General features: G+C 44.8%; 1 protein-coding gene and 2 long non-coding RNA genes across 5 annotated transcripts; 1 reads left to right on the top strand and 2 right to left on the bottom strand.

Annotated features, from left to right (window-relative positions):
- Positions 1-5218: 5218 nt before the first annotated feature.
- Vtcn1 (V-set domain containing T cell activation inhibitor 1) lies at positions 5219-73302 on the bottom strand. Its single transcript, NM_001024244.1, has 6 exons — positions 73177-73302; positions 26813-26877; positions 18390-18737; positions 13741-14019; positions 9000-9169; positions 5219-6849 (listed from the first exon to the last, which is right to left on the bottom strand). The coding sequence occupies exons 1-5, from the start codon at positions 73206-73208 to the stop codon at positions 9045-9047; spliced, it is 849 nt and encodes a 282-aa protein (NP_001019415.1). The 5' UTR covers positions 73209-73302; the 3' UTR covers positions 5219-6849; positions 9000-9044.
- Positions 71929-78018, top strand: LOC147996456 (uncharacterized). 3 transcript variants are annotated; one of them, XR_015672386.1, is made up of 3 exons: positions 71929-72189; positions 73845-73940; positions 77775-78018. It is a non-coding gene; the product is annotated as an uncharacterized LOC147996456 (long non-coding RNA). The 3 variants fall into 3 exon arrangements; XR_015672385.1 differs by lacking the exon at positions 71929-72189 and adding an exon at positions 73370-73501; XR_015672384.1 differs by lacking the exon at positions 71929-72189 and having other exon boundaries at positions 73565-73940.
- Positions 78019-104995: 26977 nt separating this feature from the next.
- Positions 104996-106335, bottom strand: LOC147996455 (uncharacterized). Its single transcript, XR_015678257.1, has 3 exons — positions 105897-106335; positions 105730-105807; positions 104996-105513 (listed from the first exon to the last, which is right to left on the bottom strand). It is a non-coding gene; the product is annotated as an uncharacterized LOC147996455 (long non-coding RNA).
- Between the last annotated feature and the right edge of the window lie 1772 nt (positions 106336-108107).

Below are 108107 nucleotides of genomic sequence, written 5' to 3'. Positions count from 1 at the left end.
ATTGCCTGTAACTCCAGTTCCAGGAAATCTGACACCCTTTTCTGTCCTCCTCAGACTCTTGCAAGTACTCAGTCACACACATGTAGACACACTTTTAAATAAATAAAAATAATGACCCAACATCTGTTTTTGTTCTCCACATCCTGCACCTACACACCCTCATGCCTACCCCCCATGGCCTCTTCTACTCTAATGTTACCTGTGAGCTTCTGTCCTTCTTATGTTTCTCTACGGTTCTCCTCACGGTCTCTAATTCAGTCTCACAGCTCTTCTCACTCTCACTCACACTCCTTATCTACAGATATACAAACATTAAAGGTTAGCATCCACACATGAGTAAGAACAACAATGTTTGCCTTTGTGAGTCTGGGTCACGCCACTTAATGAGTTTTTAGACCCATCAGTTTTCTAGCACTCTTCATTTGTCTTCGCTGCTGAATAATATTCCACTGTGTGTACACGTCACTTTTCACTGTCCTTCCATCAGCTGGTGAGCATCTCAGCTGGCTCGATTTTCTTACACTGTGAATAGAGCAGCCCTAACCTGATGTGAAAGAATCACCGTGGTAGGATGTGGAGTCCTTTGACAAACCTTTGGCAGACAGCTACAGATCTTGAGAACAAAACTCAGAACTTCCTATGACTTCCCACACTTAATGTCAAATAAGAGAAAATGGGAGCCAGTGTTGATATAACATTCTAAGCTTTATCTGGCCCACTGTACATGCTTGCCCTTGCTCAGAAATAGCTTGTGATGACAGGTGGGGTTGAAGTCTGGCTATCCTATTGACTGTAGGACTGTGGTGTTATTTAAGCTCAGAACTTTTTCTCAGTATAATGGTGGTGGTGGTGATGGTGGTGGAGGTAATAGGACCAAATGGTAAAGACGGAATGGAAGAAATACCTAGTATGTTGTTGATATATAGCAGGTCGCCACTTTCCTTTCTTTCTGTAAAGATGGTTATTGGTGTCTGGTTTCCATGACAACTCCATGTTTATGCAGGCGACTAGCGTCTTGGAGTGTGTCCCATGTTACGCAGTAATTCTGTGGCGCTCAGAAGCACAGTTGGAAGCATGCCACACGTCCTTGCTGAGAATCATCATGATGTCCCCAGCGTCTCTGACGAGTTGAAAGCTTTGTGAGGTTCATCCCTCATTCTTATCTCTCGATCTCAATGAAGAGAAACCGATGTCAGAGAGCGTAGTGCCCTAAGCTACTGAAAACAGCGTTCAGCTGACTTCCCATGTGTATCTGGGGATCAAGGAGTGCCCTTTGGGATTCTGGGTAAGGGGATGATGGAGAAAACATTGGAAATACAGAGTCAGCAGGTAGAGGACAGTGGGTTGGGACAATTTTAGAAGGGAATGTGGGAGAAACTGAGCACAGTTGCTTCTCAGAGAGCCTCCGTTAGCAGGATTTAAGTGGATCCCTGGGAAGGCGTGCTGCCTCTCACCAGAGACGGCTGTTTTTATGCTCCAAGCCTCATACATGTTCAGCCTCACCTATCCAAAGGTCCTTGGGTGCTCCCACTGGAGTCATATCTGGCCATCTGAACTATCTCATTGGTCATAGTAAATACCACAAAGTTCTAGAAATGTCTCTGTCAGCAATAAAGTAGTTTTCTCCCTACTCCAATATGTAGACAGTTACAAAGGAAGTTGGATGACTGCCACTAAAGAAGACCAGAGAGAAAGACCATCATGGTCTTGGCATGCCGTGATTAGATTTAGACTCTATTCACTGAGTAGTGTATTTTTCTTGCTCGGAAGAAACTGTTCGGGATCAAAGTTTCCATGCAATGGTCATGTGTAAAGTTCTGAGTAAAAGACATTGTAACCGCAAATGCCTAGAGCAATGCAATGAGGCAATCAGATTTGAATGAAGAGAACAGATCAAGCTGAAAGTCAAAATCAAGGCTTAAATTGGAGTATTATATTTTTATTTTATCAATTTGTATATGTGTGTTTATAAATGTGTGTATGTATATATGTGTGTGTATGTATGTGTGTATATATATGTGTGTGCATATATACATATATGTGTAATATATGTGTGTATATATGTATATGTGTGTATGTACATATGTGTATATATACATATATATGTATATATGTGTGTATATACATATATGTATATGTGTGTACACGTGTGTGTGTACACACTTGCATGTGTGCTGCACATTGTGTTCATGCAGGCAAAGGCTCAAAGAGGGTGTCAGATCCTTGGAGCTGGACTTACAGGCAGCTGGAATCAAACTCTGGTCCTCTGCAAGAGCAACGAATGCTCTGAACCTCAGGGCCATCTCTCCAGGCCCCCAAAATTACGATTTTGAAATAGACAAAGTAGGAGCTGATGAGATGGCACAGTGGGTAAAAGTACATGCCCCCGAGCCTGATGACTAAGTCTGATCCCTGGAACCCACATAGTAGAAGGGGAAACCTCATTTCTACAAGTTGTCCTCTGACCTCCATGCATACTGTGGTGTGTATGCTTTCCCCACTCCCACTGAATAGATCAATGTAAATAGCTTTTAAAAAAAAAAGAAGAAAGAAACAATCAGGCACTCGAATCATGTGGGACAGTGATGTCTTCTAATAGGCAGGACTCTTGGAGTAATAGCTACAGACCTCCCTTTCCAGGCTGGGACCCATCTGCTGTGTTTCAGTGTCTAAAAGTTAACAACCCAACCCAGGGAGTGCTTGCCTGTCTCTTGTCTCTGCTACAAGCTCTTCAAAGACTGTCTGGGTCCTTGTGCTGATTTAATCATCATAGTCAAGGAACTTTAAGTGCATAAGGATGAAAGGAATAGATGCTATTTTTATGCTAAATTACACAGACGAACTAAAGAAGGAGTAAGATGACAGTGTGTTGCACTGCTCCAAATCATGAGGGAACAGTTTTTGCTGGTCCTTGAGGGTAGATGAAATTTAAAGATGGGAGAAAAAAATAGCCTATTTATTTTTACTGATGACTTCCACATTGAAACTTCTGGGGATGATTCAGCAAAATCAGTCCGGGCACAAAGTAAGATGGCTTGAATTAGCACAGCCAGTGCTTGACGTGTGTGGGGGAAGGGAAGGGCAGGAATTGCAGGTATCATCAGTAAAACCCAAGCAAAGGCTGTACTATGTAATGATGACCTGCACGCATTTCTCACCCCCACTCATGCACAGATTTAAGTCCTTATTCACTTAAAATAAGTCTTGCAACCCGAGAATAGTCGGTAGTTCATGTTAGTCAGCCTTTTGACACTGTAACAAAATACTTGATATAAAAAGAAGGAGGAGGAAGAGAAGAAGGAAGAAGGAAAAGGAGAAGGCGAAGGATTTATTTTGGCTCATAGTTTCAGAGAATTCAGTTTATGGTCACTTAATCCCATTGTTTTAAAATTTAATTAATAATTAATTTGTTTATATGTGTTTGGGTTACCTGTGCATGTTCCAAGGTATGTGTCCGGAGGTCAAAAGGAAACTTGCAAGCTGTTCTTTTACCACATCAGTGCAAGGGATTGAACTCAGAGTCTTGGACTTGCTACAAAGTCCCTTTACCATTGAGCTTGGCTGACCCAAGATCAGTGATTTTTTTAAAAAGTTCATTATTTATTATGGACCTTTTACTACATGGTTATCTATGTACTGCCTGTGTGCTTGGTGCACACAGAGACTAGAAGACGCCATCAGACCCTCTGGGACTGAGTCACCAGTGGTTGTAAGCTGCCATGTGGGTGCTGGGAATTAAATCCAAGTTCTCTGGAAGAGCTGTCCGTGCTTGTAACTGCTGATCCGTCTCTCCAGTCCCAGGCCTTATTGCTTTGAGTTGAAGAAGGGTCTGACATTACAGTTGATCCCACAGCAGAATGTAGGAAGGGCAAGGTGGGAAGGGACTAGGGATAAGGCATACCCTTTGAGGCAAACTCCCAGGGGTCCACTTTCTCCAGCTAGGCCCAGCTCCTAATGTCCCATTGGTGCTAACTCACAATAGATGGATAATGATGTAGTTAGCCTCTCCATGGTCTGACCACATGAATGCCATGAGCTGGGACCACACCTTCCACACTCCAGCCTCTGAGGCCATCTGAGTTCCAACCCATAACACTTAATGCTTCACTTTAAAGGTCGAATAGTTTGTTCCCTTAGATATATTTTAGCTCTAGGGCATTTAGGTTAGAACAGTTACAGGTGTTTGTGGTCCACACCATGTTCTAGTTTGTGTTGTACATATCTGCTGTCTACTGCATTGCTGTGTGTGCACATCGACGAGACAGGAGTGTTTATATGTTCATAGCTTGAGTCACTTTTGGTCACTGATTCTGAAATACAACCAAAGATCCATGTGTTAAATAAAGGCTTAGTCTCCAGCCTTTGGAGCCAGTAGAGGTGGCTTCAGAGGTAGCACCAAGGGAGAGGAATTTAGGCCTTTGGAAGTATGACTTGGAGGGTCACTGCTCATGTCTCCTGCTTTAGTCATTATGATGAGAGTGGCTTTGCTTTACTCCCTGCAATAAACTTGCATCACCACAGAACCAAAGCAGTGGCACCAACCTACCATGTCCCAAGACCCCAAGATCAAACAGCATCCTTCCTCCTCTGTCACATCTCAGCTCTTTTGTTATGTGACAGAAAGCCTACAGTTCTTTTCTGCATAAGCTATATTGGGACCCAATGGGAATGTAAGAAGGGAGCAGGTCTAAGGTTCCTTGGGAATTCTCCCTCTGTAGAATTCCTCAGCTGTAAGAGATTTCTTGCTGGGAGTAGTGATGCCTTTAATCCCAGCTCTCGGGAAGGGGAGGTAGGTGGATGTCTGTGAATTTGAGGCCAACTTGGTCTACAGAGAGTTTCAGAATAGCCAGGGCTACATAGACACTCCTTCTACACACACACACACACACACACACACACACACACACACACACAAACAGAGTTGTCTTTTGTGACACTAGTACATGCAACCAGGTATGTTCCCCTGAATTATCTACCACAAATCGAGAGCCATAAGTGTTTTTCCTGATAGAAACAGGCAAGGCTGGTATAAGCATGAAGTGATTTTCTTGAGTGCCTAGACTTGGACACTCAGCCCCTACAGACCCACTCGTTCCCACTTATGCAGCTAACCCTTGTGGAAGGCCCGTTCTCTGTGGGAGGTGTTCCTCTTTAGAACATTTCCTCTCTTTTTAACCCATCTCTCTGTTGTCACCTTTGGTGACAGACCAGGCAGATAGCAGCTCAGGGGATGTGTATTTAATAATTCTCTTGAATGGTCTCAAGCCTTCTGTAGCAAAATGTAGTACAGAAACGGTGGTCTGAAGTCCAGGGAGGCAGTGCCTGACATATGAGTGTGAGGAGGGAGCTGGTGAAAAGTGTTCTTTGCCGTCCAAGCCTCATCCCTCAAGGCTTCATTTCAAAGAGTATGGCCCTATTTTCTCTTAGAAGATCTGTGTGTGGTGTAACTCATCGGCAGAGCACTTACTTAGCATATGAGAGTCCAAGTTTGATCTCTAGCACCTGAAAACAAACAGAACCCTCAAAGCCCACGAGTCTCTGCGTATTTCAAGGGGGATTTGCTTTTGTTGCCTTAGCTAATGTTTCACCCATGGTCTTGAGATCTAAAATCCAGAGGAAGAGAACTTGAAATGGCACTCAGGCAGCGTTCAAGCCAAACTTGCTGTGTGGCACAGAATGTAGGGAGAGGAATTCAGAGGTACAGTGAGCTGAAGACAATCCCATGGAGAATTCCCCACATGGGTTCACTGAAGCATGTCGCACAATGCAGAGACCTGGGTCTCTGAACAGTAGCCAGAGACATAAGTAGGTGCCCACCATCAGGAAGCAAATGTGCTGTTCACTCACTTTCTGGATCTTTCTTATCCCAATTCAGGATTTCCAGACCTTGATGTGGTTGGCAATTGAAGTTGGATAAATTCTTCACCAGTGGGACATGTTGAATATAATCTCTGAGCTCTTTCCTCTAGACACCAGAGACCCTGTTGTCCCTCTTCCTTTAGTTGTGATAATCAGTCTCTACATTGCCAACAGTCACATGGGGAACAAGAAGGGGGACATCATCCTGGTTTACTCCCAGTGCTATGGGGATAGAAGCTGAGATTACAGCTCTCCGTGCAGGATAGAAAGTGGAAACTTCAAACCTTATGATGACATAAGGCCATGTAGCAGGATGAGGAGAGCACTTTACCCTGGGCCAATTCACAAATCAGCATCATCTGAGAAATAACAGGGCATTTGTTTGCCTAATGGAGAAGTGACTTGAACTATTTGGAAAAAAATCAGCATCACTCAACTATTTTGTTAGCCCTAAAATTATGATCGCCCTCCCTATGTGTTTGGCATTTGTCAGGTGGGAGGAGATGCCCCAGCACTTTTGAAAGCATCCTAATGAAAAGTGAATCACTGGGCCTGTCAGTCAGACGCTGCCACATCCAAGTTGAGAAGTGGCGGCTGATTAGCAGCTTTTCTCGGCGTGCACTCTGGTTTAATGTGCTGAATATAGAAGGAGGATATGGCAGTGGAAGCCATTCAGGAACTTTCAGAGTGACATCATAACAGCCCATCCTCACTCAGGGGCTGGTGGGGAAGGAGAGGTCCCTGAGACATGGGAAAACACCCACCCTGACACACATTTTAACGGCACGATTACTACACTCTAGTCCAGTTGAATTATTTTCTAGGTCCGTCTTGTTCCTATCGAAGGCGTCTGGGGGTTGCTTTTGTTTTTCCTTTTACATCTTGTTCCTGTCTGTTCACTCCAGACTTTCAGACATGAGTTCATTTTCTTCTAGAAATATAAAACTAGGTCATGTCTTGTGGAAAATATTTCTGTAGATTCCTGGGATTCTGAAAGAACACAATAAGACGTCATGATAGGCACTTGGCTGATGCTTACCGAGACCCCAGAGTCTTCCTTCCCTAGCCTTTGTGTGATCATATCTCCTGCTTCGAAATGGGCTTATTTTTCTGTGTTCTGCTGTTCTACCGTGGCCTGTGGCCCACGGTCCATGATCTGTAGTCTGCTCTGGGAAGGTGACGGCTTACATTTTATACTAAAAGAAGAGCCTGCCGTTCCAGTCTCAGGGGAGAAATGGGTTCTCAGAGCAATAGACACGGGCAGGTTTCTGGGGTGAGGTCGGCAGACACCATCTGCCTCTACTCCTAACAGGAGGATGTGACACCTAACGTGCCATGGCCAATAATAGTGTGTGTCTGAAATAACAGCCTCTCCCTTTACTTTAGAAATCTTAGCGAAGAACAAAAACAAAACAACAACAAAAAGCCTGAACCAAAAACCAAACCAAACCAAAAACCTCCTCGAAGAAAGATCTATTTGGTTTAAAGTGATTCTTCTATAGAGAACGTTACTTTCTACAGACAACAAAGTGGCAGCTGAGAGTGTATACTACTGTGTGTGTGCCGTGTGTGAACATTGCCTTTTACACGCATGACACGACTTCTTACAAAGCTGAAGGGTGCTGCTCCAAGGGAATATGAAAAAATGATAAATAAACTATACTCCACAGGCCATATTATCTAGTCACTGCTTATTAAAAAGACTCATTTATAGTGTACACAGGAACCAAGGGAGGAAATAGAGCTCCTCTTTCTACCCATGAAATTCCTAAGGAGCAGTCCCTTGGGGGACAAGGGGTCAGAAACGATGGCAGCTGCAGGTTCTCTTACATAGAATCCACTTCTCACACCACACTGTCTCAGGAGCTTAGAAACCAAGAGAAGGGATGAGGAGAAACAAATGCACAGGCCTTGCCCACCTCTGAATCTTAGCGATATGGGCAAGGAACACATGAGCCTCAGGGTGGGCAAGATGTACCTAACCTCACATCAGGTGAATGCAGGCTTCAGGGGCCCTCGGGGAAGGGGTCTTAGGCTGAAAAGCATTTCCCTTAAAGAAGGATAAAGGAACGCATGGATATAAATTACTGTAGAATAAATTTCCCAAAAGGGGCCAGAAGGGAGAGAGCAATGTCAGAAGAGGTGTGTGTGTGTGTGTGTGTGTGTGTGTGTGTGTGTGTGTGTGTGTGTTAGAACTAGAGTGGATTAAAGAGATCACTTAGTGGTTAAGAGCCCTGGGTGCTCTTCCAGAGGATTCAGGTTTCGTTCCCATTACTCACATGGTGCCTCAAACTGCCTACACCTCCTGTTCCAGAGAATCTGATACTCAGTTCTGGTCTACGTGAACACCAAACACACATGTAGAACATGAACATACATATGGCAAAAACACCCACATATATACGATAATAAAATACAAAATTTTAACTTAGTATTGGCTTGGATATAACATGATACAAATGGATCAGTCTGAGAGAATGCTGTAGGGTCCATGACAACAGCTGACAGAGGACTGGACCTGTGAGCCTCAGGAAGCCTCAGAGCTCATGTGGGAGCTGACCAGAACTTCACAGCTCGGCTCCGTGCAAACTTTACACACAGTAGAATAGTTAGATGGAAATGTCGCATCAGTAGGAAATGTCGGTCAGTAATTGGAGCCAGGGAACACATCTCAGCAGGAGGGTGAGTCACCAGGGCCCAAGGTGCCCCAGACTAGGGTGCCCTGGGGAAAAGGTCGTTTGCACAGGGATTACATGCCTCTCATTGTGAATAACAATGACGTCCAGGGTAATTAGTCAGGGCTAAACCGTTCTTACTCTTTGAAAAAGCAATTTTGAATCCATTAATGACTCAGCAAATAAATAGGCGTTTGAAATTACATAAATAGTCGGATTGTATGGAGTTGGTTTTCGTATCTGCCGATCAGGTCTCTGCTGTTGGTTAGTGCTGGACACTAAAAGCCTTTCGCATCTCTAGGACAGTGTCCCTGACCTTACATCAGTGCATTTTCCTCCTGTGGCTGCTGTTGAAGGCTTTTTGACTGTTTCATAACAATTAGCCTAGTGCAGGAGAAATGGCTGGGCTGCTAAGAACGACCCCAGCTATGACCCACCCAGCATGCTCTCTGTGCTTTACCTCACCTGTTGTACCAGTAACTTTGCATGCTTTTGTGTGGCCAAGGCCCCTCATCTTAGCATCAGGCAACAGGAGAGAGATAGGAGTGCCCAGCCAGCGGCAGAGACAGAAGAAACACACGGAGAAGGCCCAGAGTTCAGCAGCTCCAGCTGACTACGCCTTTTGACCTCTGAATCTGTGAAAAGACAGAAAAGAAGTTCAGAGTCACAGAGAAGCTGATGTCTGCTCCAGTGACTAGGATAGAGCATCTGAAAAATGGAGCAATTTGTTCCCCAAAAGGGCAGGGTTGTTCCTCTGCTCCTTCTGCCCTTCTAGAACTGACTCAGAGACTTCCTGGTCTATGGAGCAAAGTTCATTCTATGGCCATCTCAGTGAGGATGCAGCCAATAGGAAAGCTTCACCATGTTCCTACGGTTACTATGAAAATGAAACTAAGCAACGGGCCCGAAACAGTTCCTTGATTTTGGACTTATGAGTTCCCTAGGCAGTGGTGTTTACAGGCTTGTGCTATCAGATTTCATTGGGCCTCTATAAAATGTACAGAATGATCAATTTCAGCTTCTCCTCTTTTTCCCCAGACAATCCAATTTCATGTCACTATTTCAGCTCTGTCACTCATTAGATGTGTGACTTCAGTAAGTAACTCAATACACATTTGCTCCATTCTTTTTCCTCTACAAAAAAAAAAATAGCTAAGACAAGAATGGTGTCCCTCACAGGGTTCTTATGAGAACTCATGAGTGATGTAGAACAGTGCCTGGCATACAGTCACTCAATATGTGTTAGCTGCAAATAGCAGATATAGTAGACCCACCCAAGCCCAACAGGAAAATGAACACTGAAAGGTTATACACCCAGGGATCCCATCTCATAGAATGAAATATATGGAATAGGGTCGCAGCTTCCCAGGCCTACATGTGATGGGTAATGTGTCAAGCAGTGGGCATTTGAAGAGCAACATCTCTAAAGCACCATCTTCCGCTCTCTTCTGTTGCTTCTGTGTCCCTGTCTTGTTGGTACAGGTACCAGGTTCCTAGGCATCCTGGGTAGTGGGTGACATCCAACCCAGGTTCCTAGGCATCCTGGGTAGTGACATTGAACCCAGGTTCCTAGGCATCCTGGGTAGTGGGTGACATCCAACCCAGGTTCCTAGGCATCCTGGGTAGTGACATTGAACCCAGGTTCCTAGGCATCCTGGGTAGTGACATTGAACCCAGGTTCCTAGGCATCCTGGGTAGTGACATTGAACCCAGGTTCCTAGGCATCCTGGGTAGTGACATTGAACCCAGGTTCCTAGGCATCCTGGGTAGTGACATTGAACCCAGGTTCCTAGGCATCCTGGGTAGTGACATTGAACGCAGGTTCCTAGGCATCCTGGGTAGTGACATTGAACCCAGATTCCTAGGCATCCTGGGTAGTGACATTGAACCTAGGTTCCTAGGCATCCTGGGTAGTGACATTAAACCCATTTTGATTGTTATTTTTCTTAACGTTCATATTTGCTGTATCAAGATCCATAAATTTTTTTTGTTTGCTTGTTTTTATTCAAGCAACTTTTGATTTTTTTCTCTTTCCTTTTTCATATGCTCACCAATCCTCCCTAGGACCACTGCCGCAGGCTCCTGACTCTAAGGCTTCTTAATCTCTCATTGTCTCCATCTTTATAACTTAACTCGAATTCTTCTTCCCTACTCGTCTACTCTAGTCACAATTAACTCTCACTTAGAGGTCCCATATTAACACTAGGATTAATTTTTAAAATGATATTTGTACCATTTAAGTATCTCATGGGCTTTAAAGTACTATCAATATACGAGACACAAAATATATACCTGTTGAGCAAGCATTCAGGATGATTAGTGCTCTGCTGTGTGCTGTAAAAGTTAGGTCCTGGTTCTACCTCCCAGTCCCAATCTTCAAAAAAAATGACGTTGACTCAAAATATATTTACAAATACCTTGGCCATCTAGCTGGACTCTTCTCTGACTAGAATCATAACTTAAGAGAACCCATTTATTTTAATCCACATTCTGCCCCATGGCTGTCTACCTGTTTTCAGATGCCATGCATCCGTCTCCTCACGTCTTCCTGGGTGGATCTCCTGCCTTACTCTATCCCAGAATTCTCTCTCCTCCCTGATGTCCCACCTCCTATTTCCTGTCTAAGCCATAGGCCACCTGATTTATTATTGACAGGTACCACATCCACACAGACATAAGACGTTCTCTCTATAGTGAGCATTTACTATATTTAATCCATGTTGTCCATTTGTTATTTATGTCATCATGGACACTTCAGGCTCTATTTTCTTGACTATTATAAATAGTGTTAAGCATTCAAATATTTATCTAAAGTATACCTAAAAGTATAATTGTCAGATCGTGTAGCTGGTGTATTTTTAGAGCGTGCCATTTTCGGTTGATTGCATCAGTGTCTGTCCTACTAACGGTGCACAAATGGTCCAGTTTCTCTATCTCCTTGCCAACTTTTGCTTTTTTGGGGGCAGGGGTGTTGTGGTTGGTGAGCATTTCAATGGGCCTGGGGTCTGAGGTGACAGTTTCTTGCTGTTTTACTTAGCTTTATACTCATGATTCATGTTGTGAAGCACATTTGGTGGACTCTTTGGTCATTTGAATAAGAATTGCCCTTTCTCACATGCCCATTTTCAAATTCAGTGTTGGACAGATGGATCAGTGGTTACATCTGATTGTCATGCGAGCATGAGGAGAGGACTTCAGATCCCCAGAAGCCTGCGTCAATGTGGTGTGGACAGGACAGCACACCATCACTCCAGCCTCAATGAGTGGAAACTGGAGATCAATCCCCAGAGCAGGCTGGCTGGAGAGACCAGCTCTGGGTTGGATGGAGAGGCCTGCCGCAGTGAGTAAAGGGAGGAGCAATGGAGAATGATTCCCGACGTCCATATGTAGGCATACACATGTATGTGTGTACAAGCACACGAAGGACATGTATGCCATATACCCATCAAAATGAAAAGGCACACATATGGAAAACGGAGAAAGGCAACAAGAATTCAACTATCTATGGCTGGAGATGTGATCCTGTGGTAGACCTGCTTGCCTAGCATGCGCAGGCCCTGGGTCTGACTGTCTAGCCCCCAAAACTGAAACCTTTAAATTTCAGCTATTTAATTTTTTGTTAAGTTATAAGATTTCTGTATATATCTTGAGTATTAACACCTTATTAGATAATTCTGCCATTCCATAGATTAACTTTCATAAATATAATTTTAATAAAAATGTAAGATGTTATAAGTATGATTTATTCAGTTAAACTCAGCCATCCTCTGTCAGGAACTGAAAATGTACAAATGTATAAGATACACACACACACACACACACACACACACACACACACACACACACACTTGCATTGCTCTAGACTTGATATTGACAGGAACTCTCTTGGCAAACTTCACCCTCTGAGGAGAGGATTCAATAAAACATAAGGGGCCACAGCCCTGGAAGTCCCAGCTGAGTCTGGCTCTTCTTGGAACTGGCTTCCTCCTAGGTTCGCCATGCACTAAAGCACTTCATACAGGTGAACGGGGGCTAAGACAGGCTGCATAGAGGCTACTTCAGTCTAAGCTTTTTGGATTTTCCTCGATAGTGGTCAGTCTTAGTCAACATTGGTGGTCAGCATCTAGTCCCACGATTCTGAGTAAGACCAAGTCATAGGGCAGATCTTTGATCTTCGGATTCAAATTCAGATTCAAAACCTTCTCAAGAGCAAGTTGGGATCTAGTGATGTTGGAAGAACCTAGGATGTAGTGTATCAGTTTAAGTATGTCCCACTTGTCAAATAATCACCACATCTCTACACTACACCAAAGTATTCCCACTGAGTCAGGAAGAAAGAGCCTTTGAATCCTAAAGCTCTCCAAAAACAAAACAAAACAAAACAAAACAAAACAAAAAACAAAAAACAAAACACAAAAAACAAAACCAAACCAAGGAGAGGCATGTGAGATTAAGTCAGTCAATTCCTTTTTGGAGGAAGTTGAGATAGGGTCTCACTGGGTAGCTCTGGCTAACCTGGAACTCACTTTGTAGATCAGGCTAGCCTCAAACTCATGGAGATCCACTTGCCTTCCCAGGTCTGGGATTAATGATGTGCATCACCATGCTAGGCTCAGTCACCATTTTTAGCCAACATTATTTAGCACAACAAATATTGTGCAGTGTTAGGCTTTGATTAAAAAAATCAGTGCCAACTAGAAGTATGATCAAAATCTTAGTACAGTAGTGTGTTAACATTCTGGGCTGGAGAGATGGCTCAGCCGTTAAAGGCTAGGCTCACAACCAAAAATATTAGAGTGTGTTAACATTCTAATACTGTAATCCTTTAATATAATTCCTCATGTTGTAGTGACTCCTGACCATAACATTATTTTGTTGCTACTTTGTCTGCTATGAGTCATATCAAATCTGATATATAGGATATCTGATATATATCCCCTGTGAAATGATTGTTTGATTCCTCCAAAGGGTCGTGACCACAAAGGGTTGAGAACCACTGCCCTAGAGGATCTAGAAGACTAGAAATTCTTATAACCTGTGTGTATTAGATAAACTCAGTTTTAATTGACATATTATTTTCTTTCCATTGGTACATGTGGAAAACACGGAGAGATATGCAGGTGTGTTTAGGAATAGAGAAGTTGACTAGTATCCCCCAGATCTTGGGTTTCATCTCCAGCAGCATGAGAAGCCTCAGAAGACCCACCTGTCACTTTGATGTCCCCTGTGGCTTTGGCAATATCGTTTTCGATCATACAGGAGTATGTGTTGTTGATTGTGACATTGTAGAGCACAGATACGACCTTCATGGTCACATTCTCAGAGTTCAACTCGAAGCTAGTGTTGGAGACTTCTGAGAAGTTGGCTCCTTGGTCAACTTGAGATGCCCAGGCCACTGTGGGCTGGGGGAACCACCGAGGAGCCTCACAGCGTAGACTCTCCGAACTGGCATTATAGTCCACATTAATCTCTGGCATACTGAAGGCTGCAGGGTCAAAGGTCAAAAGAGACAAATGTCAGGGAGAGAGAAATTAAACAAAAAAGCCATGAAGTGCTAGGTATTTTTTTTTTTTTTTGGTTCTTTTTTTTCGGAGCTGGGGACTGAACCCAGGGCCTTGCGCTTCCTAGGTAAGTGCTCTACCACTGAGCTAAATCCCCAGCCCCGGTATTTTTTGTTTGGTTGTTTTGATTTTTTTTTTTTTTTTTGAGACAGGGTTTCTCTGTGTAGCTCTGATTGTCCTGGAACCCACTCTGTAGACCATGCTAGCCTCGAACTCACAGATATCTGCTTGCCTCTGCCTCCCAAGTCCTGGGATTAAAGGCGTGCATCACTACCACCCAGCTAAAGTGCTAGGTCTTAAAAACGTGGATCAATCACTTCAATCACTGAAGTGATCCAGCACATTCCCCACAGTAATGTTTTGGACAGAAATAATTTTCTCAGAGCCTCACTATGCATTATAACCCCTGGCCAGTACCACAAACTCCAGGGGCCTGAGTTTCATGTATTAACATTACAATAATCTATCTTCTCCATGTAAAAGGAGCTCAGTGATCATGGGAGGAGGAGGAGGAGGAGGAGGAGGAGGAGGAGGAGGAAGAAGAGGAGGAGGAGGAGGGAGAGGGGGAGAGGAGGGGGAGGAGGAAGAGGAAATGAAGGGGGAGAGGAGAGGGAGGAGGAGGAACAAAAGAAGAAGGAGTCTCTTTCCTTAGGACAACAGGGCCTTGGAAGGATTCCGGATCTCATGTTTGGAGGTAAAGAGGGAAGAGTAAGAGGAAAGAACAAACAACATCCACCTTGCACCACAGAAGATTCATTCACAGGCCTTGGCACTGTGGGGATTCGGAGTAGAGATTTTAGCTCTGATATCCACGCGTAGAATGGTAGGTATTTGTTGTATTCTAAGACATGCTACTTATTAAAGTAAGGCCTGGGAATGAAGATCTCTTCTCTCCTCTATCTAGGCAGAGTGTCACTTGCAAAAGGGTGTTAGGGCTCTGGGCGTGTTATTATGGCAGAAAGGCAGTCCACAATTAATGTTTTAAAATATTGTTGTGGTGATGGTGATGATGATGATGGTGGTGGTGACAGTGATGATGGTGATGACAGAGATGATGGTGATCTTGAAGGTACATGTGCCACAGCATACCTGTGAAGCTTGGAGGGTAGTTTTTGAGAGCTGGTTCTCCCCTTCCACCTTTACGTGATGTGGTCATTTGAATGGGAATGGCCTCCATTGCTCATATGTTTGAATACTTGGTGGAACTGTTTGGGAAGGACTAGAATGTGGGACTTTGTTGGAGGAGATGTGTCACTGGGGGTGAGGTTGAAGTTTCAAATGCTCGCACCATTTCAAGCTCTCTTCTGTCTCCCTTCCTTCCTCTCCCTCCATTCATCCCTCCCACCTCTCTCTCTCTCTCTCTCTCTCTCTCTCTCTCTCTCTCTCTCTCTCTCTCTCTCTCTCTCTCTGCCTCATGCCTGTGAATCAGCTGTAAACTCTCAGCTACTGCTCGAGCTCCATGCCTGCTTGCTTGCTGCCATATTCCCTACCACGATGGTCATAGACTCGCCCTCTGAAACCACATGCTTAGGATACAGACACATGCCACCACATCCTGCTCTTTACCGCACTCCCAGCAAGCCTGTTACACAGCAGCAGAGAGGAGATGCACATGCTTGGAGCTGGGAGGGAACAGGTTCTTAGGAGATGATACAGAAAACGAGTCTTGAACCTGTACCTTGTGCTAGAAGTGTAAGCCAGGTATTAAAATCATTTGGTGCTCCCAATAATCCAATGGCTATCTGTGATTATATCTATGCTACAACTTTAAAATTTTAGAATTATTTTATTGGACTAAATTCTTTAAAGAGGTGTGTTTATTTTTATTTTATGTATTTGAGTTTTCGCCTGCATGTGTGTATGTGCACCGCATGCATGGCATGCTTGTAGAGGCCGGAATCCCCTGGAGCTGGCATTACAAATGGCTGTGAGCTGCTTGTACATGCTGGGCTGGAAGAAGAGCCAGTGCTCTTAATCACTGAGCCATCTTCCCTGGCTCTCGGATGTTACGAATCTTTTAAAAAGTTAACGTACAAAGAGATTTCATTACGTGAACAACTTTAGATTTACATAAAAGTTCCAAAGACAGAGTTCTGCAAGAGAGGATTCCTGTAGACTTTCCGGTCTGTTTCCTCTAATGTGGCATGTTAAATGGTCACTGTATCTCAAAACCGAGAAACCAGCTTTTCTGTTAACTAAACTCCAGACTTTATTTGTATTTTACCCATTGACATTGTTTTTCCTGTTGCTGTTTCAGAATGTGGTCTCCATGTTTTCAGTAATTGTGTCGCCTCGGGGTCTTATGGACTGTGAGATTTTCTCAATCTTTCCATGCTCTTTATGGCTCTCACAGTTTTGAGTACCTGGTTAGGTATCGTGTAGGGTGCCTTTCTACTGGGATTTACATGTTCTCATGGTTAGCGTTGCAGAGGAAGACAGTAGTCGGGAAAAGCTTCCCCATCAACATGACATGCTAGGAGGTGCATGCTCTCCACACACAATTGCTGATGAGGGGAGGGAGTATTTGTTAGGTGTCTTTGAAAGGTGACTTCACTATTCCAACATACCCTGACAAGGCAGAGTAGGAGTGCTAAGTGTCACCTCCACCTCCTGGAGAAGGGAAGAGAGAAGTAAGTTGCTTGGGATTTCTGTCTGAATAGAATTTGTTTCATCCCCCTCCTTGTGAGCATGTGAATGTGTAGTTTAATCCCCGAGCCATACGTTAGTACTGTATTCTCTGTGCCAATGTTTTAACCTTTTCACTGATGCTTGCTTTGTTGGTCTGACCATCTCACGTTTCCCCACTAATCTCCATCTCAAGATGAAGAAGATGTGGCTCAGAGAGTGTTCTGACTCTCCGGCTATGCTGTGTAGAATTACAGATACCCAGGAGGTGTTTGAGGAAGCTGTACAAAGACTAGTTTAGATCAGGGTGGCACAGGCTAGTTTTTGCCATCCTTCAACCTTCTCCACGAGGGCTTCTTGCCCCTTCTCTCATGTGCATTGGGGTGTGTTCTTTCTCTTCCTGGAACCCCTCAACTGTTTTATCTCTACTTCCCTTATTCTTTGTTATGCTTAGTAATTGGTACCCTTGCACAGACCTTTGACTCTGCAAGCACTGTACCAGAAGCACTGTGAAGGAGGGGCAATCACTTTTGTTTATTAACCGTCTTCATATGCTTCCTTGCATCTACCTGAATCCCTCATATATACTTTCAGAAAACATCTATTAGACACAAAGTGTTGACACAAAGGTGTGGGCTTCACTGGGGCCATATTACTGAGTTTCTACGACAGCATTAGTTTGGTTGGTTCTTTTTGTATCTCTTCTAAAATGCTGTCCTTGTCAGGAGTCTCTGGAGGGACTCATTTCAGATGCAGGCTTAGGCCTAATTAGTATAGAAATATTCTGGGACAGATTGTGGGCTTTCCCTATTTAGCAATGGTAGGGCCTACTTTAGAAAGACCACATTCATTAGCTAGGGGTGGTGCTCTGTGCCTTTCATCCCAGTGGTTGGGAGGCAGAGGTAGGCAGGTCTTTGTGAGTTTGACAGCTAACCTGGTCTACATAGTGAGTTGCAGGCCAACTAGGGCTGCAGAGAGAGGATCCTCTATACCCTAGAGGAGGGAGCGATGGAGGGAGGGAGGGAAGGAGAGACAGAGACAGAGACAGAGAGACAGACAGAGATAGAGAGCCACTGAGAGAGAGACAGAGAGAGACCCAGTGAGAGAGAGACAGAGAGACAGACAGAGAGACAGACAGAGAAATATAGAGATCCAGTGAGAGAGAGACAGAGACAGAGACAGACAGAGAGACAGAGAGACAGACAGAGAGAGATCCAGTGAGAGAGAGACAGACAGTGACAGAGACAGACAGAGAGACAGAGAGACATAGAGACAGACAGAGATATCCAGTGAGAGAGAGACAGAGACAGACAGAGACAGAGAGACATAGAGACAGACAGAGATATCCAGTGAGAGAGAGACAGAGATAAACAGAGAGACAGACAGAGATATTCAGTGAGAGAGAGGGATAGAGAGAGAGACAGAGACAGAGACACAAAAAGAGACTGTGTCTTTAAGAATACACCAGGAAATTCAAAGATCGTAAGAGACTATTGCAGGTACCTACGGTATGGTCTTGAGTAACAATAAGACGACCACTAACAGAACTGATAGTTTTGGTCTGATACTGGTCATTTATGAGCACACCATAATATTTTTATCAATAACTCATGCCCTCAGATATTCTCAGATATCTTTGAGCTTCCCCCCACACCCGGATGCAACTCACCTCCAGTCTTATACTCAAGGTTAGCATTCCCTTTGCCTTTTGAGGTGTGGATATAACATGTGTAGGTGCCAGCATCAGTGAGCTGCACATTTTTCAGTCTCAGGGAAGCATTGCCAACCACCACTTGATCTGCAAACACTGCTGTCCGGCCTCGAAACATCTCGTGCTGCTGTGAGAGGTCGTCTTTGCCCTCTTTGAACTCATGGACCAAACCTTTGATGCCTTCCTTCAGCCACTGGATGACGATGCCGTTGAGTTTGATGTCAGGTTCAAACGTGCAGCTCAGGGTCCCGTCCTCTCCAATATTTCCAGCTGAGGTGAAGGTTGTGACCGTGATGAAGTGCTTGCCTGCAATTCAGGAAGGACCCATGCCAGTGAGGCCCTGATACTTGGACAGCCATGTTCTCCGTTAATACATGCTGGACAGAGATGTCCAGGTCAGTTAGACAAGTAGAGAAGGACACAAAAAGACATGACTAGAAAGAGCAGGAAGAAATGTTGGTATCTACAGCAGATCTGTGCACAATGGCTTTGGTGAGAACAATGCACCCAAGCCCTCAGAGGCAGCGAGAGGAAAGCACATCAGAGTTGAGGAACTCTGGAACATGAGGATTCACATTCTGGCTTTGTTCCTTAACAACCAGAAGTAGGTCATGTGACTATTCTAGCTCTCAGGGGAATGGAGGGAACGGTATCTGTCTTGTCTACTTTGAGAGGTTATTGTAAGGAACAAATCAAATGGGTGTAAACTTGATTTGTTGAACGGCATGTACTCAGGTAAGGTATCATAGCGAATCAGAGGTGACACAAAGTGAAACTTCATGTTAACTACTATGACTAGTAGTTCCAAAGAAAGTTCAGTTCTAACATGCAGGAACTTTGTCTTTCTTGGGATGATGAAGAAACTCAGGCATGGAGAAGGGAAGAGCTGTGGCTGAAGTTATAGTATTATCTACACCATATCGAAGAGTGGTACTTAGTGATGTTTTGGTCCAAGATAGAAGCTAACTTCCTCACCCCTTTGATCCTGCCAACTGGAGGAACATTGACTACTGTGGTATCTCCATTCTACTGCCTACCCAGCCCGGGGCCCCTTGTGCCAGTTGTTCTGACTGATGAGACTTTAGGGTAATTCAATTAATTGAATATCTTTAGTGGTTTCCATGACACAGATGTGAAGCTAAGGAAATGGCCGAGGAGTCCAAGAGGATCATAGAACAGTTACAAGGATCGATGGGGAAGAGACCATGAGGAGTCTCATCCTAAGAGTCATGTTGACTGCTGAGGACAGTGGCAGAAGGTGCTCTCCCAACCTCTGCATACTCTTCAGATAGACACCTGATTTAATCATTTAAGATGGTCCACACAGGCCTTTCTGATACCCACAGATGTCACCGAGATGGCTCTTGGACACCTCTCAACAGTGTCAGCTACCTTACTGGTTTTCCTACCGTGCATATCTTCCTCCTTCCAACACATTTAAATGCATTGCTCTTACAGGCAGCTTCCTTAAAAGTACGAGCCAAATACATCTGTCACCCAGGCACTAATTTGCCATGGTTACTCCAGGCTCGGGAATGAGTTGCAGATTTCCCAGCCTGGCCTTCAATGCCAGGCACTGCCTGGCACGCAGTGAATGCCTCTTGTTTCTGCCTGGCAGTTTCCTCTCCCACTGTCCCCCTTCTTTGTCTGTGTGCAATAGTTTGTTGATTTTCTTTCTTCAATTTAAAGATTCACAAACAATTAGTACATGTTCCTTTTCAAATACAGAACCAAACATTCTAGACATAAGGGAGTCCTTGGCACTTCTAGCTCATTAAGGCTCGGGATTGTCTAATTGACTCCAAGACCTTTGTAACAGAGATGAGTGTAGTACATGGGAAATAGACCCGAAGACACTGAGCTAGACAGCTTTGCATTAGAAGAAAAGAACAGAGGGCCAGGGACGGAAGAATAAGTATAGCTTTAAAAACGGAGAGAGGGGAGGAAATGGGCATGCATAGGTGGGGCTGGAAGATGCTTTGGAGGTTTGGCAGTATGGAAGAAAAGGGATTTGGGGAGCAGCTGCCATGTGTGGCCTTTAGTGAGAGAGATTTGGAAAACTAACTAGGAGAGGTGGCAAAGAAGACCATGAGGAGAACGCGGCACCTGTCTCCTGCCAGGCTTTTTCTTGAACTCTGCTTTGACGATGCAGGCTTATTTTCAGTTATCCCTGTTTATTCAAAGGCCCAGGCTGAAATGGGCTTCATGGTCACACTCTACACCTTCACCACCCTGCTTGTCCTTCTCCTATCGGGAGTCCAGCTCGCTGTGCCCGCTTACCCACTGTCTACTCGGACTTGAGCCAGCTGGGATGGCAGTTCTTCTGGGAAACCCTTTCCAGCCTTCCAAGGTAGAATAGGCAGATACACCTGCCCCCATAACTCTTTTTTCTCTTTACCATGGCAACCACCTTCCTCCTCCTTGACGCACGTCTGGACTTCGTACAAGCTTTGCCCAAGGGGAAACTGTTTCAGTACTAACTACAGGTCTGAGAGCGTTTACTGCTCTGTTCTACAGAGAAATAATGTTTTATGAGTTTATGAGTAAATGGGCACAAATCAAAGCATTGCTTATATAATCTATCCTGTGGCCAGAGTAAAAAGCTCATGCCAAGGTCACTGCATTAAAAATTGGGAAAAACATTAGCCTTTAAGACAATAAAAATGCATATGGGTTCTCAATGAAACCGCAGAAAAACTAGGACTCAGTCAGAGCTAGAGAGAAGGTGACTGTACTTTATAAAGTGTCATAGAAGTTAATCTGAAAAATTACTTTTCAGGAAAAAAAAACCTCCACATTATTAGCACAATTACAGAGGAAATGAAATGATAACCACATATCTCAGTTTGGTAATTGTGTTACGGAATTCATCATTTTTATGTATGGGCCTTGAGCCCATAGGTAGGGAATCCACTGACTCATCTCCTAGAGAACTTGGTAATTAAACAAAGGCAGCCCCAGCCTGCCTGGGGACCTGCTGCAGCTTCGGGTCATTTGAGGTCGAGTTCATGATGTGGTATGAATTCACTGATCTATTCCTCACCCATAGGAAATACAGAGGAGACTAAAACCAGTGAGAACCTCAAACATCACCAAGAGGTAGGCTTGCTTTGCATCCAGTCAGAGTCAACAAATGCTTGTTACATGAATTGAACAGAACTTAATGTGCAAAAGCAGAGTTTGTGCTCAGACGTGCAAACACATCCTGGCTCAAAGAACATTACGAAGCCTGTCCTGGTGCAAATCTCCAGGCATTCTGACCACCTGAGGCTCCTAGGTGACTGCTATAAAATGGATGAGAGTCCCTTGGAGATGGGTTAGAAGCTACCGTCTGTTGATAAAGAATTTTTGTGACTGACACAGATTTAATTGGTCTCATTTGCCCCCAAACTCCTCAGAAATTGTAAAACAGGGGAATTTGATGAAAATAAATAAATAGCTCAAGAGGGTGCCCTAGCTTGGTTTTGGTTGCTGTGATAAAACATTGTCCAGAAGTGAGTTGGAGGAGGGAGGGGATAATGGGCTTTGCTTCCACATCACTGTTGAGGGAGGCCAGAGCAAGAGCTCAAGGCAGGAACCTGGAGGCAGGAACTGAAGCAGAGACCATAGATCAGTGGCTCTCAACCTTCTTAATGCTACAACCCTTTAACACAGTTCTTCATGTGGTTGTGACCCCCAACCATAAAATTATTTTCATTGTTATTTCATAACTGTAATTTTTCTAGGGTTATGAATCATAATATATAAACATCTGTGTTTTCCTATGGTCTTGGTGACCTTGTGAAAGGGTCACTTTATCGGCTTAGGGGTTATGATCCACAAGGTGAGAACCACTGCTTCCTGGCTCACTTGTTCTGTTTGCTCAGCCACTTCTTACTCTTTTCTAATTAAAACATGTATGTATTTATTTTTATTGGATGTGAGTGCTTGCCTATGTGTGCTATATTTATGTCTGATGCTCCAGGAGGCCAGAAGAAGGTGTCAGATCTCCTAGAGCTGGAGCTGTGGGTGGTCGTGATATACTACATAGACTCTAGCAGCTAAAGTTGGATTCTCTGCAAGAGCAGCCAGTGCTCTCAATTGTGGAGCCACATCCCTAGCTCCTCAGCTACCTTTGTTACGTAGCCTAGGCCCGCCTGCCCTTGGGTGGTACCACTCACAGTGGGCTGAGCCCTCTTACATCAAATAACAATTAGGGAAATGCCTCACAGATATGGTCTCAGGCCAACTGGACCTGGGCAATTCTTTAGTTGAATTTCTCTCTTGGTAGGTGACTGGGATTGAGTCAAGTTGACAGCTAACACTATGGTAATGGAGCAATTCCTACCACCGCTCTGGTCACATGAAGAAAGGAATAGGAGACATCACGGGTAAGCAAGCCGTGGTTTCGACATAATCACACAGGTGAGAAATGTTCAATTGCTTCTCTCCTGTAGGAGCACGGATATTGGGGCGGGTATAGATACATTTCAATGGTGTAAAACATACCAGAAGCCCTTATCAGAGGGTCCTGTAGCATCGGCTGGAGCGCTGTTGTGAAGAATGCACCATAGCTTATGACTTAGTGCTAGAAACATACATCCTACTTTGGGCTGGGATGATACCTATGGGTAGGTACCATGCTGGCCACAGAGGAAAATGGGTGTGTAGCAGTTGCTTATATGAAGAAACTAGGAAAGATACTAGATCAGGAGAGGGAAAGGGAAGAAGTAGAGATGTGGCAGAGTGTGGGCATCTGGGAAGAGGGTGACTATATTACTCTGGGTTCTAGCTCTGTCACTTTCTGGTTATGTGACACTGGGCAAGACCTTTATTCATGCTTTTATGTGTAAAATGAGGGTGTACCTTCATGGGGTCTCTAACCGGACTAAATGATACAATGCAAGTAAGGGCCTAATGGTGTCTCTGACTTGTCATACCAAACCTTAAACCACAGATATGGAAAACATTAACTATTTAGGACAGCAGGTCAAGGCCTCCGGAGGTAAGAAAGGAATGTCTCACTGAATGCTTTGCTCTTAGTGGCCCATTTTAAGCCACAGAGGTAAGAATGCTCATCAGACGCATTCTGTGCATGAGTATAAAGGAGCTCTGAGGTTAGCGATTTACTTAGTACCCTGTGTCTAGCAAGTACGGGAGTCAGGATCAAACCAGTCTCTTCTGGCACTTACCCTAGCTCCTTCTACCATATTTTGCTGATAACTAAGGGCAGATTGAAATATGACAAGAGTCAACCCATTATAAAGATATCACGACTTTAAGAACAAAAGAAATAGGACTGGATGTAATTCAGTGACAAAGTACTTGCCGGGCATGTGTAAGAACCTAGGCTTGATCCCTAACACCACAGTATATAAATGTAAAATTTTTAAAATAAAACAACCAATGATCATAAATCTAAGAATGTGAAGAGCTATTTTTGCAAATGTCTGTAATGTTTGGAAATATCAAATATTTTCTAACCAATTTGAATAATGTTTCTGATAAGTGCATAGAGGTATATCCAGTGTCCAAAGGTAGAGCATTATTAGATGATATCTCATGGCTGCCTGTCTTGACCACCTATCTTCAAAAGAGGTCTACCTTGGGGTGGTCAGGAAATTGTGCAGTTCCCAAGAGGTGCTAAATGAATATGTTGGTAACAGGAAATGTGTATTAATAGCATTTGTGTTGTCAAATCCTGGCAGCCATTTGTCACGTGAACACGTCAAGAAGTTAAGAAGTAGTTTCTAGGTTCTCACACATTGATCTTGAATATTTTAACAGTAAGAAAACTGATTCTGGAAAGTTCCCTTCCAAAGGGCATGGCGTTCCCTTCCAAAGGGCATGGCGTTGTCTAACTTGAGAGTCATCTGTCTCTGATCCTTTCTCCCACCGTGTGGAACCATTGGAGAGGCCAGTGAGTGACTGATAATGCAAAGCCAGAGGTGCCTACTGCACCCAGAGACCTTCCTGCCACATCTCCTTCCTCCCTAAGACCCTTTAACTGGGGGTTGACAAGAGTCCCTCAACCTCTCTTCAAGCAATTCACTGTAAGTGGAGTTTGTGTTGTATGGGGCTCACATTTACAAAGCTCATCTATTTATTTGCTTGCTTGCTTTTGCAGTGTTGGGTAGACCCCAGACTTTTGTACATTGGGTAAGAGATCCATCCTCGGCCCTTGATTTTGTTTTTTCCCTTTTATTCATTAGTATATATTAATTAGTGATATATGATAATAAGTTTCCTTATTTTCATGCATGTGTGTAATAATTTTGATCATATTCACCGGATTATTACCTTCTGGTCTCTCTGTCATTCCTGTGGACGCCCTTCTCCTAAGACTCCTTTCTACTTCGTCTATTTCTTCTTGTGACCCAATAGGTTTAATTAGGCTTTCTCAGATGAGCAAGTGGGTGGAAGATTATCTACAGGAGCATAGGTGACTCAGCGGTGGCTAGTCACAGAGCAAAGAGTCTCCCCTCCTCCAGCAACTATCAACTACCAATAGCTCCTTGGGAGGCTCATGAGCCTCTCACCCCTATGCAATGTTAACTGCATAGGAGTCCTCATGGAGGGAGAAGAGAAGAGGAGAAGACCTAAGATTTAGAGACAGTACAAGAGGTGAAATAAGGCAAATCAAAAGAAGGTAATTAAAAGGGAAGATGGATGGTCTCCCAGTTAGGATGGTTCAGTTTGTGATTATGAGACTTCATGATGGTGCAAAAATGATACGCATTCAGCAAAAAATATACTCCAAATTTTGACCTTTTATGTGTTCCTGTGCTGGTGATGCATGGTGGGATACATGGTGGGATACTAGTGGTGATGCCAGAACATTGGGCTACATGTTCACAGAGCCAATGGCCACACCCTGCAGGGTGTTGCGTGTCAAGTATGCTGTTTGACAGGTTGGGTATATTAAATGCACTGAACTTGCAATGTTTCCACATACAATTGGGACACTGGGATACGGCACTGCTATAAATCAAGGACCATCTGTATTAGAATGAAATGGACCAGCACGTTCAGAAATATATCAGCACACACATGGAAGGCTGTTTTATAATGATGAATGCATTAGAGGGAGAATATGTTTTCAATTAATGGCACTGGGTCTACTGGATAGCCACATGGAAATATTGAATCTTGACCGGTATGTAGTAAAAGCCACTCTAGATGGTTTGTAAACATACTAGTCAGAGGTAAAGCAACGAAGCTTTTAGAAATTTAGAAGATTTTCATGACCTCAAGGAAGGGAAAAAAGTTTTAAATTGATTAAAGTTCAGCATATGAAGGAAAAGTGGTGAATTTGGCTATGTTAAAATGAAGAAATCTATTAAGGGAGTGAAAAGGCAAGCAAGCCATGGGTCAGGAGAGATCTGGTAATACCCATTGCCATTTTCCAGCTAGGACTACAAGTGAGAAAGAAGAACAAGTGGCTGGTGACTTGGCTCCCTGGTTAAGAGTGCCTAGCGCTCTTTCACAGGTCCTGAGTTTAGCTCCCCAATTACACTGAGCAGCTCACAACCACCTGGAATCCAGTTCTCTGGGGTCTGATGCCCTCTTCTGGCCTCTGTGGGCACTGTACTCAAGTGCACAAACCTATCCTTAGACATATAGCCACATAATTAAAAGTAAAAGTAGAATCTTAAAAAACAAAAAAATAGAAAAATTCAATTTTAAAGTAAGTAGAATATATTTTTGATGATAAGGAAAGTGGGTAAGAATGCTGATGCCTTGTCTTAACACACACACACACACACACACACACACACACATACACACACACACACACACACACACACACACACACACACACACACACACACACACAGAGCAAGTCTTGTTTAGTTCAGGCCTTGTGGTCCCTATTTAATAGCCAGATATTGGGAGATAGAGTCATGTAGGAAAAAGGCAGCTGAAAATATAAAGGCTAAAAATCATGAAGTTACAGCTTGGTCACAGATCAAGTTAAAATATATATGTTAGCCCTAGTCAGGTGGATTATGGGAAACAGCAAACAACCAGCCTTAGAGAAGACAGCTGCTGGTCTAATTGCATCATAGTTAACAGCAATACATGCTCTAGAGAACTGGCCAATCAGAAGAGGGATGGGAGGGCTTCCTGCGACATGAGCCTTGAAGAGCGGCTATTGTGGCATGTGTTTCCTACATGGTGTGGAAGTCGTGGCCAGTTCTCCCTTTACCTAAGGCTCCTGTCTAGAAGAGGCTAACATCTAAGGAGTTAAATGTGTAAGGCAAAGAGGACCCAGTATGGAGAGCAAGTGTCTGCTCTAAAATATTCTGGGGAGAAGAAATCCTGTCCTTCTCATGCCCCAGTGAGGGAGAAGAGGTTTAACAGAGATGGACACAGTATAGACTGTGTGGGTCAGGACATACCTGAAATACCAAAGCCAATGATGAGTACGATGGCTCCAGCCAGGATGATGATGACGTTAATAATACTGTGGACAGAGACAGAGAAACAGCAAGTCACCTCTCTGTTGTATCTGACACAGTGCTTTCCAGTTGCCCCATATAATATATGCTACCTAAGGCATTCTCAAGCTTTTCTCTCACATAAGTTCTTCCTAGAAATAGGTACCTTAGAAAGAGGTCTCAGAGATGCCACCCCCATCTCACTGGAGACCAAACACAGGTGAAGAAACTTCCTTTTTATCTGACAGTGTCATCTCCCTTCCCTATTTCCAGATCAGAGAAGACCACTCTTGGAGTAGACTGATGGTAATCTTTCCATATTGCCCAATGGCACATGAGGGAGACTTGTGTCCCACTCAGCTTTACCCTTATCAACTCTGCTCACCTTCTTGATCTATTGTTTTCTTTTCCTGATTCTTTCTGGAGATGTTCACCTCCTCCTGGGCATGTCTTTCTGACTTTGTATCTATTCATAGCTGGTCTACCATGCCTGTAAATCCTCAGTGGCTGTCTTCTGGCCTTTATTTTAAAGGAGTGGGCTGGAGATTTATGACTTAGCAGTCATAAATCATAAAGCACAAGCTTAGAACTGCACATCTAGGTGCAAACTCAGACTCCCCCAGCCCTTTAGTTTGTCCCTCCAAACTTACCTACTCTTCATCCTTCCACAGGTTGCCTATAGGAGCCCCACCTTCTACCCTACCTCCATTCTTTGAGGACTCCACCTCTTGGTGCAGACCCAGGTTCCCCTTAGCTCTTTCCCACAGACCCTTTCCTCCTTCCCTTCCAGGCCATCTCCATTCCTTTGTGTCAATTGCTGATCTGCAGAAACACTTCCTACCAAAGAAATCACAACAGTAGGAACTCACCATCCTTCTCGTCCCCTGTTCCCCACCACTCTAGACTTACTCTTAACCTGCCTTCAGGAACTCTCCCCCCAAACCCACTTCCTACAGACTCTGCCTATTGGCAGGGAAGAGCAGGATTTCTTCCCAGGGCCCTGTCTCCTTAGATATTTCCTTCTGCCCCCTTTAACTTTCTTTTTAGCCCATCTCCATTTCTTTGTGTTACCTGCCCCCTGACAGAAGCAGTATTTGAGACCCCTCAGCCACCATACTTTCCTAGGATCTAACCTGGGCAAAAGGAAACAAAGAACAGAACTACCCACTCAAAAAAGACCAGATATCTATGCCGAAAAATACCCCAAACATTATAACTCCAGATGTCTGGATCCTTGTGCACAAACAAACATGAATAGCTAAGACAGCATGCCTCCTCTAAGAGCTAGTAAAGCTACTTCAATTAACCCTGAGAAGTGCAGGTTAGCTGGAGCATAAGACAGGGAATTTGGAGTAGCAATTATGAATATGTTTGAAGACATTGAAGAGGATATGGACCAATTCCCTAATGAAGACTGAGAAAGCACGAACAGTTAAATGAAATATTGAGAACATTTTAAGACTGCAAGGCATGAAAGTAGAAATAGAATGACCAAAGAAAACTCAAGCTAAAATAAAACTGGAAATGAAAATGAAAAACTTAAGAAGTCGAACAAAGCCACAGAGATAAGCTTCTCTGATAGATTATAAGACATGGGAGAGAGAATTTCAGGTCTTGAAGACAAGGTAGAAGAACGGACACCTTAGTCAAAGAAAATGTCAAATCTAAAAAAGTCTAGGCACAAATCATCCAGGAAACCTGGTACATAATGAAAAGACCAAACTAATGAACAATAGAAAAAGAGGAAGGAGAAGCAAAGATTAAATATTTTTGATAAAATTATAAAAGAACCTTTCCCCAATTAATAAAAAAAGAGTTGACTATCAAGGTCCAAGATGCACACAGAATACTAAATGATAAGACCAGAAAAGAAATTCCCCATGAAACAATCAAAACATTGAATGTACAGGACAAAGAAAGGATATTAAAAAGCTGCAAGTGAAAACAAAGCAAAACAAAACAAAACAAATAACATATAAAGGCAGACCCATTAGAATAACACTGGATTTTTCACTGGGAACTCAGAAAGACAGAAAGGTCTAGAGAGAGATGTTCTACAAATTCTGAGAGGCCATAGATTACTATACCCTGCAAAACTGTCAGTTACAACACATGGAGAAAGAAAAACATTTCATGATGGAAACACATTTAAACAGTATCTAACTGTAAGTCCAGTTCTACAGAAGGCATTACATCAGAAAACTTACATCAGAAGAGGCTTACTACCTCCAAGAAAATACAAGGAATAAATACAAGGGAGTGCTAGGGGAGGGGGCACACTACCACAACAAAATAATAGAAATCAATAAACATACCTCATTGATAACTCTCAATATTAGTAAACTGATAACTCATAATATTAGTAAAATGACAAAGATTGAATTAGAAAACAGGATTCACTTTTCTGCTGTATCCAAGAAATATAGTATATCATCAAGGATAGATATCACCTCAGGGTAAAATGATGGGAAAAGCCATTCCAAGCAAATTGTCCCAACAAGCAAGGTGAAGAAGATATTTAATAACTGACAAAAATCGATTTCAAACCAAAAACAATCAGAAGAGATAGGAAAAGATAGGATGTATGAATTAAAGAAAAATCAAGAGGATATTGCAATTCTAAATGTTTATATACCAAACAGAAGGTCACTGTGATGGTTTGAATGACAACCGCTCCCCATAGGAGCATGTATTTGAATATATATGAGGTCATCAGGGAGTAGCACTATTTGAGAAAGAATAGAAGGTGTGGTCTTGATGGAGAAAGTATGTCAGTCGGGGTGGGCTTTGGGGTTTCAAAGTCCAAGCCAGGCCCAGTGTCTTTCTCTTTCTGTTTTCTCTTTTTCATAGCTGCCTTGGTCATGGTGTCTCTTCACAGCAACAGAACAGTGACTAAGAAAGAAGTTGATACCAGGGAACAAGTATTGTTGTGGCAGGCCTGACTGTATTGCTTTCTGGAAGAATATGGACTTTGGGATTTTGGATTAGGAAAGCAGTTGAATGCTTTATGTAGGGTCTTATTGGGCCACACAAGTAAGAGTGTGGAAGACAGTGGAGCTGAGGATGACTTGAATGGTGGAGGCCCTGCTAAAGAGGTTTCAGAGGGGAAGAATAGTAACAGACTATTATGATATTTTGGAGAATAATGTGGCTGCTTTCTGCCCTTTTCCAAAAAAATTTGCCTGAGGCTAAATTGAAGACTTTTGAATTAATGGTGTTTGTAGAAGAAATTTCAAAACAGTCTAGTATTAACTATGTCATGTGGTTATTAGTGGTCACACTTATTCAGATCTATAATTAAAAGGATTAAACTGAGCAAAGAAAAAATACAAAATGTACAGTTTGAGGAAAAAGGGAGCACCAAGAAGTGTAATGAAGCTAAGGCCAGTGCTCAAGGAGATGAAAAGCTCATTAGCTGTTAAATGGAATAAAGGGAGTGCTGAGCTCTGGGCAAGACCCCTCCCAGATAAGCTTCCAATCTGTGAGAAGGAATTAAGGAAAAGCTTAAGCAGCGATGTTCATAAGGAAACACTATTGCAGCCAACCTCACACACTGACCTCACACAGTTAGAGTGCGTGCATGACTTCAGTACCCCACTTCTGTGTGATGCCACAGTTTTTATGTTTGTTATATTATCCCCATTTCATCTCTAATTTTTGTTCATTTGGATCTTCTCTCTGTGTGCTTTGGTTGATTTGGCTAAGAGTTTCTCACTCTTTTTGGTTTTCTCAAAGAATTGACTCTTAGTTTCTGTGATTCTTTGTATTGTTTTTTGTTGTTGGGTTTTTTTTTGTTGTTTTTTTTTGTTTTTTTTTGTTTTTGTTTTTGTTTTTGCTTGTTTCAGCCCTGGGTTTGATTCTTTCTTGCTCTCTAGCCTTTTGGGGTGTTGGGGTGTTATTTATTTTCTGTTGTTCTAGAGCCTTCAAGTATGTCACTACATTATTAGATGAACCTAGCAGACATCTGCAGAAAACTTCACACAAACGCTCGTGGATTTACTTCTTTCTCAGCAGCTCATGGACCTTTCTCCAAAATTGACCACACACTAGGATACAAAGCCAGTCTCAAGAGACATAAGAAAATTGAAATCACTCCCTGCATCCTATCTGACCACCATGGACTAAAGTTGGATATCAACAACAGAAACAGTAGAAAATATAAAAACTCTGACAACTGAACAACTTGCTAATGAATATAAAATGTGTCCATGTAGAAACGAAGGAAGTTAAAATCTTTTTAGGACTGAATGAACATGTAACCACCCAAACCCACGGGACACAATGGAAGGAAACACACAGCAAAACATGGGACACAGTGGAAGGAAGTACACAGCAAAAAGAACACAGAGAATCAAAGAAACTAAGAGTTAGTTGGTTGAAAAACCAAGAAGATTGAGGGACTCTTAGCCAAATTAACCAAAAGACACAGAGAGAAGATCCAAATGAATCAAAATTAGAGATGAAAAGGGGACAATACGACAAACATACAAGAACTGAACAGGTTCAAGGCAGATGATTTCCAGCACTGAGTGGAGAAAGTGGACATGCCAATCCCCCCTCCCCAACACTCCCACTCCCATCCATCCCACTCCCCCACTCCACCCCCCACCTCCCGGCACTAAGACGCCATCTGCAATTGCTATCTGACCTCAAGGAAAGATCAGTTTTCTCGAATGGAGTCTCACTGGGTGTACAAACCACACAGAAGGGCAGGTCCCATGCCCTGCAGTAGGTGAACTCAGTATTTCTGTGGACTTTCTGGTGTTCATTTTGCTTTGTTTTGGCAGTTTTTGTTATTAGTCTTTTGGTTGTTCTCATTTTTGGTTTTGTGGGGTTTTGTTTGTTTTAAGAGAGGGAGAAAGGAACATAAAGTTGCTTTAAGAGAGGGAAGATCTAGGGAGAATTGGAGGAGGAGAAAACAGGATCAAAATATATTTATGAAAAAATGTTTTCCAGTTGAAGAAACACATGTTTAGTATGTTCACTAGAGAAGATTCTACCGAAACACTACAATTAAAATATATATATTTACTAAACAAAGTTTAAAGTCTTAATCAACCAACAAATAGAACAATAAAATTATCCACAATTCCATCATCCAGACACAAACACTGTTGGATTTTGACATGAATCCTGACAGCTGTTAATTAACAGATTAACATATGACACTTGAGAAAGAAAATGCTAGATAAGAGAGTGTTGTTTATACTCACTGTCTGCTTGGATTGTGACAGACATGTTGTCCCACACAGCACTCACAGCTTATATCATCTCCCCATCCAATAACTTCACGTGTGTCACTTTATGAGTGGCATGGACATTATGCATCTCTCCTAACGTCACTTAGCAAGTGGCACAGCCACGGTTAGACTCTGTCTCTCAGATCTATACTCAGTTACTTCGTCTAGTGCTCCTCAGAGTGGAGGCTGGTGGCAGTGTGTGTGTGGGAAAAGCAGTGGTTGTCCACCTGTGGGTTGAGACGCCTTTTGGGTTGGGGTCCACTTACCCTTTCTTGGGGGTTCCCTAAGACCATTAGAAAGCACAGGTATTTGCATTATAATTCACAACAGTCTCAATATTACAGTTACGAGTGTAGGATGTCATACAGCTGAGGATGGGTACAGGATAGAACAAAGCCTGTCATTGGATGAGAAGGAAGGATGGGCGGGAGAAAAGTTTAAGGGAGGAGGAAGAGACTGAAATGGAAAGGATGGGAGACTGGCAGAGAAGCAGCCGAGAGAACATGGAGGCTGACGTTAAGATTCCACTCTGTGTGTTTACAGGTTGTTATGAATGTTCTTAAGGGATGGATGTGTATAGGGCTTTGTATGTTTAGGTGGGCAATTATATCTTATCAATTGGATCAAAGGTTATTGGGCTGTGTGTTCTTTCTTGTGGAGAATTGGGTTGGGAGAGTGTGTGGTGGCAGTCACTGGGCCGACACAGAGTTGGGATGTGTGCTTCTGGTTAGATATCTAGCAGATAGATATCTTGGGGCACTACAGTGCCAGACCTAGCAGGGTAAAAGAAAACCATTGTTTTTTTTACAATTTTACAACAATGAAGTAGCAACATAAATAATTTTATGGTTGGGGGGGGTCACCACGACAGGAAGAACTGTATTAAAAGGCCATAGCATTGGGAAGGTTGAGAACTACTGGCTTAGGCTAACCCATGCTTCAGGAGGACATTGGGTTTGACTCAGGCAGAACAGAAGGCCCAGGTCAAGAGGTGCATTGGCAAAGCCATTTCTGAGAAGCTCGCCCTCTCCTGCCTGTCCTGTCATGGACAGCACCAGGAGTGGGCGTTCAGCCCCTGGTGACTCACATCCTCCTCACACCTACTCTGCAGTTATTCAATGGGCAAGACAAAAGAGAGCACAGGGAAGTAAAGAATGGTGCTATAGACTGAGACGGGATGCACACAGCATGTTCTCTGTACTGAATGAGCTCACTGTACCGGCCTCCTTTCGGCTCAGGATGGGCCCATCACAGAGAGCTGACTTGTGAGGAAACACTTGAGTCAACAGTTGCCTTGGAGTGCAAGCCCTGCTGAGGTTCAGCCATGGGGCAGTAAGAGGTACTCTTAAAAAACAGGGCATCGGCTAACCATAAGACCTCAGTGACCACTTCCCCTCTCTGAACCTTACTCGCCAGGCCTGAGAATAGAGCTCATCAAACTGAAAGCAAGAAGGACCTTGTGGCTCACCCTGACTGCAGCCACTTGCATTCGTGAAGGCATTTCACTTTCTTTGACTCTCTGATAACCTCCTGAGACTCATTTCTTTATAAAACGGGACAGGAGCAATCCCTGCTTTATTTACTAGAAACATGTCATAGTTTGCATATATTGACCCATCCCCAAGTCCATAGGCTCCTACCACAGAATGCGAATCTCTTACAAGTGGGGCCATTGCAGATATAAGGAATTCAAATGAGATAAAACTGGAGTGGGTGTCTTTGGTGGAGTGGGAGAAATTGAGCTGGCAGCATTGTGTGTGCCTGTTATCCCAACTAGGTCAGAGGCGAAGCAAGGAGGGCCTCTTTTTGTTCAGGGACTCAAAACCAGTGTAGGCAACATGGTGAGACAGTTTCAAAGACTAAATTAAGTTAAAAGTAAAAAAAAAATTGCACACACACACACACACACACACACACACACACAGAGAGAGAGAGAGAGAGAGAGAGAGAGAGAGAGAGAGAGAGAGAGAGAGAGAACTCCAGGTGAAGGTGAAGGCAGATAGGAATTCTAGGCTGGCAGTCTCCAAGGCCCAGGGCAGACGGGGGAATACATCCCCTCTCCTCGCTCTCAGAAGTAGCTAGCCTAGCGGTCTGGACTGAGATAGCACACTCACTGTTGTATAAACCATCCATGTTATGTTACTTGCCTACGTCTTGCCTAACAAACTAACAAAAGCATTGTTCTGGGACCGAACAGCTGACAGTTCATAATATCCAAAGGACTCTCCATACATTACTTCTTGCCGTAAATAGTTTCTATTTGTACCTATTTGCTGTAAGTCCGTTCTTTTAGATTGTGTTATTATTTTATTCTTTATTAGTATTAAGTTATATGTGTGCACACATACAGATGTGTATGTATATGTATATGTGAGTACACCCAGTGCTTGAGTTGGTGAGAAGAGTGTTTTAGAACCTCCTAGAATTGGAGCTATAGGCAGCTGTGGGCGTTGGGAGCTAAACTTGGGCCTTCCGCAAGAGCAGTACACACACTTACCTTCTGAGCTCTCTCTCCAGTCCTATTGTTTCATGTTTAAGATTTTAGTTTTTCCATTCTGAAAAGTTTAGGAGCAGCTGGGCAGCAGCCAGTGAGTTGAGTCCTGCACACTCACTCACAGTTAGCTCTTACTGTTAGCTTCACACCGCCTGGAGTCATCTGAGAAAGGCGCCTCAACTGAGGAACTCAGATCAGACTGGCCTGTAGGCTTGTTTGTGAGGGATTGCATTGGTTAATGGACGTAGGAGGGCCCTCTGTGGGCAGTATCATTCCCCAGGCTATACAAGTAAGCTAGCTAAACATGAACCCAAGTGAATCCGATAGCAAGCCGCATTTTCCCATGGTTTCTACTTCAGGTTCTTGCTTGAGTTTTGACCCTGCCATCCCTCAATGATGGACTGTAACCAGGAAGGTGAAACAAACCCTTTTCTCCCCTAAGTTGCTGTCGATCGGTGGGTTTTATCCCAGCAACAGAATGAGACTGAAATACTCAACGAGAGCAGGGAGTAGAGGTGGGGGCTGGAGGGTGGTGGGTGGTGATGGAGGTTGTATATTTCAGTTAAAGGAGCTGAGCCCATCCCTATCACCCCAGGCCTACACGTGTCCCGGAACATCATCACCACTGGACCTTGCCATCTGTCTGTTAGAAAGTGCTCTGTCTGTCAGCAAGTACTCTAAGGAGCCACCTGCAGTTTTGCTTTTGTTTTCTTTTTCTAAACTTGTAGTCTTTTGGGAAGTGGGTCAGCCTCCTGAGGCTTGGAGAGAGAAGCTGGAACTGTCAGCCCAGCCAAGCTAAATCTCTTGCTTATTAATTAAAAAAATACGTTTCTCCTTAGCCCATTGTACTGGCTTGTTTTGTGTGTCAAATTGATACAAACTAGAGTCATCAGAAAGAAAAAAGCCTCAGCTGAGGAAATGCCTCCATGAGATCCAGCTGTAAGGTATTTCCTCAATTAGCAATCAATGCAGGAGAGCCCAGCCCATTGTGGGTGGGGGCAACCTTGGGCTGGCGGTCCTGGGTTCCATAGGGAAGCAAGCTGAGCAAGCCAGGGGAAGCAAGCCAGTAACTAACATCCCTCCATGTCCTCTACATCAGCTCCTAATTCCAGATTCCTGCCCTGCTTCATTCAGTCCCTGTCTTGACTTCCTTCAGTGATGAGCTGCGATGTGAAAGCGTACGCAGAATAAACCTTTTCTTTCCCAACTTGCTTCTTGGTCCCTGTGCTTTCATCGCAGCATTAGAAACCCTAAGGCAGCCACCCGTTTTGTAACGAATAAAGTCTGCTGCCTTAGAATCCTTTAATCTCTCCAGTCGCTCGCCAGGTAAATCTGTGTATCCTATAATACACATTGATGCACGTAAGCTTTTTCAAAGCGCTGCACACACTCACCCCATTCACTCCGCTTAGTTAAACCAGTGACGAGAGCAGAAGACTGGAGTCTCACAAGTGTGCTACTGGTGGAGAAAGGTGTTGGGTCCAAAGAGAACCCCTCACTCCCCTCAAAAGGCACTGATGTCCCCAAATGACTCTCTGGGTTCAGCTTTGGCTGAACATAGGAGGATTGCTGGCAGAGCATTTCTGGGAAATCTGTGAAATGGGTTTCTATCTGTCAGAGAGAGCCACTTTTCTTATCTCCCTTTGCCTCTGGTGAATGGGCATCTGGTTCTCCACTGGTGTATACCAGTATGCCTGTATACTGTAAATATAGCTGCCATGCATATCAAAGCCCTGCTAGTCTCCAGTCTCCACATTATTCTAATTCAGTAGGATTTTATTAGTGGTCTTACCTAACTGTTTTGGGGACCCTTTCTGGGCAGAGTGTTCTTAGTTTGTGGAATAAGAAGCAAGTGGCCCTGGCTTAGCACCGTGGGGGTGGGGGTGGGGGTGGGGTGGGGTGGGGAGGACAAAAACGTTCTCTGTGAGATGTTCTACCCTTGTTTTCTACTTTTTACTTTGCCAGAATAGTTTCCAGGAACAACCCTGGGAAATGTTAATGTAAGTCTCTATGTTCTAGAGGCTGGACAGATGGCTCAGTGGTTAAGAGCAGTCAGAGATCCTCATTCTGTTTCCAGCACCCACGTGGCTCGCCACCATCCAGAATTCCAGTTCCCCAGGATCCAAGTTCCTCTTCTGGCTTCGGAGGACACAGCATGCACGTGGTGCACAGCCATATGTGCAGGCAAAACACTCACACACATTAAATAAAAATAAAAAATAAAACCTACAGTATTGTCTTCTAACCCACGTGTGAGAATTAACAGTACATTTTTGTTAGAGACTCTTTCAAAAGGGGCCCAAAATGAAAATCAATATTTTTGGGTTTGTTGCTAATTTATTACATTTTTTCCCTTGTGGTGTCTCAAATTAGCACTGGCTGTCCTTGGAACTTGCTGTGTAGACCGGGCTAGCCTGGAACTCACAGAGATTCGCCTGCCTCCTGACTGCTGGGGTCAAAGGTGTGTGCTGACACCACCTAACTCAATTTATTAAGTATTTATTACATATATTCACTATGTGAAAGTTGTAGTGTTAGGAAAGATGCATAAAAGACAGAACTGAGGTAAACAGAGTTCCTGTCTTCATGGAGAGGTCATGGTTAAAGTAAATGTAGACAAAGGCCAAAGGGAAAAAAGCCTAAAGTCTCACTTTAACAACTAGGGCAGGTTATTCGGCCTGACCTTGATGGTTTCTGGTGTCTTATACAGAGCCTGGAGCCTGACTCCTGATGACCCGGAGCCTCCTCAGGTGGCCAGTCTCATGAAACAGTGCACACTATGAAACTTAGCACCTAACAAAATACTGAGAAGCCAGCCTGGCTAGCGACCTGGCATGAATGTCACAGAAGATTAAGGCCAAATAGTGTCCCCACCTCCCAGCCTGGAGTCCCCTCTCCCTGGGAGCTTGCCTCCTGTCCCCTTGCAGTGTATTTCAATACATTCTCCCTCTGACTTTTCATGTGCTGGGTAAATTCTTTACCTCCTTCTTACGCCCTTTGCCTGACACCGAATTCTAACACACACACACACACACACACACACACACACACACACACGACACACCCTTGTACGCACAGGCGTACAGGAAGACACATCATTTTAATAAGATGCCAAATGTGATGAAGGCCTTGGTTAAAAGAAAAAAACATTAAATTTCCACAGGAACTTCATGGAGGTAGGAACTATTTAAGCCAGGGAAAACACGGACAATCAAAAGGACTTTATAAGCACATTTCCAGAAACTGAAGAGAAAGATTTCGCTCAGAAATATATTCACCCATGTTACTACACAGAGTCTGTCCGAGGTAGAAACGAGAAGATGCCATTTTGACCTCACGGGTGGGGTTAGGACCTTGTCTCCTCACTTTGGTGCCTGGCTGGGAGGTGCTTTCAGAAGTGCAGAACTGAAGCCTTCCCGGGGAAGGGCCAGCTTTGGGTCATCTGCCCTGCCCTGGGACCCATGTTTGGCTGCTTTATGCGTCTTTGATCCTGTGGTTGCTGCCTTCCATAGGACTTAAAAGAAATTGGGCATTTGTTCAAATATCTTGCATGAGTTCCTGAAAAAATTTCACATTCTGCAATAAAGGTAATGAGGCTTACGGAGGAAAAGTAGGGCAAAGGACAGACCACTCAGAACCCAGGCAACTTTGTAATTGGTCCATCATCAGAAACAGTAACCCAAGTCTGAGTCAGTGAGCTGGAAGCCAAAATAGGCAGCCCATTAGGACCAGCCGGTGCTTCCAACGGTATTAAATATGCACAGAATAATAGAGCAGGTAGCCTGGCTTTCAGCACGGTGAGCTGGTGGAAGTTTTGAGAAGCAAAGTACACAAGAAGAAGTGAGCCATCCACATGTGAGGCTGCGGTCGTCAGCAGGGTGCACGTCTCCAGGGAGGAGGTTTCAATCGCAGGCATTCATTCAAAATTAAAGAGAAAATGAAATGGAAAGCCACACAGAGCCTTGCCCACTGAGGTTGTTATTTTTCTATTTCAGCTTTTCTTGCATTGGGAATAAGTCTGAGTGAAGCAGCAAGGCTTCCACACAATACTGTCACCAGCTCCCTGCTTTCTAATTACAAAAGGACTTATTCGTGTTCCAGGAAACATTTTACAGCAGACCATATTGCTGCAAATATTAAGATATAAACTAGGAGAGAGACCCCTATCTCTGAAGGATAAAAGTTTCATTACATCAGAGCTCTCGTTCTTAAAATTAGTTTCTAAATTAGCACAAAAATAAATGGGTTTCATTATATCATGGCCATACTATTCTAGTTAATCTCCACTGTCAACTCGATGAGATCTAGAATTGCCCGGGAGGTGGCCTCTGGGCATGCTAGTGAAGGATTATCATGATTAGGATAACTGGAGTGGGAAGGCCTGCCCACAGTGGGTGGCTCCATTCCCTAGGCTGGAATCCTAGCGTGAATTAAAAAGGAGAAAGTGAGCTGAGGAGCAGTGCACATTCATCACCCTGTGCTTCCTGATGCTGAAAGTGATACACGGAGCTGATTCCGTTTTAGTCACTTTTCCTTCCCCGTGTGATGTGCAGCCTTGAACCGTGAGCTAAAACAAGCCTGTTCTCTTTCAAGTTGTCTTTGCCAGGGTATTTTATCATAGCAACAGGAAAAGAAGCTAAGCCATATACACCATTGTTTTTGTCCTCTTCCCTTATCACTCCCTTCCCTAGTCCTTTGCCTCTCTTTGACCAGTGCGTTCTCTCCCTGCCTGCCTTTCTGCTTTCCTGTCACATATATTCTATTATGCCCTCCCCAAACCTTTATACGTCCCTCCCCACAAAGGACCTCTTTCTAGTTTTCCCTCCATCCATACCTATACATATATACACACCCACGTAAAGTGTAACATCTAGAGAAGCATGACGTAATTGTCTCTCCGATTCTGGGATGCCGTGCTTAACATAGTCACTCCCATCCACTTCCCTTCAAATGTCACGATTTCACGTTCCTTTACGGCTGAACAAAATTCATTGCGTATGTAAACCGTATTTCCTTCAAACGCCTGTTGATAGACATCTAAGCTGGGTCCAGGCCTTAGCTGCTGTGAACAGTTTTAACACACGGGATGTGTGTGCGTCTCCACAGTAGATCTGAAAGTCATTTGGGTGTATCCCCAGTAGTGGTACAGCTGGGCCATATGCAGTTCTGTTTCTAGTCTTTTTGCTTAGCCTCCATGCTGGTTCCCATGGTGACTGCATTAGTTTATGCTGCCACCAGCAGTGAAGAGGGGACCCCCTGTGCCCTCATCCCCACCTTTGCTGTCAAAAGGCCTTAGCTCTTTGTTGTGTTCTGTATTCAATGTTCTGTGCACAGGTTGATGCTCAACCCTACTAATAATCCTATTGTTGCAAGCAGCGCTCCCACCACCCTTTCTTTTTCTGTGGGGAAGCTGAGTCTTGAGTTAAGTAACAGATCGCAAATTCACAGCTGTGGCTATGTTGGGTTTTAGGCCTGGCGATTCTGGCTTATAACCCCGTGCCCTTGGCTCTTTGCTGTGAGATTAGAAAACGACCCATATGGAAGGTGGCCATAGCTGGGCAGACTCCCTTGCTGCCACCTCTGCACACCTCCATTAGCTGCTGCATCTGGTATTGAGACCTTGACTTGTTCTTTGTTTTATTCCAGTATGAATGGTCCCTGTTTCCTTCCCAAGCCCACAGACACTGCATTCCTCACAGGCTTAACTCCACTTGCATAACTGAAAGTGTTTCGAACCCTGAAGGCTATGTTAGGTTAGCAAATGTAACCCATCTGAACAACTCTCCTTTAAGACAATATATGAAGGAGACTGAGTAGATCAAGTTGATGACATTACGTAGATTTTTCTCATTAGCAGGAAGAAGGAATAGCAATTGTCCTTCCATAACCATGACTTGGGAAGCTCTGCACTGAACTACCTGAGCGTCAGCACACTCAGGAACATGTCTGCACTGAAAAGCAGAATATAGCATCTGCTTAAAGGGCAGTCACATTGTATTAGGCAGTACACATAGTCTAGAAATTTGTCTCAAGTGTCTGAAAGGATGGCTATGCAATACACAAACCCTGTGCCATTTTCTGTGAGGAACCTGACCTCTGCAGTTTCCTGTATTTGTATAGGGAGCAGCTATTCTAAAACCAATCCTTCTAGAATTCCAAAGGACAATGTTTTAAAAACACCATGCAGAACAAAGCATTGAGTTTCAATGGGGTGGGGATGGGGGGAGTCAGCCATATTCTAGGTGTTGATGCAGACCAGTTTGAAGCTTCTGAGTCCTGGTGGCAGTCTATCTAAGCTTCCTCCCCGGCACTGAAGAATCCACGGTGTACAGTGTTTGCTGATCTCTATTTTTCCCCATTGTAAGGCTTCCTAATGGTGAAGACAGGATCAAGCTTTGAATCAGGAAACTGAAAATAGGACTGAGAACAGCAAGTGAAAGGTCATGAACTTGGAAGAGGAGGCGCTGTAACACGGGGCTTGGGGAGTCTTCCTGGAAGATGAAAGACATCCCATGTAGCCTGTCCACGTTGCTTTAATGGTGGTGGCTGGCCAGGCTTTGTGTTTAGGAAGGTGATTTTAGGAAACAGCATGCATGAGACTTGACTGCTGCTCGTTTATGGGCTCTCTGTTCTTTCTATCTTCCCTCAAGAATCAGCACAGTATGGCGTGGTGCTCCGACGCACAGGTACCATGATTACATCGTGACTTGTCTCCCAACATCACAAATCCAGGGAGGGAGACGTGGCCAGAAAATGGATTTCACTTTGCATGCCAACAAATTGAATGATGGGTAGTGGTGGCCCAGAATATTGTGCTGGAAAGGACTTCAGTAGCCTCAGGGCGCCTTGGGGAGGGTGCCAGCCATGATAAAATGTGAGCATGCAGGCCCTATGGGTGTCGGCTGTGGGTCAGCAACAAGATTAAACAGTGCTTTAACTAGCTGTAACTAAAAACTGCCAGAATCTTAGGCTAGTTTAAAATAAATGTAGCAGTGCTCGCTGACACTCTCTGCACATTTTTGGCACACACTTAAGAACTCTGATTGGCACATGTAGTTAGAGTAGGGTTTCCCAACCTTAGCTCTATGATTTACTTGGGCTGGGTAAGGTTTTGTTGCTGGGGAAGGGAACGGGGGGGGGGGGGGGGGGGGAGGCTACCATCCTGGGCATTGTGGGGGTGTTTGTAGCCAGCTTCCCTGGTGTCACTCTTTTAGTCCCTAACCTTTATCCTCCCGGCAGCCAGAAATCTCTCACCTACACGGTCCCATTAGAAGACATGTTTTTTGAGGAAGGAAGAGAACTGAATTAATTTAAAGGAAAGTAAATGCAAGCTGTGATCATTTTAGTCTTTGAAAGATGCCATGTGGGCTCACTCTCCCAGACCCTGGAAGAAATAAAGCCCTTGGGGGACAGTTCTGGGGGACAGATTAAGACTCACACGGAGAGCTCCTTGGCAGTGGCCTGCGATGCCAGCCCCTCATCACTTGCAAAGGTAGTTTTGAAATATCAGAAAAAAAGGCAGAAACATTTGAATGTCCATTTATATCGTTCTGTGATTCTGTGATCTGACAGTCCCCGGAATTTGTTCTGACCTTGTCTTTGTCACAGTCCTGTATTCTGTTCACGCCTCACACTCCTGTTCCTATTACAACAGTGACAACTGATACCCCATTCAGGCCCCACAATTGTGTGAGCAGGAAGCAGGCAGAAGCCTGATGTGCAATAAGTCCCTGAGGTGACTGTATTTTAATTTGCCTAAATTTTAAAGGTAGAATTTTTTAAATAATTGAGCAAATTTGAACTGCAATGCTTTTAGATATTTTTAATACTGTCAGTTTGTGATTAATAGCAAGGTACATATGAAGAAAGTCAGTAACAGAAGATGACCTTGTCAGACATCAATAGGAGGAGAGGCCCTTGGTCCTGGGAAAGTTCAATGCCCCAGTGTAGTGGAATGCTGGGGTGGCATGAGTGGGTGGGTGGGTAAATGAGCACCCTCATTGAAGCAGGGGAAGGGAGGATGGGATGGGGGCTTCCAGAGGGGAAACCTGGAAAGGAGATAACATTTGAAATGTAAATAAATAAAATATTCAATAAAAAAGAAAGCGAGTAACTATTGGAAATAAATTCCTTAGAACTCAAGGCACCAAAGATTTGTTTATAAAATAATTAAGAAATGAATGAGAGATTGTTTAGATTTCAAATGTTGGTCATTAAAAGTCAACACAAAAAGAAAAAAAAAATAAGTCCCTGAGGACTCTTCTTTGGGAAATCAGTGCAAGATCAGACCTTGGTTGAAGGCACCATCATCTTTAGCTTTAGCTGTTGTATGTAAGTCAAGTGTTTACTTGCCAGACATGTGCCCTGCACAGTTATAACCACTGGAAGGACACACAGTTATACACAGATTGAGAACAACATTCACCTTTTTTGGCAGGTGTCTTTTGTCTGGGACGGTGAAAGGAATGCTGAAAGGGGAGTAGCAGATGGAAAATTCCAGAATTGTAATAAGCAGATACTTATCCCTAGACAATATTTGAGTTGGCAGGGAACCTGTCCTTTTCATTGGTAGGCCAGTTCTATTTGCAGCAGCCCCTTGATTGCCGAGAAGCACACATGTCATTGTCCTGGTAGTTTCTACCACACAACCAGAGACAGACAAAAGGCAGTGCAAGTCCTAGTCCTTCCTGTATTTCCTGTTCTCAATGCAGGGGGAGGTGGGGGGGGGGAATTCCAGAAGATTCCTTCAGCAGTATAACTGACTCCATTGTGCTTAAAAACAAACAGTTCAAATATTTTGTGATCCTCCTTTGAAGAAGGACCTGTACTGTTAGGAAGGCCCGCTAGCCCATAAGCGATGTATGCCGTCAGAACCAAACAGCTCCTAACTGTAGGTTCTCCAAACGGGGAGAGGTGCTCACACTACACCCCCAACCAGTGACCCTTCTGACTGAGAGGTCATCACAGTCCCTCCACAGGTCACTTGGCCCTCCTCATCTTATTTATTCCTTTGGCTCAGCCATGAATGTGGGCAGGAGCATGGCTTGGCTGGCTTATCATGGCTGGAACTGAAGAAACGGAGAGGTTGCTGCTATGCCTCTCCTCTGTCAAGTCTGCAAGAGAGCTAGCTTTCTTCCTAACTGAGGTTCCCAGGAGCCCGAGACGTAGTGTTGAACCACACCATCACCCTACATCCAACACCTCCTCCACAGGGTTATCAAGAACAGCCAAATAAACAGCTTAAGCCTACTAGTGTTTAAATATGAGCTGTTATCGCCAAACTGTAAAATTACTGTTTATTTTTTTATCTCTTCCACTATCTCCAAGTTCAAACCAAGGCTAGAGTTTAAGTTCATCTTAAAATGTTCAAGCTATTTCCCTCACCTTTCTCTCCTGGAACCAGACATCTCACCAAACTGGTTTGTTCTATGTCTCCTTTTGTTCTTTCTCTGCTTAGAATAGCCTCCATGAACCTCCATGTGGATTTTCAAAAGCCATCCAAAGTTTATCTCAGCCTCAAGCGCCTGCTGGGGTAGCCAGCCCCTAGCTGCCCTCCATTCTCATTCCTTCATGAATTCAGGTTGGGGAGGGGGTTGACCTCAGAAACCTAGACCTGTGAGAGAGCAGACAGACAGGGAGGCACTAGGGCTCCTCTATGTGCACAAGGGTGGAGACAGGAGATGGGAAGGAGAGGGCTGGCTCTTCTAAAGAGAGCGTAGCTCCATTTAGCCCACCTCATGGAGGTTAAGTCCCTGTGGTCCGGGTCTCAGGCTGATGTACGGCCAGTGATCTGTAATTGTATAATTGAGGTTACCTTTGCAACACCCTAAAGACACAGTGGCTCTTTTGACTTCCCATTCCTCTTGCCTCCTGGGAACCCAGGCCTGTCACTGCAAAAGACACAGAAGCACTTGGGCAGGTCGCCTCTCAGAGAACCTTGCCCCAGGAGTCAGTTCATTGTTTGCTCATTTATAAAGCTGGGAACAAAGCTCAACTGTGTCCCCTGGAGCTTTTCTCTGCCATGTCACACATCCCCAAAACCCTCACCCCCAGTCTTAGTGGTCTGGTCTTCTAAGCTGTGAAACAAAGCACAGTAGTGTCAGGTTTTGTCCGTGATGAGGCTTCTGCAGTTCTGTCAGGCATACCAGAATGTCTGCCATGATGACACTTACGTGCTGGAACCCAACAGGAAGTGAAGATTTAAGATTTATTTATTTTTGTGGGCATTGATGTTTTTACCCTCATGAATATTTGTGTATGGGTGCCAGATCCCCTGGAACTGGAGTTACAGATAGTTATAAGTTGCCATGTGGATGCTGGGAATTGAACCTGGGTCCTAAGGAATAGTAGCTGGTGCTCTTAACCACTGAGCCATCTGTTCAGCCCAAGCAGGGGATATATTATTCAGTCTTCCAAAAGGAGTCTTCTTAGTGCTCACCCTTAGTTGCTGGGACCTATATTCCCATATTTGAGAGTTGGGCACGGTCCTGCAGATATGGCCTTATGAAGCTTGTAAGAATCCAGGTGTAAAATCACACTGCCAGACCCATCCTGTGAAGGCCTGGCCTTCTGGAGCCACAGCCACCATAGGCAGACCAGCCCCCAGGAGTACCCTGTGTCCTTGGATTGCCCCCTTTGTACTCTGGGAGTTCCCTAATGACTCTTGCTTGATCATACCAAGAACTGTCCTGAGACCCAAGGATCAACAGCTAACCTTAAGTTGATCTCTTTGGTGGGTCTGGCCATCTGGGAGAAACACATAGAAATATCCCTGAGCTTCTGGCATAGGATCTTGTCTCTCCCTCTTCCCCAGGGCCAGGTTAACCCAGAGTTCGCCTCATGACCTTAGATTTCCTCATTTTGCCATTTTCTGTTTGTCCAGGCTAACTCCTGGGATTTAGCTTTCTCCTACAAATCCCTCCTGGTAGGAACTCCAAGCCTGACATTGTATGGCAGGAGGCCCTATATCTACCTATCATATTCCCACAGATAGCCCCAAATTACACTTCTAAATTTTGGGGCAACCTTGGTCTGCTACAGCCAACGTCTGGGCATAGACCCAGGCATAGGGCTATAGGACTATCATGAAATTTAAGCTTCTATTTTTGTTTAAAATGTCTGCACATCCAAATAACTTGACTTTATCTTTAAAAAGGATTTGACTTAAATATAAAAGTATTGATTAGACCATAGAAAATAGAGTATGATACCAGTCCTAAATGTTTAAAAAGTTCACACATGTAAATTCGAAAGTTTACATGGATTTGGCCTTCCCCTCTCTATGCTCCAGCCATATGAATTACTTTGCGCCCCTCAATATACACAGCTGTTTCTTGCCGCTGTGCCCATGTTCATGCTGCTATTCAGGTTCTCAGAGCACAGCATTTAATAATTTAAGTGAGATTTTATAATGCTTGTTAAATAAAGGTTCTGCCTTGCAGACGGTTTCCTTCAGAGTGTCTAACACATGGTTTCCTAAGCACATTGGATTAATAAATATTCATACTGTGCTACTATGGGAAACGAAACCATTCTGAATTTTTGGAGCCATTTATGGTAGAAATTATCACTCATCTTTCTCTATAAAGGAATGCAGTAGTTTTTAAGATTGTGAAGTGAAATCTTGCCGATGCTTTGAATTATAACAAAATGTTCTGGAACGTTGGAGTAAGAGAAGATCAGTTGGTTCTGATCAAGAATGCAGCCCGGAGAAGGAGCTGGTAATAGTGACAGGTGATTACGTGTTAAAACCGAATCTTCTTGAACATTTTCTTCCAGAAATGAGGCACAAACTAAAGTTCTCCCTCTAGAGAAAGGGAACTTTGGAAGAGATGTAAGCTAAGTTTACAACATTAAGGAAAACTAAATATTCTTTTAAAAAAATCAACCATCTAACTAAAAACGTATTCAAAATCCTGAATTGATAAAAACAAACTAGGGGCTGGACAAATGGTTCAGAGGTTATCAGCACTGTCTGCCCGTCCAGAGGACCTGGGTTCAAGTCCAGAACCCACCTGGCAGCTCACAACTGTCTATAACTCCAGTTCCGAGGGACCTTGATACCCTCACACAGGCATGCAGGCAAAAACAGCAATGCACATTAAATAAATACATGAAAAACCAAACTAAACCACACATACATAAATTTGAGTACTGGGTTTGCTGGAAAGAGAAAAGGACGGGGCTAAGAGTAAGCAAAACCACGAATTCAGACCAACAGGAGGGTGTCAACTGCTGCAGCTGTCCCTGTGGCCCTGCATGTTGGAAACATCAGAGTCAAACATGACGGTCAAAGAAGTCCAGGAACCAGACTGGAGACGCACACAAGGGAGAACCCTTCACCAAATGCAACCACTTCATTTGAGACACGTGTCTATGGAGCCAGAGTCGCAAAGACTCCTAAACCAGCAGTTAGCGCTAAAGGGCCCGGCTGCCAATGCTCCAGTGCATGCCAGCAGCAAAAGCAAACGTTCTCTGAAGAAACCCACCTTTTAGCCCAGACCTTTGAAGAATTTCAGCTGATAAAATTCTCACAAGTAGACGACCATAATAACGTGAGTCAGAAAACACAGGAAAACACTATCGTGCGTAGGAACGGATAGAAACAAGGGCTGGATTTTAAATCAAGACTTTGGATCCAGAAATCACTAGATGGAAAATATAAAATAAGCCTATGCAACACGTTAAAAGAACAAACCAAACAAGTAAAAAACTAACACCAACTGACCAGATACATTAGGGGGAAAAATCTTAACGGAGATTTAACAAACAAGTCGAAACCCAAAGCACAAGCAAACAACAACAACAACAACAACAACAAAACAAGTAATAAGCTTTGTGATGGTGGCGCACACCTTTAATCCCAGCACTCAGGAGGCAGAGGCAGGAGGATCTCTGAGTTCGAGGCCAGCTGGGTCTACAGAGTGAGTTCGAGGACAGCCAGGTCTACACAGAGAAACCTTGTCACGAAACAAACAAACAAAAACAGAACCAAAACCAAAACAGAAAACGCAAAATAAAATGAAACAAGTAATCAAACTTAAACTCAGCAGTCAGGCTAAGAAGCAGGACAGACACATCAAGAAAAGAGGATTAGCTAAGCAAGAGAAATTTCACACAATATGATACAAAGAACCCAAGAGAGCAAAATTAGGAAGAGATGCTAAGATGCATAACGATCAAAATCGGAATTTCTAAGTAATGTCCTGTGCAGGGCAGAAGGCAGAAGGAGAGGATTCGGCAAGATCGATCTCTTTCCGCATTTATGGGAGATCGCAAGTCTTCTGGTACACGAAGCTCAGTTACTCTCCAGTGGCGGGCGGGGCGTGGGAGGGGCTAGCAAGAGACTTTCACAGTGAAAATTGAAAAAAAAGAGGAAGACCTAAAGTTTATGCACAGTAAGAGAACTGACAGGAAGGAACTGACTGAAGGAAGCCGGGAAGCTGATCGAGTGCCCTCAAAGCACCGAGAGAAAGGGGTGTGCGGCATGACGTGAGCCTGTGACGTGCCGCGCGTATTCTGGACACTATTACGTTACAGAAAGAGTGTAGTACCCATCAGCAAGGCTTTGTGTCCATCAGAGAGACTCCGACAAGCAGCCATACGAGGTTAAAAGTACCATTCATACCCCTACCCAAGGTAGAAACGGCCTCAGTGGCCACCCCGAGTCTTCCTCAGACATAATGAGTGGGTGGGAGGGGCACGTTGCAGGTGAAGCGTCGCTGTCTGGGGACCCCAGCTAGCAACACTTGGAGGAATTCACTGAGGGAAGCTCTCTCAGTAAAATGTAAGCAGAAGCCATCTGAGTGTGCTCCCCTAGCCTCAAAAAATCAGGGCAATGTCCTCAAGCGACACAAACAAGGGACTGGACGCAAAAGGAAAAAGGAAATGAACTTATTTAGAAAATTGAGATCATGAAAACTAGAAGCTAAAAGAAATTAACTACATACATAATAGACGCATATTAATATCTATACTTACATAATAGATATACATGCATATATAATATACCTATCACATAAATATATACATATTGCTATATAATACATACATGTGCACATATTCATCTATTCTATGAAATTACACACACACATATAATTTGTTTTTAGTTTGATTTTTAAAAATTGTTTTATTTACATTCCAAATGTTGTCCCACTTCCTGGTCCTCCTCCAAGAGTTCTTCACCTCGTCCCCCTATTCATTTGCCTCCAAAAAAGTACCCCCCCACCCATCCACCCACTCTCCTCACCCAGCCACCCCTAGTTTGAACTTCTTTAGACTTTGGATTGCCTAATTGACATTGGTGGCCACCATTATCATATTTTAAAAATAACCGTTTATTTTTACCATTACCACCCTTTAACGGTTCAGGCATTGCGTCTGAGTTTAAGAGAGCAAGGGGAATCTGAGGTCCACAAGGAGCTGTCTTGGCTTGGCATCTTTCCCCTGATAGATTACATTACTGTGCATGTCGCAGACACAGTCAGAATGTTAGTTCCCTTTATGTGCTAGTTAGTTTTGTGTCAACTTGAGACATCTGAAAGGAGGGAAACTCAGTTGAGAAAATGCCCCCGTAAGATCCAGCAATAGGGCATTTTCTTAATTAGTGGTTGATGGGGGAGGGCTCAGCCTACTGTAGATGGTAGCACTGTTGGGTGGGTTGTCCAGGGTTCTATAGGAAAGCAGGCTGAGCAAGCCATGGGGAGCAAGCCAGCAAGCAGTGCCCCTCCATGGCCTCTGCATCAGCACCTAATTTCAAGTTCCCGCCTTGTTTGAGCTCCTGTTCTGACTTTGGTGATGTGGAAGTGTAAGCTGAATAAACCCTTTCCTCCCCAGGTTGTTTGGTCATGGTGTTTCCTCTCAGCCATAGTAACCCCGACTAAGACACTGTATGTCTGACAAGAGACAAGAACCAGGGCTGTAGATGTGAAGAGCGCATGCTTCAAGGCATAGGCAGAGAGGGGAAGCCTAGTGGAGGAAAGGCTTACCCAGAGACACCTAGAAGCAGATTCTACCAGGCCTGAGAACTGGCTAGGCCTGAAAACATGGCTTCTGCAGACTTCCTAGTTTAGAAAGCTATGAGCTTTGCCTCTCACCAACCCAGACATAGAATAGCAATGAATTAGCTCCACAGGTTTACATTCACAGTGCTTCTTAGTCTTGTGCACTCGTTAGGCATGTCTTATTTGAAACATGGACAAAAAGATCCTCTCATCTTTTAATAAAATACATCACTTCTGGCATACACTGGGCCTGAGGCACTCAGGAAAGCTCAGTGCCTGTAGCAGACAGACCAGGGCTTCAGAAGAGAAGAGATTGGGGTGACTGGACTGCTGATCCTTTTTCTAGCCAGGCAACCCTCCAAGTAGCTCATGAAAGTCAGTCACAGCCTTCTGGCAGCGTTTTCTCAGACTTCTATCAAAATTGAAATCTAGTTGGGTTAGGAATGTTCCTACCAGGGCTCAAAGTGTCGTTCCTTCTGGGGAATTCACTGCTCTGGACAGAGGTCCTCGGTTCAAGGTACTAATTTTCCCCAAAAATATAGAGAAGAGTAGGACTTTGAGGCATAAGCCATCAAGAAAAGGCATAGCCTGGACTCATTCCTGGCTTGATTTCTGGGCTGTGCTGTTGTCTTGAAGGGACAAAAGGCTGAAGCAGCCTATGTGAGAATAAGTTGTAAAATGTGAAATGCATAGCTGCACAGCCTGAACCCTCAGTGTGGAGGTGGACAGACAGTGGAACAGCTCCAGGACCCAGGGACTCAGCAGCAATGCCAACTGACACCTTAACTTCAGGTCACTGCTCCCTGCTCCCTTCTCCTCCAGTTCATTGTTATTGGGAAGCAAACTTGCTCTCAAGCTCTCTCAGTATCTCCTTCTATGAGCTGCATTTTATGTGGGATTGGAGGCTAAGGATAGGAAATGGATTCCTTATTCTAAATCATGCACAGGGAGTGGAGATTGGCTAGAAAACAGTGTGGGAAATGAAGGGAGAGACATCATGCTTAGGGCCTTCCTTCATTACAGATGTCCCCTATATGTTCACCAAGTCGAGAGCAGCATAGTGGGGCATGTCTGAGCTATCCAGACCCCAGATGAGCCCTGATTTAGGATTCCTTAGGGCAGACTCAGGGATGTTTACTGTTTTACTGCTAGGATTTCTAGATGACTTCCCAAACTCTTAAAAAGGAGCTTTGGGAGTGAAGAGATGGCTCAGTGGTTAAAGTGTGTGCTGCTCTTCCAGACAACCCAAGTTTGGTTCCCATCATTCTATGCTGGGCAGCTCACAGCCTCCTGTAATTCCAGTATGTGAGGGGTGTGTGTGTGTGTGTGTGTGTGTGTGTGTGTGTGTGTATGTGTGTGTATGTGTATGTGTGTATGTGTATATGTGTGTATGTGTGTATGTATGTGTGTATGTGTGTATGTGTATATGTGTGTATGTATGTGTGTATGTGTATATGTGTGTATGTATGTGTGTATGTGTGTATGTGTATATGTGTGTATGTATGTGTGTATGTGTTTGTGTGTATGTGTGTGTATATGTGTGTGTATGTGTGTGTATATGTGTGTATGTGTGTATGTGTATATGTGTGTATGTATGTGTGTATGTGTATATGTGTGTATGTATGTGTGTGTATGTATGTGTGTGTATGTGTGTGTATGTGTGTGTATGTGTGTGTATGTGTGTGTATGTGTATGTGTGTGTGTGTGTGTATGTGTGTGGTGTGGGACTTCGTGCATGTGGTATGCTGATGCTCTCTTCTGGACTCCCTTCTGGGGGAAGCCAATGGTAGCATCTCTGGGTCCTTACTGTGCCCAGTACAGTTCTCCAGTTGGACATCATCACATTGTGAGAAAGTGATGTGTTTCTACATCTCAGTCTCCTCTAATCTCAGGATTTTTTTTTAGGAGCAAGAACTGTATCTTTTTACTTTTGTGCAGTAAGGTGTTAAATTTAAATTTTTCAATTGGAGTTCCAATTTACAATAGATGCTGCGTGGTGTGGAAGAGGCTCTGCCTCATTACATAGAGCTTAAAAGGGAGTCTTTGCCACATCACTCAAAGGATATAAAAAGGGCTTATGGTCGGAAGAGAAGATTAGTGAACATATTTCTTTGGAGAATCTTTTTTCCCCCTGTGCTGTGAGAACATTCTTCTTTCTTTCCTCAACATACAGATATGTGCTTTAAGAGCTTGTTAAGCCCTTCCTCATGAGGCGAGCTGGGGGGAAACATGAATCAGAACCTAAATCATACTTGATAAAGTTAATGTGGTCTAGAACAAGTAAGAGAGGAGAGAGTAGGAGACAGAGAGAGACAGAGACAGACAGAGAAACAGAGAGAGACGTGGGGGTGCGGGAAGCAGGTGTCCGGAATAGAGATCTCTGCCTGGGAAGTCAATGCTGTCTTACACAACAAGGCATGTGGGTTTCCCAGCAGGCTGGACATCCCAGAAGGGTACAGCCAGCTCACCAATAGGGCACCTGGGAAAGGGGGCTGGTGCAATGACTCATGCTGAAGTGAATGATCAGGGACTCAGGGACGGGGAAGTGAAGAAGACAAATTTTCATAAGTGGTCTGACTCACCCAGACATCTGAAAATGCTGAACCGAGCTGTCATTAGCTAAACTCAATGACACACACCACCATTTCAGGTAATGTTGCCTTAAATAAATAAATAAATAAATATATAAATTCATAAATTTATAAATATACAAATATTTTATAGGAAGGAAGAAAGGAAGAAAGAAAGAAAACAAACAAATGAATGAAAGAAAGAACCTTGGATAGGATTGATTTGAACAGCTTAAATATACATCCACATTTAAGGTCCAGTTTTATGCTGGAATGTAGCTTAAAGTCAGATGCTTGCCTGGCATGTGTGTAAGCCCCATTTAAATGCTGTCCTTTATAAGAGTTGCCTTGGTCCTGGTATCTCTTCACAGCAATGAAAACCCTAAGACAACAGCAAACCTTCCTTTAAAAAATTCCACTTTCTCAACCTCTAGCTCTGTAAGATTTTTTTCCATGAAGCAGCCCTCTGCCCAACTCTCTGAATACTCTTTCTCTTCTCTTTCCTTCTTTGAAACCCCTGCTGTCTGTTTTCTGTCTTGTCCCTCACAGTCCATTCAGACATCTCTGTGTGGCTTTCTCCTTTGGACTCATCGCTGTGAGTTTGGAGCATGGGGAGACAGCAGAAAGAAATGGCTGTAGGTATCTGGTTTCTATTGTCTCCTCAGACTTGGCTGAGATCAGCATCAGGTGTCAGGGGAGCTGATGACCCTGAGGCCCTGCAAGTCTTTTGCCACCTTGCAGCATTTTTTATTCTTTGGATGACAATAAAGAAACTAGAAGAAATAGATGTCCTTGGTTTCATTCCCAGTTGAAGTATTTACCATGGCATTTTTTCTCATTAGCCTCTGATACTCAGGTGAGTGAGGAAAACCTTGTTAAGAGTGGAGTGGTGAATTAGAGAGAGAGGAGGCTGAGGAATCACCATCAGTAAAGTGGTGAAATGGGACGGTCCCTCATGTTCTCCAAAATGCTAATTGTGTAGCCATTGTGGACAATAGAGCCCCTACAGGAGTTTTGGCTTATGTGGGAGAATGCAAGGCTGTAACTATCAGGATTAGGGTTGGTAGTGATAGAATCTGGAAACACTCTCCGCATACATGCAAAATGAACTTGAAGCATTTACATCTTAATGCAAGACCTAAAAACCTGAAACAACTTGAAGGTAATATAGAGGAAAAAACCCAGATGTTTTAGTGATGGTTGTTAACAACATATGATGCTAAAACAAAAAACAAAAAACAACAAAAAAAAATGAGACTACCTCAAGCTAAATAGTTTCTATATCACCAAGGAAATAATCAATAAAATAAAAGGAAAACACAGCATATTAAGGAAGGAAGAAGTATTTGCTAATTATGTATCTGATAAGTGTTAATGTCCAAAACACATAAGGAATGCATACAAGCCAATAGCACCCTCAAATAATCTACTTTTGATAGTATGAAACGGAGTCTAACATCACTAATCCCATCCCCCACCTTTTGAGACAAGATGTGGTAGTTTGAATATGCTTGGCTCAGGGAGTGGCACTATAAGGAGGTTTGACCTTGTTGGAGGAAGTGTGTCACTGTAGGGGTGGGCTTTGAGACCCTCCTCTGCCTGGGAGACAGTCTGTCCTAGCGCAATCAGATCAAGATACAGAACTCTCAGCTCCTTCTCCAGCACCATGTCTGCCCAGACACTGTGATGCTTATGATAATGGACTGAACCTCTGACCTGTAAGCCAGTCCCAATTAAATGTTGTAGAGTTGCCTTGGTCATGGTGTCTCTTCACAGCAATGGAAACCCTAGCTAAGCTAGAAGTCCTAACTATCTTGTAGCATATGCTGGCCTTGATCTCAAAATCCTCTTGCCTCAGCCTCCTGAATGCTGAAATTATAGGTATGAGGCACCATACTTGGCAGAAATACAGCTATCTCAATGACATAGTTCTTCCACTTCTTAGGAAAGCCCTTATCAGACAGGCAAGTGGCAAGAAGCACTAATAGGAATGAAGGAAAAGGGACCTCTATCCGTTGATGATGAGGATGAGTTTGCTGCTCCACCATTGTGGGAAACTACATGGAAAGTCCCCCAAATTTTCCATTGCAGATACCCTCTAATCCAGCAACCACACACCTGAGCATGAATCCAAAGGAAATGACAGTTCCTCGAGGAGGTGCCTGTATACCCACACTGGCTGGTTGAGATGCTGTTTCAAAGAGCTCCCACCCAGAAACACCCCGAGTGCTCGTCAGCAGTTAAATGCAGGAAGACCCTTGAGACAAATACACCACAGGGTATTATTCAGTCTTAAGAAGAAGGAAACCCTACCCTTTGTGACAACATGAATTAACCTGGAGGACATTATCCTAGGTGAAATAATGTGGACACAAGACAAATAGTATGAGCTCACATGTGAAGTCTTAGAAGTAGAGAGGTGTTGGAGGCCACCAGGGGCTGGTGGTGGGTGAATGGGAAGATACTGGTTTTAGGGTATCAGCTTTTACATACGAGGCAAACAAGCTATAGGGACCTAGTGTGCAATTATGGTTAACGATATTAGAGCCTCAAAAGCTGATGAGAGAGTACATTGTGTTTGTACTGCATACATAGCACACACATATATACATGCACACACACAAACACTTACACACATACACACACATTCACATGTCTACATAGACACACACATGTGCAAAAATGCTAACTGGAGTGAAAGATGTGCTCATTAACTCAACAGGATGTCATTCCACAGTGTAGATCAAATGGTCACGTATGTGGTAAATACAGGCTCTGTATGTATCATTTACACTTCAACAGAACTACACCGTGGTGGGGAGAAGAGAGAAGGCAGTCAAGCAGCAAGCAGGAAAATCTCTAATACTGTAAAATGTGGGAACAGCAGACGTAACATGTGTTTCACTTTTTAAAATGCTGGCCTCCCTCTCCTACATACCTCCCCCTTAAGTTACTTGAGGTTTGACACCTCAGACTAGATAACAGGTGTCACCTCTTAAGCTCAAGCTTCCCTGGGACTCTTAAAACAGATGGCTGGGCCAGCAGTTTGCGCTCAGTAGAAATTTTACAAGAGCCCATACCCGAGCAAATGTGTGCTATAAATTACAAGCACAGTATTTTTCCTCACTTAAGTGAGCACATGTGTTCTCCCTAACTCAGAGTGCTGTTACTGGCTGTCCCAGACTGTGATTAGACATCAACCCTTGTCCTGAGGCCCAGGTATGCAGCACCAGGTGCCTGGAATGGCAGATAAGCTGAGCACTTCCCGGTGTGACACCTTTGGGGAGCCCATGTTCTTCCAAAGTGTATTTTCCTTGAGGGTAGAAAACCGTGAAGCTAGTGGATAGACAGGCCACATATATTAAATGTTGGTCTCATGCTTTCTGCCTTAGACAATCAATGTCTGCTATCAGACAAAGGGTTTAGTAAGTGGGGCCTGAGGTGCAGCTCAGGAGAAGGACACTTGGCTTGCTTAGCTAGGTGTGGGCATAAGGAAGAAGAGTAAGCGACATTTATTGATATCAGGTAATAATGTGTTTGTTAAAGCTGTGAAAGTGGAATGTTTCGTTGATCTCTTCACTCATAAATACAAGGAAGCATAGTGTGTTTTGTTTGTTTTGCTTTTGGTTAAAGTTTTAGGTCGTATCTTGCGTTTTAGGGGAATTTTCCCAGAGGAAGCTGCACAATCTTGCCAACTTTAACTAGCAGAGCATCCTTTCTCCTACTGACTACACTCTGCCAACGCTGGAGCGCTTCCCTCCTCAAGAGCTTTACAGAAAGGCAGCGGAATGAGGCATCATCTGGGGTTTGGACTCCACGGGGTTGCTGGCAAGTTACTTGTTACCTACCTCATGAACTTGACTGAGGTGATTGCCTCCTGAGAGGCTGACTTCCCCAGCGTCCTGAACAATCTTGCTGACAATAAAACCACACTGTGATTTCTAAATAAGAAAAGAACACAGGTTTTGGAGGCAAATCGACCTGGGTTCTGCTGCATTTCCCTTGTGTGTGCTGTATTAAGCAGCAGTGATCATGGCTAATATGAAACTGCTGATTGCTGGGAGAAAATGGGCAGGAAAGAAACTGTGAGCCCAACGGAGGCCTGCCATGGCTTCTAACTGCTTCCCTTTGCTCATTAGCAAATTATTCTAAAAGTGATTTGATTTCATGTCGTCTAATCGCTCTTCCAAGGGTCCTCCTTCCCTCTCCCCTGTCACTTTAATAAGCCTTAACTCACACAGGTGAAAAAATGAGAAGGGTAGAACCTGCAGTTCCTTGTTGAGAGCATCAGACATGGCTTGGGGTGACCTCTCTGACTGATCACATACGACTTGGGGTGACCTCTCTGACTGATCACACCTGACTGGGGCTGATCTCTCTGACTGACGTTCCTGGTACACACGCACTGACTTCTTCCTCCCCCCATCCTTACGACACTTCACTCTTTTCCCTCTGTCCGGATCTTTTTCCCATGTCTCCTTGCTTGGCTAATCCACACTCAAAATTAAACTGCCTCCTCTAAAAAAAAAGTCTCTCTAACCACACTGTTCCACCATCACAAGCAAGAAGACCAAGGCACTCTGAGACCAGCCTGAGGCGGTGACTGGCACAGTGTACAGTAACTGTGTGCTTGTTTATCTGTCTCCTTTTCCTAGTCTGTTCCTAATTATTGAGGCTTCACAGTTCATTCAGGATCACCTCCTTAGAAAGTGTGGTGCTAGGTACAATAATATATGTTCAATTTAAATAAAATAAATAAATGAATAAACAAACAAATATAATATATGTAAAACTCCTAGAAGCTGCTCAACAAACATTGGTTAAATCAATAATGCATGTGGTACTCCAGGACAAAGGCTGGCTAGCACACAGAAGGATCTCCATATTAGAAGCCGTGATTGTGAGATGACAGGATAGTGAGTCCACCTCATCAAAACGCCACCTCCAGAGGTGACAAGATTCTGCAAGATTCAGAATGTCAGGCTGCATCTTTGATATGACTCTGAAAACTGAATCCTTTGCTGTTCAAACTTCTACTTTTAAAGTTCAAGGTAGAGGAATCTTGGTGCCTTTTCTGTGTTCTTTTTTTCCCAAAGAACAACATATAGACCCAGTCATGAAAGAGTGCTACGTGCAGCCGTCAACATCATTACCAAGGCCATCTTTTGTACTTCCCACATCCTGCGCTCACTGTCCTATATGCCTCCAAGTATGACATCTCTCTCAGATAGCACACAAGCCATCAGCTCCCACAAAGCCGTCAGAACAGAGGCCTGGGTCAGTGCTCTGCACTCTGTAGGGCTCTCACAAGGACACACAGTGAGGACACTTACTGTCTTTTTGACAGATGAAAACATGAAACCTGGAGACACAGACTACCACAGGATTACAGTTTACACTTGGAAGGAGATGTCCGAAGAGAAGGAGCAGTGTCATGACTCCCTCTCCCACGAATGTCGTGGCCCCCTCCCCTTGCCCTCAGAGCACTGCACGCATATGGTTAAGATAATTTGACTTCAATATTTACAGGGAAAAAAGAGACCTGGGGGTCTGAAATCTAACATGGCAGGGTCAAGATGCACCACACTGCTTGCTTTTGAAGGGAGCCTAAGTCAAAAGCTTTATTTCCACCTCATGAGAAATCAAAGGTTTCTTTGTGAATTTTTTAAATCATAGGCACACCCTCTCTGGGTAGTGCCTTCTGCTGTGAGAACACAAAATTTCCAGGGCCCTATTTCATATCATTTAACCTCACCAAGCTATAGTCAATTACTATCATTAAATTAATTACGTGTTCTCATAGGAGAAATACCTTTCATCTTCTACTTCCCCGGAGCACCGCTATTATTCCTAGAGGTGTCTGACAAACACTGTCAAATGCTGAGTCACTGTTGCATGCCTCACACTGATGCCCACTGGGAAGGACTAGAACCAGACATCGACATTAAAAGCTCTCTTGGGGGAAAGAATTCCAGAGAATGGGGTAGCAAAAGGAAGGAGAATGGGGAGAGTGGGAAGGAAGGGACTGTCTTCAGCAGTACTGATTTGGTTTTGGCCAACTGTGGTCACCATGCCCATGTCTTGGACATTTTGCTATAGTGACTGTCAAACAAACAAACAAAAAACACACTCAAGTTCTGGCTACGTGAGTGTTCAGTGTTCAGTGTCCACCCAAACGTCAGTAGCCAGTGCTGGTGTATTTAGGGCTTCCTGCATCTAGATTAATTCAACTTGGGGTTTCAGGCAGATCAGATAAACACCCATACACTGAGGTGATAGCCACTTCCCGAAAAAGAAGAACTAATTAGCAATTATAACAATGAGAGGGCAGTCAGAATAATACCCATGTTTAGCTAGTAAATTATTTGAGGTGAGCCTTTGATGCCACCCAAGGAGCCTCCTTCTGGTTTTAATGAGGAAAGAAAGCCACAGGTTAGGCATATGCAAACACAGGGCTAACAAAACAGGGCTAACAAAAAAGACTTGCTAGAGAAGGGGAAGTCGGAAAAAAGAGTGATGGCTTTGGGTATGAAATGTGTGGGATTCCTGGGTAGGAAACTCCAGTCTTCATGGACTCCTGGGCACTCGCTCAGCCATGTTGTTTGAATGTCAGGCCAGGCTCCTGATGCTGTCATGGGATGATTTACTCAATAATGTGATTTCTATTTTGTTACTTATATGATTTATATATATGTATATGTATATATATGTATGTGTACATATATATGTATATATATTCTACTTATTTTTTAAGTAGAATTTTTTAAATAGTATTTTACTTATTTTTAAGTTGCAGACTGTCTGGCTGCTCCTTTTTCTTTTCTAGAAACCAAGCCACACCCTTCTATAGCTGTCTCCAGAGAGTTGATAAGCAACGGGTCATGTGATCCTGCAGTTCTCGAGGAACTGGGTCCTACCCTCCTCCCCCTTGGCTGCTACATGCAAAGCCTGCCTACCTCCATACTTCTCAGACCCAAGATGGACTGGAGTTAGAACTAGAATTTTGTTGTTCTTATTTTTGAGACAGAGCCTTTCTATGTAGTCCTGGTTATCTTGGAGTTCACTATATAAATCAGGATGGCCTGGAACTCATGGAGATCTTCTTGCTTCTGCCTCCCAAGTGCTGAGATTTAAGGTTTGTATCACCAAGTCCATCAGTAGCCAGACTTTTAATAATCCCTTCTTGATTTCTCATATGTAGACTGGGTCACACGGTATAAGCTCAGCCTTGAAAACCTAGCAAGCAAACCTCTTGATTCTCTGGAAATGAAGGGTCCGATTCTCCCTCCCAGGGAGTGGCTCAAAGCTCTCATTCTTCTAATCCTTGAGAAATGAGGAGAAACTGAGGGGCATTGAAAGCGCTTTCCCTTCAGAACTCCATCGGGCTACCCAGGATGCCTACCTCAGCTAAAGAAGCTCTTCCTGGGACCTGAAGAACTGTTCTCCCTCCCAGTGTGGGCCAGGATGCTGAAACTGCCAATAAAACTCATATGGAGGATACATGTATCTCAGCTTCCCTTCTATATCAGCAAGTCCTGTATATGTAACAATGGTGGCTATTCTTTCCTGGCCCTAGTAACTCTAAGGTGTTACTAGTATCCCAATGGATACTAATAAATATAAAATTTGAAGATTGCGTTTTTGATAACACCAGCCTCGTCATAATGGTTCCTTTACTTCCACAGAACTCATTAAGCCTTTAGCACTGATATGCATGATGAATGTCTCAGAGGTATTCATGCTAGATTAAACCTTCTGAAATTATGACTATATTGGTCAAAAACAATTGAAAAACGTATGGTGGCATATACCTACAATGCCAGCTGGTGAAGGACGAATTTCAAGTTCAAGGATGGGCTGAGCTACATAGCAAGGCCGTGGTTATTTCTAATTATGTCACCTAGTTATTTCTTAATACACATAGCTTTGATTCTTTTCATAAATCTCATTTCCAAGGACCTTTTCTGGTGTATTGCTGGCAGGACAGCAGCCAACAAGATAAGGAGTCAGCAAGGGTACGGAGTGAGTCAGGCACGATGGTCCAGGGAGTCTTGAAGCTCTGACTGACTAGCAAACAAAACAACAACAGAAACTCAAACTAACACTCCTGGCCCTCAGCAATTTCGCAGTCCAAACATGGTATCATTCAGCACCTCCAAATTTGCTTGACTCTGTACAGAACTCTTCTGGAGAAAACTTTGATTGGTGCCACTTGGGGAAACAGTGTCTTAGGTATTAGGTATGAACACTACTGAGTGCTCAAGTCATGCATGGTGGTACTTGGACCCAGATGATGCTCACATCTAATTAGACACTGGGTTGAGTACAATTAAAACACTCCTTTAAAAAAAACCGAAAAGACAGAAGTGGGAAATCTCACCAAGTCTCAAGTTTCCAGGAAGAGTGGTATCCTTATGGTTTGTCTCTAAAAATGTTCACCATGGGATCCTGTGTTTGAATAGGTGATCCACAGTTGGTGTTACTGTTTGGGGAGGCTATGAGACCGGCTGGTGGATCAATGAGGGGAGGTCTTTGAAAGTTCTCTTTTATTTTCCTTCAAGATGTGAACAAGCTACACTCTTAAATTCCCACTGCCACGGACCAAGCTGAGACAGCCATCATGCCTTGCAAGTTGAGATGGAAACCATGACCCAACATAAATTGCTTGCATCAAGAGCTGTGTGTTGGTGTCAAAAGTAACTGGTACAAGTGGTCCAGCATGTCACTTTCTAACTGGATAGGATTGCAAAACCAGATTACTATATGGGGTTATGACTGCTGTAGCAGTAAGCAAAACATTCTTTAATTGTATAACTGTTTTCAAATTTACTTTAAATAACATGAATGCTCAATAGGAAAAGCAGACTATAAAAGGGTTCCCCAGTATCAAGAACTATTTAAAATGATTTGTAGTTTGACTTTAAAAGGAAAGAAACAGAAAAGAAAGTAGTCCCAATGATTAATCCATGGATGACTTGAAGAAATTGTAGCATTTCCTTAAATGTTACAATTGTATTTCACGGTGAAACAAAATCACACATTACACTGGATAGTAAAATGCAGGTGCTATGAAGGTGAAAATAGAAAAATGGGGGCACTTTAAATTGGGAGGAGGAGGGAGAATTATACAAAGGGAGAGGGAGGTAAGAGAGAGACATAACACTAAGGGTATTTTTAAAGCCATAGAAAAACATTGTATTTTATAAGCTTACATAAACACATGCACATAGGCATGCACACACACACACACACACACACACACACACACACACACACACACACACACACACACAGGAGATATACCACTTAGGATGATAATATTCCAACATCCATACTAACAAAACCCTTAGCACCAGGCATGGGAAACCTCCCTTTGATTCTTGGTTATGGAAATCCAAGGGACTCCAGAAAGTCTAGGCAGTTTCCATTGCCCTTGATGCCGTCCAGAGAAGAATGTGAGAGCCTGTAGCTGGAAGTATACACTTTGGAGACAGGGCTTGGAAGTGTCAAGCTGGAACTAAATCTGGAGGCCTCCTCTCTGAGGACTAGCTCATAGCATCAGATGCAAGCTACCAAGAGAGAAAAGCAGTCAATGGTCTAATAGCTCTAAAGCTGTGAGCTATAACCATGACCCAATCAGCAAGATCTCTCCAATGGTGCAATTGTGACATTTTATCTTGGGGGTAGCCAACAGCATTCTAAATGGACTTAAGGTCTGCTTATGCATGACACCATAAATCTAGCCAACATAGATCCTAGAGAAGAACTTATTACTTACATTTCCCTAAACCATTCAATATAATGTCTAACTATTCTAAATACTTATCCTTACGCCCACACAGAAATTTGCTCTCACCCCTCATCAGAGAAGCATCTTTTTGCAACAGATGGAGACTACTAAAAAGAGCCACAACCAATGAAGATGCAGGGGACAAATTATTCATTCAGTCCCTACCAGACTATCCTCTGAGAAAATCCCAATGCTTCCAGATGACAGAGTAATTCCAAAGACCACCAGACTCTAAGACCATGTTAAGACTTCCTAGCCTCCTTACTGATCTTGGCAGAATTGAAGGTCTGTGGTGGTTAATTTGCCAACTTGATTGGATTAAGAACACCAAAGGTACTAATGAACACCTTTGGAAGTATCTATGAGGGTGTTTCCAGAGAGGATTAACTGAATGGGGGGGTATGTCCAGCTTTTGAATGTGGATGGCTGCATCCCCTGGACTGTTGTCTTAGACTGAATTAAAAAGGAGAAAGGCAGCCGAGTACCCACATTCTTCTCTCCCCCGTCACTGGTGCACTGAGAAGTGAGCAAGCCCTGCCGTTCCTGTAGTCATGGAGATACCTGCCGTCTTGCCTTCCTGATCACATTGACTAACCTAACCAACCACCCATAGCTGAAGACATCATCAACTCTAGAGAAGAACCTTCCATTTTCCTAAAGCATTAAATGTGATTTCTAACTGTATTCTAACTGTATTCCTATCCTTATACCCACGGGTAAGCACAGCCCTCACTACCGTGGACTCTATTCCCTTGAACCACGAGCCAGAATAAATCCTTCCTCCCTTAATTGTTTCTTATCAAATATCAGGTCACAAAGACGGGACGAGTCATCAGTAGGTGATCTTTTAAAGACCTATAGTATAACCCTTTGAGCAGCCCACCTCTCTCCTCACCCAGAAGAAGCCCACACACATAGATTCCAAACCTACAGACACTCCCAGCACACAATGCTACTGTGTGTGCATTTAAGGTATGTGTGTACGTGCTCACGTGTGTGCACATATTTGTGTAGGAGAGTGCACACACGTTTATGTTAATATGCAAGGCTCAAATCAGTGTCCTCTATTGTCCCTCCCCTTGTGTTTTGAGGCAGAGTCAGACTCACAGAACCTAAAGTTCACAGATTGGGTAAGAGCATCTATAGGGATCTCCCTTTGTCCACGTCCTCAGTGTGAGGGTTGCAGACATGCACAGCCTTGCTTGGTTTTTTTATGTGGGTATTGGGAATCTGAGCTAGGTTCTGTGCTGGTACAGAGAGCACTACAACAACTGAGTTATCTTCTCAGTCCTGAATAGCTCCTTTCTTAAAGGCTGTGAGGTTTTTCTTTGACATATCACAGTCTTTACATATGATGATTCACGTCAGCAAGACGTCAAACACTGAATCTCAATGTTTCAAAATACTGTACATGTGTACGGCCAGATGAAAACAGAAAGCGTTAATAACATAAATGCACTATGAGAGCTAGTACTCAGGACAGTTTTGTGAGTTCATTTGGGCACCTGGCTGCCATTCGTAAAGAAGTTGCCATGGAAAGGGTCTTCTTGGTTTTACTCAGGACATTGCTGCTGCTGCAGTTGTAGGACATTAGTGGAGGATGAACTTATTCATGTACAGAGTTCCTTTAACCATGCCACAGCCTGACCTGTGGGACACTCTCAATACAGTAGCACCACAGGGTTGCTAGAAAGGCCCAGTTAACTGACCTAAGTGGGGGAATTTCTCTGCATAAAGAATGTTCTGGAGGTCTGATCTCCCTCTCTCGACCCTGTCCCACTCCCAAACACAGCCTAGTTCATAAGCTTTGGGCCAGCAGTGATTGGCAAGCTCATCCCCCATATCCCTGTGCGGGGGGGGGGGGGGGGGGGGGAACCATCCCTGTAAGGGAGCTGACTTAGTAAACACCAGGTAGAGCGCCTCTGCAGGGAGCCCCACAGATCTGGCCCCAAGGTGAAGGTGTTTGCAGCAGCAAGGCAGAGCTTGGCTGCCTTTTGTTAAACCCCACAAGCTTACATTAAAGGTATTAGATGATGGTCACCTGGCCTAAAACCAATAGGAGGACAGCTCAGCTTTCCCACTGATTGGCTTCTCCTTAACTGCAGAGACAGACACCAGGACATGTCCTGTCTTCAACGAAAAGAAGGAGCAGATGGGAGAAGTGTTCTGTGGACAGGTAGAAGTGAAAATCAGAGACCAGCTTCTTGCTTGGTGGGATTCCTCACCTAGCGCTCCCTTCACAGGGCTTTCCGTCAAGACCTACCTAGAAATGTCCTAGGCTTGAAGGCATTGACTAAGGCTGTTCTGGAGGCTATAAGCTGTTCCTTCCTATACCGCATACTGCTTGCTTACATTTATTTTTTTAAATTTCTTTCATGTTTTTTGAGATAGGGTCCTCAACTCGTGGTAGAGACCCTGCGCTGGCCTCTCGAGTTCTGTGACCACAGGTGTGGGCCGCCATGCCTAGCTGTTCTTACTATGTACTTGACTCACTGTCCCACGCCTTATAGCACTTTATGAATGCTACACCAGCCACTGTAAAGAGGGATGGCCCCTGTGCTGTTATGTCTTGCTCCCAGAGCCTGGAGTCTTTTAGCATATGAAAAAAATCCATCATCAAACACAGCACAAGAATAATGTGCTGGGTCTTTGTGCCAGAGGCAAGTTCCTGCTACAGAAGGTTAACTGCTACCACGGGTGTAGAGAAGCAGAGGCTGGCTGTAAGAGCTGGAGTCTCAAGTCGTGGTGAAGAAGGAAAGGATAAGAAAGAAGGAGATGAAAGTCATGGAAACTGAAGAAGGGGCGTTTCCAGGAGGTCATAGGGCATCTGCATTGAGCTGTTATAAGGGTAAGCAAGAGAAGCAGTGAGAACTGGACATGGCAATGAGGCACTGACAGCTGTAACATCTTGGCTTAGTGAGGATGAAAAATTCAAGTGGGGGAAAATCACAGCTGCACAGGTAGCTGGCAATGAGGGTTCGCTATGTGCTTTATCAAATTCAACTTGCATAATTGCCACAGGGTTTCATGGTATTGGCTCAGAGATGGCTCCCAGATCCAGAGCCCAGACACAAAGAGGATAATGAGCAACTTACCCAAGGCCAACCAGCTAGGAAGGCATTTAGCCAGGATTGGACAGGCAGGTTAGCTCTACTGCGCTCAGAACCACCAGGATACCAGTCAGCTCAGTCCCTGTACACCAGTCTTGCAGTAAGTCTGCTGACAGGGACGGGGAGGGGGAAGCAGGACATGACAAGGTGGGGTGGACAGACAGCAGTTAGGCTGAGAGGCAGTATTTCTTTTTAAGATGGCAAACCCTGACAGCTGGGCTGTGTGCTAATTGGGACAATGAGGGTACAGGGCAGATGGATGCTGACAGCCAGAGTGCATGAGCTGGGAGATGAGAGATGGGGAACGTGTGGAACTGACCTTTGACAGTGCCAGGTAAATCTGCACCCAGACCTCTAGCTTGAGGCCAGACGAAAGGGCATCCCTGAATGTGGCAGCTGGGAAACGAAGAGGTGAAGGAGTACGTGTCTGCTGGTTTCCATTTCCTCGGTGAAGGAGGAAGCCACACGATTTTCTGAGACCAAGGAGGGGAGAAGGATGGGTTTTGTAAGAGAAGTGAAGAGAGATGGGGTGCGTGGAACGGCCATTCTGAGAGCGGGAGGAGGGAAGAAGCACAGCAAGGCATCAGGATAGGTAGATAAAGGGTGCCCTTTGATGAGCCTACATTACTGATGCTGCCTCTCAAGCTTTCCTCTTGGCTTTTATTCCGTGAGATTTATCATTTTAAATCTATAGAAAAAGAAAGAGAGGTTCCTGTTAGTGTCATGCTGGGACTGGCAGAAATGCACTGGGAATGGTGTCATCGTAAATCGTGACATACTGTAGGCTTGAATCTAAAACTGAAGATGAAATAACCAGAACTGGAGTTTCCTACCCGAGGAGACTCGGGGTTTCCTTACCTGAGGAGACTCGGGGTTTTCTACCTGAGGAGACTCAGGGTTTCCTTTCCCGAGGAGACTTGTGCGTTTGCCTCCATCTCTATCAACATTGATCATTGCTCTTTTAAATATATCTTTAAAAGAAATGAGGCATGATAAGTGATCTTAGGTGGAGTTAATGTCCTCCTGGATTAAACCTCTGCCCTTTTTACTGCGACATCAAAGGCTTGAGTGGAACCACTTTACAGGGCACTGTGAGCCCCAGTGGGTATGAGGCACCCAGGGGGACTACTGAGTGCAGATCACTGGGCCCACTCCAGTTCAGTAGACCTGGAGGGAGTTGAGTTTGTGCTCTTCCAACAGTTCCCAGGGTGCTACTGCTGCTGCTGTGTAATGTTGGGGTGACTGCAGCAAGGTGTGTTTCAAGTCCACCCTGTTCAATGTCTCCAGAAGCGGAGAATTTTTATGTCTCACAGAGCAAGAACTAAAAATAAGACATCTTACTGTGCCAAGAACTTTCTAGATACAAAGGTTCTTGGAACAGTCCTGACTCTACCTCCCTCCAAGTCACTGTTTTTTGTTTTTTGTTTTGTTTTGTTTTTTGTTTTGTTGTGTTTTCCTTCTGTAAAACCATAGAAAGGGAGGGAAACATTCAGCAGGAGCAGGCAGGACCTATCTAGTGCCAACACTACAAGATGACAAGGTCTGTCATTTATCAACCCATTTAGCTTTCATATCAACCCTGAAGGCTAACAAACAATTAACATCCAGTGTACTGATGAGGAGTAGAGATTAGGGTTGAAGCTTATTTAGGTCCCACAGCAAGGGCATGGAGAGTTCGACCAGTCAGGCTAACTCCTGTATTTTTCCTCCCCCCCCCCCCAATGTCGAACAAACATAAATAAGATTTTGGACACTCTGGTCTGAAGATCCCTGACGCTTGGGTAAAACAGTCTTCTTGGGGGGGGGGGACAGCTTTTTTCTAAGGTCACTAGCATTGTGGGACCTTGAAAACATCCCTTTCTCTGAGCCTTTAGCAGCATGGCATCTGAGAAGCTACCCACTTTGTTTTGGTTGTCTGAGGAGTAAACAGATGCAATCTCCATGCTGTGTTTACCATCTAGGGCAGTGACTCTCAACCTTCCTAACGCTGTGACCCTTTAGTACACTTCCTCCTGTTGTGGTGACCCCCAACCACAAAATTATTTTCATTGCTACTCCATTAACTGTCATTTTGCTACTGTTATGAATCATAATGTAAATATCTGTGTTTTCTGATGGTCTTAAGTGACCCTGTGAAAGGGTCATTGGACCCCCAAAAGGGCTGCGACCCACAGGCTAAGGGCTTCTGGTGTAGAGCAATTTCACAGGCTCTGGCTTCAGCTGAGCATCCTCATTAGCCAGTCATGGGGTCCTCTACAGTGGTAGTCACTGGGGAAGCAAGCTATTGCCAGTACTGAGTCAGGTTTTGCTTTAGTGGCAGGAGATGAAGCAAGCTGGTTGAAAGGAGAATTATCTTTGTAACTCGGTATAGGGCGTGAGCTAGGTATGTGTGCATTCCCGGCATTGGCTGGTGGAGAGACAATAACCTCGCCTCAGTGTCTACAGCTCTGAAACGGAGAGAATTAGAAGTGTGAGGCAGTTTGGCTAAGGAACCATTATTGCACACTTGACCCTTAGCTCTAACTGCATTCTGGTGGGTGTTGCTTTTGTTGTGGGAGCCTGGGCAAGACAGCTGTGAACTTATTGTAAACTATGGATGGACAGAGTACAAAATGTTCTTCCCACAAGGCAGCCTTCTTTACACAAACTGTGATAAGTAAATGCACTTAAAAACAAGGACCTTTTAAAAATGCCCCGACACGTCTACATTACCTCTGTAGAAACAACAAAAGCCTGGGACAAATATTTTTGGCTCTTTTTCACATGACCAAAGATAGATAATAAGATATATAAAACTGGGTGTATTCCCCCAATGCATTTGTCTTTGCTTCATCTAACTGTAATTGCCACCTCATGGTTTGTTTGCCTTAATAATAAAAATAGACAACACTGTCTGCACTACTCTTGAGCTCAAACACCTTGAGCCCCTTGATTATCCCAATGTCACATCTTTGGAATATCCTTCGGCCCTTGGGGACTTAGCCTCTCTGGCTGCAGGGCAGGTCAACATTTGTTCTCAACACTGTATCATCAGAAGATACAGATGCTGAGCAGGGCACACAGTAGGGCTTCCCAAACTTACCAAGAAGCCTCTTGCTACAACGTCCAGATCTTCAATCCTGTAGTCAGGATTAATCTCACTCCCAAATCTTCAGATTTTAAAAATGACTGTCTTAGATTCATAAACAGATATGAACTGATGACAGACTCGACTCCCACCCTCCCAAAGAAACCTCTGTAAATAGAATGATGTTAAAATAGACTCTCTTGGGGAGTAGGGAGATGACTCAGTGGATAAGAGTACTTGGTATGAAAACAAGAGGACCCAAGTTCAAACGCCTAGCACCCATGTAAAAGTAAGGCATTGCCAAGTGTGACTGGGATCCAGGAATTGGGAGACAGAGATGGGCTGATGCTCTAGCAGCTTGCTGGCCAGCCAGTCAAGCAGAAACCACTAAGCCTTAGGCTCTGTAAGGGACTGTCCTCGTCTGTGTTCTATTGCCGTGATAAACACATGGCCAAAAGCAACTCGGCAGGGCTAAGGGGGAATTACATCCTACAACTTCCCGTCTACCTCAAAGGGAAGTCAGGGCACAAACTCAGGCAGGAACCTGGAGGCAAGAACTGATGCAGGGCCACAGGAGAACACTGCTTAGTGGCCTGCTCCTCTTGGCTCACTCACTTCACTTTCTTACAGAACCTAGGACCATGTGCCCAGGAGTGGCACCACCCAGAGTAGGCCGGGACTTCCCACATAATTATTAATCGAGAAAATGTCCCAAAGACTTGCCTAGAGGCAAGATGATTAAGGCAATCCCATAACTGAGATTCTCTCTTGCTGGATGACCTTAGCTTGTGTCGAGTTGACAAACAAACAAATACCCCACCTCTAATCATTGACATCATTTCTCAGCCTTTTGGAGAAGATCAAATGTAGAAACTAAGATCAAAAGTAATAAAGGAAAACACCCAATGTCCTTTAGTCTCTGCATGCTCATATGTGTATATGCGCACGCGTGTGCACACACGCACACACACACACACACACACACATACATACACACCACACACACACACACACACACACACACACACACACACACACACACACACACACACACTCGGCTCTTTAAAGATCCTCAAAACCTTCAGTACAACATCTGTTTCAAGGATAGAAAAGCCAATGGCCATAGCGTTGGAGACAGGTTTTTATGGCCATGTAATGGACATTACAGAGGAACTTGCACACAATGTGGATAATAGCGGTTGGCGTCTGTATTCCATTATGATGGATCAGGCACAGAATTACCACGTGTCATTCACACGACCCCAGCAGTTACGTACTGCCACCACCCCAGTTACAGTTAGGGAAGCTGACGCTGATCCAGGGTAAGCATTGACAATTGACCAGGGTATTGATCCACGCGGTCTGAAGCCAGAGCTCATATAGGCATCTACAGTGATAATGTTTTCCTTCTTCCTGACAAAAAAAGAGATCTAGATGAATTCTGATCCTCGGTGAGGAAAGCAGATGAGCTTTAGGAACAATGTTCATAAAGAGTCTGACTGGGAACATAAAGGGGGCAGTTAAGGTACCTAGAAAAATCCAAAAGGGACTTCAAAGCTGAGGTGGCACCAGAGCTGGCTGTTGAAAGACGTGAGAGTCACAGCAGCAGGCAGAGGTGAGGAAGAACGTGTACTCAGGTGACAAAGAAGGATTCATGGGGTCCCTAAACCTTCTGTTTAATAAACTCCAAGCGATACAGGCTGAGCTCATCTTTTATTGTCTCTGTGGGATTTGCGGTGTTAATCTGATCAAGGCTGAGCTCTGCCAGGTAAGATTCTCTCACGAGGCAAGCTGGCACGGGGCCGCCAAGCATTCTGCCTGATTGGCTTGAAATGGGAGACAAGGACTCTAGGGCAAAGTTCCAGGGGTCTCCTTGGTTCAAGCCTCCATCATTCATTTTAGCTACCTTCATGTGACCAAGAGACACCCATTCTCTCCCTTCCTTGCAGTGGTCTCCTTCCTTGGATGTCTTCATCAGTCCTGTGGTCTTCTATAGCTTCAAATAGGCTAGAGCGGTTTCAAGACTCCCCAGGCTTTGATGGCTCGTGGAAGTCTACTCTGCAGACATTCGTGATTTCTCGGTTATGATCTCTCTGCCCCTCGGGATATTCAGCCTTTCTCCATTTGCTTTCTCTTCTTTCCCCTAAAAAATCAGGGTTCTTCACTCCCTGTCACTGGCCCCTCTGCCTGCTTACAGGCTGTCCTCGGGAGACACCCCATGTAACCAACCATTCCTTGCCTGACCCCTCCTAGTTTCTTCACCATGTTTTCTGGGCTTTTCTTATCATCAGCTGATGGTCGCTCCCAGGGGAACCTTAGACTCAATGTGGACCTAATGTAAGGAGCTCCCCTACTGCATCCCTCTCCTTGAACTCACTCTGCCCCATCCAGAACAGGGAACTCCTTCCAGGACCTGCCCCTCACCCCACCTTCCACTGTTCCGTGCCCTTCTCTCCCTCCTGTTTCTCGGATTCACTTCCCTGTTCTACTCTCTTTCCATTATTCCACTTTATTTGGACAGCAACCGCCTTCCAGCTGCTCTCATTACCCCCCAGACTCCTGCTTCTCCAAGTTGGAAACTCAGGGTCCTCTGCTCGAGAGTCTCTGAGCACCAGTTATCACCAACACCCAACCCCTAGCTCAGTCTGGTAAATAAGACCTCGTGTAACCTGGTGTCACCTCAGAAGTCATCTTGACAAAGCAGCAAACAGCTTTCCGGGCTGCTTGTGAGTTTTAGTTATTCCATTCCTTCTACGTAGAGTCGCTTTCTCACTTCTAAAAACTTGGTCCCCACTAATTCACTCTTAAAGAAGCAGCCCAGATATTTGGCTCAGGAAAACTTCCCCAATGCACCGGGCAAGGAAGGGCTCCCATGGCATCCTGAACCTATCGTCCTGTAACAAAGGAATGAGATCACCGAGACTCTTTCTCTGTTGTCAGACAATTGTCAGCGTCTTGGTCATCTTTGCCCCAGTGCCTAATGCAACACCCAACAGGGAACAGACACCTTGTTATGCTGTTCACCAGAACATCACATCCTCAGATAAGTGAGCCTGACCTCCATCTTTGGACTCCAAGCAGCACTTGACAAATGGTCCATTAGTGACCGCTGATGCCATGGACAGCCATGCTGATAGGAGAATCTGGATCACACGGCTCCCCGTGTACCAGGGCATTCTTTCCCCGGGAAGCACACGTATTCTGAGAGAGGTTGAAAGGATCCAACTCTAGTAAGAGAAGTTCTGCTGGGTCTGCAGGAGATGGCAGGCCCTCCTGTGAGCTATACCACCAACAGTGAGTGAGAGGAGCTATTATGAATAAAGGGGATTATGGTAAAGAAAGGGGATTAGTTGCCACTGAGAGAGGTTACTGGCTGGGTTCTGGTTGTATCTAGAGGAGAGCTTTCTGATCCCACTGTCCATTGAGATGATGAGGGTCCCTCTTCCATGTCTGTCACCCTTGTGCTTTGTCCCTGTTTTTGCAACTTCAACATTTAAATGGTAAGCAAGGCAGTCAGGGTCAATAAGAGGAGCCTCTGTTGATCCTAATGAGCCTCTAACCCTTGGAGGGTGGGGGACCCATATTTACACCCACCTCTGGCTGATCCTCCAGCAAAACCAGTCAGGCTGGTTACAATGTATTATTAGAAAACCCACATGCCTGTCCTTGGAACAGCAGGGACACTTGGGAGGTGGGGGAGGAAGGCCATGGTGGGAGCAGGAACACGCACCTCATAGGGTTTTCAGAGAGTGGGTTTAAAGCTGCCCCACCCCTTATATAGCTCCAGGGACATGGAGAACCTTTACAAAGGGCAATGAGATTCAAGAGGCCAACAAAGCACCTAGTATACAGCAGGAGGGGGTACTTTTGAAATGCTAGCTCCTGACACAGGAGGAGAGGTGCTAGCACCTTCTGAATGACATTCACACAGGCTGAGACGGCTGGACAGAGATGATTGACACCTGTTGCTCCCCAGGGAGTTGGCCCAGCACAGTGAGGGAGGGGTGTTGCCCAGAGACCCCCTCTGCTGATCCTGCAGAGCCTCTGCCCCACCTCTTGCTGAACGTGAGTGTGAGGGAGGTGAGGTTCAGTTTCAAGGGAGGAATATTCTAGGCTGTGTGGGAAGTGATGTTCTTTACAGACTTCATTGTTAATCACTCTCCTTTCTCCCACCTCACCCTCCTTTTCTTTTCTTAACTGGAAAAGACATCAAAATTGGAAGATTGGATCTTCAAACAACCCCTAAAACCAACATGTATGTCTTCCTAAAAACCGTAATGAGTTGAGACCGACATTGAAATCTCCACCTATTTCATGGTGGGGTTAGGGTAGAGGAGGGACCACCACCACCACCACCACCACCACCACCATCACCACCACCAACACCACCACCACCACCAACAACAACAACAACCAAACCCTTTCCTTTTCCGGCTCTGTTCAGTCAGAGGGTAAATGGGGGAAAGCATGGGGGAACACAGCTGAGGTGCAGAAGGTGGCAGGTGGACTTGCATCTTTTTACTGTGATTTGTTTTAATTTGTCAGGGGTCTCCTCTCTGGGCTCTCCTGGGGAAACAAGGGACCCCCAGGGGGTTGGGACTGGCGCTGGGTGTGAGAGTGCTGAGAGACTATGCCTACAGGCAAGCATCGAAACACATCCTCCTGTTCACCACCAGCCCCTGCTCTCCAGCTCATCTCTGCAGCTCCAGAAACTGGGTTTCGTGTGGCTGAGCATCTCAGTCGAGCCTCAGTGTGGCACACACAGTTTTCAGTCCACAGCTGCCTTAGGAGGGATGAGCCTTTCAGGCCAAATCACCTCAGAACCTTCCCTGTCCTGGCAGTTGCTCAGGGCTGTTAAATTTGTTTATTAACCTCTTCCTGCCCCAATGCTGGACCCGATATGGGTGCAAGTGTGACCCTGTGACACAGTCCACAAATTCTTAGCACCTCCAAGACCCCATCCCTATTCTCAATCTGGAGAGAGAGAGAGAGAGAGAGAGAGAGAGAGAGAGAGAGAGAGAGAGAGAGAGAGAGAGAGCGCACACGCATTACCTCCAAAAGATGATCTGCCCCAAGGAAGCCATGGTGAGGGAGTTTCTTCACACAGTCCTGCTGTGTGTGAGGCTAGATTCTGGAGAGTGGTGCTGCCTGCCTGCTGCTGCCCCGCTGCCCTCCTGGGTGTTGTGACTCACACTGGATTCCTGTATGCTGTTTTTAAATAGTGCAGGCTGGGAGGGGTGTATGTAGCTGTGGACGGCTCAGGTATGAGGAAACAGCTCGGTGAAGCCAAGGCCCAGGGATGCCTTTCTAGGTCCTGACCAGTGAGACAGTGAGGAGAAGTTTCCCACTCTTCACCTCAGGGCTTGAATTCACACAGGTCAGTTGCACAAGGCACAAGAAAGAGTTAGCTAGCTAAGGGGATCTAAGCTCACTGAGGAATTCCAGGAGGCTGCAGAGTTGGTGGAAGTGCTGATCCCTGCTGGTGCTGACCTCAGACATTGGCTGGGTCACCCCTGATAGAGTCTGTCCCTCATGCATCTGATCCCTGCTGGTGCTGACCTGAGACAGCAGACTGGGTTCTCCACCACAGTCATTCTCATACATATGATTTCTACTGGTACACCATAGAGAGGCCATGAACTGAAGTGACAAGAACCCTGGGGTGCCACTGAAGACCTCTGACAAAACTAGATGACTGAATCTCTTCTGGCTTCTTTCAGTGAGAGGGTGAGGACACCTGTCCCCTACCCCATTTCTCATTGCTGTTTTGAGATTCCAGAGATGTTGAGGATATATTGCCCAGAAAATTGTTCAAGGTGAGTGGATAGCATTCCTATTTCTCTCCCTCCCCCTCTCCCTCTCCCTCTCCCTTTCTCTCTCTCCCTCCCTCTCCCCCTCTCTCTCTTTCTCTCTCTCCCCCTCTCTCTCTTTCTCTCTGTCCCTTTCTCTCTCTCCCTCTCTCTTTCTCTCTCTCCCCATCTTCCTCTCTTCCTCTCTTCCTCCCTCCCTCCCTCCCTCTCTTTCTCTCTCTCTCTCTCTCTCTCTCTCTCTCTCTCTCTCTCTCTCTCTCTCTCCTCCCCCACCCCCTCTCTCTCCTTTTGAGATGGGTCTCACACTGATCCCTGGCTGGCTGGCTGGCTTGAAACCCACTATGCTGACTATGTAGCCCAGGCTACCTCATACTTCCTATCAATCCTCCTGCTTTCAAAGGAATAAAACTTGTTTCCTTCATACTACCCTCTACCCTTGGAAGGGGAGTGTCCTCGATGGCTAGATGACTTTCCCAGGCCTTCTGTGGCCATTCCAGGATGGGACTTTGGGACTCTCCCCCAGAGAATAGAGCTGAGAAGGCCTGAGTGACGAGAGGAGACGACTTCAGAAGAAAGGACTGAGCTTGACAGGCACAAGGAGGTTGATTTCCTGGGTGGTTTCAAGAATGCTTTGCCTTTCTCTAAAGCAGTAGTTCTCAACCTTCCTGATGTGATGACCCTTTAATACAGTTCCTCATGTTGTGCTGACCTCCAACCATAACATTATTTTCATTGCTACTTCATAACTGTAATTTTGCTACTGTTATGAATCCTAGTGTAAACACCTGCTATGCAGGCTGTCTGATACATGACCCCTATAGGGGTTATGACAGCAGGTTGAGAGCCACTGTTCTAATCTCTTAGGATGTTAGTGGGATTAGGAAAGGCTGCCTGTGCTTTCCCTTCTCCTAAAGTAAACACAGAGCAATGCCCTGGAACCTATGAAGTGTCCATGGAGATGGGTCCTTCCTGGGTTCGGGAAGCTGAACTCACTGGAGGCAGTGGTTTCTTTAGATCTATACATTCTGAGCAAGGGCACAGAGGTCCAACTACTCACTGAGCCCTAAAAAGAGTGGCCCCACCTCCAATACTCCTTCAGCTACCCACTACATATCATCACTAAGATCTGAGGAAGATCCTGGAAGAAACCAAGGTTGCCCCGTAGATAGCCCTCTAAGGGAGAAGATATCAGGGGTAGGTGCACACCACCCTGTAAGAAAGGTAAGGAAGCTGGCTAAAGCAGTCCACAGGCCACACAGTGGGCATTACCACAACGGACCGGGTTGTACAGCTGAAGAGCATTCTGACGTTTCTGGAGGAGCAAACTGACATCACTCCAGTTCTGGCTGGCAAAGGCCAGTGTGTGTGTGTGTGTGTGTGTGTGTGTGTGTGTGTGTGTGTGTGTGTGTGTGTGTGTAGACAGAGAGAAAGACAGATGGACAGACAGAAAGCCAGAAGCTTTGATCCCTCTCCAGCACTTGAGGGACATGCACTGTTCTCTATGACTCTGCTAATGTCCCCACCCTGCCCAGGCTTCTCTGTGATTGTGTCCTCTGACCACTCTTCACACAGCGCCATGTCCCTAGAGTGCTCTCAACCACTGCTGCTTCAGCTGCCCTGGATCTGGACTCTTGAACACCTGTGCCCTTTCAGCTCTGGCTCTACACAGCCTGCTGCGGACTGAGCCTCTCCACTAGGCTCTCCCCTGGAGAGCCCTCCACTAGACAACATCATCTGCACCTGCAGCCCCACCCATCTTCCTCATTACAGCTCTCAGAACACAGCGACCTGGCAGGCTGTTGAAGAGGCAAAGGGAAACGTGCCCTCCGTCCTCTGAAAGATCAAGGGAATAAGCCTGCAATGGAAGATTAAAAAGAAAAGATATAAAATTGGTTAACATCCAAAAGGAGAAAGACTCGCACAGGGAGACTCGCAGGGGTGATTAGTCACTCACTTAACGTTATTAAAAACCATCATGCTCTGTTTGCTATAAGGACAGTTCAGGGGTTCATAGTGCTTATCAGAGGACTGTGAGGTTTCCAAGTAGTCTCATTGGAATTTAAATGTGCAGAAGGGAAAGATAATATCTTCTCATTCTTACTGACCTCAACGGGGCTTCTCGGTAGGGTGGGGCAGCTCACTCTTAAAAGAGATGGGGAATTCCAGCGTTTCCATCCAGCCTTGGGTGGGCAGAAGCAAGCTTTTCCTTTAGGTCACATGCTTCATGTGTCTGCACACACCATAGCAGCCGTCTCTGGACTCTCCCTCCTTGATGACTTTGCTACAGTGGTCAGAACAAAGTGACACAGGCCGGGCGGCCCAAACAATGGGCTTTATCCCTTTTTGATTCTGAAGGCTTTAAGTCTGCAGATGATGTACTGGCGGCTTCACGTCTCCTGAGGTCCATCACAGACAGCAGCCTGCGGTCTTTCCAGAGTGTTTCTCTGCAGAGCAACTTCCTCATCTCATCCTCCTGTCAGGACATCAGCCATCTTTAAGTAAGGCCCGCCCTAAAGGCCTCAATCGAACTTCACAGCTTCTTTACTGGTGCTGTCTCCAGTGTGCTGACATTCTGAGGTTCTTTAAGGGTTAAGCTTAAGGAGGGAGAAAATTCAAACGACAGCCTTCTTTTATGCGTCCAAACCTACTCTCCAATATGACTAGGCTCCCACTAGTTTCCAATTGACATAAATTATTAAATTTGTTAAAATAATTTAGTGGCTTGGGGAGATGGCTCAGTGGGTAAGAGCTCTTTCACTGTGCAAGAGCAAGATCCTGAATTTGAACCCCCAAAGTCCAGGTGAAGCCAGACATAGTAATTTGTATCTGCGTTCTCAGTAATGCAGTGAGGTGGGGGAGCTGCAGAATCTCTGGAAACGTAAAGCCAGCAGCAACGACAAAGTGACCATCACACACATATACACACACACCTGCACACACGTGTGCACACACACATGCACACACACATGTACACACACACACCTCCACACACACATGCACATACACACATACACATGCACACACATGTATACACACATACACACATGCACACACATGTACACACACACCTGCACACACACACACACACACACACACACACACACACACACACACGAAGTGAAATCAAAAGAAATCCTTTGTTTTTGGGTGAGTGGGTAGAGCTGGGCAGACGGCTCAGCAGTTAAAAGCATCTTACAGAGGACCCAGGTCCTGTGTACTTCAGTTCCAATGCCGCCTTCTGATGTCTGAGGGTTCATGTGCACACATGGTGAATATACACACACCCAGGTACACATACGCCCATAAAATAAATGAATTAAACAAATTTCATTGTTTTACAAGTGTCATTGTTCCTGGACGCAGCCCCTAGGGGGCATTTGACACACTTGTGTAATGCAGAATTCCTAAACACAAGCTGTCTCCCTCCCTGCGCTGTGTGGAGTAGACATTTCCTGCTGCTTTCTCTAAAGTGCCATGCTCGCCCAGGCCTGACTCTATGCTGCTCTCCACCTGGAGTCCATCCCTACCTTTTCCTTGTGTTACACAGATCTGTGGTCTCCCTGCTCCCACGTGAACCTCTGAGACTGTGATTGCCACTGTTGACTTGTCTGTCACCTTTACTAATCCCACCATAAAAATAGGAAGGGCGTCTTAACCTCCTTTGTCTTTCACACTAACAGGAGGCATGCAAGAACAAGCGGTCACTAAATATTTGTTGAATAAACACATCTGTTCTTTTCACAGCGCACAGCCATGGCCCTGTTTCCTGTTTCTACATCTGTCTCCTTACAGGTATACAAGCTCCTGGAGGATAAAAACCATATTTTTCTTTGTCACCAGGTCCTAGCACCAACCCAGACATAAAGGGACTCGGTAGCACTTGATGGATGGGAAGAGGGATGGGCTTGGATTGTGACCCATCAATCAAGCATTTCCTGGAGCTGTCTGGAGAGCTGGATCGACACTGTTAACAGCAGAAGTGAGCATGCTGCCTTGGGAAAGAAGGAACCATTTAGGCTTGGGTGCAAAAGGAAAAGGGGAGGCAGAGATAATTTGTTTTTTGAAATAAAATCCGTTTCCTTTTTATTGATCTTGAGAGAGAAAGTGACAGAGACAAATTGAACGCACGTGGACTCAAAAAGCCCTCTCGTGAACTTTTTAGGCGGTTCACACAGCTGAAACTGAGCTGCAAACTTCTCACCGAGTATCGTACATTTCCCTGTGCACCAGGCTTTATGTCTCTGGGGACAGCAGCTCCTGGTCAGGCCAGGAAGAGCATCCATACCTGTGTGAGGCTTCTCCAGTTTTCACACAAGACCCCTCACACGACCCTTACCACAAATAACCCTGGGATGGAGTGTTACAACTGGGGGAGTCTAGGCCTCAGGGATGGGCGAGCTGTCCAAAGCCAACCAATCTGTGTTTCCCCCAGTTTATATATGAAATCATATTAACAGAAATATCACAAATTTCAAAGGGTTTTTTCAGTAATTTATTTTATGTATATATATCTTAGGGTTTTACTGCTGTGACAGACAGCATGACCATGGCAAGTCTTCTATGGGACAACATTTAATTGGGGCTGGCTTACAGGTTCAGAGGTTCAGGACCATTACCATCTGGATGGTGGCATCCAGACAGGCATGGTACAGGAGGAGCTGGGAGCTCTACATCTTCATCTGAAGGCTGCTAGCAGAATACTGGCTTCCAGGCAGCTAGGACTAGGGTCTTAGAGCCCACACCCACAGTGACACACCTACTCCAACAAGGCCACACCTCCTAATAGTGCCACTCCCTGGACCGAGAGCATATACAAACCGTCACCGTATATAAGTGCTCTGTCTGCACACGCACCAGAAGAGGTCATCAGACCCCACTACAGATGGTTGTGAGCCACCATATGACAGCTGGAAAATGAACGAGGGACCTCTGGAAGAGCAGCCAGTGCTTTTAAACACTGAGCCATTTCTTCAGCCTCCAGATTTCAAAGTTCTTGAACCTGCAATTCAGAGACCAAACTTGTAGCTTGTCTACAAATGTTATCTCTCATAGTCTCCGGACATTTGCCTGGAGTTTCTCAGAAGGGCTGCTGGGATCATGCACTCCTGTATTGGTGCCTTGGAGCAATCCATGCCCCAACACTTGGCCTTTGTAACGTTAGCAGTCGTGGTACAGGTAGGCTACTTAAGCCTCTGGAATATCTGATGTGGCCACTAAGCCCTCTTCTGCCGCCTGTGAAGGGTGATGAGTGGAGAGCCCTGGAACACCAGCCCCTAGCTGACTGCCAGCTGATTTCAGCCACACACAACTTCAGGTGAGAGGAACCCTCCTGCTTAGAATTACACAATGGAGAACAAAGAGAGCAGCTGTTATCTTAGTATTACATTAAGAGTGGGTTGTTACCCAAGTGACAGATAACTGGCACTCTAGTCTCTCACTTTACTCCTCTCCACTTTTCTCTCTCATGTTCTCTGCTTCCGAAGCTACTTCTTGTGTCATTTCACTATTGCCAGCACACATTAAGTCAACTCTGATCTCTCTAGCAAAAATGGTACCTTGTTTCTAAATTGGAACAGCACTAAGACATGTTATATACGCACACACGTATATAACCATATGTATGCGTGCCTTGGAGTTTTAAGAAAGAAAAACATTGTTATTGGATCTGAATGCAGGAAAGCAATACCTAGGGGCCATGTTAGTTAGGTTTGTCTTTGTGACAAATACTTGGGGGAGTAAAATAGGCAAGATTTATTTTGGCTCACTTCTGCAGGGTTCCAGTCCAAGGTCAGCTGTCTCCTCCAGTTTCACCCTCAGGCAAGGTGCAACATCATGGCTTTCAGCTGTGGTAGCACCAAGAAGCTCACCTCGGGGTAGCCAGAAAGGAGAAAAGAGAATAAGACAGGAATGCCAAGGCATGACAGACTCTTCATAGACACGCCTACTAGCCTACTTCCTCCAACCAGGCTGTTCCTCCTCATAGTCCCCCTTCGGAGCCCATCTGTGGACTAAGCATCAATGATTAAGTTGGAGCCATCAAGAAGCCTTTAACACATAAAACTTCAGGAGGGCTCTTAATAGGCAAACCACAATAGGGACCCTCAGCTTTCTAAAGCAAGAGACAAACGGTTTAAGACATATTTCAGGTACCCTTTTATATCCTAGTATAGTTCAAGGCCAGCTCTAAAAACAATACCTTGTGGTTATCGAGGTGTGGTGGTTTGCATGAGAAACGTCCCCACAGGCTCCGGTATTTGAACAGTAAGTTCTCAGTTTGTTTGGGAGGGCTTAGGCAGGGCAGCCTTGAGAGGAAGAACATCCCTGGGGACCGGCCGTGAGATTATATGGACACACCCTTATTCCAGTTTGTGCTCTCTGCTTTGCTGCCTGCATTTAAAGTCGGAAGCTCTCAGCCTGCTGTTCCTGCCACCATGCCTGCTGCTTGCTCTCACAGTTTCCCATGGTGATGGATTCTTACGCCGCTGGGACTGGATACGACTAACTCTCTGTTCTTGGTCATGGCGTTTCATCAGAGCAACAGAAGAGTGACTAGCACACAAAGCTTTGGAATTTTAAGACGGTTTGCTAAAGGAGATCTCTGAAATGCGTTTTTATTTGTAGTTGGCACATAGCACTTAGATGTAACTATTTTTATGGAGGGCAGGGTGACATTTAATACATGTGTGCAGTTTTAACCGATCAGATCAGGGTCACTGGAATATCTGTCATCTCAGCCCTATGTCCTTGCTTTGTGTTGAAGAAAATTCAAGATTATTTCTTGTAGCTATTTTGAGACTACCACTGATTATTGTCGAGTGTATTTAGGAGAAAGGTCTTAGATTCAGCAGAGCCAGCAAGAACAGACCTTGCAATCTTATTGTAGAAAGCCCCAAATGGTTCAGTGCGGGTTGGTTCCTGTTACTTAGTCAATATTAAGGAGTTAGACTAGAAATATAGTCCATTGATAGATTGAGCGGTTGCCTAGCAAGCACAAGGCCCTGGCTTCAAGCCACAGTCCTGAAAAATTAAGGAGTTATATTTCATCTGAGGGGAGCAGTGTCTGAGGCAGACGCCATGCCTTTTCTCTAGCTTCCCGCTTCCCTTTCAATCCCACACCCCAGACACAGACTCCTGGGAGCCCACCCACAGGCTTACCAGTGTGTAATTTTATGTTTGCCATTCTCACTAAGGCAGAATACACTGGAGCACAGATGAAATCTCTGGTCAGCTGACTCCAAGTTCAGGGCTACCCCATTAGGGTAACTGACCACAGCTCTCTTTCCTATCAGAGTGGGGATACTGCTCTGGAAAACAGCAGCCAGGCAACTCTGACCAAGTCGTTGGAGGTGGTCGTTGTGGCACATGACGTGGTCAGCCAAGCTGTCACAGAGAGCTGGCAGACACAGCTGGCGTGTGTGGGTGCACAGTCTGAGGCGTGAGGGGACTAGCAGGCTTGTTCCTTCTGAGGACTGTAGGAAAAGGATCTGCCCCATGGGCAAGTGCTTCTCTCCTTACCCTGGAGGAGGTCTCCCCTTCCTGTTTACACACTGTCCTCTTTGCTCACAGGTCAGGATGTTTCTCCTTGTTGTAAAGTGTACCTGCCATATTTGCTTATTACCCATGCTGAAGACCTCACTGAAACATCCTTACTTCTGCAGCGAGTTTTTCTCCAAGGAAGGGTATGTTCTGAGTTCCTGAGGAGGGAGGTGTTGTCAAGACTTCAATACGTCATTTTGGGGCTGGAGAGATGGCTCAGTGGTTAAGAGCACTGACTGCTCTTCCAGAGGTCCTGAGTTCAATTCCCAGCAACCACATGGCGGCTCACAACCATCTGTAGTGGGGATCCACTGCCCTCTTCCGGTGTGTCTGAAGACAGCAACAGTGTATCAAATACATGAAATAAATAAATAAATCTTTTTAAAAAAAGTCATCTTGGAGGGTACCGAAATGGTTTTGTTCCTTCTTAAGTTGTATGTTGAAATGAAATAATTTTTGCTTGAACACTTTCTCAGAGTTGAAGGTTGAACCCACAGCCTTGTATGCACTAGAAAAGTGCTCTAACCACTGAGCACACCCATGAGACCCCATATGCTGAAATCTGAACCCTCGGGGTAATGGGAGGTGTTGGGGGGTGATTTAGGATCAGATCAATGCCTTGATAGAAGGAGCCCTGGAGACCACTCTCACCGCCTCCTCTCTCTGCCACATGAAGAAACTACAAAAGGTCAGCAGTTCCTATCCCAGAATAGTCTCCCATCAGACCTCCATCACAATGGCACCTCAGTCTTGAACTTCCAGCCCAAGACTGGAACTCTGGGAAACGAACGTTGTTTAAGCTGCCTGGGATGTGGTTATGGCAGCCTAATGGGACAACTCCATTGCCTCAGTCTCTCGGGACACCCTCTTTCCTCAGCAGCATCTAAGGGCTATGGCCAGAGGCTGGATAGGCTATGGGTATTCATAACCATGGCTTTGGAGAGCTGCTCACCTGCAGGAGGGACAGCCAGAGCAGTGAACAGTGACCTGTTGCTGTCACTCAAAGGAGAACTAGTGTTACCTGACCTATTGACAAGATCGGCCCTGGGTCTTCCTAGTCAATGGAAGATGGGTAGGCACCACATGTGCTTCTCATAGGACCTGGTCTCCCCAGTGATGCCACCCGTGGTTATGAAAAACACCTTTCGTGCCGAAGCCACTGAGATTTAAGAGTTGTTTGTTCTTGGCCTTGATGCACTCTTGAGTGTCACAACCTTCTCAAATAGAAAAAAAAAAATGCTTTAACTAATAAGCGTAGTTCTGTGGCTGTCCCTCTGAGGTAAAACCTCAGCTAGGAGGCTGTGCTGCAAGAAAAAGAATATACATGTGTGAGTGTGTAGCGGACACAAGGGTAAATGACACGTGACTCAAAGTATAATATATGGCTCTATGACAGGACTAGACAAGCAAAATAATTACCTTTGCAATCTTAGAACAGGGAAGGGCTAAACACAGTTCAAAATCCAGAATCCAAGACCACAGGGCAGTGGTTCTCAACCTGTGGGTTGATATTCTGCATATCAGATATTTACATTACGATTCATCACAGTAGCAAAATTACGGTTATGAAGAAGCTACAAAATAATTTTATGGTTGGGGTCACCACAACAGGAGGAACTGTATTACAGGGGTCTCAGCATCAGGAAGGTTGAGAGTGCTGTAGACAGTGATGCATTGCGTAAAAACAGAAAGTAGCCCAGGAGAATTAGCAAGTAAAAGACCTTAGGCTGGGGTATAGCTGGAGGGCTGAATGACCTAAAGTCTCTTTACTTTACCACCTTGTACTGACCTCTTATGCTGCCTCCAGCCTCAGCTCTCTTATATCCTGCTCCTGATGGGTCTGGTCTAACCTCAGCCCTCTTATTTGCTACTGCCATTGTGTCAGCAGCAGACACAACTCAGAAACTCCAAACACGTGGGCACTGGTACTGACTCACTTGCTGGTATTTTGTTGTTTTTAATTTTTTTAAACCGTCTTGTGACCACCCTAAGAAGGCATTTGGCCTACCAGGTGGCTGGTTACTTCCATCCCGTTTACTGACAGCGAAGCACAAGGCACTGGTGGAACACAGACGACCCATCTCAGCCGAGTCCGTCTTGAGCATAAAGTGGCCATTGTTTCAAGTTAATACTTTCAGTGGTGACTTGTTGTAGATTTATAACTGGCACCGGTTGTAGGTTAGTGCGGTCCTGCGTCTGTCTACCTCAGGGCTCGGGCTGCCCAGGGAGGCTGGATGTGGGAGGTTTGACCACGCTTACCCCACACTGCCGCTGTGTCCGACTGTGGGAAGCCCCAGGATGTCACTCCGGGGAGTAGGAAGTGCTGTCTGTGTCACAGGACACAGCCTGAGCTGGCTCAGGGGTCCCCAGACCTGCAAGGAGGCCGGGGCCATTGGGTTCTCAGGCTCTTGGGCATCCAGGCACCACTGGGATGCCACAAAAGAGCTGAGAACGGAATGGGGGCCTGCAGGGCTGGATCTAGCCCTAGGCTGAGGGGAAAGAGGGGGAGCTACTGCTGGTACTGCAGGGAGAGTCTTTGGCTGGTTGGCGGTAAGCTGCAGGCTTAGTGGCTGCCACTGGGAGAACAGGGAGGCTTTCCTTGAGAGATTTAATGACAGCTCTGTAGAAGGTCTTCTCTGTGGCTCCCCATGGTGGATCTTGACAAACAGAGACAGCCCATGTTTTTAAGGCATTTATTGTTATAGCAGAAAGTGGATAAGTAAAACCATACCTCACTTCTCAAGAGTGGGACTGAGATTAAATACCTTTTGCAGGGAGGAGTGTCTGGGAAGGAAAGCTTATTGGCTAAGCCTCCAGGCCTTTAGGTACCTCATTACAATAGAAATCTGTCTTGAGCCTGCGTGATCTGTGGTCTGTCCTCTACCTGTGGAGGGGCTTGGGGCGTTGCCCTTACATAACTAATGAACACAAATCTATAGAGGGTTGCGAACTAGTGACCAGCCTGGTTTCCTGGGAGTCAGGTGGAAACACCGTCCCTTCAGGGTCTCTGGGGTTCAAGTCTCCTCAACCAGGAACCAGGGTACCTTTCACTGTCCCACAGCTTGTGACACAGGAAAAGAAAATATCATTGATGCATTCAACAAAAAAGAGAACCAAAGACAAAATGGCAGGTGGAGGAAGCTCTCATAGCTCATTCCCTGAGGGGGAGGGGCTGGTTCTCATGTAGAAGCTTCCTGTAGTTCCAGAGAAGACTGGCTGAAGAATACAAGTTTACTGTGTTACAAAGAAATCACAAATGCATTCAAAATGTATGAAAACACAATCTCAGCCATAAGATTAATGCAAGTAAAGCTACAGGGATTTGAATGTCACAGACTGACCAGACTGGCTAGCTAGCAATGTTACTGGGGGACAGGCATTTTCATACACTGACGCTGGAGTGTAGCCAACAGAACAATTTGGTAATACCAGTGACAATGACAAACACATGGGTAGTTTACTCTAGTCTCATTCTAAAAGTGTATCCTTCAAACAGACCAAGAAACCAAAGGCCCAAAGGGTTTCCCTTCCACACTTCCAATACCAAGAATCTGACGGCAACTTAAACCTTGCGAAGGAGAGAGAGGTGAGCAAGTCATCTGGACTATAGAATGCTATGCAAATATGAAAACAGATAAGGAAGCTGCCATGTACAAGATGAAAAGCTAGTCAAGATATTAGTGAATGAGGCCAATTGCAGAGGGACACACACTTGTGTCTGTCCCACACTTCCTTCAAGGCACTGGTGAGATTTAGGTTTGCTCGTGCAATGCTCACAGTACATGGCCTGCTTTTCTTCTCTCTCATACTCCTATCTTTCCCATCCTTCCGACTCCATACGAAGCCCATTCATGACCATTCATGCTGTTAACCTTTTCTGAATTCTCCTTGCTCTTCCCATGCACATCCTGACTCCTACCTGTCATGTCCTTGGAATAAATCACCATCCCTTATAACATTCCCTTATGTCCCTTATGGACAAGAATCGGCTTGATTCGTCTTTGTAAATGAGGTAAACAGTGTAGTAGCAGGCAAGCTCAGAGCTTGGTGCCTAGAAAACTCTCAGCAGGAGAAAACAAAAATGGCACCAGACCACAGGCTCTTGCCACAGAGCTCCGAGGAGTCTGAGACAGGTGGAGGCTTTGAAGGGGGACATCACAGTGGAAAAGGAGTCCACAGAACCTGCAATAGCTCCTGAACAACCATGACGACGACAACAACAACAGCAACAACAACAGCAACAAGGCAAGTCTTAGAAGTGGACTCATGAAGTTGGAAGGAAAGATGGCAGAATAGAGTCGCACATGGCAGAGAATATCAATTCTATACCCTTCACTGCTGTGTCTCAGCCAGCAGCTGCAAGCACAAAGGTCATGCCCAATGAGCTGTGGAGCTATGGACACCCATGTCAGGGAGATGTGCAGCACCCTGAGCTCCCAAAGAACACGTTATTACTGAGTAGAACCAGTATGCTGACCTGTCAGCACATGGGTCATGCATAGTGGCCTGCACCAAGGACAGGTGTGTAGCAGCCTGGATCCCCAGCAGAAACGTCATTACTGAGTAGGGCCGGTCCTAGGCCCACTGGGGCAACCTTAACATGGAATCGCCTGCATGTTTACAGCCTGTGCTGCTTTCTGTTCTGGGAGTCAGAGAGTGCAGTGCTGTTTGTTCACAGACTATAAGCACAAAGGTCCACCCTGGCGAGGATTGGGATGGTAGACATCAAGATCAAGGAAGTGTGAGGCAGCCAGAAGCTCACACAGAACCTTTGCCCAGAACCCTAGCCTAGCTGCAAATCCCCGTGACTCTGGGCAACAGCAGGATGTCTGTTGAGTCTCCGCAATTGTCTAGTATTTATGGTGCTTTAGAAACCAGAAACCTTGAACAACTCATTGCAATAAATATTTGCATATAAGCCCATCAGGGCCAAAGAACATACACATTGCAGTTTGCAATGCCACCACTACAAACGAATATGCAACAGATTTCTGGGAAGGATGGAGGGAGTGTGTGGTGGAGCATGGAGAGAGGTGGAGCTAGAGAAGCCACAATGGTGAGGGGCGTGACAGAGGCCGCAGAGGACCAAGGAACATGTTGATGCTGGGTAGGACCAATAGGGTGACATATACCAGCCTAAAGCTTGCAGAAATGATGACTGCAGACTCACAGTGGAGAAAGAGGGACAACCCCTACCCACCTGTCCCCAAAGTAATGGCCTAGACAGAAAGCCTAGGCAGAAATTGAAGAGAGTTCTTAAATATTATGCTAAGGATGCTGAAGTGCTGAAGTGAAGCTCTCCATGAATGATTGCTTCTGCAGGACTCAGTTTTCTTTAAGGGCCTGGCCGCTGGGAATTTGACCATGCTCCAGTAAGTATATGGGCAACACAAATTGAACTTCCTTCCTCCCTCCCTCCCTTCCTCCCTTCCTTCGTTCCTCCCTTCCTTCCTTCCTCCCTCCCTCCCTCCTTCTGTTCCTTCCTTTCTTCTTCTCTTCTTTCTCCTCCTCCTCTTCCTCCTCTTCCTTTTCTATTTTGTGGGGAAGGATGCAAAGGTTGGGGGGTGAGCCTGGGTAGACTGGAAAGTTGTTGTGATCAGGGTTCATGATGTGAAATTCACAAATAAAAATATTATGGAAAATGTCTTGGGGTTTTACTGTTGTGAAGAGACACCATGACCGCGGCAACTCTTATAATGGAAAACATTTAACTGGGTCTGGCTTACGGTTCAGAAGTTTAGTTCATTATCATCACAGTGGTGTGCAGGCAGACGTGGTGCTGGAGAAGAAGCTGAGAGTTCTACATCTTGGTCCACAGGCAGCTAAAGGCAGGCTTGAGCTTATGAGATCTCAAAGCCTACCCACTGGTCACCATTTCAGCCAACAAAGCCACACCTCCTAATAGTACTACTTCCTGTGGGCTACAAGGGCCATTTTCTTTCAAACCATCACAAGAAGGAGGAGGAGGAAGAGGAGGAGGAGGAGGAGGAGGAGGAGGAGGAGGAGGAGAAGGAAAGAAAGGAAGGAAGGATGGATGGAAGAAAGTACAGAAAAGAAAGAAAGAAAGAAAACAGAAAAGAAAAACTTTCAGCACATGGTAAATCTTTAGGTCTTCTCACAGTCTAACTCAATGTCCTGTCTGCTATCTGAGAATCAATGCTGGTTTATTGAAAATGTTGGTGCCTTGAAGGAATATGGGACATAGAGTAGGCAGGGAAATGACTTGCATCCGGAGATGAAAGTTAGATGGATTCAGAAGTATCAGCCCAATGCAATCACAGCATGTGTCCTAATGACAAAAGAAGTGTCCTACTCTATGACAGCCTCCCATGATTAGCAGTATACCCACTTGTCAGTGCACAGTCTTACAGATGGGTGACAAAGGACATAGCTACCCACTCTAAGTAGATAATGACAAGTGTAACTCAATGGTTGTGGAAAGACCCTTGTGAGTTGAGATCCACAAACATCTTGACTGAGGGAGTCCTACTATGTGTCATAGATTTCCCACATACTTATCCCACTTAACATTCCCAACAAGCCTTGGGGTTGGGAAGATCACCCACCTTACAAACATGAAATTTGAGCATAGACTGATCATTAATCAGTGGATCACTGGGGTGCCAAGCACCTCTGGATGTTGCTGAATTTCCCTAGTTGCTGCTGTCAGAGGCTTCATTGAAATGAAGAAATAGCTTAAACACAGAGTCCTAAGTCAGCTAGACTGAAGGATAAAAGCTGTCCAACTAGGAGACAGAGGGAAGCAAAGGGGAGAGGGAAGAATGGAGGGGAGGAAGGGAGGTTATCATGGCAGCTTGCAAGCTTTCTACAGGATCAGAAATGTAGGACAGAGCCACAAGCTCTCTCATTCTCCCCTGTATGGATGTTGTCATAAGAATCTTGGGTATACATAAACACTCTTGACTTTGTCTCCTCTCTTCTCTTTCCTGATGGCTGTCACAGCTGATTCTGAACCCCTGTTTGTTTCTCTCCTGTCTCTTCCCTATCATGCAACTTAGCTAATGGCCTGAGTCAGGTGAACATGGAAGCTTACAGGGCGAAGCAAGTCAATCTGTGTCTGCTGTAGACTCACACATCACCATGTTGATCAGGACACATCTTAGTTGTTTCTTCTACAGTATTGGGGATCGAATCCAGGGCCTTATACATGCAACATGAGCCCTCTTTCATTGAGCTAATCCTTGCCCAACATATTCTAGTTAAATCTTAATTTTGTGTGTCAGGGGACAGACAAGACGTCATGTTGCCCATTCTTTTTATGAACTCACAATGTTTTGAGGTTGGCCTTGAACTCCTGTTACCATTTCCTGAGTGCTAAGATTACAGGCATGTCCATCTTGGTTAAATCTGAATTTTAAGAAATAATTAAATTGAGCATGTTTCTAGCCGTTTGGAGAATGAAAGGAGTTGGTTTTTTTTTTTTTTTTAAAAAAAAAAAGGTTCCTGACCTGATTAACCTTTGGACCCTTTGGCAATTTGGCAAAAGTTGGACCTAAAAAGCGAAAGAATAGAACATAAGAGACTTAGGAAATGACATTCTTTCTGGGATGGCTTACGTTCTCCATGACAAGTTCTTCTACTTTATTGCTGCCTCTGCTGATTCCTTAGTTAACACTGAAACCAGTGTTTTGGGGTTTCTAACATGAACTGACTGTTAGAAGCTCCCCAGGAGCCATCCAGGCTTTCCACAGCACAGGGAGACTGGTGAGGCACCAGTTTCATGGTCTGAGTGCTGTGAGGTTCTCAGTTTCTCCTGTGTGAGACAACCACTGTTCTATCTGGTGTTAAGAGTAAGTCCTTTAATACATATTTATCACATTTGTCAGCCCCTCTAGTGAGCCCTGACTAATACAAATTGTCCTAACTTTTTAGTAAATCAACATTTTTTAAATGAATTATCTAATGTTACAGTTTGGAGTTCTTTTAAATTTGTCATCACCACCACCACATCATCATCATTGTGTGTGTGTGTGTGTGTGTGTGTGTGTGTGTGTGTGTGTGTGTGTTCATAAAGGAGAAAAAAGTGTCAAATTCCTGGGAGCTGAGCTGCCAGATGTGGTGGTTGGAAACTAAACTTGGGTCCTCTAAAAAAGTAGCAAGTTAAGATGGCTCTTAACCACTTGGATTTTAAATTTGCATCTAAACTCTTATGTTAACGTCTTTGCTCTCCAAGTATTCAGAAGTGGAGCTTAGGGGAAGTGATTGAGTTGTGCAGGGTCTGACCTCATTACTCCATTTGTAGATTTATAAATATGTATGGGTTATGGATAGGTAGTGTAAACTTTAGATGATGGGCCTAGTTGAAGGTAGGAGGTTTTTGACTCCCTCTCTCTGTCCTCTCCCACTCCACCTCCATTCCCAGCCACTACAAGGTCAGCAGTGTGGTCCCACCATGCTTCTTGCCATAACTATCTGCCTCTCCCTCAGCCCAGGAATAACAGAGCCAGTGACCACACACTGGAGCCCATGAGTCCAAGCCCATCTTTCCTCCTTTAAGTAGTTTATCTCAGGTATCTAGTCACAGTGGTGGAAAGCTGGCTTATTAATACATCCGATCACAGTAAGCTACAACTTACTACTGCATGACAAAATAGTTGTGTAACTAACTCTTTGTTTTTGTTTTTTTCTGGTCCAACACTTGTTAGCTATAACTATAAGTAATGATATCTGAATGCAATTCTATAAAGTTCTATTCCGCCTAAGTCTCATTTCAAAACTGGCACTATGGAGGACTTTCACAGACAGACGAACAGGTATCAACAAAGCCTCTGCATGTGCTTGGCTCCTGCTAGAACTAGGAAACTCATTCAAGCTCGAAACACTTGAATTCCCATAGGCATAGATGAAAGATTTGTGCGGTAACACATGGTTCTATTCTTAGAACTCAGGAGGCTGAGGCAGGAGGATGAAGAGTTTGAGGGCAGCCTTGACTGCATAGCAAAACACTATCTTAAAACAAACAAGAAGAGAGAAAAGCTCTCATGAGAGAAAAGCTAAGTCTTTCTTCCCTTCTTAGTAAGAAGTCATCATATTGGGGACAACTAATAAACATTAACCTGTTTTCAAGTTTCTGGGTCTGAGGAGACACTTTCTATTGTTTCATTCCAGGTTGGTCACACACTGTAACCACTGTCATTGGCATACAGTCTGCATCTTTCTTCCTTCTGGTCACAAGGTACCCCACACACCCTGAGTTAAAACGAGGTCCCCACTGAACAATCAAAGAGATCGAGGTCCCTAAGAAATGGCGGAGTCATTTGTAGTAGGGGGCTGGGGTGACTGTTTTAGAAGCCTGTCAGGAAGTAGGTGCCCAGGCTGATTAAGCTAAGCAAACAAACTAATGAACTGGTGGGAAAACACAAGGCTGAAACCACGGTTTCAGGTGACTACGGTATTTGTCACTCTCTGGAATTACAGGCTTTGAGCAATTTCTTGTTTTCCCTCACAGCTATGGCTGATGACCTCTGCCAGGCCCTTGTAAATCATTCTCTTACCCCAACAATAAAGCTCATAGATTATTTCTCGCTTTGCCATTCATGAACTCCAGGAAAACAGACTGCAAAACCAATTCAACCACTGTCATCTCCCTGTGCAGTGGCCACACTTAGCTGAGAGTGGCCATTTGACCCAGAGAGAGTATTGCCCTGGAGCTCCTGTTGCTAGGAATTAAAGAAAGAGGCTAATAGGCTTGACAAGGGAGCCCCAGCCAAAGATTTAGGAGGTCATTGGCAGGACACAGAGGCTGCGTGATGATTGGTAGGTTTCACCTCTGACACTAGTGTGGTTTTGTTGACCTTGAAGATGCCCTTTCAGTCTCCTCTGCTTCAGTTTCTTCATTTGCAAGGTTGCTCTAGTGAAGAGCTTTGTACTTACTTATTTGATTCTAAGGATTTTTTTTAGTTGACCTGTGTATACACATGTGCATGTGTGTGTGTACTCTTTTGTGATAAATAGATAGATAAATAGATAGATAATAGATAGATAGATAGATAATAGATAGATAGGTAGGTAGATAGACAGACAGACAGACAGACAGACAGACAGACAGATAGATTGAACCTGGAGCTCACACTTGCAATAGACTGGCTTGCAAGTAAGCCCAAGGAATCTTCTGTTTCTGCCCTGCCCTCCAGCAGTAGGGTTACAGGTTTGTATCACTGTGCTCATCTGGATGGGGCTGGGGATCCAAGTCAGGTCCTCATGCACACCCACTCTAGCCAGTGCTACTTTTCTGTATAACCCCCACTCTGCTTCCTAATACAATGGCCTGTTTTATAGTTTGGAAGGCGGGGTTTACTGGCTGATTAGAGCTTTCAAAGCAGAAGTCATATACAATTGTGTGACTCACCCTCTGAGGTTGAAGAGTCAGCCGGCTGTCAGGCAACACTTTCATTTTCTAGAGTTTGATTTGAACACCCAGGTCCTACAGCAGTTAAGGGATCTACAGCTGAGTCTTCAAGCTCAGAGCCCTGGGAAGGTTTGGACCCATGGCTCAGGATTTCCTTTATCTGAGCCTTTGCTGCCTCTGTGCTTGGAGCTGTCTTTCCCACTTCTTTCCTCAACACTAACCCTTGTTCAGGCCACAGAAGCTACAATGGTTTTCTCAATCCCGCTCCCTCATGCCCCTAGCTGGGGTAGGGTTAGCAACCTCTTCTCCTTCCATAAACACCCACTTAGGACACATGCTGAGTTGTAAGACATTGTTTTGTAGTGTGGCCTGTGCCTAAGTGTCTCTCTTTCTTGCGGCCTGACATTGTCTCTGACATTCTGTCCTTCAGTGCAATCATGAACACTCACCATATCTGTTCTTCTTGGGTGTTCAATAGGTTTGTGGTGGCACTGTGACAAATTGTTCTGATCCCTTTCCAGAAATGAAGGAGTTCACTTAACAGCTTCTATTGCAAGAGCAAGACTCTGGCTGTCAGCCTATTACACAATTTCCTTAAAGACCGTCCCTTGACCAAGGTCATGTTCCCTTCCTTGGGCAACCTAAGATCTTTGTTGGCTGATAAAAATCCAGACAAGTCTCTTCAACTTGATTCCCCTCTACAGGCCACCTCAGCTCCAGGGGTTTCTGGGAAATTGGCTAGGGCCTTCATCAAGGCTGTATTGTGTCTGTGGATCCTAAGAGCAACCCCATAAGCTGTACATGCTATGTGCCATACTCAACACAGAACACTCAACACAGAACAGAGCCAAGATCATTTTCACACCAAGTCCCCCCCCACCCAGGGAATTCACTGGGAAATGTGTTCAGATGGACAGCGGGACTTAGGACTAGTGGACACTGGGGGTTAAGACTGTGATGAAGGTGATACGACTGAATGCCGGTCAGCTGCTTGAGGTCTTGTTAAATGTCCACTCGTGAGGCTCTGTTGTGCAACAGAGCAGCATCTGGAGAACACACATTAACTGAAAATTAGATCAAGGAGAAGTGTTGGTGGGTAAAGTGCTTGCTGTAGAAGCATGAGGACCTAAGCTAAGACCCCTAGCACCCACACAAAAGCAAGGCAAGGTGCCCCGTACCCATAATCCCAGCACCAGGGAGATAGACACAGGAAGACATGGCTAGCCTGTCCAACTGAAACTGTGAACACCAGGTTCTGTGAGAGATTCTGTCTCGAAACAACTCGGAGTGATTGAGAAAGACACCCGAAGTCGACCTCTGCCCTCTACATGCATTTACATTGGTAAACATGTTCTCGCACACACATGCACAGGTAGGCATACCACACTTACATACACAAGCAAAACAAGTACAAATTCGAAATATCTATAGCAAACTCAAGAGAGCACAGATGTATCCATCTACTTATTTTTTTTAAAGAAGGAGTTTTCTTCCTTTTAAAAAAAGATTTTATTTTATTCATTTATTTCATGTGAGTACACTGTCACTCTCTTCAGACACACCAGTAGAGGGCATCAGATCCCATTACAGATGGCTGTGAGCCACCATGTGGTTGTTGGGAGTTGAACTCAGGACCTCTGGAAGAGCAGTCAGTGCTCTTAACCGCTGAGCCATCGCTCAGCCCTCATCCATTTATTTTCTGGTACTGGGGGTGGAACCCAGGAGCCCAGGCTCACTGGATAAGTGCTTTATTCCTGAGCAGCACAACTGGCCTGCAGGTTTGCTACTGTACCAGCATCTCACCTTCTAAAGTAGCTTCATTGCTGCTGTGGTAGCCTGAGCTTTCTGCTCTTAGCTGAACTGTTTCAATATCCTTGGCTTATTTCTCTTATTGTTATGTTCTCCCTGTAAGGTAGTCCAGAGAACCTAGCTAGATTGCTTTCCTGTAAACATAACCACCAAAGTATTACTCTTCCTTCAGGACAAAGTCAAAAAAATTTTTTTTCTCGGCCCTCTTCTCCATCTAATCCTCAATTTACCCATGCCATTCTTTGAAGATAAGACATAGTCTTTTCCACTATGTGTATGTACATGCGTCTGTGTGCACGTGACTTCAGGTACCCAGGATGACTTCAGGTACCCAGGATGGGGAATTGAGCTCAGGTGCTCTGCAGGGTGAGCGTTCTTAATGGCAGAGCCATCTCTAGCCTCAGCTGTGTTATTCCTGAATGCACGTAATTTCCTTGCTGCACACTCCCGCTCCACTGAGACTTGTGTACTTATTGGACTTTCATTGTTGCGTCAGCTTGATGAGAACCACGCATTTCACCTGGAACCCTAACCTGTCTGTGCATCCTAATGTAATTACCCTTACTTCCTGGACCAGCTCTGGAAGCACCTTCGGTCCCACCAAGCCTTGCAGTGAGCACTCTGATGGCCTTCACACTAACACTCCACCCTACTCAAGCCTCTAAGTGTTTATATTTAGGTCTCTTACATTCAACTGAAATTTATAGGCAAGTTAAACGCATCCGCTTCTCACCTCTACTTCTAGATTATGAGTTCTCAGCGGGCAAAGAAAGTCCAATCTGTCTCTGTCTGACCCTGAACGATTTTGCACTTGAAAAGTCAACTCTTTGTTTCTTTTCCAGCATTTGATTTTTGTATGCTGACTCAGAGACAAAGGATTTCATCAGGGAGCCTTCAGCTGACACCTCCGGTTGGTGATTCCAATTATAGAAAGCCCGGAGAAGACACCCCTATTTGTTTTCACCCCATTAGGAAATTCTTTGTGTTAATTCAACATTTTGTCCTACGACTCATTAAGTCAAGCTATGTTGAAAGCAATTTAATTAAAACTCTTGTGATTTTGCAAGATTGCCAAAAATTCTGGTCTCTCTAGGCAGATCCATGGGTTCTAAAATGCAGCATTTCCAGACATCAGTGTAGTCGCCAGCAATCTGACAGTTCAGGCTTGCTCAGCAATGAGATTCTGAGATGTTGGATGTGTCCAGTCCCTCGCCCCTGCCCCCGCCCCCGCCCCCGCCCCCGCCCCCGCCTCCATGTTGGTTTCGGTGTCTTAGTTAATAGATTTGACAAGTACAGCTTGTAACCTTCAAACTACAGGCCCCCTACCCCACTTCCCCAATAAAATAAAAGGAAGCAAAGCTTAAATGTAAATAAGGTTTAAAAGGTAAGTAAAAAAACATATTAGCTAGGTTACTCATTTTTCTTATCTTGAGGAATTTTCTTTTGTAGCAGAATCGTTGGACGGTTTGTGTACTATTATGTACTATTTAGGCTGGGGCTGAAAGAAGAGGGCTAATGTGGTCTAATTCAACGATGTGAACATTATGGCTCTAAGGAAGTGTTGGAGCAGCAATAAAGACCCATTGTGGGAAAGTCCTGGTTAAGAGACTAAACTCTCTGGCCTGGTGAGGATCTGGTATCCCAGCTGGGTGAGCCAGTCACCAGGCCAAGGGACTAACTATCCCTGGGGAAGAAGGGCTGCCTCTAGGAAAGTAGGGTCAACCTTAGCCACATGAAAGGAAAAGGTGCCACAATCACTCCTTAAGTGAGAAACTGTCTTTTCCTGCTCACCATTAGCACGGTTTCCTCAGACTGCCTGGAGGTTGTTCACTGGTCTGCCCACCTGCCGGAGGACTCTGACGCTTTTGTTTTTCTATCTCTTTCCCTTGGATGCTGGCCAAAGCTAAGGAAGTTTTTCCTGACACTCTGGGCTTCCGTTTTGTTTGTTTGGTGTTTGTTTTTTCTTTTTATCTAAAGTCCCTCTCCCCTGCCATGTGACTGCCTTCCTGCCACCATGTGACAGACCTCCAAGGCCTGGTCACTCAAACAGTGCGCTGACTTTTCTCTGCTTTCCTGCGTGCTCCTCTCAAGGCTGCCACTGAGACCTACAGTTGTCCTCCCCTGGAGTTTTCCTTTTAAAAACAAATATGTCGCTATGTTTCTGAGTCTGTTCTTAACTTCTTCTGTTAATGAGAATAAGAAGGGACCCCAGTTTCCCCAGCATCATCAGCAGAATTTGTTGGTTGTTTTTATGATTCTTGACCAAGATTCTTTAGGAAAACAGATATCATCTCTGTAGGCATTGTTGGCTTTATTAACTGTGTTGAAGATTTAAAATAAAAAAAATCAACCAAAGTACAGGTCAATAGGAAAAGCAAATTAGATTCCAGAGTAGAGGGGTCTCCCCTTTTCATGTCACCTTTAATTTTCTATCTTTCCTTTCTTGAGCTCCCACACTGGTCAGTATGTCCTATTGTTTAAATTTTTAGCACAAACTCAAGCAGGTGGCCTTATTTTACAAGACGCTCAGAACCAGCTTGGTGGCCCACCTAGGCAAAGATTAAACAGAATGTTCCAGAATCTCACTCTGGTCTCCCTCAGCTCTCTGACTCCTGTGATCCATTTGAAAGAATTTAGGCAGGACACTGAGTACAGTGTAGAGACCAGGGAGTACATTCCAAGGTGAAACAGGTATTTAGACCCACATTTAGAGAAGGGTTTATACTATTCCTAAAGTTGGTCAGATAGCTTTCTGGGGGAGGAGGCGGGTTCTGTCCAGAAGATTGGCAGACTCAGCCTTCATTATATATCATGCCATATATTATATGATCAGAAATATACCAGAGCAGACTAAAAGGAATTAAAGAGAGAATAGAATGAATTTATAAAAATAGCCATTCTTTACCAGGAGACAGCAGCCCTCCCTTGACGGGCCTCAGCAAAGCCCAGTTGCCATCACCTTCCTCCCTTTTGTGTAAACTATAGCAGTCATTTCATCTATTTTAAATTTTATGAGAATATTATACATGAGTACAATGATTTTTTTGTCTTGTCTGCTTCTTCCTCCCTTCTCCAACTCCTCCATCAATCCACATTCCATCTCAAACCCATGTTCTGTTCTTTCTTTTATAAACACACACACACACACACATTCACACACACACTCACACACTCACACACTCACACACACTCACACAACACTCATACTCACACTCACACACACTCACACACACACTTATACACACTCACACACACATATCCTCACACACACTCACACACTCACACACACACTCACACACACACTCACACACTCACACACACTCACACAACACTCACACTCACACTCTCACACACACACTTATACACACTCACACTCACACTCTCACACACACACTTATACACACTCACACACACATATCCTCACACACACACTCACACACACAGCTCGCTTGCACACTACTGAGTCTATTTAGTATTGCTGACACAGACATAGATGTAGGGCTGGCCACTTAGGGTAGGGCCATGTAAGGTATAGGCTTATCTCTGGAGAAAACTGTCTCTCTCACTTAGCAGTCGTTGACTGCCCAGGAGCGGGGCTTTGTGACCCACTCCCTATTCTGGCTTTGAAGTTAACTGGGATGGTGCTCTGGTGCGTGGCTTGGGTAGACAGTCATGCTGAGAGTTCGAGAGGGCAGCATGGCTGTTCTGTTCAGCAGACACTAGTTGGCAGCAGTCCTCCAGTCCGCTGGTTCTTACAATCCTGATTTCCCGCCTCTTCCAGGAGGTTCTCTGAGCCTGGGGGTTAGAGGTTATTCTCTGTACTTTGACCAGTGTGATTTTCTGTTGTAGTCTCTGTCCTCAGTAAACAGATAAGGGCTGAGAAAGTACGGTATTTTAAATTCACAAAACGGGTGAGCGTGATGTTCCCTTCCCTTCTCCATCTGCTATTTCAAATCCTAAGGAGAGACAATGGTTACATCTCCCCTCCATTCACCGATCATTATTTCCCCTTGCAAAACGAGTGTGTTGACAGGGGCTGTGAGTGAACTGTGTCAGGAGCATGGATAAATAGGATGTGTTCTCTCGCTCCGTATTAGAACTAATTGACTGACTAGCAGTAAGTTCACAAGCTATATTGGTTTATTGGCTGCAATTTGCCAAATAGTCCTAATTTCCTATATCTGACCAAGGCAAATATCGGTTCTTTTACTCCAATAGTAGCTACTAAATGTAACTCTAAGATGCTGCCAGCCGGTTCCCCTTCTGCCTTTGGGGTATATAGGTGCCATTGTACCACTAGGCCAGAATAAAAGGAATGGAAGGGGTTTGTCCGGGCAGGGTAGGTTTGTAGGAACTCAGTCGGCGTGAATGCTCAGGAGAACCAACCTTGTCCAAGATGGTGTTCAGTGTACAACTCTCCTTATTCCGGGTAATAAGAGTTATATAAACCCAGGAGAATGGGTAGGGGTTTTCGAGATGAGTGTACATCATTGGCTGGGGCTGAGGAGCTGGGAATGCTTCATTTGCATGAAGAGAAATTCCAAGTGCTTAAACCTGTAATTTGGCCACTAGGCTAGGTGACTACCTCAAGGGGTGGTGGAGGTGGGGATCGTAAGCTACTTGCACCTTGACATGCAGGCCCAGAAGTGGGAGGAAGCATTCCTTACTCCTGTTGTCTCAGGATGAGATATTTGGGCTTTGGACGTGTCTTGACCTCCCTCTTACTTCACATTCGCCCCCATCCCCTGTCATACCCAGTTACATGTGCCCACACGTTATATACCACATAGTAAATCTCTCTACGTGTCTGTACCTATGTAGGTTAAAGAGGGCGACAAAGGGTTAAATAGGTTAAGTAGGGTGTGGAGTAGTTGGATGGGAGCCCCAGACGCCTCACTGAGACACAGAAGCTGATCCAGATAAAGGAGATCTCCAGGAGATCTGTCATAGAGTCGAGACACAAGGTCACAGTTGAGCCGAGCCTTGAGGAAGTCTAACAGCAGTAGCGAAGGGTGAGATGAGGAAGTCAGACAGGTGAAGCCAGCTCCAGATGGATGAGCGGATGAATGTGTGGACAACCACATCAGTAGTGGACAGAAAACTGTTCCCAGGAGGAACAGTTGAGAGCTCTCTGATGGTTGGTCCCTCGGTGAACAAACTGGATGGCCAGATGACAGGTCAATGGGGACCATAATCACTTCAGTGTTAGGAGCCCTTCTCTTTATAAAGTCCTAGTGAAAATGTCGCACCCTTTCTTGGTCTGGTGTGTGACAAGTTCTCAGGCCTGGCTTTCCTGGTATGATTTTAATAATGCATAGGCTTATATGATTCCATTTTGTTTTGATGAAATTATGGGGTGGCACCCATTTAGCTTTCAGGGATTTAACCGTCAAGGCTGTACTGGGTAGCTGGTGTTACTGACATGCCCACCAAGGCACAGAGTCATTCTGTTTTTGTGCTTACACTCAAAATGCAGTCCAAGGTTGCTTACAAAGTGGAGTCTCTCAGGGCAACCCTGAAGAACACAGTTTTACACAATCAGTGTAATTTAATGAGTAACTTAGAGCAGAGCCCAGTGTGGTCTCAATACAAGGACAAAATCTGATTTTCAAGAAAATACAAAGCAAGCCTCCAGCCTACAGATCTTCAGGTCAAAGAGGTCAAAGGTCACGTGTGGTATAAGGGTCCACGATGTTCTGAAGAATGACACCCTGGACTCAGATACTATGTAAACAAAGAGTGTTTTATTCTGCAGAAATCTGGCATTACCAAGATAGAGGGACCCCAAAGTAAGCTTGCAGGCCAGATTTAAAGCACCTTAGGGGAATCCCAGGGTGGAAGGTTTTGTTTTACTCTATCTCTAGGCATTCCAGAGCCATTACCAGGGTGCGGTGGCTGGACACTGTTGCTGAGGGATCCTGGGGTAAATGGGCTTTGTCTTACCCTATCTCTAAGGACATTCCATTCCCAGGGTGTGGGGGCCAGCTGAAAACTGATGACCTATTTTTTGTCCTTGTTTCAGGAAGGACTTTCTTGGGGGCAGTTTTCTGACTAAGTGCTTGAAGCCTGAGTTTTAGGCCTAATCTTCTGAACTGCTAATTTGAAGCCCATCATGGGGTCAGCCTATCTCATCATGAGGACACATAACTCTGCCAAGTCTGGGGATCTTAACCGAATACCTGTATAGTACCAAATCTTTCCTTTGGAAAACATTCTTTGACATGAATAGTCTAACCCTACTTTCCTGACCCCTGCCTTGAATGAGGCCCTCTCTTCCTCCAATGTCCATCTACTGGTTTGTTTAGAACCGGTACCAAGGAGCTGGTCCTCCAAGGCCCCAAACAAGTAGACCCCTGAAGCTTCAGGCCTACCTTACAAGCTGCTGGTGTTAGAAAGGAATCCATCCTCCCTCACCTTGAGGTTTCTGGTACTTGGCTAGCTACCCAGCAGCTAGATGAATGAACTGCTTCTTCAGAACCCTGCTCTCTTTGAAATATGGATGCTGTTGTTTGACACGGGCGAGCTTTTAGAAACCATTTTTCTCATAAAAATGGTTCAAAGGAGCTCACTTATGTTTAATACACTCCCAGTGCCCTGTTAGTCACATAGCAGCCTCGGGCTCTCTGGAAGCACTTCATATTGCCAATGAACAACATCCCATGGGACCCTAGACCATGCTAAAAGTTTGGCATTGACTGGAATCCCTATATTCCCTTTGATTAAGGGGGTATTTAAATTAGAACCTCCTTCCGTAGGATTATTTTCACTCATTTATTGAACATCTTTAAAGCCAGGCAGACTCGTTGCTGAAGAGGGAGTAGGATGTTCTACATATAAATAAGTTAACAGAAATGCTTGTTGGGCAGACTGTCAAATAAGGCTGCGGGGAGGATGACGAAGGAGCTTGAGCTGCAGAGCAAGACTGCCTCAACAGCTACGACAGCAGAAGACAAAGGAAAAATGTGCTTGTAGTCAAATATATTCAGAGTAGCAACTTTTCAACAACATATAAAAATTACTAATGAAAGATCATGCATGGGACGAATGAAAGAAAGAAGGGAGGAAGAAGCAAATGGATGGCACAGAAATGCTCAAAACCCCCTTGAAATTCATTGATCCAAATGTATCTCCATTAATATAACACACTGTATTCTTAAAAAACATTGTTCTTATGGGTAATTGCCCTCTATATACGTAGAAACACAGAGAGGCATGCATGCATACACACATGTGCATACACACTCTCACATACAGTATGCATAGCGTGCATACACATAGGCATGCATGCACACATACAGACACACACACAAACAAACAAAAACCAAACCACCCAAACCCTAGAATAAAATGGATCAAGCTTCTCCTAGAACGATGGTTCTCAACCTTCCTAATGCCGTGACCCTTTAATACAGTTCTTCATGTAGTAGTGACCCACAACCATAAAATTCTTTTGTTGTTATTTCATAACTACAATTTTGCTTCTCTTATGAATCATAATGTAAGTATCTGAGATGCAGGATATTTAATAGGTGACCACAAAGGGGATTTCAACTCACAGGTTGAGAACCACTGCTCTAGGGTATCGATGCTCCTGTCCCCAACTCCCTGTCATGGTTGTGTTACTGCCCTATGCATAGAGCTCTGTTCCTTTCTTCATTGTGTGAACAAATCCAGACCATGACTCATTCTCCATTGCTGACTCTTCTAGTGCCTGTGTATACTGCCTGTGATCTTCTGGTCCCCAAACACTAGTTTTCACTAGGGCCATCTAGTTAAGAGCAACACCGTCCACCCATCTCCTAACAAACCTGCTCACATCCGCTAGAGACTCTTTCCAATCTGCATCTCCTTGACCTTGTTGAAGCAATGAGTCTCCCAATAATCCATTCAAGAAGTCTTTGTGGCCAGGTATAGCACTACATCCCTGTGTAACTGAACATAAGCACTTTGCATCCTGACAACCACAAAGTAAAACAAGAAAACATGAAAGAGTGGAGAGAGATTTGTTTCCTGCAGTAGGAAGTGATGCACTAAAGCTGTTTTCGAATCAAGGCCTTCTGCAAACAAAGGCCATTGGATTTCCCTATGGGAAACTGTTCATCACTACAAAGGGAGGCCTGAGCATGCTCAGTTAAACGGCTCATGCCACCCCTGCACCACAGAGTTTTAGCTGAAAATAAATGCAAAGTCACTTTGATGGGCCATTAATCTGCAAATCTACCCTAAGGTACCTGAATCATTCGGTCGCTCTCATCAGTACTTCTAGCTCCTCAGTAGGTTGAGGGGGATGGGTCCCCTGAAGCCAGGAGTTGGAGACCAGCAAGAGTACAGTTAAATTGGACATGCAGGGCTTCCCAAGCACAGTAGGGAGAGCTATCAGGAACACTAAGACTGTGAAGTCTTCTGCTTCCGCCCAGCTCCCATCCCATCCCATAGCTCACCTTAGATGTTCAACTGTTTCTTTCTCCAAACAATAATCTGGGAGCCTCTCTCATGGTCACCAGCCATCTGTGTCATTTCTTCTTTCCAGAGGTGTCCCCATGCTACTCACTCTGGACTGGTTTACTAGCCTACCGATTGGCCTCCCTTCCCCTTAGGGCCTCTACGTAATGCCCAGGGACCCTTTCATGAGTTTCCTGACACATCAAGGATGAGTTTCTCAATGCACCGGGACCCTTACTTGGCCTTCAGCACCACGATGAAGAAGGTGTTCTTCACCATCCAGTCCTGCCTGCTTCTCTGACCTCTTCACCATTACTCTCACCTTAATTACACTCCAGGCCTGGACCTGTAGCCTTTCTTCACCCAGAAACTATGCACACAGAATCCCCTGGGGAACTCTCCTTCCAGATCTTTCTAGAAACACTCTCCCTGTTCCTGTTTGAACTCAAATGTCCTATTCTGAGAGATCTTTTCTTCTTTTTTTTTTAATTAAAATTTGTATTGATTCTTTGTGAATTTCATATCATGTACTCCAATCCCACTCATTTCCCTATCCCTTCCTATCCACCCTCTGCCCTTGGAACCTTCTCCACAAAACAAAACAAAAAACCCATCTCACCATGGAAGCCACAGTGTGTCACACAGTACATCTTTTTGCCTATACAGCTTTACTTGTAAATGTTCATTGCAATGAGTCAATGATCTGATTCTAGGCCTCTGGCTTCTGCTAAACTATCAATACTGGCTCCTCACCAAGACTCCTCTTAGGCATCTTATTGTTGCCTTATGCCATGGAGAACAGAAGCTTTGGGTCTGCAGGACTGACCCCTTCATGAACTCTAGCAGTTCATAGATGGGGTAGGTGTTGGAGTGGGGCAACTCATAGCCCTGGATCTGGGCCTGGGTGGAAGCTGGGTTGGTCAGCCCACCCACCAGCTCTCCCATGCTCACACCACCAGAACCAGCTGTCCCATTTTGTCCAGATGGGGGGCAAGGCCAGATCCTCCATGTTTATACTTTTTCCGGCCAGCTCACCCTTGCCCAGGAGTGGCATGGGGGACTGCTCTCCCAAGTGCTGCAGCTGGTAAGGGACAGGACTAGCTCTGGAGAGTATCACAGCTGACCAGGGAGGGGGCCAGCTCTCCGGTCCCCATGCCACCATAGCCAGCTCTCTCATGTTGCCTAGGGGAGAGGAGGGGTCAGCTCAGCACAGTGCTTAGACATCAACACGGCCTCAGGCAGCAGCCCAGGGCAGAAGCATCTACATGGCCTTTGGTGTGCCCCCTCTCCCCGGGTGGCAACACAGGCCACTCACATCTGTGTGTTCCTGATGGCAGCACAGCCCTCAGACATTCACATGTTCTCAGGTGGCAGCCCAGACCACTGACATTATATGGCCTTTGGTGGTAACTCAAGTCACTGACATTGTCAGAGATCTCAGCTACAGCTGGACCACTGTCCAAGACAGTTCTCAGAAGCAGCTGGGGCCAGGACACATTCATAGCCTCAGATGGTTAAGCAAGATCCTCTCACCTGCCTGTTCCTCACCACCATCGTGCCTCTAGTTCTACGACGCTCCACAGTGCACTAACCATTAGGCTTTACTTTCTCTCCCATCTCTCCACTACAAACTTCCTCTTTCTCTTATTGCCATCACACATTCACTCATCATAATGGGGCCAGGTGCTTAAGTATCTCTCATGTGCCACCTGGACTGTAATTGCACAGGATGGGCACTTGGGTCTATTTTTTTTTTAAATTTACAGAATTTCATATTTAATCAATATTTTCACCCCCAACATTCCATACCCCAGTTGTTCTCTAGATTTATCCTGTTTTATTTTCACTTTGGCTTATAAAAATTGACAACACTTATTCATGTGTTTCTTTGTCCATTGTGTACATAATTTTGCACTAGAATGTAGGCTTCAAAAGTCTCTGTTGAAAGAGTAGAGGCTTTCATAGCTCGTAGTAGGAGGTTTGCCTTGGGATTCTCCTCCTCTTCCTGGCCCATGGCTACAGAAGATTCACAAAAGGTCAACCTCAGGCACTGTCTGTTCTCTTTCCACTGTCTTGGTAACCTCTGATTCCACTGCAGTGTTCCTCAAGGCATAACAAATGTCTACCATCAGAGGAAAAGTCCTGTGTCCAGATAACACAGTGACACTAAAACGTATGGAACCCCACGCTCAGCGCTGAGTGTGACCGACACCCTGCACAGTGTAGGCCTAAGTTCTTGGGCTTCTCTTTGGTTTCAAGAATTTCCCATTCTGTGCCTCCACCTCATTTCTACAGATCCCCAAGGTTGGCTGATCCTGCTTCCGGAACAACTTTCAGATCTGAGGCTTTGCATGCGTTTGCAGTCTTATACCTGGCTCGGCTTTCAAACACCACTTAAGCCACGGCAGCAGTTACTGAGCTAAATAAAGCCTGTGCTTTTTCCACCGCACAACAAACCAGAACACAGCGAACCCACGCCACATCTCCGTCCTGAAACCATGCAGGGCTCTCTTCCCCTCGGGAGCGCCTTTTCATGACTTCCTAGAGCTGGACTCTCCACCTCGAGACATAGAACATACACCAACTTCTCTGGAATCTTCTCTTTCTTGGCTGAACTTGTACCCATCCCCATTGAGTCCCGAAGCGTTCTGTCATCTGAGGCTTCCGTTCACTTTGCTTTTATTAGTTATTTATCCATCCGTCTTATTTCCTCACATTTATAGCTTCCCCGAATGCAGGAAATGTGATTTATTCTCCATCATACCCTTCAAAGCACTTAGCCCAATGGCTGATACTCAACAAATGTTTATTGAATAAATGATTGAGTTTGCATTTGGTTCAAAATATACTTTATCATTTTCTGTTTTTTCCTCTTGCTGTAGTTAAAGGGGAAACTCAAAAGTTATTAATTTCATAATTTTAGTTTATTCATTTCTTCCTGAAGAAAAATACTGACAGCCAAGTGCTGACACCCATTTGTGATAATGGTCAATTTAAATATTATAATGAGTTTCAAAAACAAATTTATCATAATCAAGGAACATAAAACCATCTACTAATCACAATGAAGGACAAAACAAATCCTTTGAGTCCTCAATCAGGATCTCAGGACATTTGAAATAAATGTACAGTCAATCTGCTTCCTAGGATAATCAACTCACAGCACATTTGAAACAGGAGTAGGGAGAGCTGGCTTGTAGAACGCCATCTTCCAGAGCATCACGCCTTGTTTTGTGGTTTGATTAAACTTCGCCTTTTTATGTGGATACAAACTTTGGATGAGCTGCGTGTGGTTGCAGCCATCTGATTAGTCATCTCTGACCACAAACTTCACCACAGGAGATCAGCTTCTATTGCTGGGCTGGGCATGACAGATCCTCAACCACAAAGGGAATGTCCTCTTTCAAGACAGTACAAATTAGCCTAAGTGTGTAAAGATAAAAGAAATTTAAATGATTCTTGTATAGTTATGGTTAAACAGACTCTGGGTTTCTAGCCTGATAACCTAACCCCGCATTCCTGATGATTTAAACAAACACATCTTTTAATTCCAGCCCACAGATAAAGCTGAATCAAGAAACTAGTTACTTTTCTTCTGCTATGATAAACACTATGATTTGTGGAGGGTTTGTTTCTTACAGCTCTCAAGTCCACTGAGGGAAGTCAGGGCAGGAACCTGGAGGCAGGAACCTGGAGGCAGGAACCTGGAGGCAGGAACTGAAGCAGAAGCTTTGGTGAGGAACACTGCTTACTGGCTTGTTCTCCATGGCTTCCTCATCCTACTTTCTTAGAAAACCCAGGAATACCTGCCAACAGTAGGCTGGGCTCTCCCACAATAATCCAGAAAATGCTCTTCAGGCCAATCTGACAGAGGCATTTTCTCAGCTGAGGTTTCTTCTTCCCTGATGGTTCTAGCTTGTGTCAAGCTAACAAAACAAATAAACAAACAAGCAAACAAAAACTAAACAATTCAGCGTTCTTCTAGACTTACTTAGCAGCAAGGGAAGGTTTCTGCTTTCCTCATTTGGTCCTGCTGACCACACAGAACAGCTGTCAGTGTAGGTGTTACAGCTCAGAGGAAGGAAAAGTTTTCTCCAATGGAGGAATTGCAGTTCTGAGGGGAAGGTATCCTGGCAGTTGGGAGATAAGTAATACCACAAAGTCACACCATACCACAAACCTCACACAGAGATTCACTGGGAAAGACACAAGAAGGTGGCTGCTTGTCCTTGGGGAAGAAGCAATGGAGAACTGAGCAGGAGTCAGGTTTTATATAGGGTTTCTTGGGGGAAGGAGTTTTTTAGGGCAGAGATTTCCAAGGGTGAGGACTGGTGGAGTTTGGTAGGATTTCTAATTCAGAAGCTGACTCCGACCTTTTACCCTACTGTGGCCTCTGTTCTGACGAGACGGAAGAGACAAATCATTTGCTGAATGATACAAGAGGTTCCGCCCACACACCATTCCTTAGTAAGCAGGAAAAATGAGACTGTGCCAGTCTTGAAGCTTCAGGGACAGCATTTGCAATTTCCTTGGTACTATGTTGCTCTATTTATTTGTAGGGAAGAAAACCTTCAACTTATTTCTTCTGCAATTCGCCTGAAATTGTTCTCATCTTCCCAGAAATGGTAAAATTTCAGTGTTGAGAAAGTCTTTGAAGATCTTCTGGTCCAATGCCCTGTTTCGCCTAAAAACACAATGAAATTGCTTCTGCTTTTGTTGTTGTTGTTGTTATATATTCTGCATGCTGCAGGTGACCTGAAAGTTCTGTGTGTCCTAAATGCTGTCTGACCAGTTCCGTATTGAACCAGTGTTTTTTATAAACTGTGGGAGGAATTAACTCAGGTGGCATTTTGGGCAACATAAGGATAAAACCATCCATCTCATGGTGATCTGGAGATCATGCACTGAGCTCCAACTGTTAAGTGACTCTCCATATGGGGTGGATACTAGAGGAAGTGCTAAGACAGTCACCCGTCTCCCTCGGTACCTTGGAGACAGACTTAGTCATGCACCTAACATTTTTGGAGAACAGCTTAATAAATGTTGCATGGAATCATCTTTCTAATGTCTGTCTGTATCTGTGCTTAGAGATCTTTGCCTATAAGCTTCTTTTTGCATGAATAGGGATTTCTTATGACACAAGAAAGCTGAGAACAAGAGCATATGGTCACACTGCCATGTTTCAGGGGCTAGCTTGTAGGAAGTGGTAGGCACTTTGAGCCAGGAAAAGAGGAGGAGAATTATCATCAGAAGACAGAGAAAATGAGAGCGGAGGTGTCAGAAAATCAAATCCCTCCTAGACATGAAGCAGATGAAAGAAAATGGTATGATCAAGAGAGACAAGCCAGCCAGCATCAAAGAAGAGTAATTTGTTCTTTACCTGACTGGTTCCTCCAGCATCTGAATGGGATTTCTCAGGTAGACACAGGGTAAGAGGGATGAAGGACAGATATGGCTGACATGGCATCATGTGATGGCACTAGTTGAGTGATGGTGGTAGAAACTAACCTGTACCCCAATTCAGGTCTGGCCACCCATTTTCAGTAAGCCAATTAAAAGAGCCAAATAAACAGTAGAATGCATAGAAAGAAGATTTATTCAATGTAGCTACATCAGGAAGAGAGACCCAGAGATCCAGCAGACTCTACAACTCTCTCTTTGGAGTTAGAGGTTAAATGGAAGGCCCAGGAACTGCACATTTAAGTAGACCCATCAAGGTGTGGTCCTGCCTACCACAGACTCTTCATTGTCTAGCCTCCAGTCTCATCCTGTAAGGTGGTGTGGTGGTTTGAATACATTTGGCCTAGGGAGTGGCATTATTAGGAGGTGTGGCCTTGTTGGAGGAAGTGTGTCATTGTAGGTGTGGACTTTAAGACCCTCCTACTAGCTGCCTGGAAGCCAGTCTTCTCTTAATGGCCTTTAGATGCAGAAGTAGAACTCTTAGCTCCTCCTGTACCATTCCTGCCTAGATGCTGCCATGTTCCCACCATGATGATAATGGACTGAACCTCTGAACC

The sequence above is a fragment of the Rattus norvegicus genome, chromosome 2 (assembly GCF_021556685.1).
Source record: "Rattus norvegicus strain SHRSP/BbbUtx chromosome 2, alternate assembly SHRSP_T2T, whole genome shotgun sequence".
Lineage (NCBI taxonomy): Eukaryota > Metazoa > Chordata > Mammalia > Rodentia > Muridae > Rattus > Rattus norvegicus.
Note: the sequence above shows the minus strand (reverse complement) of the source record. Positions and strands in the feature narration are given on the sequence as shown.

Bases quoted from the DNA above. Each gene is read 5' to 3' on its own strand.
- Vtcn1 (NM_001024244.1), bottom strand. From the start codon at position 73,208: ATGGCTTCCTTGGGGCAGATCATCTTTTGGAG. The intron at 26,878-73,176 runs GTAATGCGTGTG...CTCTGTCCACAG, and splicing joins GGGCAGATCATCTTTTGGAG to TATTATTAACGTCATCATCA. The intron at 18,738-26,812 runs GTATGTCCTGAC...CCTGAATTGCAG, and splicing joins CATTGGCTTTGGTATTTCAG to GCAAGCACTTCATCACGGTC.